General features: G+C 38.9%; 1 protein-coding gene across 1 annotated transcript; it reads left to right on the top strand.

Moving 5' to 3' along the window:
- Positions 1–25,856: 25,856 nt before the first annotated feature.
- Zdhhc15 (zinc finger DHHC-type palmitoyltransferase 15) lies at positions 25,857–140,284 on the top strand. The gene is made up of 12 exons (XM_057760415.1): positions 25,857–25,992; positions 50,832–50,858; positions 81,137–81,231; positions 88,743–88,863; positions 106,169–106,238; positions 107,843–107,875; positions 108,608–108,728; positions 113,604–113,736; positions 115,479–115,605; positions 118,540–118,643; positions 132,695–132,771; positions 136,150–140,284. The coding sequence occupies exons 1-11, from the start codon at positions 25,857–25,859 to the stop codon at positions 132,739–132,741; spliced, it is 1,014 nt and encodes a 337-aa protein (XP_057616398.1). The 3' UTR covers positions 132,742–132,771; positions 136,150–140,284.
- Positions 140,285–144,179: the final 3,895 nt, after the last annotated feature.

Below are 144,179 nucleotides of genomic sequence, written 5' to 3'. Positions count from 1 at the left end.
CTGGTACCAGGAGAGACATCACTGGAGCACCGGGAGAGCTATCACTGCAGGGTGCCATCACTGGGAAAGTACATCAGTAGGCAAGGAGACCTGATCCGGTAAAAGAAGATCCATAGGGGAGCATTCGGAGAAAGAGATGGGCAGGCGCCAATGCAAGAAATCACCCAACAATCTGAAAAACTATATGAAATCACCAGAACCCAGCGACCTCACAACAGGAGGACATGAACACCTTAATCATGAAGAAGTAGATAAAATTGACTTTATGAAAGTGATTGACGCCCTTAAACAGCATGTAAAAAATGCCCTTATAGAAATGGATGAGAAGTATAACAGAAAGTTTGAAGAATTGAGTAAATCAGTGAATGATATCCTAGGAAACCAAGGAAAAACAATCAAACAAATAATGGAAACAGTTCAAGACTTAAAAACTGAAATGGAGGCAAAGAAGAAAACACAAACAGAAGGCCAGCTGGACAGGGAAAATCTAGGTAAACGAATAGAGACTACAGAAGCAAGCATAACCAACAGAATACAAGAGATAGAAGAAAGAATCTCAGATTCTGAAGATACCATAGAGAAAATAAACACGCTGATCAAAGAAAACAGCAAGGCCAACAAATTCTCATCACAAAACATTCAGGAAATATGGGACACAATAAAAAGACCAAACCTAAGAATAATAGGAATAGAAGAAGGAGAAGAAGCGCAGCTCAATGGTCAAGAAAATATATTTAATAAAATTATAGAAGAAAACTTTCCCAACCTAAAGAAAGATATACCTATGAAGGTTCAAGAAGCATACAGAACACAGAATAGGCTGGATCAAAAAAAAACACCTCTCGCCATATAATAATCAAAACACAAAGCATACAGAATAAAGAAAGAATACTAAGAGCAGCAAAGGAAAAAGGCCAAGTTACTTATAAAGGTAAACCTATCAGACTTACACCTGACTTCTCTATGGAAACCATGAAAGCCAGAAGGTCCTGGATAGATGTACTGCAGAAACTAAGAGACCATGGATGCAAGCCCAGACTACTATACCCAGCCAAGCTTTCGTTCACTATAAATGGAGAAAACAAAATTTTCCAGGATAAAAACAAATTTAAACAATACGTAGCCACAAATCCAGCCTTACAGAAAGTAATAGAAGGAAAATCACTAATCAAGGAGTCCAACAATGACCACAGTAACTCAAACATCTAGAGACCCTTTACCAGCACATCTCAAAGAAGGGAAACACACAAAATCTACTACTAAAAAAATGACCGGAGTTAACAACCACTGGTCATTAATATCACTTAATGTCAATGGACTCAACTCACCTATAAAAAGGCACAGACTAAGAGATTGGATACGAAAACAGGATCCAACATTCTGCTGTTTACAAGAAACACACCTCAACCACAAAGACAGGCACCTACTCAGAGTAAAGGGCTGGGATAAGGCTTATCAAGTAAATGAACCTAGGAAACAAGCAGGTGTGGCCATACTAATTTCTAACAAAGTTGACTTCAAACTTAAATCAATCAGAAGAGATGGAGAGGGACATTTTCTACTCATAACAGGAACAATTCATCAGGATGAAATCTCAATCCTGAATATCTATGCCCCTAATATAAAAGCACCCACGTACGTAAAAGAAACATTGTTAAAACTCAAGGCAGCCATCAAACCGCACACATTAATAGTAGGAGACTTTAATACTCCTCTCTCACCAATGGACAGGTCAATTAGACAGAAACCTAACAGAGAAATAAGAGAATTAATGGAGGTAATGAATCAAATGGACTTAACAGACATCTATAGAATATTCCACCCAAACAGGAAAGAATATACCTTCTTCTCTGCAGCTCATGGAACCTTCTCAAAAATCGACCACATACTCGGTAACAAAGCAAACATTCACAGTTACAAAAAAATATTAATAACCACCTGTATCTTATCAGATCACCATGGATTAAAGCTAGAATTCAGCAACAATGCTACTCCCAGAAAGCCTACAAACTCATGGAAAATGAATAGTCAACTACTGAACCATACCTGGATTAAGGAAGAAATAAAGAAAGAAATTAAACTCTTCCTTGAAGACAATGAAAATAAAGAAACAACATACTCAAACCTATGGGACACTATGAAAGCAGTCCTGAGAGGAAAGTTCATAGCACTAACTGCCCACTTAAAGAAAACAGAGAAAGCACACATTGGAGACTTAACAGCCCACCTGAAAGCTCTAGAAAAAAAAAGAAGCAGACTCACCTAGAAGGGGTAGAAGACTGGAAATAATCAAACTGAGGGCTGAAATCAACAAAATAGAGACACAGAAAACAATTGAAAGAATCAATAAATCAAAAAGCTGGTTCCTGGAGAAAATCAACAAGATTGATAAACCCCTATCCAAACTAATCAAACGGCAGAGAGAGAATTTGCAAATTAATAAGATCAGAAATGAAAAGGGAGACATAACCACAGACACAGAGGAAATTCAGAGAATCATTAGATCTTACTACAAAAGCCTGTATGCCACAAAACTGGAAAATGTAAAAGAAATGGACGCTTTTTTAGATAAATACCATATACCAAAGTTAAACCAGGACCAGGTGAACAACCTAAATAGACCTGTTAGTCGTGAAGAATTAGAAGCTGTTATCAAAAACCTCCCTTCCAAAAATAGTCCAGGACCAGATGGTTTCAATGCGGAATTCTACCAGAACTTCCAAGAAGACCTAATACCTATACTCCTTAAGGTATTTCACAATATAGAAACAGAAGAGTCATTGCCAAATTCCTTTTATGAAGCTACAGTAACTCTGATACCAAAACCACACAAAGACCCAACCAAGAAAGAGAATTACAGGCCAATCTCACTCATGAACATCGACGCAAAAATCCTCAACAAAATTCTGGCAAACCGAATCCAAGAACACATTAGAAAAATTATCCATTATGATCAAGTAGGCTTCATACCAGAGATGCAGGGCTGGTTTAACATACGCAAATCTATCAATGTAATCCATCATATAAATAAACTGAAAGAAAAAAAACATATGATCGTTTCATTAGATGCTGAAAAAGCATTTGACAAAATTCAACATCCCTTTATGATAAAAGTCTTGGAGAGATTAGGGATACAAGGGTCATACCTAAATTTAATTAAAGCTATATACAGCAAGCCGACAGCTAATATCAGATTAAATGGAGAGAAACTTAAAGCCATCCCACTAAAATCAGGAACACGCCAAGGCTGTCCACTCTCTCCATACCTCTTCAATATAGTTTTCGAAGTTTTAGCAATAGCAATAAGACAACATAAGGGGATAAAGGGGATTCAAATTGGAAAGGAAGAAGTTAAACTTGCATTATTTGCAGATGATATGATAGTGTACATGAGCGACCCCAAAAACTCCACCAAAGAACTCCTACAGCTGATAAACGCCTTTAGTAATGTGGCAGGATACAAGATCAACTCCAAAAAATCAGTTGCCCTCTTATACACAAAGGATATGGAAGCAGAGAGGGAAATAAGAGAATCATCACCTTTCACGATAGCCACAAAAAGCATAAACTATCTTGGGGTAACTCTAACCAAGGAAGTGAAAGATCTATTTGACAAGAACTTTAAGGCATTGAAGAAAGAAATTGAAGAGGATACCAGAAAATGGAAGGATCTCCCTTGCTCCTGGATTGGGAGGATCAACATAGTAAAAATGGCAATTCTACCAAGGGCAATTTATAGATTCAATGCAATCCCCATTAAAATCCCATCAAAATTCTTCACAGATCTTGAAAGGACAATAATCAACTTTATATGGAGAAACAAAAAACCCAGGATAGCCAAAACAATCTTATATAATAAAGGAACTTCTGGAGGCATTACCATCCCTGACTTCAAACTCTATTATTATAGAGCTACAGTAATGAAAACAGCGTGGTACTGGCATAAAAACAGAGCAGTCGACCAATGGAATCGTATAGAAGACCCGGATTTTAACCCACAAACCTATGAAAAACTAATTTTCGATAAAGGAGCTAAAAGTATACAATGGAAGAAAGAAAGCATCTTCAACAAATGGTGCTGGCACAATTGGATGTCAACCTGTAGAAGAATGAAAATAGACCCATATCTATCACCATGCACCAAACTCAAGTCTAAATGGATCAAAGACTTCAATATCAATCTGAACACACTGAACCTGATAGAAGAGAAAATGGGAAGTACCCTACAACATATGGGCACAGGAGATCACTTCCTATGTATAACCCCAGCAGCACAGACATTAAGGGCAACATTGAATAAATGGGACCTCCTGAAACTGAGAAGCTTCTGTAAAGCAAAGGACACTGTCATTAAGACAAAAAGGCAGCCTACTGACTGGGAGAAGATCTTCACCAACCCCGCTACAGACAAAGGTCTGATCTCCAAAATATATAAGGAACTCAAGAAACTAGACTTTAAAAGGATAATTAACCCAATTAAAAAATGGGGCACTGAACTGAACAGAGAATTCTCATCAGAAGAAGTTAAAATGGCCAAAAGATACTTAAGGTCATGCTCAACCTCCTTAGCAATCAGAGAAATGCAAATCAAAACAACTTTGAGATATCATCTTACACCTGTCAGAATGGCTAAAATCAAAAACACCAAGGATAGCCTTTGCTGGAGAGGTTGTGGAGAAAGGGGTACCCTCATCCATTGCTGGTGGGACTGCAAACTTGTGCAACCACTTTGGAAATCAGTGTGGCGGTTTCTCAGAAAAATTGGGATCAACCTACCCCTGGACCCAGCTATACCACTCTTGGGAATATACCCAAGAGATGCCCTATCATATGACAAAAGCATTTGTCCAACTATGTTCATAGCAGCATTATTTGTAATAGCCAGAACCTGGAAGCAACCTAGATGCCCTTCAATAGAAGAATGGATGAAGAAAGTGTGGAATATATATACATTAGAGTACTACTCTGCGGTAAAAAACAATGACTTCTCGAATTTTGCATGCAAATGGATGGAAATAGAAAATACGATCCTGAGTGAGGTAACCCAGACCCAAAAAGAAGATCATGGGATGTACTCACTCATAATTGGTTTTTAGCCATGGATAGGGGCCACTGAGTCTATAATTTGTGATCCTAAAGAAGCTAAACAAGAGGGTAAACCCAAGGAAAAACATATAGATATCCTCCCAGCTATGGGAAATAGACAAGATTGATGGGCAAAAAATGGGAATCTTGGGGGGTGGGGTGGGATGGGGATGAGGGGAGATGGGGAGAGAAAAGTGTGAAGGAGAGGATGAGGGGAACTGGGGGAATCGGGGTGATTGGGGGTAAAGGAAGGTTGGATGGGGGAGCAGGGAAACTCATACCTTAGTTAAGGGAGCCACCTAAGGGTTGGCAAGAGACTTGAACCCGGAATGGCTACCAGAAGCCCAGGGCAATGTCCCCGGTTAGTTCATTGGGGCACCTGAGGATAGGGAACCTGAAATGAACCTATCCTATAATCATACTGATGAATATCTTGCATATCGCCATAGAACCTTCATCTAGCGATGGATGGAGATAGAGACAGAGACCCACACTGGAGCACCGGACCAAGCTCCCAAGGTTATAATGAGGAGCAGAAGGAGAGAGAACATGAACAAGGAAGTCAGGACCATGAGGGGTGCACCCAACCACTGAGACAGGGGGGCCGATCTATTGGGAGCTCACCAAGGCCAGCTGGACTCCTACTGAAAAAAACATGGGATAAAACCGGACTCTCTGAATGTGGTGGACAATGAGAGCTGACGAGAGGCCAAGGAGAATGGCACAGGAACTTTCATCTGGCGATGGATCGAGAGAGAGACAGAGACCCAATTTTGATCAACCGTCTGAGCCCTTAAGGTCCAAATGAGGAGCAGAAGGAGGGAGAACATGAGCAAGGAAATCAGGACCACGAGGCGTGCACCCACCCACTGTGACAGTGGAACTGATCTATTGGGAGCTCTCCAAGGCCAGCTGGACTGGGACTGAATAAGCATGGGTTGAAACTGGACTCTCTGAACAAGGCGGACAATGAAGGCTGATGAGAAGCCAAGGACAATGGCACTAGGTTTCGATCCTAATACATGAACTGGCTTTGTGGGAGCTTAGCCTGTTTGGATGCTCACCTTCTTGGACCTAGATAGAAGTGGGAGGACCTTGGTCTTCCTGTAGAGCAGGGAATTTGGACTGCTCTTCAGTATCGAGAGGGAGGGGGAGTGGACTAGGGGGAGGAGAAGTGGAGTGGGGATAGGGGGAGGGGAGCGGGGGGAGGGGGCAATATGTGGGAGGAGGGGGAGGGAAATGGGAAACGGGGAGCAGTTGGAAATTTTAAGTAAAAAAGAATAAAAAAAAAGAAAGATAAGGGAAGATTATATATATTATAATTCAAATTATATTATAATTTGAAAGAATAATAGATTAGTTTCCTGCTCAGCCATCATCGGAAAAGCTGCATCCTACAGGATACAGACAAATACAGAGTCACACAGCTAGACTATGTGATGATAATGAGAGACCTTGAAACACCCAGTTCTAAATGGATTGTCTTTGTCAAATCTGTCCCCTACAGGGATCAGGGAACTCTGCAGAAGAAGAGATAGAAAGATTATAAGAGACAGATGGGATGGAGGATACCAAGGATACAAGGTTTTTTAAACACAATAGGACTGATGCACGATAGAACTCACAGGGACTGCAGCAATATGCATACGACTTGCAATAATTTGGGCCAAGTAGCATCCCAGTATCAAGAGCAGTAGACACAAGCTCCCATTCCTAACCCTAGTTAATAACTGCTTGCAAATAAAAAGTTAATATCTACCATAAAAAAAAAAGAAACTGAATTTTAAAGCAGGGAGGTGGTGGCACACACCTTTAATCCCAGCATTTGGGAGGCAGAGGCGGGCGGATCTCTGTGAGTTCGAGACCAGCCTGGTCTATAGAGCTAGTTCCAGGACAGGCTCCAAAAGCTACAGAGAAACTCTGTCTCGAAAAACCAAAAAACAAAAAGAAACCCTGATTTTTAACTTAGGGGATGGTGACCATGCCCAAGTTTCAGCACAAGTGGAAATAGCGTAACAGTACAAGCAATATTGATTTTAACTAGGAAGTGATAAGCAGAGACTTTTAGGACTTTGTGTAGGCAAAGCAAGCAGCCAGTTATGTGATGAGTATTCATAGATTTTTTTTAAATGTACATGAAAGACTTCCTAGTGTTATAGTAGACATACTTTCCACTATTTTTTGCTGAGTTCAAAAACAACTGCATCAACAATGATAGGCATGGTAGCTCAAAGGCGCTAAGCAGACTCTTTAAGGTAGAAAGAAGGTGCCAGATTGGAGTGGGGGGTGCTTAATTATCTGATTTCTTTTTGCTTTATACATCCCAGGCTTGGAGCTATAGAAAAAGCAGCAACTTGTAAACAGAAATACATGGAGATCAAAAATAAAATAAAACAAATGTACCATATAAAAATTCTGTTCTCTTCACTAGGACTCCACAAGAAAGACATTACTTTCCCCATTTGACAGATGATAGAACAGAATTAGAAATGTTACTTGCCCATGTTTTCATAGGATGGTCATAACCATCAATTCTATATTGTCAGTACTTTGGAAAAGAGACCAAAAACAGTAAAATTTTAGATTATTCGTTAAATCTACTTTTAACTTCCTCTGGATTCTTTAAAAAAAAAAACCTTGGCCTATTGCTAATTTGATTTTTATAGTTTTCAGTTATGCTGTATTATTGTCTTTGTAAACCTGATAAAAAGCTTTTCCTAGGGAGGAAAATATTCTCTTTAACTAAAGGATCAGGAGAGAGTACCACTAAGATTAAAAAACAGACAAATAAAAAATATCTCTTAGGGACAAGAAAGATGCCTTTCCAGGTAAAAATACTTGATATACAAGACTGATCACTTGGGCTTGATCCCTTGAGCCAGGAAAAAGTCTAATATAGAGGCATTCATCTCTCTTCCCAGTGCTCATGGCCAGAAGCCCATGGGCCAGCTAGCTTGAGTATGGAGGAGCAGAAACAAGAGAGACCCACTTTGGGTCAATGAGATGGCTCAGTGTGTAAAGGACTTACCTGGAAAGCCTGATGACCTGAGTCTGATCCCTTAAACACATGTGAAGGTGGATTGAGAGAAGCAGATCCACAAACTTGTTCTCTGTCCTCCACATATGTACACACACATGCATCCAGACACATATACAAATAATGATAATAATAATAAATACATAAAAATTAAACTGAACATAGACCTCATCTCAACGAGGTGGAATGAGAGAACCAAATCCCAAAAGTTGTCTTTTGATCACCATCTTTTAGATAATAACATATCTATGTTAGCTAAAAGCCTTAGAAAAACCATAATCCTATACCCAGTCAATATCAAAAAAAGAAAAAAGAAAAAGGAAGGAAGGAAGGAAGGAAGGAAGGAAGGAAGAAAGAAAGAAAGAAAGAAAGAAAGAAAGAAAGAAAGAAAGAAAGAAAGAAAGAAAGTCGGACCAGGAATCTAGACTCCTACTAGATGGAACAGTGTGTACCAATATCTCTGCCAGTGTGTTGTCTGTAGGGAGCCCAAAATTTGATCCCAACCAGGTGGTGTTAAATAACACATTCCATGGTGTCTTCTGGGGAGACAGCATAAACCCAGGGTATATGCCTAAACCCTGACATAATGAGGATTCTTCTTTCTCCACTCTCAAACAATATTGTAGATCAAGTGGTCCCTGTGAAGCAATAATGATGTTTCCCTTCTGCAGTATCACTATGGACCGATACTTGCACTCAGAACTAGCAGGCAGGAATGGGGCATGATATTCTCACTTCTACACTCTAGAAAGACGCCAGAAGACTATTGGATGTTAGTATCTTAACATTAGGACCCAGTGATAATAAGCCATATGTCCTCCATATTTTCATTTGTCATGGTTGGGAGCAGTAGCAAGGTTTAATTCTGCCTCATAGCCTAGTGGACATCAGTGGGGGAGCTATAAGTGCCTGAAACTCCCACTCCTTTCCTTCAGGTAGCAATAGATGCCAAGTGAGAAGCCCAGACTTCATTCCACTGGTAGTGATCCTACTAGTAACATGTATCACCATTGCCTGTTTCCCTGATAAGATGCTGTCTGAGGAAAGCAGCTAAGATCTGGGGTTGAAACAATATCTGCAGTCTCACAACATAATGTGCAAATATACCAGTCTTGATTTATTCTCACTCATACAAAGAACCAGGAAGATCTCAAATAAATTTTAAAAAATACAATCAATAGATTTAAACACTGAGATGAGATACATTAAAATTACCTTTCATAAAATTTAAACACACAAGATTAATATGTTCCACTAAACAATTAAAAATACCCATGAGATATTAAAACTAGAGTCTTGGCAAAGATACAGTAGATGTTAATAAGAATAAAATTCAAATTCTAGAAGTGGAAAATACAATAACAAAAGTTAAAGACTCAACAGCAGAACAGAGGGAACAAAAAAAGATTCGGTGTACTGGAAAACCAAATAGAAATGAAACCAGATGGCAAGAAGTTAGTACAACAAATGCTTTATGACTTATTTAAAGCCTGCAATAGGCACAAAAGGAGTGGCTCTTAGGCCAGGCGCACCTGGAGTTCATTTTGTTTGTCCTGCATATAATATCCTAGCATCTAAAAATACTAATCAGGTTCCTTTCAAGAGAAGCTGTTCTGGAGAATATTGACAGTAGTCAGAAGGCGCTACAAACACACATCAAGAGAAAACATTTTTGCAGAGTATTAATAGATTAGTTACAAAGTTTTACAAAAATAAGCCTAAATTAAGTACTTGTTTACTGATTTACCGGTATCCAATACCTTTTAATTATCAGGCAGCACTGTTTGGAGTTCCTAGTGTCTGTCACAGCCTGAAGTTTGGGATCAAATCAGTCTAACCAGGAAAAATCTTATTCTGGCAATGAGGGACAGTAGGGAGCAAACTTCTAGAAGCTCAATCAGCCATGTCTTCAGGAATATTGTTCAGAGAGAAGGGAGGATTTTGGAAGAATTGAAATGAAGTCATGCTGGGCATGGTAATGCTTGCTTCAAATCACAGCATTTGGGAAGCTGTAAGCAGACCATTAAGATTGAGGCCAGCTTAGGCTTCATGGAGAGATCCTGCCTCAGTCCAATAATATGGAATTGCTTGTGCCAGCCCTCCAAAATGCAGTGAGGGGGAAATGGAGAGATAACAGCTCAGCAGTTAAGAGCACTCGATGCTCTTGCAGAAGATCTGAATTTCTTTATTAGTATCTATGTCAGGTGCATCTCAATTGCTTGTACTCCAGTCCCAGGGGACCATACACCCACTTCTGGCATCTATGGGAATTCATGTATACATAGCACTCACACAAATAATCAAAAATTAAATAAATCGTTTTTTAAAGTAGCTAAAAGCTAAGAGATAATAAAGGAATAGTTCTTATGCACAGCTGCCTTACTCAAACTGAGTACGTTCTGACCCTGGACTGGCCACACTTGCATTCTGTTTGTGCTGTTGTTTAAGATACAGACACATTCAACTTCAAGATTGTCTCATTGAACTAGAAAGAGGGAAACTGTTACTGGCATGGCAGAAATGAAGATATTCTAAAGAGATATTGTGACCCTCACTTTAACTATCATACTGTTGAAACAATGAACTCCCAAGAAATTGGAATACCCCCCCCCACCGCCCCAAGAATCCCATGCTTTGGAAGAAGAAAACTTAAAGCCTATGTTAGTCAGAGGGGAAACTTTTCTTTTGGAAAGAGGTTTACAATTTGTCAGACTGTCTTAGGGGAGAGACAATGATGGGTCAATGATGGGTGAGACCACACCTTGACTGGGAAGGGACTGCTTAGCTATGGGTGGCCTCTAATAAATTTCCCTTATGTCAGGATCCCTAAGATTGACTTGATGGGTCACTAGATCTCTGTCTCTCTTTCAATATGACAGTGTTTCTGGTCTTCAAAAAAAGGAAAGAGAAATAAATATAAAAGTAAGAAATCTAACAATCTAAAACAAAAAGAGAAAAACAGTTAGAAAGCAAACCCTAGACAGTGGATATGGTGGTGCACCCCTGCAGTCAGCAACTTGGGACACTCAAGCTGGAGACTTAGAAGTTTGGTGTCAGCCTAGACAACTTAATGATACACTGTCTTAAAATAAAACGCAAAAGGATGAAATGGCAATATTTTGGTGGCGGTAGAGTGTTTACCTAGCATTTTTAATAACACACACACATACACAGAACCTGATGCATAGTGAGGAGCTATTGTTAAAGATATAATAGTCATGTCATCAGAATTGCAACACTGGAGAAAGTGGCACTGAAAATTTAAAGAATTCCAAAAAACTCACTAGTCAAAAACATAAACTACAGATTAAAAAAGCTGAGGGAATCTTATATAGAATATTACCAAAAAGACCCTTCATATCAAAATACATTTTAGTTAGGCTTTTGAAAATAGTAAACAAAAGCAATCTAGAAAGTAGTAACACCAATAGTATAGACCATAAATTTAAAAAAAGATATTAGACCTCATCCTAATTTATAAAGTCCACTCTACAAAAGACCCTGTGAAGAGTTAAGCAAGCTATTCAACAACTATCTTGTACAGGAATAATGTTTAGTGTATATAAAAATCTCTAAGTGGTTTTGGTGGTTGATCTAGTTTGTGTCCTATTGCTATGATTAAAACACTGACCAAATACAGCTTGGGGAGGAAAGGGTTTATTTGAGCTTACAACTCCCAATCATAGTCCATCACTGAGAGAAGTCAGAGCCTTTAATCCCAGCACTCAGGGAGGCAGAGGCAGGTGGATCTCTGTGAGTTTGAGGCTGGCCCAATCAACAAAGCTAGTTCCAGGACAGCCAGATATACACAGAGAAACCGTGTCTTGAAAAAAGAAAAAGAAAGAAAGAAAGAAAGAGAAAAGGAGGGGGGAGTCAGGTTAAGAACTGAAGGCAGAACAGCTAACATCAAACTAAATGGAGAGAAACTCACAGCGATTCCACTGAAATTAGGAGGAAGACAACGATGTCCACTCGCTCCATATCTATTTAATATAGTTCTTGAAGTCCTAGCTAGAGCAATAAGACACCAAAAGGAGATCAAGGGAATGAAAATCAGAAAAGAAGAGGTCAACTTATAAACACTTTCACAGTGGACCTTATCAGATCACCATGGTATAAAATTAGAAGTCAATAGCAATACTAATTACAGAAAGCCCACAAACACATGGAAATTAAACAATGCTCACCTGAATCATCAATGGGTCAAGGAAGAAATAAAAGGAGAAATTAAAGGCTTCCTAAAATTCAATGAAAATGACCACACAACATATCCAAATTTATGGAACTCAATGAAAGCAGTGTTAAGAAGAAAGTTCATAGCCCTAAATGTCTACATAAAGAAGCTGGAAAAATCCAAGACTAGTGAATTAACAGAACATTTGAAAACTTTAGAACAAAAAGAAGCAAACTTACCTAAGAGAATAGACTGCAGGAAATAATCAAAGTGAGAGCTGAAATCAACAAAATAGAAACAAAGAAAACAATCAAAGAATCAATGAGACAAAGAGCTGGTTCTTCAAGAAAATAAAAAAAAAATAGAAAACCTTTATCCAAACTAACCAAAAGGCAGAGAGAGAATATCCAAATTAAGAAAATCAGAAATGAAAAGTGGGACATAACAACAGACACAGAGAAAATACAGAGAATCATCAGGTCATATTTTGAAAACCTGTACTACACAAAATTGGAAAACTTAAAGGAAATGTACAACTTTCTGGATAAGTATCACTTACAAAAATCAAATCAAGACCAGATAAGCAAATTAAACAGACCTATAACTACTGAAGAAATAGAAACAGTCTTCAAAAGTCTCCAAACCAATAAAAGTCCAGTACCAGATGGTTTCAGCTCAGAATTCTACAAGACTTTCAAAGAAGAACTAATACCAATACTCCTCAAATTATTCCACACAATAGAAACAGAAGGAACATTGCCAAACTCTTCTTATGAGGCTACAGTTACCCTGATATCCAAACCATAGAAAGACATTACTAAGAAAGAGAATTACAGACCAATCTCACTCATGAACATCAACACAAAAATTCTCAATAAAATACTCGCATACCGAATTCAAGAACACACCAAAAAATCATCCATCATGATGAATTAGGCTTCATCCTAGAGATGCAGGGCTGGTTCAACATATGAATATCTATCAATGTAATCCATCATATAAATGAACTGAAAGAAAAAAACCATATAATCATTTCATTAGATGCGGTAAAAGCATTTGAAAAAATTCAACACCCCTTTATGATAAAGGTCTTGAAGAGATTAGGGATACAAGGATCATATCTAAATATAATAATGCAATATGCAGCAAGCTGACAGCTAACATCAAATTAAATTGAGAGGAACTAAAGCTGATTCCACTAAAATCAGGAACAAGACAGGACTGTCCACTCTCTCCATATATCTTCAGTATAGTTCTAGAAGTTTTAGCAATATGAATAATACAACTTAAGAAGATCAAGGGGATTCAAATTGGAAAGGAAGAAGTCAAACTTTTGCTATTTGCAGATGATACGATAGTGTACATAAGTGACCCCAAAAACTCTACCAGAGAACTTCTACAGTGAAGTGGCAGGATACAAGATCAACTAAAAAAATCAGTAGTCCTATTCACAAAGGAGAAAGAAGCTAAGAGGGACATCAGAGAAACATCACCTTTCACAATAGCCACAAATAGCATAAAGTATCTTAGGGTAACTCTAACCAAGGAAGTGAAGGATCTATTTGACAAGAACTTTAAGTCTTTGAAGAAAAAAAACTGAAGAAAATACGAGAAAATAGAAAGAACTCCCATGCTCTTGGATAGAAAGGATCAACATAGTGAAGGTGGCAATCTTACCAAAAGCAATATATAGCTTTAATGAAATCCCCATCAAAATCCCAACACAATTCTTCACCGACCTTGAAAGAACAATAATCAACTTCATATGGTAAAGCAAAAAACCTAGAATAGCCAAAACAATCCTGTACAATAAAGGAAGTCAGAGGTATTACCATGCCTGACATCAAGCTCTATTACAGAGCTACAGTAATGAAAACAGCTTAGTATTGGCATAGAAACAGATATGTTGACCAATGGAATTGAATTGAAGACCCGTATATCAATCCACATACCTATGAATATCTGATTTTTGACAAAGAAACTAAAATTATGCATTGGAAAACCTCTTCAACAAATGGTGCTGGCATAACTGGATGTCAACCTGTAGAAGAATGAAAATAGATCTATATCTGTTGCCATGCACAAAACTCAAGTCCAGATGGATTAAAGACCTCAATAGAATGTGACCACAGTGAACCTAATAGAGGAGAAAGTGGGAAGTAGCCTTCAATGCATGGGTACAGGAGACCACTTTCTAAATATAACCCCAGTAACAAAGACAATAAGAGCAATGATAAATAAATGGGACCTCCTAAAACTGAGAAGCTTCTGTAAAGCAAAGGACACAGTCAATAAGACAAAAAAGGCAGCCTACTGAATGGAAAAAAATCTTCACCAACCCCACATCAGACAAAGGACTGGTCTCCAAAATATATTGGAGCAACGGACTGAGCTCTTAAGGTCCAAATGAGGAGCAGAAGGAGGGAGAACATGAGCAAGGAAGTCAGGACCACGAGGGGTGCACCCACCCACTGTGACAGTGGAACTGATCTATTGGGAGCCCACCAAGGCCAGCTGGACTGGGACTGAATAAGCATGGGTTGAAACTGGACTCTCTGAACATGGCGGACAATGAAGGCTGATGAGAAGCCAAGGACAATGGCACTAGGTTTTGATCCTAATACATGAACTGGCTTTGTGGGAGCTTAGCCTGTTTGGATGCTCACCTTCCTGGACCTAGATAGAAGTGGGAGGACCTTCGTCTTCCAGCAGGGCAGGGAATTTGGACTGCTCTTCAGTATCGAGAGGGAGGGGGAATGGAGTGGGGGGAGGAGAAGAGGAGTGGGAATAGGGGGAGGGGAGTGGGGGGAGGGGGCAATATGTGGGAGGAGGGGGAGGGAAATAGGAAATGGGGAGGAGGCAGAAATTTTAATTAAAAAAGAATAAAATAAAAGAAAAAAGAAAAAAAAAAGAACTCAAAAAATTAGACATTAAAATTCTAAATAACCCAATTAGAAAGTGGTGTACTGAACTAAACAGAATTTTCAACAGAAGAATTTCAGATGGCCAAAAGATACTTAAGGACATGTTCAACTTCCTTAGCTATCAGGAAATGAAAATCAAAACAACTCTGAGATACCGTCTTACACCTGTCAGGATGGCTAAGATAAAAAACATTAATGATAGCTTATGCTGGAGAGGATGTGGAGCAAGGGGAACATTCATCCATTGCTGGTAGGAATGCAAACTTGTGCAACCACTTTGGAATTCAGTGTGGTGGTTTCTCAGAAAACTGAGAATCAACCTACCTCAGGATCTAGCAATACCACTCTTGGGAATATACCCAACAGATGCTCAATCATACTACAAAAGCATTTGTTCAACTATGTTCATAGCAGCATTATTTGTAATAGCCAGAACATGGAAACAACTTAGATGCCTGTTGTAGGAGCTGCGGGCTGCGTTCCTGCAGCACCCAGTTCCTGGCCGCCTGGCTAGCTTATGCCCCGAAATAACAACATACAAACTGTATTCATATAAACACTGCTTGGCCCATTTCTATTAATGTGTGTAGCACCATGAGGTGCACTTACCTGGAAGATTCTAGCCTGCGTCCATCCTGGGTCTGAGCTTCATCGTGTCTGCCTCAGAGAGGAGAGCTATGGAGTCTGAGATCACTTCCTCTTCCTCCCAGCATTCTGTTCTGTTTACTCCACCCACCTATGTTCTAACCTATCAGGCCACGCAGTTTCTTTATTAATTAACCAATGAAAGCAACGGATATATGACACTCCCACATCAGATGCCCCTCAAATGAAGAATGGATAAAGAAAATGTAGCACATCTACACATTAGAGTTCTACTCAGCGGTAAAAAAATAATAGCATCTTGAATTTTGCATGCAAATGGATGGAATTAGAAAACACTATCCTAGCCGGGCGGTGGTGGCGCACGCCTTTAATCCCAGCACTCGGGAGGCAGAGGCAGGCGGATCTCTGTGAGTTCGAGGCCAGCCTGGACTACAAGAGCTAGTTCCAGGACAGGCTCCAAAGCCACAGAGAAACCCTGTCTCGAAACCCCCCCCCCAAAAAAAAAAGAAAACACTATCCTGAGTGAGGTAACCCAGACTAAAAAAAAAAACGAATATGTTATGTACTCACTCATAATTGGACACTAGTCATAAACAAAGGACATCAAGCCTATATAGTTCATGATCCTAGAAAAGCTAAGTAATAAGGTGAACCCAAACAAAAACATATATAGACCCACCTGGAAATTGGAGACAAAAATTTGGGATCATGGGGGCAGGGGGTAAAAGGAAGGGGAGAAGGGGGTGTTGAGGAGAACTTGAGGGGTTGGGATAGTCGAGATGGAGGAAGGACATATATGAGAGCAAGGAAAGTGTTATTTTGACTGAGGGAGCCATTATGGGTTAGCAAGAAATCCTGCTCTATAAAAATGTCCAGGAATTTACAGGGATGACCCCAGCTAATACCCTAAGCAATAGAGGAGAGGGTGTCTGAACTGGCCTTACCCTGTACTCAGACTGATGATTATCAACAGAAGGAAACAGCCAATGACCCATATAGGAGCACTGAACAGAGCTCCCAAGATCCAGTTGAAGAGTGGAAGGAGTGAGAGTATGAGCAAGGAATTCAAGACCATGAAGGGTCATCCACTGAGATAGTTTGCCTGAGCTAATGGTAGCTCACCAACTCCAACTGGTCTGAGTGAACAAACATGGGAACAAACTAGTCCCTCTGAAGGTAGTTGCCAGCTGGGGCAGACTGAGGGGCGACTGATAGTGACACTGGGGTGTGTCTCTATTGCATATACTGGCTTCTTGGGATCCTACTCTTTGGATGTATACCTTGCTCAACCTAGATGTAGTAGGGAGGGACTTGGACTTTCCACAGGATGGGGTGCATTGCCCTCCCTTAGGATTAGAGGGGGTGGTGGGGGAGGGTCTGTGAAGGGAGTGGGAGGAAGGGAGGGAGTGGGAATTGGATTGGTATTTTTTTAAGTAATAAAAAACCCCACAATATTGAGATGGGTAGTGGAGGTGCACACTTTTAATCCCAGCACTCAGGAGGCAGAGGCTGGAGGGAGGATCTCACAATTTGAGGCCAGCATGGTCTACAGAGTGAGTTTCAACACAGCCAGGGATACACAGAGAACTAAAAGAACTAAAAAAAACCCATAATACTGTTAACATTAGTGTTTTCCAAAATGAAATATTTAAGTATCAATCTAATAAAATGTATAAGTGTGTACATGTTCTACATGAAGAAAACCCCAAAACTGATGAACAAAAGCAGATTAGAACTAAAACAATGGAGAGGTTTCACCACATTCATATAAAAGTCAGAATGTCACTAAGATGTTAGTCCTTGCCAATTAAACCTATACATTAAATGTGTTCACAATCAAAATTGCAAGAAATTATTGACAGGTATAAAAACAATTATAAGTTTATAGAGTCTTAAAATAGCAAAGACAATATTAAAGAAGAACCACTTTGGAAGAACAACACTTTCAAGACATTCTGTGAAGCTATAGTAATTGAGACAGGGTAGTAGTAGTAGATCAAAGAAGAGACAGAACTGAACAGAACAGAGGACTCATATGTAGACACACATAAATATTGTCAACTGACCTTGAACCAAAGAGTAAATACAATACATGGAGAAACGATTGACTTTTCCACAAATGGAGCTAGAATAATGGGACACCTATATGCCTAAAAATGATTCTGAACTTAAATCTCAGAGACTCCATAAAACATCAATGTTTATTGCAGTGCTAGTCACAATAGCTAAGTTATGAAGCCAATCTCAGTGTCTGTAAACAGAGTAATGGATAAAGTGTGGTATACAAACTCAATGGAATTTTTTTTGGTAATGTGTGTCTGTATTGTTTTCTTAATTTTTTTTAAATTTTACATACCAATCCCAGTTCCCCCTCCCTCTCTATCTCCTACCCCCTCTTCCTCCCATCCCACCCCGATTTTCTCCTCAGAGAAGGTAAGGCCTCCCCTAAGGAGTAAACAAAGCCTGGCACAGGAAGTTGAGTTAAAATCAAGCCCCTTCCCCTGTGTGAAGACTGAGCAATGTATCCCACCATAGGGACACAATGGAATTTTAATCAGATATAAAAAAGAATGAAGATTTTACACTTGAAAGAAAATGGGTGCAATTAGAAATACTAAAATTAAGTGAATTTAGACTCAAAGGAAAAAATATGCTTTTTCTCATTTGTAAATGTTAAATTCAGAAGGAAACATAAAATTATGGATGAATACATGACATGAAAATAGCAACGAAACTGTCTAATGGAATGAAGGAAATAATCAGAGTGGAGAGTGATAAAGGAGATGGCACGGGGGTATGAGGAGGAATACATGAAAAGTTATATATTTATATGGAAATGTCCTTACTAAATACTCTAAATAAAAAGGAAAACTACTAGGTAACTCAATAAAAAGGTGCACAAACAAAAGTGGCATAGCAGTCTAAACCAACATCCACATAAAAATATGAAAAAGAAAGCTAAGCAAAGCCTCTAGAAAATCATAACTTCTCAACTACTGAATTCAAATATACTGAAACTGGTAAAACAGTGCGTGAAGATTTCTAAAGTCTACTAGTAAAAATAATCAGTGACCTCAAAGAATATATAAATATGTACATGAATTTGTAAAGTTTTTCTGGCTTGACAAACCTCTCCACCAAGGCAATAATCCAAATCAGACCAAATCAAACCATATTAGAAAAAGCCCAGGTTTAATGGATGCCAGCACTCCCCGGTGGCCCTTCAGCCCCCTCCCCCAGACCAGGAAACCACGGAGGGGGAGGGAAGAACAACTGGAGAGACCACGTGTTCCTTCTCTAGGGGGCAGCTTAAATAGTCTGTGGGAGTGGTCTTGACCCTCCCTGGGGAGGTGTCACCTTTTGGCAGGCTTTCTCAGAGGTGGAATTTGGACTGAGGCAACTTCCAGGAAAGGAGGCTTGAAACTGAAGTTTCCATCAAACATTCCAAAATGAATGTCAGGGTCTGAGGTGATGCTTCCAACCAAACAGAATTCAATCTAAGACCTGGAGCAGAAAGTCAACAATAGAGAAGAAATTTTAACAAAACCAGAATTGTGCACAATACATCTTGTAACATGGAAGAAAAATGAAGCAAATAAAAGGCCTTTCAGGAGAAAAAAGAAAGGCTAAAAATGAAAACCTCAATGATTCAAATTTAAACCAAAGCAGAAGCATCAGCAAATAATTTGAACAAACTGAATAAAGAATATTAAAGAGAATGCTGTTTTTGACTCTAGACAACAAAGAAACCAAACTAAACAAACAAACTAAATAAGTATAGGGAAGATCAAGATTAAAAATAAAAATAAAGGCAGAAAATTTCCAAAATTTAGGGGAAATGGAAAACCAAAGACAATAGACATTTGGAAACTCAAATATACATAAACAGTGAAGAATCTCTCCTCATGATATCAAAAGTAGCAATGAAAGTAGTAATACTAATACCTTTAAAAGGTAAATTCCAACTCACCTACAAAGACAAACATAAAAATGACACCCAATCTTTCATTAGAAAATGTAAAAGCTCAAAAATACTGGAATGATGTATTTTGAACCCTACAAGTATATAGCCAATCATTGAGTTTGCTATATGCAATAAAGGAGGGAGACAAATCAGAACACAATAGACTGGTACACATGTATTAAAAACCTGTCACAAAACTTTTTTCCTTATTTTATATGCTAACTTAAAATGAAGAGACAGCCTACAGAATGAGAGAGAAATCTGCTATCTATACATGTGACAAGAATAATAATCTAGAATATATAAAGAGTTTAGCTTGATTTGGGCAATGGTGGCACATGCCTTTAATCCTACCACTGAGGAGACAGAGGCAGGCAGATCTCTGAGTTTGAGGCCAGACTTGCTGTTCTTTTGGAGACAAGACCACACATGCGCAGAAAATACAGCCTCTCAGTGGACCACGAATCCCAGTGGTACAATGGAAAACCACGCATGCGCAGGACATTTTCTCCCAGACGCCCAGAGCCCTTTAAAAGCAGGGCGTTGCAACCCGCCCTTCCCTTTTTCCCTTCCATCTCTTCACTCCCGTTCCTTGTCTGTTACCCTCCCCCATTAAAGTTCACCCACGTGGGACCCCGCGTGTCTCGTGTCTCCTTTCCCAACCCCGCAGAAATAATAACAAGACTGGTCTACAGAGTGAGTTCCAGGACAGACCAAGGCTACACAGAGAAACCCTGTCTCAAAATAACAAAACAAAACAAACAAAATAACCAAAAAGCTCAAAAAACCTAAATGAGCTAATGAAATAGTCATCAAAAGATGAATTACAACATCTACTACCCATTTCTTCTTTCCAAATAGTCTCTCTTTCCCACTTTTATTTTTTAGCATGTGTGTGCAGGCAAGTCTTTTGGGTGTGCTCAGAGCTTCTGTGTTCATGATTGCAATAGCTATCCATATCATTTCCATAAGACAATGTTTCATGACACTCCTCAGTCTCTGGCTTGTACAGTCTTTCTAGCCCCTCTGCTGCAATGTTTCCTTGGCCTTGGAGGGGGTGGTATAGATGTCCTGTTGCTTATTGTCAGCATTTGGACAAATTATGATTATCTGCTTTAACTATTGTACACCACTTAAAAAGGCTTCTCTGATCAAGACTAAAAGAAACACTAGTTTATAGCCATAAACATAAACATTTAGAAGTTAGTTTGACTGTACACCATTAAGCACAATATCCAGTAGTAGATTCTTCCCTACAGCCTATCACCTCCCTCTCTATGGACTTTTGACCAGGTTTAGAGTATCAGATATGTATTTTCCCTCAACACAGTTAGAAAATTGATTTCTGAAAACTAACGCAACTGTTACATTCATGAGAATATCTTTCTTGACTGGTCAATATTGTATGTAGCACACAGGATCCATAGTTGGGGTGTGAGAATCTAACTATGCAAACTCTATTTTAAAGAAGGGCTAACTTTTGCTGTAAAGAATGTAAATTCCATGTGGAGTTTTTTGGATGCCCATTATCTTCTCTGAAGTAGTCTGGGGCTGCAAGTGCAGACATGTATCATTGTCATAAAAAAGGACCCTATGCTGTTAAACATCTTAACTGGCATATTCTGTAAATCACTGAAGTGTTTGAAGATGACCTGTCTATCTAAAATATATCTTTGTTTGACATTGAAAATATCCAAAGCCACAGAGAAACCCTGTCTCGAAAAACCAAAAAAAAAAAAAAAAAAAAAAGAAAATATACCTAATGTGACTACAAGTTTGATTATAATAGGTGATTAATTACTAACCCACATTTCTTTATTATCCCAAACAATTGGTGATAATAGTTTTCAAGGACTAGAAATTTGCATTACATTGTTAAATGAGCTGTATGGATACAATATCTTGAACAAAAAGTAGAAATGTATGTGCAGTATGTTCTAACAAAATTAATCTCAAATCTGCAATAATATACAAAATTTATATATAATATCCAAAAGTCTAATCCATTGAAAAACACTTAAAACTAGTAGTTGCTTTTTAAAAGTAGATTTAATAACCTACCTTTTTATCTTTTATCTATATCCTCCCTTTTTTCTTTTCAGAGTAAATTCAATAATCTACCCTTTAATCCCATCATATCTATATCCCCCTTTTTTCCATTTCAAAACAAGAACCTTGAATCTAATTTCCTTTGTTCAACTTTCTTCTTGGCCATAACCAATAACAACTTGTATCCAACTCCCCAAAACAATGACAAATATCCATAACCCATGGAACGACCAATAATCACCCACCCTACTTCTTGGGAATGTGAACTTAGTATTCTTAAATTTACTTCCTGCTGTCTGTGGGTGGCATCTTTCGGGGATCCTGAGAAAAAAAATTTGGGTTAATTGTCAAGTCCTGGGAGAGGTAGCTGTATCATTTGTTGTCCAGTCTCTGCGCAATGGGAAAGTGCAGGGCTTGTCTCAAGTCCTGGCTAGGTGTCCTCTCAGGTAGCCACCTCGAAATGGTCCTGAGCAGTTTGTAGTCCAAAGCCGATCTTTAGGTGGTGTTTTTCAGCTTAGTGATATTATCACAGTCCTGGAAAATTGTCGTTGTGGGGCCCCATTCTCATTACTTCAAAGGTTGTTCTCTCTCTCTCTCTCTCTCTCTCTCTCTCTCTCTCTCTCTCTCCTCCAGTTCTCCCTGTCCATGAGGGAGGGAAACCTTTTTTATTTATTTTTTTGTTTTTTTGGATTTTGAGACAGGGTTTCTCTGTGTAACAGCTCTGGCTGTCTTGGAACTCACTCTGTAGACCAGGCTGGCCTCGAACTCACTGAGGACCCACCTGCCTTTGCCTCCCAAGTGTTGGATTAAAGGCATGTGCCACCACTGCCTGGCCTGTATGGTTGACTAGTGTGACTGCTTAGCATTCTGATTCTTCAGGCAAGCCTTATTACAATACAATTAAAATAGCACTACAGTTTTGATGAAGGATCTCAAGTAACCCAGCCTGAAGCTGAGCTAGATCAGGTATACAGCTGAGAATGTTTTTCCCCCCGAGCCTCTTGCCTTTACTTGTTAATGTTAGTATTGCACTCATGTAACACTATGCTCATTAATAATTTAAGAATAAAACAGAGGAGGAAACCACTGGAAAATGATTATGTCCTTGTGAATGTGATTAGTGTTAAAGTAAGAGACACTTCCACCTCCAGGAACTTCCCAAATTCTTCCTGTGAAGACAGTGAAAAGAGTTCTCTATAAATTGGAAATGGGTTTTCATGAGAAACTGAACTGGCTGGCACCTTGATCTCTAGGACTTTTCAGCCACCACTATGCTTCAATGCTCAGCATTTGGTTGTTTGGAAACAAACCAAAACAAGTCAGTAGTCCATATGTGGTCCATGAACATACTTTGCTAAATCTTGCAATATATTCTTGAACTTGGTTCTTAGCCATCCATTTTAATCTGCACGTGAACTCTCTCTATAATAGGTCCTCACCCCAAGCTATCTGATTAGTGCCCAATCTACACTAGAAAAGGAAAATTTGGCAAAGCTCACCATGACCAAAAATTTCTCTCCCCAACCTCCTCCTTTCACAGTGGCCTCAGTGGTGGTGCCAGGCAACACTGTTCTAGCTGCTGAAGTAGGAAATCTGGTAGTTAGCTTGACTTATCTCACCCCTCACTTGTTACAAGTGATTAACAAATTCTATTGCTTATTTCCCCAAACAGTTCCATGTGCCTCTTCTTCCCCTGCTTTGGACCCAAAGTCTTTGTTGTTGTTCGAGATAGGGTTTCTCTGTAGCTTTGAAGCCTGTCCTGGAACTTGCTCTGTAGATCAGGCTGGCTTTGAACTCACAGAGATCCTCCTGTCTCTGCTTCCCGAGTGTTGGAATGAAAGGCATGCACCACCACCATCTGGCCCACAGTCTTTTTAAATTTTAAATTGTGTGTGTGTGTGTGTGTGTGTGTGTGTAAGATGTGCAGGTGCTCACAGAGATCAGAAGAGAGCCCCAGAACTCCAGGAGATACAGTTATAGGCAGGTAGAAGGGACCTGATGTGGGTGCTAGGAACCAAATTCTTGAAGCACAACAAGCTCTTGTAACCACTGAGCCAGTTCTCCAACCCCTAATGCCCAAACTCTTGCTGTCAAAATATTAATCAAGATGTTAGCCTACTGTGATACCTTCGAATGAAACAGCCTTACAGTCTCTTCAAATATCCATAAAGTTTTATACATCTTCAGCATTATATAATTTCCTCTACCTGGAATTCCTTTCCCCCTAATTCCCTCTTTAAGCCTGTCACCTTCATAGTAAGCTAGTCAGTACTCAAGTCTAGCTCAGAATTTCTTCTACATTTAATCATTACCTCCACAAATATACTTGATTTAAACAAAGTAGATGCGACGATCTCAAAATATAAGTTCTAAGATCCTCAAATCCATGATTAATGGAAATCTGAAGTATTTGTGTCAAAACTTCAGAGCTAAAGAACTGATCAGGCTATTAAATATTGTAACTAAAATATACACTGAATTTCATATGTTATTACTTTGGTAACATCAACCTTTATCTTCATCTGAAAAGCAACAATAAAGCTTTAGGAAAATTACTGCATGTATAACCACACATTTCAAACACCAAACAACCTTTTGAAACCTCTTGTTCCCACACATCAGTTACACAGAATGTAAGTCAAAACTGGGTCTCAGCAAAATTATAATCTCTTCATGTACTAGACCTTTGGAAATCATTTAAACAATGCGTGTGAATTACATAGATCCCCACCTATCACACTTCTATTATTGTACTTGTGTCAAAAACAACAACCTGTTGCCTGGATGAGGACATGAGCTTCCAGGTGGCAGGCAGTCCCTGCTTTGTCATTTTTTATTTATACTGAAGTTGACCTAACAGAAAGCAACTACAAAATTAGTTATTGAATGAAATTGCCTGCAGGTTGGTCTCCCTGCCCCAGGCTATCTTCCTTTCAGAAATTCTGCCTATTGTTTTGCAAAAATACCATTGTGACACCTCACCATTGCCCCTCCACCTCTGCAGACATTCAGGCTCTGCTTTTCAGGATAGTGTTCCCAGTTTGACAGGGCACAGAAGAGCCTTCATACCCTGGCGGCACTGTATTTTCAGTCTCATCCCCACTCTCTCCTTTTCCCATAAACTCTCTTCAAGGTACACCAGCTGTTCTTGGAACACTTTGGAATTCTCATTTTCAACCATGTTTCTGGTTTGAAAGGTCATCCATTCTCTTCTGCCTGAAAAAAAAATGCCTTTATTAATAAAGCTTAGATCAAACAGCACTCACTACCTTTAGAGTTTTCACTGAGCACAAAATCTTTGTGGCCCCCGCTTGACTTCTGCACCATTGTGTTTATTCTGAAACTATACTAAGCTCAGTCTGCAGGGAGGACAGAAAGGGAGGAAGGAGTGTCCTGTCAAGGGATTTACCCCAGCAGAGACTGCGGCACTACATGTTAAGCATACTGTTCAAGCAGCAGTGGAGGATGGCGATGGATGACCTTTAATTCATGAGATGCTACTGTGTGGTGTACATCTTTCACACAGCTCTGTGTACTTGTGTGTCTGGGGGTTGGGACAGCAGAGAAAAGGGGAGATGGGAAGGAAGAGAGGGAAAAGCGGAATTGAAGAGAAGGTGGACGCAGTGCAGTAAGGGCAGACGGGCGGACCCACAATTCTTAGGCTATATACAGTTTTGCAGAGGTCCAGCCCTACAAGCTGAGCCGAGCAAGGGGTTGGGGGTGGGGGGAAAGGTGGAAAGGGGAGGGACTTCAATCCCTCTGAGCCCACCGGCCTGGACTGCCTGGCGACCCCCTTCTGTCCCATCACGCCTGGAAAGTCCAGCCTTGACTCACACGTACTGTGCCACGCGGGGCGCGTTGGGCAGCGCAGCCCCACAGGTGGCAGCGGTTTGGGGACCGTTCCCGCCAGGCTAGGCAGTGGAGCGCCGCACAGCGCGCCTTCCCGCCTCCCAGCCGCCGCCCAAGCAGTTCCCGGCCGGCGCCAGCAGGCCTGCTCGGTCGATCTTCGAGCCGAAGATGCGGCGGGGCTGGAAGATGGCTCTGTCTGGGGGGCTGTGGTGCTGCCGCCGGGTACTGTCCTGGGTGCCAGTGCTCGTTATTGTCCTCGTCGTTCTCTGGTCCTACTATGCCTACGTCTTTGAACTCTGTCTCGGTAAGTGGGGCTGGGCACAAAAAGTGGGGAAATTATGCTCTAACATAATCGTCTGCCCTATCCTTCACACTGATGTCCCCAGTGCGCTCAGCCCTCACTCTGCAGTTTTCCTTTCGTTCCCGGAAAAACTCCTAGTCTACAACCTTGGGCTTATCACAATATCTCCCACGTGCCCTCCCACGAGGGTCCCACCACGTCGCCCTCACCGCTCCTCTGGGTTTTCTTACTCTTTGCCCTCCCCACGATAATCTCCTGGCTCTTCCCACTAGAACCCCCCTTTCCTGTACAGAGTAACCACTTAGGCTGTGTCTTCTCCTTCTGAACCCACCCAATCAATTGAGGAAGAACCATTTCCTGTGTCCTTAAAGTGCCCGCTCCACCAAGGCAACCAACTAAGAGTCCCACCATTTTCGCCTCCTAGGATTCCTTCCGTACTGGGGATTCCCTACTAGGAATCCAAAACTATTTCCTGTACTCTAACATTAGCTCACCTTTTTCCCACATTGGGACCCATACTTTTCTCTCTGCACACATAGGCTGACATGTTTCCCGTCTCCATCCACTTATGATCCCCCTCTCCCTCTCCCATCAGAGCATTCTCTTCAATCTCACTTTTCCTACAGTGATATCCCTCCATCCTTTCACTAAGACTAAGATCCCGGAGTGCACACACACACACACACACACACACACACACACACAGAGAGAGAGAGAGAGAGAGAGAGAGAGAGAGAGAGAGGCTTCATATGTTCACCTTCTTATAACTTCTCAGTATGCTCTGTTCTACCTCATGGTTAACACAGTGGCAATAAGCCTTCCTCTTTCCTTCCCCGTGGGCCTTGCTCATTTTCAGAATTCTTACAATGGTGTGGGGTTCTACACAACACTCTCTTCTCATTCTAGGGCTCTAATTGTACCACTTTAGGGTGACCTCCAGCCTCTTCCCTTTCCACTTTGGGAGGCGTTCAACTCCTTCCCATTAGAGGGCCCACATTATTTTCTGACACACCACATGTAGAACAGAACATACTAAGAAGTCATGAGAGTGGTGATTTTTCCTTGTTATCTTTTCTGAGAGACATTCTCCACCCCTCCAGTGTTTTCCCATTGCCCCCACCGCATTCTGTCACTAGCTGTCTCTGGTGTTTGTCCTTGTTTCCTCTAGGAGTGCACTTGCCCCCCTTGCCTTCCAAGCCTGGGAAATTTAGTTCTTTCTTGCTGAAGTCTGTAACACTTTCTGCCCCTTTCCAGTGGGAATATCATTTTTCATTTCCTCTTATTAGACCACCCCCTTTAATGATGCTGGGCCTTTCTTATGGCATGGCCGGCCACCCAAGAACTACTCTAGTCCCTCCTTATTTATGTTTCCCACCATATCTTTCGTTCTTTCAAACTCAGAATTCTACAGTATTTCACAATACAAAATCCAAGACCCTTCCTTGTATTTACCCACCACCATGCACTTAGATTCCTAGGCCCCAAGTCCTTTGTCTATTGCACATGGCCTTCTAACATAGTCATAAACTCAAATTAATTTCCATAATATGTCCTTTCTCCTTTCATGAGAAATTTCTCACAAACCTTTGAAGAGTCCCCACATCTTTTCAAATGAGAACTCATTAATACCTATTATCATGTCAGGACAAGAATTCCATTGCCAGCAGCATCCATACACTTGTGGCCAGCAATTTCTCCTCTTTATTCAATGTGGGCTTCTTATTGCCACCCCACTTGCTCCATCAGACATCTCAAATTTGCTTTCCCACGACTCATTTATTTCCTCATATCTTAACTTCACACCTGAAATACTATGGTTATTGCACTACTTTTCAGCCCCAGGACCCAACTACACTTATACAGCTCGTTCTATTACATATTTGGTAAACCCCACCCCTACACAGATTTAGGTGAAGTAGGGAGGCAAGAAGTTACCATGTTTTTCTGATATAATACTTCCTTCTAGTCAACTCTATACATTAAGATTTGACTTTTATCTGGCCTTCTTGACGATGTTATGGAAATACAGAAAAGACTTTTACAAATAAATTTTGTTTGTTGCTTTCATGGATCGATATTTAGGCTGTTTTCCCTTTCTTCATCTCAATATTAAGGTACATGAAGTAGACTCTACAGTGACTGTGAAGTTGTCCTGTTCTCTGACCTTATCACGTTAGCTTTTTTGAATGATTAACTAAGAGATCAAAAGTTCAGCCCCATTGTTATTGTATGTACACTGCTCCTAGGAACAATGCCACATTGTAAACACTATTAAACCTACTTTAAAGTCCTTTAGTACTGACTTATGTGAGTTCCCCAAGAAATCATGTTAAAAATCAGTAATGGGGAGAGTTAGCTCTTACATAGAGTACTTACTTTGTGCCAGGAAACAAAATGTACTCATTACTGTAGCTATATTACTAGTCTATATATCACCTCATTTAATCCTCACAGATAGATATATAGGGTAGGTGCCATTATTATCCCCACAGTGCAGATATGTAGACTGAGTCAACGAGCTGAGGTAAAACCAAGAGTGTGAGCAAATAGGTGTGGTAGCAAATACTTGTAGTCTCAGTATATGTGACGTAGAGGCAGGAGGATCAGGAGTCCAAGGACATCCTCAGCTACCAGGAAAGTTTGAAGTCAGACTTTTGTTTGTTTAACATTTTAGTATCAGTTAGCATTCTTTAAACTAGGCTAAGCCCAGCAAAGATTCTCAATCTGAGATAGGAGGATCACTTGAGTCTAGGAGTTCAAAACAAGCCTCTATAATATAGGTAAAACCCATGTTAAAAAATAAAAATCAGTAATATAAGTGGCCTGGCCTTGACTTCTGTTTCTGGCTCCGCCATTCTGTGATGCCATGTCCACTTTACAATATTAAATGTTTTCTAAAGTTTTAAATGGAGAGAGAGAGAGAGAGAGAGAGAGAGAGAGAGAGAGAGAGAGAGAGAGAGAGAGAGAGAGTGTTGTTGTTGTTTGGAGTGATATGTCACAGTATGCTGTGGAAGTCAGAGGATGTGTAGGACTTTGGTTATGTCCTTCCAGCATATGAGTTCTGGGGCTTGAACTCAGGCCCTCAGACTTGGTGGCAAATGCCCTTACACTTTAAACCCTCTTGCTGGTCCTTCATTTTACAATCTTTGAACAAATGTATGACCTGGATTTCAGAAATGGTGAATCGAAACTTCCTAAAGTTACATTTAGTACACCATTGAGGACTGTAAGTCAAGTTTGCCTGATAAAAAAGCCATTCCTTGCCAGGCGGTGGTGGCATAAGCCTTTAATCCCAGCACTCGGGAGGCAGAGGCAGGCGGATCTCTGTGAGTTTGAGGCCAGCCTGGTCTACAAAGGGAGTTCCAGGACAGGCTCTAAACTACAGAGAAACCCTGTCTCGAAAAACAAAAACAAAAACAAAAAAGCCATTCCTTTATCAACATAACAAAAACAGTAAATTAGGGTTTTGAGATGACTTAAAAAGTAATATGAAAGAGCTAACGTCTTTCTGAAGTGAACCTCATCTCTCCTAAATATCAGGCTATAACTGAAACAAAAGGTGATAATTTTGTACTTCTATTTTTATTTTATATTTTTAATTATAAAATGATTACATCATTAACCCCTTCTTTTTCCTCCCTCCAATTCCTCCCACACACACCCTTGCACTGTTTCAAATTCATGGCTTTTTCCTTAATTGTTGTAATACACACACATACATGCATACATACACACACATGCATACACACACACACACACTCGTAAATACATAGGTACAATCTGATCAGTCTGTATCATATAGTTGTATGTATATGTTTTCAGACCTGACCATTTTGTATTGTATAACCAATTTATGTGCTCTTCCCTGGGAAGACCATATCTCCTGCTCTCCTTAGTTGCCTGGAGTTCTTTGTTGAGTCCACCTGAGGTTTCCTTTTCCATATTAGCATGTCTACTGTTGTCATCCTCATTCGGATCTTGTTTAGACAGGAACAATGCATGGATGTAACCTCTCTGACGTTTCTAGGACACATAATCTCACATCAAACTTCCTGTTCTCTGGCACTTCCAGTCTTTCCACTCCCTCTTTTATAATGATTTCTGAGCCTTAGGTGCAGGAATTGTGTTGTAGATATATCAGTTGAGCTATAATTTTTTGATTCCTTCTACTGTTAATTCTGCTTTCACAAGCCAGAAGACATAGGATAGGTCACATAATCTCTCTTTTTAAATAAATAAATAAATATATATATATATTTATTTATTTATTATGTATACAATATTCTGTCTGTGTCTATGCCTGCAGGCCAGAAGAGGGCACCAGACCTTATTACGGATGGTTGCAAGCCACCATGTGGTTGCTGGAAATTGAACTCAGGACCTTTGGTAGAGCAGGCAATGCTCTTAACCCCTGAGCCATCTCTCCAGCCCACCTAATCTCTTTCATCCTCAGCTGTTTTCATATGCCTCTCACTAATATGGTTGTTAATTCATATCACAAATACTTGCTCAGTACTTAATATATACCAAGCATTGCTATTGCAAAGTTTAAATAATGTGATGTCTGAAAACTATGAACTATATTCACAACACATTATTAGAGTGTATTAGATGCCAACTTACTACATTAATAAGAATATAAAGTATTCTACCTCCTTCAAGAAAAAAAAGCTTACTTTTTTGTATTGACCATTAATGTGTTCATTTGACTTTTGTATCAAATATTTTGAAAGCCTTGAAAGTTTCAACCTTGAAAATAAGACTTGATCTTAAAACCATAACTTTCCCTCTTTGAATTTCAAGTAGATAATCATGAAGTATTTACAGCCAGTTCCCCCTAGAAGCTTACATATTTAATAAGAAAATAATAGTATCCATTTCGTTAAGGTAAATGTTATGTGACAAAAGACAATCATTTTAAAGTATTCATTAATTTACTACATTTATAATGTTGTAAAGCCATTACTTCAATGTAATTCCCAAATTATTATTGTTATCTCCCTCCAAAACCACATAGGGGACAGAAAGTCCGTTTTCTCTAAGGGTGTGGTAGATGGTAGTTCACCAACACAGTCGGTGGCCTCACCACACCCATGAGTGTATGGGAAGCACAAATTAGAGTCCGTGGGTTATTTAATAAAAGGATATTAAATTAGGAACAATTGGGATGTATTTGGAAGAAGTTAAAGAGAAGTAACTCCCTGTTCCCTTCATTTCCAGTCTCTGTCACAATCACTCATCTATATTCGAGCTCTGTTTGCCTATCTTATAATTTCTCTCTCTCTCTCTCTCTCTCTCTCTCTCTCTCTCCCACACACACCCCCATGTGTGTGTGTGCATCTATCTGTGTCCAGTTGTATCTGGCTTTTTTAAATTAGCATTATGTTTTCAAAATCCACCTACATTGCAGCATCTAACAGTAAACTATTCCTTTAATAGATAAGTAATATTCTACTCTCTGTCTTTGCCAGAGTGTGTCTATACATCTGTTCAGAGACTTTTGGGATGTTTTCACCTTTTTTCCTGTTCTATGAACTACTATGAACAGTTGTATGGAAATGATTTTATATACATATGTGTGTGTATTCCAGTTTTTAAAAATATATATATCAGAGAGAAAGATGGGAATGATTGAACTGTATTGTAATTTTTGAGGAACCTCTAAGCAGTTTTTCAGTGTGATTAAACCATTTTACATTTCTACTAACAATGAAGAGAAAGTGTTTCAGTTTATTGGCATTATCACCAATATTTTTTCCATTAAAAATGACTACCTTGGTATAAAGTAACACAGTATCTTTTGTGGTTTGATTTGCATTTCCTAAATAAGTAAATATATTGAGAATATTTTAGTCACTTGACCATTTTTATATCTTATTTGAAAAATATCTATAAAGACTGAGCAGGTTGTGTTTATGTATTTAGGAATATACACATACATATGCATGTAACTACAATTAATGAAAAAGGGCACAATGAATGAGAACAAGGGATGGAGCATATTTGGAGGAAGGAAAGGGAGGAGGGAAATGATATAATCTCGAAAAATAAAGGAAATATTAAAAAGAAAAATAACTATTGATTTTTCCCATCTTTTAAAATATGTGTCTTCATTTTTTCATCTTCTTTCTTTAAAATGTCTTAACATGCAAAATGAGTTTCAATCTAAAATCTTCATATATGTATATAATTGAACTTTGTGCATAGTCACCTACGTTGCTTGTCCGTGTTGTTTGTCCTCTTCCTCTCCCCCCAAAAGTCCCTCTTCTGCTTTTGTGTCGTGTGTGTGTGTGTGTTTGTGTGTGTGTGTGTGTGTGTGTGAGAGAGAGAGAGAGAGAGAGAGAGAGAGAGAGAGAGAAAGAGAGAGATTTATTTCACCTCCCATCACTCCCTTTTCCTTACTTTCTGATCCCTTCTTCTCTCCTCATGTGCTTCCTTCCCTTCTGCTTAAATGTAGATATCTTTCTTTTTAAATTCTAGAGTTGACAAAAAAGGGAAAGCATGCTAATTTTCTGAGTCTGGTTTATTTTGCCTAACATGACAATGATTTCCAATTCTGATGGATTTCTTACAAATTATACAAATTACAAGATTTCATTAATTTTTACGGCTGGACAAAACTCCATTTTGTGTATGTATGTATGTGTATTTATCACATTTATCTTCTCATCTGTTCATAAGCATGTAGGCTAATTCCATATTTGGGCTCTTATGAAAACTGCTGCAGTAAGCATGAATGCACAAATATCTGCATGCTATGCCAACACAGATTCTTTTACCTATATGCCCAAGAGTGGTAATGCTGAGTCATATGTTAGTTCTATTTTTGAGGCTTTTTATCATTGATTTTTTAGTTCCTGTACAAAGTAATGCGTTTCAGTGTGACATTTCAGACACACATCTTTGTACTTTGTTCATATTCAGTTTCCCATTACCTTTCCTTACTCCCCCGTCTCCTCCCTCTCCTGTTGGTCCCTTTCATCTCCTCCAAGTAGTCTGTTTTCATGCATTATACATGCAAATATACATATATAATCTATATGCATATATAACTAATTCTACATATGAGAGAAAACTTTGGGTATCTTTTTTCTCACACTACCACCTTTGTTTCCCCATTTGATCCCCTTTCCATACATACTCCCTTTGATTTCCATATCATATATAAGCATAAATAGATAGACATACTGTTAAATGTAGATACTACATATGAGAGAAATGTGCTATTTCTGATTCAGACTTAATTCACTTAATATGGTGATTTCAAGTTCCATCAGTTTCTCTGAAAGCAACATCCTTTCATTGTTCATGAGATGTGCTATGAATAGCAATTTTAGTGTGCAGTAAGATCGTTTCAAAAGCAAAGACTCAAAAACTAATGTCTGAAATGACACACAAGAATGGATAGATTAATTCAGATTTTACTTTGATTCATAAAAGAACTAGACATCTAGACTTAGTATTTCCCATGCTTACACAAATTATTATAGAATACTCCTAAACATTGACTCAAATGGAAATGGAAACACAGTTTCCTGGGGATTTGGGCCCTCTGAATCTTTACCCCATGACAGTAATAACCCCAAACTTCAGAGAATGGCTATTTATGCCTTAGACAGTGGAGGTGGTTTACTCACACCAACTGCTGCTTAGTGACCCAGGTGAGATCAAATGGTTGTACTGTCTCAAAAGTAGAGAAGACTGATTAAACTCAAATCTAAAGAGACAGATGTCCAAAATGTCAAACCTTGGTATACTTTGGCAAAATAATCACACTTCCAGAGGCACAGAGAGACAGACAAACAAGCAAAACCACTCCTGAGATGTAGTACAGGAAGCTAGCATTGTCATGACAGGTGGCAGGATTTCCTCAGGATCTTATCCCTGGTGTTGACTCTGCATGACACTTTCCCTAAAGTGCTCTTTTCTGGATACCAAGAAAGCCTGTCACCTGAACTTCTGAGGCTCTTGTCCTGACTGAAGCCTACCAAAACTGTTGCCAAAATCCATAGGCTCTGCTTCCTTTTGCTTTCCTGAAAACCACAAGAAAGAGATTAACAGAGAACACAAATTTTATTCATGTCTGGACCTGAGGAACCTAGGATAGACATTCCATCTTAGTGATAGCCTCCTTTCCTATTTCTACTCTTTTGAGGAATGTCTGTACTGGTTTCACAGTGGCTGCACTGGTTTACATCCAACCAGTGATGTATGCAGTTTTTTCCCCCAGAATCCTTGCAAGCATTTGTTGGTATTTCCTTCCTTGGTAATAACCATTATGCTGGGAGTTGGATGGAATCACAAAGTGGTTTTAATTTACATTTCTGTGGAGGTTAAAATATTTGGACACTTTAAAAAATATTTACTGATCATTTTTGTATTTATTGTTTTGAAAACTATGTGTTAAATTTTCTGGCTCGTTTGTTGATTGCATTATTTGGAGTTTTTGAGTTTGGCATTGAACTCAGAGATCTGTACTCGACTAATCTTTTTTTTTTTTTTTGTAACTCTTGAATTTTTCTCATTAGTTTTTTTTATTCTTTTTTAATTAAAATTTCCAACTGCTCCCCGTTTCCCATTTCCCTCCCCCTCCTCCCACACATTGCCCCCTCCCCCCACTCCCCTCCCCCATCCCCACTCCTCTTCCCCTTCCCCCAGTCCATTCCCCCTCCCTCTCCATACTGAAGAGCAGTCCAAATTCCCTGCCCTACAGGAAGACCAAGGTCCTCCCACTTCCATCCAGGCCCAGGAAGGTGAGCATCCAAACAGGCTAAGCGCCCACAAAGCCAGTTCATGGAGTAGGATCGAAACCTAGTGCCATTGTCCTTGGCTTCTCATCAGCCTTCATTGTCCGCCATGTTCAGAGAGTCCAGTTTCAACCCCTGCTTATTCAGTCCCAGTCCAGCTGGCCTTGGTGAGCTCCCAATAGATCAGTTCCACTGTCACAGTGGGTGGGTGCACGCCTCGTGGTCCTGATTTCCTTGCTCATGTTCTCCCTCCTTCTGCTCCTCATTTGGACCTTAAGAGCTCAGACCGTTGCTCCAAATTGGGTCTCTGTCTCTCTCTCGATCTATCGCCAGATGAAAGTTCCTTTGCCATTCTCCTTGGCCTCTCGTCAGCTCTCACCGTCCGCCACATTCAGAGAGTCCGGTTTTATCCCATGTTTTTTCAGTAGCAGTCCAGCTGGCCTTGGTGAGCTCCCAATAGATCGGCCCCACTGTCTCAGTGGTTGGGTGCACCCCTCATGGTCCTGACTTCCTTGTTCATGTTCTCTCTCCTTCTGCTCCTCTTTATAACCTTGGGAGCTCAGTCCGGTGCTCCAGTGTGGGTCCCTGGCTCCATCTCCATCCATCGCTAGATGAAGGTTCTATGGCGATATGCAAGACATTCATCAGTATGATTATAGGATAGGTTCATTTCAGGTTCCCTATCCTCAGGTGCCCCAATGAACTAACTGGGGACATTGCCCTGGGCATCTGGCAACCATTCCAAGTTCAAGTCTCTTGCCAACCCCCAGGTGGCTCCCCTACCCAAGGTATGAGTTTCCCTGCTCCCCCATCCAACCCTCCTCTATCGCCAATCACCCCGATTCCCCCAGTTCCCCCCATCTTCTCCTTCACACTTTTCTCTACCCATCACCCCTCGTCCCCTTCCCACCCCACCCCCAAGATTCCAATTTTTTGCCCATCAGTCATGTCTATTTCCCATAGCTGGGAGGATATCTATATGTTTTTCCTTGGGTTTACCCTCTTGTTTAGCTTCTTTAGGATCACAAATTATAGACTCAGTGGCCCCTATCCATGGCTAGAAACCAATTATGAGTGAGTACATCCCATGTTCTTCTTTTTGGGTCTGAGTTACCTCACTCAGGATCGTATTTTCTATTTCCATCCATTTGCATGCAAAATTCGAGAAGTCATTGTTTTTTACCGCAGAGTAGTACTCTAATGTGTATATATTCCACACTTTCTTCATCCATTCTTCCATTGAAGGGCATCTAGGTTGCTTCCAGGTTCTGGCTATTACAAATAATGCTGCTATGAACATAGTTGGACAAATGCTTTTGTCATATGATAGGGCATCTCTTGGGTATATTCCCAAGAGTGGTATAGCTGGGTCCAGGGGTAGGTTGATCCCAATTTTTCTGAGAAACCGCCACACTGATTTCCAAAGTGGTTGCACAAGTTTGCAGTCCCACCAGCAATGGATGAGGGTACCCCTTTCTCCACAACCTCTCCAGCAAAGGCTATCCTTGGTGTTTTTGATTTTAGCCATTCTGACAGGTGTAAGATGATATCTCAAAGTTGTTTTGATTTGCATTTCTCTGATCGCTAAGGAGGTTGAGCATGACCTTAAGTATCTTTTGGCCATTTGAACTTCTTCTGTTGAGAATTCTCTGTTCAGTTCAGTGCCCCATTTTTTAATTGGGTTAATTAACCTTTTAAAGTCTAGTTTCTTGAGTTCTTTATATATTTTGGAGATCAGACCTTTGTCTGTTGCAGGGTTGGTGAAGATCTTCTCCCAGTCAGTAGGCTGCCTTTTTGTCTTAATGACAGTGTCCTTTGCTTTACAGAAGCTTCTCAGTTTCAGGAGGTCCCATTTATTCAATGTTGCCCTTAATGTCTGTGCTGCTGGGGTTATACATAGGAAGCGAACTCCTGTGCCCATATCTTGTAGGGTACTTCCCATTTTCTCTTCTATCAGGTTCAGTGTGTTCAGATTGATATTGAGGTCTTTGATCCATTTGGACTTGAGTTTTGTGCATGGTGATAGATATGGGTCTATTTTCATTCTTCTACAGGTTGACATCCAATTGTGCCAGCACCATTTGTTGAAGATGCTTTCTTTCTTCCATTGTATACTTTTAGCTCCTTTATCGAAAATCAGTTGTTCATAGGTTTGTGGGTTAAAATCCGGGTCTTCTATACGATTCCATTGGTCGACTTCTCTGTTTTTATGCCAGTACCACGCTGTTTTCATTACTGTAGCTCTGTAATAGAGTTTGAAGTCAGGGATGGTAATGCCTCCAGAAGTTCCTTTATTGTATAAGATTGTTTTGGCTATCCTGGGTTTTTTGTTTCTCCATATAAAGTTGATTATTGTCCTTTCAAGATCTGTGAAGAATTTTGATGGGATTTTAATGGGGATTGCATTGAATCTATAAATTGCCCTTGGTAGAATTGCCATTTTTACTATGTTGATTCTCCCAATCCAAGAGCAAGGGAGATCCTTCCATTTTCTGGTATCCTCTTCAATTTCTTTCTTCAATGCCTTAAAGTTTTTGTCAAATAGATCTTTCAATTCTTTGGTTAGAGTTACCCCAAGATATTTTATGCTGTTTGTGGCTATCGTGAAAGGTGATGCTTCTCTTATTTCCCTCTCTTCTTCCATATCCTTTGTGTATAAGAGGGCGACTGATTTTCTGGAGTTGATCTTGTATCCTGCCACATTACTAAAGGCGTTTATCAGCTGTAGGAGTTCTTTGGAGGAGTTTTTGGGGTCGCTCATGTACACTATCATATCATCTGCAAATAATGCAAGTTTAACTTCTTCCTTTCCAATTTGAATCCCCTTTATCCCCTTATGTTGTCTTATTGCTATTGCTAAAACTTCGAGAACTATATTGAAGAGGTATGGAGAGAGTGGACAGCCTTGGCGTGTTCCTGATTTTAGTGGGATGGCTTTAAGTTTCTCTCCATTTACTTTGATGTTAGCTGTCGGCTTGCTGTATATAGCTTTAATTATATTTAGGTATGACCCTTGTATCCCTAATCTCTCCAAGACTTTTATCATAAAGGGATGTTGAATTTTGTCAAATGCTTTTTCAGCATCTAATGAAACGATCATATGGTTTTTTTCTTTCAGTTTATTTATATGATGGATTATATTGATAGATTTGCGTATGTTAAACCAGCCCTGCATTTCTGGTATGAAGCCTACTTGATCATAATGGATAATTTTTCTAATGTGTTCTTGGATTCGGTTTGCCAGAATTTTGTTGAGGATTTTTGCGTCGATGTTCATGAGTGAGATTGGCCTGTAATTCTCTTTCTTGGTTGGGTCTTTGTGTGGTTTTGGTATTAGAGTAACTTCAGCTTCATAAAAGGAATTTGGCAATGACTCTTCTGTTTCTATATTGTGAAATACATTAAGGAGAATAGGTATTAGGTCTTCTTGGAAGTTCTGGTAGAATTCCGCATTGAAACCATCTGGTCCTGGACTTTTTTTTGGAAGGGAGGTTTTTGATAACAGCTTCTAATTCTTCACGACTAACAGGTCTATTTAGGTTGTTCACCTGGTCCTGGTTTAACTTTGGTATATGGTATTTATCTAAAAAAGCGTCCATTTCTTTTACATTTTCCAGTTTTGTGGCATACAGGCTTTTGTAGTAAGATCTAATGATTCTCTGAATTTCCTCTGTGTCTGTGGTTATGTCCCCCTTTTCATTTCTGATCTTATTAATTTGCAAATTCTCTCTCTGCCGTTTGATTAGTTTGGATAGGGGTTTATCAATCTTGTTGATTTTCTCCAGGAACCAGCTTTTTGATTCATTGATTCTTTCAATTGTTTTCTGTGTTTCTATTTTGTTGATTTCAGCCCTCAGTTTGATTATTTCCAGTCTTCTACCCCTTCTAGGTGAGTCTGCTTCTTTTTTTTCTAGAGCTTTCAGGTGGGCTGTTAAGTCTCCAATGTGTGCTTTCTCTGTTTTCTTTAAGTGGGCAGTTAGTGCTATGAACTTTCCTCTCAGGACTGCTTTCATAGTGTCCCATAGGTTTGAGTATGTTGTTTCTTTATTTTCATTGTCTTCAAGGAAGAGTTTAATTTCTTTCTTTATTTCTTCCTTAATCCAGGTATGGTTCAGTAGTTGACTATTCATTTTCCATGAGTTTGTAGGCTTTCTGGGGGTAGCATTGTTGCTGAATTCTAGCTTTAATCCATGGTGATCTGATAAGATACAGGTGGTTATTAATATTTTTTTGTAACTGTGGATGTTTGCTTTGTTACCGAGTATGTGGTCGATTTTTGAGAAGGTTCCATGAGCTGCAGAGAAGAAGGTATGTTCTTTCCTATTTGGGTGGAATATTCTATAGATGTCTGTTAAGTCCATTTGATTCATTACCTCCATTAATTCTCTTATTTCTCTTTTAGGTTTCTGTCTAATTGACCTGTCCATTGGTGAGAGAGGAGTATTAAAGTCTCCTACTATTAATGTGTGCGGTTTGATGGCTGCCTTGAGTTTTAACAATGTTTCTTTTACGTACGTGGGTGCTTTTATATTAGGGGCATATATATTCAGGATTGAGACTTCATCCTGATGAATTGTTCCTGTTATGAGTAGAAAATGTCCCTTTCCATCTCTCCTGATTGATTTAAGTTTGAAGTCAACTTTGTTAGAAATTAGTATGGCCACCCCTGCTTGTTTCTTAGGTCCATTTACTTGATAAGCCTTATCCCAACCCTTTACTCTGAGTAGGTGCCTGTCTTTGTGGTTGAGGTGTGTTTCTTGTAAACAGCAGAATGTTGGATCCTGTTTTCGTATCCAATCTCTTAGTCTGTGCCTTTTTATAGGAGAGTTGAGTCCATTGACATTAAGTGATATTAATGACCAGTGGTTGTTAACTCCGGTCATTTTTTAAGTTGTAAATTTTGTGTGTTCCCCTTCTTTGTGTTGCGCTGGTGAAGGGTCTCTAGTTGTCTGAGATATTGTGGTCATTGTTGGACTCCTTGGTTAGTGATTTTCCTTCTATTACTTTCTGTAAGGCTGGATTTGTGGCTACGTATTGTTTAAATTTGTTTTTATCCTGGAAAATTTTGTTTTCTCCATTTATAGTGAATGAAAGCTTGGCTGGGTATAGTAGTCTGGGCTTGCATCCATGGTCTCTTAGTTTCTGCAGAACATCTATCCAGGACCTTCTGGCTTTCATGGTTTCCATAGAGAAGTCAGGTGTAAGTCTGATAGGTTTACCTTTATAAGTAACTTGGCCTTTTTCCTTTGCTGCTCTTAGTATTCTTTCTTTATTCTGTATGCTTTGTGTTTTGATTATTATATGGCGAGAGGTGTTTTTTTTTTATCCAGCCTATTCGGTGTTCTGTATGCTTCTTGAACCTTCATAGGTATATCTTTCTTTAGGTTGGGAAAGTTTTCTTCTATAATTTTATTAAATATATTTTCTGGACCATTGAGCTGCGCTTCTTCTCCTTCTTCTATTCCTATTATTCTTAGGTTTGGTCTTTTTATTGTGTCCCATATTTCCTGAATGTTTTGTGATGAGAATTTGTTGGCCTTGCTGTTTTCTTTGATCAGCGTGTTTATTTTCTCTATGGTATCTTCAGAATCTGAGATTCTTTCTTCTATCTCTTGTATTCTGTTGGTTATGCTTGCTTCTGTAGTCTCTATTCGTTTACCTAGATTTTCCCTGTCCAGCTGGCCTTCTGTTTGTGTTTTCTTCTTTGCCTCCATTTCAGTTTTTAAGTCTTGAACTGTTTCCATTATTTGTTTGATTGTTTTTCCTTGGTTTCCTAGGGTATCATTCACTGATTTACTCAATTCTTCAAACTTTCTGCTATACTTCTCATCCATTTCTATAAGGGCATTTTTTACATGTTGTTTAAGGGCGTCAATCACTTTCATAAAGTCAATTTTATCTACTTCTTCATGATTAAGGTGTTCATGTCCTCCTGTTGGGAGGTCGCTGGGTTCTGGTGGTTTCATATAGTTTTTCAGATTGTTAGGTGAATTCTTGCATTGGCGCCTGCCCATCTCTTTCTCCGAATGCTCCCCTATGGATCTTCTTTTACCGTATCAGGTCTCCTTGCCTACTGATGTACCTTCCCAGTGATGGCTCTCTGCAGTGATAGCTCTCCTGGTGCTCCAGTGATGTCTCTCCTTGCTTGTTGCAGGCAGGCCAGTGAAACAAAGGAAGTCTCGCCTGCCTACTTGCCCTGAGGATTTGCCCCCAGCGCCAGACAGACTGAGCTGGATGGTGTTATGTGCCCAAAGAGGAAAGGGGGCAGAAGGAAGAAGGGTTCTGGATGCAAGCTGGGTGGGACAAGAAGAGAGAGGCAGTATGCGGGGTGTAGAGCCCCTGCAGGGAGCCCGGGGAGTATAGGGTGGGGGATGAGGAACTTCAGAGTTCCCTGTCCAGGGCTGCTTCCGCCGCCACTGGTCACAAACTCACCCCGCTGCTGTCTCTCCTGGTGCCGAGATCAGATCTCCGTGCAGGTTGGGTAGTTCGTAAACAAAGCGCCTACCTTGGTTGGTGCAGGCAGGCCAGTGAAACAAAGGAAGTCTCGCCTGCCTACTTGCCCTGAGGATTTGCCCCCAGCGCCAGACAGACTGAGCTGGATGGTGTTATGTGCCCAAAGAGGAAAGGGGACAGAAGGAAGAAGGGTTCTGGATGCAAGCTGGGTGGGACAAGAAGAGAGAGGCAGTATGGGGGGGTAGAGCCCCTGCAGGGAGCCCGGGGAGTATCCTCGACTAATCTTTAATCCCAAGTGTGGGATTAAAGGCATGCACCACCATATCCGGCTGTAGCTGTTTTTTCATATGGTTAGTGTTTTCCTTGGTGCTTTACATTTTTGAAGCTCTTGTGAATGGAGTCTTTTTCCTGATTTTGTTCTTACCAGGTTAATTTCATTGTAGAAAAGCTGCTGGTGGACTGGAGAGGTATCTCTGTTGGTAAAGTGCTTGTTGCATAAGCCTGAAAAAGTTCAGCCACCATAACCCACATAAAGAAATCTGAGCAGAGTGATGCACATCTGTATTCACTACTGTGGACACAGTGACAAGCAGGTCCTTGGGGGCTGACTGGCCAACTGTTCCAGCCTGCCTAGTGAGCTCAAGGGCAATGAGAGGATCCTGCCTCAAAACAAAAGCAAAAAAACAAGGTGGATAGTAACAGCACCTGAGGTTGACCACTGTCCTTCACACACATGCACGAATACACACGTAATATTCTCTCTCTCAGCCGGGCGGTGGTGGCGCACGCCTGTAATTCCAGCACTCGGGAGGCAGAGGCAGGCGGATCTCTGTGAGTTCGAGGCCAGCCTGTTCTAGAAAAGCTAGTTCCAGGACAGGAACCAAAAACTACGGAGAAACCCTGTCTCAAAAAAAAAAAAAAAATCTCTCTCTCTCTCTCTCTCTCTCTCTCTCTCTCTCTCACACACACACACACACACACACATACACACACACACACACACACAAAAGAAAAGAAAAAAGAAAAGCTACAGTCTGTATATGTTGACTTTAGGTCCTGTTACTTTGCTGAAAATATCATATGTATGAGTTTTCTAGTGGAGTTTTTAAAGTCTTTAAGTATAGTTTCATGTGGTTTCAAGCTGAGATAATTTGCTTTTTTTCCTATTTGTATCTCTTTTATTTTGTTCTTGCCTTATTGTTCTGTCTAAGAATTCAAGCACAGTGTTAACTAAGAGAGGAGAAAATGGGTACTCTTCTCATTTTAAAAGAAACGCTTTCAAATTTTCCCACATTTAGTATTACATTGGCTATGGGTTTGTTGTATATAGCCTGTATTATACTGAGGCATATTCCTTCTATGCATAGTTTTCTGGGGGCTATCATGAAGGCACATTGAATTTGTGAAAGGCCTTTTCATCTATTGATATGATTATGTCATTTCTGTCCCTGAGTGTGTTTATGCTCTGTATTACTCTTATTATCTTGCATATGTTGCATCATCCCTTTATTCTATTAAGAATTTTTGTGTTATTTGTTCATTATGTAAATTTAGTGTGTGGAGGGTAGAGTGGGTGTGGGCGAGAGGGGGAGAGGGAAGAGACAGAGAACACATCTAGTTTTGTTACTAAGGTAATACTGGCTTCACATAATGAGGTTGAGAATGGTTGTGTTTCTTATTTTCCTATTTTATGGAATAGTTTGAGCATCATTGTTAATAGTTGATAGTTCATCTTTAAAGATCTGGCAGAATGTGGTGGTAAATCTGCCTTATTCTGTACTTTTCTTTCTTAGAAGACTCTATTATTATTTTACTCTCTTCTTATTCTAGATATTTGCATTCTTTATATATTATTTTATTAAAATTTCTAGTTAGGACTCAAAGAATTTGGTTTCATTGTGACATTTTCACAAGTATGTCATTATATTGTATTTGTCCCTTGACCACCCTCCCCAATTCTCAATCTTTTACTCTTGTTTGGTCACTTACCCACAAAATAGTCCCTCCTCTTGCTTTCATGTCACATCTATACCTTATTACAGCCTACTGTTTGATCTCTTTAGACTTCACCATCTTCTCTCATTCTACTTTATCCCCCATATATATGTTGTTGTTCTTGTTTTCTTAAGACAGGATATTATTATGTAGCAGTGGCTGTCCTAGAACTCACTATACATACCAGGCTGGTCTCATCTCACAGAGATCCACCTACCTCAGCCTCCTAAAAGCTAGGATACAAGGAGTGTGCCTCTATGTCCAGCTTCCACATATATAGGTATATAGAAGTTCAAATCTATATTCTGCATGTAAGAGAAAATAAGCAACATTTGTCTTTCTAAGTTGGCTTGTTTCATGGAACATAATCAACTCCAGTTCATTCATTTCCTATGAATATTTGTTTTTATTTTCTTTATAGCTATTTGATTTCCATTTATCTGTTGATGGTACCTCTGCAAGTCAGATTCTCCTCCTTCTATGGAATCTGTTATTTCCTGTTGAGTTGCTTGCTCCTTAATGACTTTACTAACTGTATTTTTACCTTTCTATTACTGTGAAAAACACCATGACCAAGGCAACTTAGGAGGAAAGATTAATTTGGACTTATGGTGCCATAGGTGTGAGAGTCACTTGTGGTGGGCAACATGGCAGCAAGCAGCAGGCATGGTGGCAGGAGCAGAATACCAAGATTCCACAGTTTGATTCACAAGAAGGAAGTCGAACAAGTGAGCTGGAAATGGCACAAGGCATTTAACTTTCAAAGCACGCTCTCAATGCCATTCTTCCTCCAACAAGGTCACTTCTCCTAAGGCTCTCCAAACAACACCACCAACTTGGGGACCAGGTATTCAAATGCCTGAAACTACTGGGTACATTCAAATCATCACACTAACATATAGTTTAAAGACTATATTCTTTGCCAGCCATGGTCTGTCCAATTCTCTGTTCCTTAAATACTGTTCAGCTTGTGGTGTAGGAGTTCCTACAAAAGCTTACAGCCAGCATGGAAATGACCTATGAGAAACAAGATGGAAATCTGGTTCATTGTGACTTAGTTAACTGGTAATGGTTCAAACTTCTAAAGCCAGACACTAGGCAGTTTATTTTAGCCATATATAAGTATATTTCCTGATGATAATTGACTGAATCCTGTGTGTACAACAAAATTTAAGACTTGTTTACATTGAAACTCATGAAACTTTGAAAGTGCATATGGCTTCTTCCATAAAGACGGGTTCTGTGAAGTCAGAAACAATGCTCAAGATAAGAGTCTAGAGAGAATGAGTGAGGTAAATGCAATGCCTGTGGGAGTCAGGAGTGGCCTGACCCTAGGATAGCACAGAGGTTACCTAGGCTGTTGTAAAGCGCAAGTGACATCTCCCATAAGGATGGGTTTTATGAACTGAGAAGAAATTCTCAAGGTCTAAGGGAGGAAGAGTCTTAGGGATGATAGTCTTCGGGATACAGGTGTGGTCTGGCCCTACAGATAGTGGACTGAGAAACAATGCTCTAGGTCTAGGGAGAGAATCTGGGAGAAACAAACATAATAGTCTGGGGTACTCGGTGAAGCCTGGCCTACAGATAGCAAAAGATTAGCAGGTCATAAACTACATCCTTCCCCAGCATTCCATGTGGAACACAGACAAACATCTACTTCCTTCGAAGAGATAAGCCTGTGGTTTAAATTTCCTGGTTTTCCTAGTGCTTATTTGTGTACACAAGGACTTTCTACCCTCTCCCTATTTCATGGATGCTTGGAGTAAAATATATGTGTCAAAGTATAATGTCTCAGTCTTTGCAGATTGGCTTTGTGTTGGGATTTCCTTTAGTCGTCGTTAAGTAGACTGTTTACAACTATACCTAAGCCACCTCTTCCTGTTTCTCAATTTCCGAAGTCCACCTAGAAGTAAAAGCTTGGAGTTTTTGCAGCCTTTTAAGAAGAGGCATCACATTTTTGAATGTCTGCACGCCCCTCTCAGTTCTGTGATACACATGGTCGCACTTAATTAGCCTCCTTCCACCAGCTGTCTGTTTGGTCAACCTTCTCTTGACCAAGCGTGGAAAAGACCAAAGTCTATGGATGAGAGAAGCTCACTTGTCAGGACTGGAATGAGACAGTGTGTACACAGAAGGATGAGTGAGGACAGTGAGTTCTCCAGATGGAGCACGGCCAGCTTTACTGCAGGATTCAATATGTAATGAGATTAGTTTAGATGAGCCACACGCAGAAGGCAGAAGTCAAATACCGGTTGAAAGCTGCACATTAGCATAGCGCAGTTCACCACATGAGAAACGACTACAATGAGAAGGAGGAGCATGGGGAGCAGGAGCTGCAGCACAAAGGTGAACAATGGCCACCAGCTGACAAAAGGAGTGAGCTCGGGATTACAAACACTTGAAAATGCGGCCGAAGAGAAGACATTTGGACGCGAGCTCGACAATGAACTTGATTTCAAAAGTATTTTTACACCTGAAACTCTTTAAAGAACCAATCAATATAAGGGAAAAATCCTTTCTTGCAAATTTTCCAGTTAAGAGTTACAAACTTTTGAGGGGAAAATACCGTATTTTAAAAGATCATGACACTTATTTTCACAGAACTGAGTTTTTTTAGAGACTAAGACATTCTAGTCATAATTGAAATGAGGGTGTTGTAAGAGTCATCTGAAACTTTTGCAAAATGAATCTCTTATGAGGAATCTCTTGAATAAATGTACAGTTAGCTAATTCAATGACGAATTTGCCATGCATGGTTATAGAATGATGTGGTTAGACAAGTTTATAACTGCTGTTTCTTCAAATTTCAGTTGACTATTAGGAAAGGAGAGGACTGCAGTTAGCATCGAACAGCTTTTTGTTCTCATTTCTCTTCTGTACTTACTGATTGTTTGTAACTGGACATGAAGACAAATTTCAAAAAGTGGAGTACATGGGGCTTAATGGGATAATCAACAAATGTGGTCGAGAGAGCATGGAAGAAACTCTGTGTCATGGTTGCCAAATAGAAACATAACAATAGTGGTGATATTTAAAATTTTAGAAGGAAACAAAGCTAAAAAGCACAAGTGAAATTAATTTTTAATTAATATTTTATTATTTAATTTGAATTTATTTAATCTAATATATGAAAACATTTCCACTTCAGCATATTATCCATATACAATTATTAACAAGATATTTTTTATTCCTTTTTGTATTTCATTTTCTGAAGCTAGTGTCTTTATATTGAAAAATAATTTTTCTGAAAATGTGTTTGGATCGGTTTCCTTTTCTCCAACTTCTCCCAGAATTTCCTTATATTTTTATCCCTCCCCTCCCCTTTCTTTCAAACAGCAAAACTACAAACAAATCAGAATTAACAAAAAAGAAAGAAAATAAAAGCACAACACACACACCAAAATCCATAAAAACACAAAATTGGAAAGCCTACAAGTAAGAGAACAACCAGACAAAAATGCTATTGAGTTCGTTTTGTTTAGGCCATCTACTTCCTTCTGCATGTGGATTGAATGATCTAATCTCATTACATGGTAATTGTCTTTCAGTTACTTAAAGCTGCCTGTGCTCCATCTTCTGTATATACATTGTCTCATTCCATTACCAACAAGTGAACTTCCCTCACCCATAGTCTTGTAGTAAATGGCCAAAAAAAAAAAAAGTGAAGTAGGGCCTCCAATTAACTTAAAAGCAATTATGCATAAAGAATTCATAAATCTGTTTACCTGGACTTAACACATATCATATACATGCACCATACATTACATGGTACCTCACTAATAAGTACAGCTTTATTTATGAGTTTCACTTAAAGATAAGTAAATGAGAACCAGAGCAATCCACCTGATGTACCAAAGAACAATTAATCTTCACTAGTATTAGTCTCCAGGCAACTCCCCTCTTACTCACTTCATTCTTTAAGATTTTCACGTTTTTAGGATGTGTTTGTATATGTGTGTGTTTGTGTGTGAACACTCATGATATGTGTGCATGTGCCCACGAAGGCTAGAATCCCCCTGGAACTGGTGTTATAGGCCCCTCCAGCTCCTCCTGTGTCCCCTTCCCATATTCCCTACAATTCATGACCTTTTTGATAATTATTGCTGTTGTGTACACACCAAAAGCAAAGCAAAACAAAAAATTGTTATGGAATATTATTTTAAGATGTGTTACATTTGTTTATGTTGTGCTACATTTGTTTAATGATGCAAAGATGTGCTGCATTCTTTTATGTTGCATTTGTTTAACTCTGTGAAACTGTGTTACTTTGTTTGCCTAAAACACCTGATTGATCTAATAAAGAGCTGAACAGCCAGTAGCTAGGCAGAAGAGAGAAATAGGTGGGACTGCCAGGCAGAGAGAATAAATAGGAGAGAGAGAAAACAAAGGGAGCGAGAAAGGGAGAAGGAAAGGAGGTTACCAGGGAACAGCCAGACAGCCACATAGCCACACAGCAGGCCACGGAGTAAGAAGTAAAGAAAGGTATATAGACTAGAGAAAGGTAAAAGCTCAGAGGCAAAACGTAGACAGGATAATTTAAGAAAAGCTGGTTAGAAATAAGCCGGGCATTCATGAGTAAGAATAAGTCTCTGTGTATTTATTTGGGAGTTCTGTGGCAAGTCCCCAAAGATCAAAGTGTAAAAACAAAAAGAACCAACTACAAATAATGACTCTAGTTAATGTTGCCTGCATGTACATGTGTATGGTTAGAAGTGACCACTTAGGATTGGGAAATTTGTTATCAAGGGGCTCATCTCTGAGGAAAGCTAATTCTCTCTCCTTTAGCAGCTGTTGACTGCCTGGGGCTCTTCATCTAGATGTGCAACAGCCTTGTGAAAATTTCCTGTATCCTCATTTCCATGTCCACTGTGAAGGTCCTATGCAACCATATTTAGAGTATATGGGTGCAGCACCCCAGTCATGTCAGGAACACTATCTCTCCCTGCAGTTGTTCTGGTCCTCTGAGTCTTACAGTCTTTGTGCCCCTCTTCTACAATGATCCCCAAACTTTAGTTATAGGGGTTGTGTTGTAGATATTCCAGTTGGGTGTAGGCATACAACAGTCAGTTGCTCTCTGCTCTTTGGTCAGGTGTGGATCTCTGTAATACTCCCCCTCTGCTGATAAAAGATGCTTCTTTGATAAGGGCTGAGAGGTACACTTATCTTTGAGTAGAAATCTAAATATTGAAGCTGTATTGATTCTAAAAAATGATAGTAGGTTATTTCTTAGGGTTATGACTTCTGCAAGCACAGGCTCTTGACTGGGTTTACAGAAACAGGAATTAGCTACCTCCTCCTGAATGGGTCTTAAGTCCAATCAGACAACTGTTTGGTAGTCCTCAGACCTAACTGCCACTTTTGCACTATTGGGAAATCCTGTCAGTTCATTTGTTATTGTGGTTCTCGGGTTGACAACTGGGTCAGACTCTTAATAACTTTTCTCCCTAGGCAGCTTGCATAGCACCTTTGGATACACTGAGAACTAGCCATTAAGAGAGGAGGCTTCCAAGTCGGGACTGTAACCAAAGTGCATGGTGTCTTCAGCAATAGGGCCATGCCTTCAAGTTGTGGGAGGTAATCAGGGGGAATGGAAATAACCTATATTGTTTTGAGGGATCTCCTGGCCCTGGGGGGATTTTTGTTAGATACTCTGTGGCTCTTGGGAGAACATTCTCACTCCTATGTTGGGTGACTCGTTTTCAATATATCCTATACTGACTCCTGAGTGCTGGGATTAAAGGCGTGCGCCACCACCGCCCAACATATAATGCATTTTAAATAAGCTTATAAAATAATGTATTTTCTTACGGGTTTTTCAAACATTCTTAGTGTTCTTTATCTCTCTTTCCTCCCTTTCCCTCTGCATTACCTGTCCTTACTGCATCAAGCCCCTCCCCGTTTTCTCTTTGCACCCTTCCCAGCGCCTGTGCGCTACTAGTCCTCTCTCTGTACTCCTCCTCCCTTCCTCAGTGGTCTTTTTCTACTTTCTTGACTTTTTGTTACTCAAGTTATATATGCAAATCTGAAGATTCAAAACTAGTAACAAGAATTAAAAGAGAGCATGCAGTATTTGTCTCTCTGCTTCTGGGTTACCTCACTCAGCATATTATATTCCAGTTCCTTCCATTTGCCTGCAAATTTCATGATTTCATTTTTTTTTCAGCTGAATAGAATTCTGTATCATATCTGTACAAACCCACATATTAAGAGAAAAGAAGAAATCAAGTTATCGGATTTTTAACACAGACCAAATGTATCATTTAGAAAAAACTCAAATGTTCATTCAAAGAATAATTTTAAAACCACAAGCTTGTGTGTAAAGGGAAGGAAAAAGTATGACTAATGAAAGGCCTGAAGAAATAGCATCTAAAATATGTTCTTGCTCACTGTTTTGACTCCATCCCCCATTTCTCTCACTCTTAACTGTTCTGACCAAAAAAAAAAAAAAAAAAAAACCAAAAATGATTTAAGACTGGAATTCTGCTTGCCTTATCATCAAGTACACACAGATGGTGATGGGACTATGTCCCATTTGTATGATGGTGTTTTAAACAGGAGTGATACATAACTCACAGTAAACCTGCAAGGGATGGCTGGAGGAGCTAGATGTAGTATATGGGGAAGTCTCTGGAGACTAGAATCTAGTCCCAACTCTACTGCTTTCAGAACAGTAGTCAATGAATCATAAGCTAGTTGACATTTTATTGTAAACAGACTTTTTATTAGGTGACTTTTGTCCAATGGTAGCTTACCTAAATATTCTAAGGATGTATAAGATAGGTGTCTTATGGTTTCCATTGCTGTGATAAAGTACCATGACCAAAAATCAACTTATGGATGCAAGGGTTTATTTTATCTTATAGCTTGTCATGCATTGCTGAGGGAAATTAGGACAAGAAACTGTACGCAGAAGCTGATGCAGAGGCCATGGAGGAGTGATACCTACTGGCTCGCTCATCATGGTTTGCTCAGTCTGCTTTCTTATAACAACCAGTTGTAGGACTACCAGCCCAAGGATGGCACCACCAACAATAGCCGGGGCACTCCACCACCAATCAATGATTAAGAAAATGCTCTACAAGCTTGTCTACTGCCCTATATTATGGAGGTATTTTCTCAATTGAGAGTACCTCTTCCCAAATGACAAGATGACATGAAACTATCCAGCACAGTAGGTCATGCAAGCTAAGCTATGAGATTCAATAAGTTAGATATATTAAAATACTTTTCTTTCCCTTTCTTTCTTTCTTTCTTTCTTTCTTTCTTTCTTTCTTTCTTTCTTTCTTTCTTTCTTTCTTTCTTTCTTTCTTTCTTTCTTTCTTTCTTTCTTTCCACATCGCCCTTCAACTAACTTTGTAGCTGCAGATGATCTCTACTGTCAGCCAACTCCTCCTCCTACCACCTCCCAAGTTCTAAGTTTGCAGGCATGCAACATCATTCTCAGTTTTATGTGGTGCTGGGGAGTGAAAGGAAGCTAGGCACACATTTACCAGTTGGCCTATATCCCTAGCAGAGAACTTTCAGGTTAATGATATTTTTCATAGTGGGTTAACTGGGATATAGCTTTGTCATCAATTTCACTAATTTTTATCTCTCTCTTTTTCCCCTGTCCTCTCTTCTATCTCCCATTTTCTTTTCTGTCCACAGTTACTGTTTTGAGCCCAGTAGAAAAAGGTAAGTGTGTATTGTGAACTGTGTTGGTTAGAAATGTATTATGTATCCTTTTCTTTTTCAAAAAGCGAATTATATAAAGTCTATAAACTGAGCAACTTTACCAAAAATATACTTGGTTTATTAGAACAATTAGGGTGATTTATTAAATGAAGCTTACTCAGAAATAGAGCAAATCATATTTTTGATGGCCCTTTTGGCTATAAAATAGCAATTAGAAATGATCAAGATTCATCATGAGATGGACACAGGTAATCACATTATCTTCCACAGTGACTCCTAAGCTCTCTCTTGTTCTGCCATTATTGTTCTAGATACCTGATCTTTCTTCCCAAACCATCCCCTCTCTAAGATATAGAGTGAGGATCCCACAGACCTTGACCATCACAGCTCCTGTATATTTTTGTGCTCCTCTCAACAGATCATCACCATCTTAGCTTGATCTACATACATTTTTTAAAAACACTGAGGCACTTTGCATTTAAAATGTGTAAGTGAATCATAAGTCTCCATGAACAATTAGCTCTATATTATAAGTAAGGTCCAGAGTATATATAGTGTAGTTTATAATGTCACTTTTAATTCTCATTTCATGAGAGTTTGTTGTTAGAATTCATGGACCTTCCCAGCATTCAAGATCTGCTGTGTTACCATTCTGCTTTGCTATTTATTGGTCATTTAACATGGATAACAGAGCAGTAGGAATGGAAGACAATGGATAATAGTACTTAAAAGTGTGGACTCTAGAGCCAGATTGAATTTACAGCTTGGTTCTTTTTTTTTTTCCTAATAAAATATCTTACCCTCATCCTATTATTTGCATACATAATAGAAGCAATAATACTACCTAATTTGTGAAGATGTTATGAAGACAGTTTAATTGCACATAAAGCAGTTAGAACAAAGGTGAACAGAGCACATCCTAAAAGCTCAATAAACATGTACTGTTATTGTGACAGCAATAGAGCAAGTCTTAAGTTGCCATTCTTATGTATGGTTCTTACAGTCAGAAATCATCTTGTATAAATACTAAATAATTATAAATATTTTCCATTACAAACTTTCAATACCAGCTGGATGGGGTTAACTTAAGTGATATTCTACCATGAAAAGCATAACAATGTTCTTATTATTCCAAATAATAATAACTTATTGTGCTTTGTATCTTGCTAATACAAAAATGTATAATTTTATTGTCTCTTCTGACTCTAGGAATCCAAAGTTCTTTTCCCCTGACAATTCTTAAATTTATCCACACAGTAATCAATGACATTAGATTTTGCATCTACATTCTGTACTGGGGTATAGTGGAATTTAGGAGACAGAAGGTATAGGTTAGAGATCTAGCTGTGCCATTTGCTAGCTCTGTGACCTTCATTGGGTAATTCACCTTTTTTGAACTTTAATTTCTATAAAAAGTAGCAGCACTTTGGCATCTCAAGGCACTACTGTAAACTAATAAATATCTGTAGCTAGTCTGCTTGTTAGAAATCCTGATGTAAAAGAGTAACAACAGCGACATTAACACCTAACAAAGCAGACTTGCTATACACAGTAAGCTAATGACTATCTGAGGTCCCTAAAAACTCTGTAAATTTGTGACTTGTCTCCAGTAACACTGAATCTTTAAAGTAGAATTAAATAAGTAACATGACAGTCAGGCAGAAAGGAAATCTCCAAATTGCATGACTTTTTATTGTCTCCAAAGTTGAAGAAAACTATAGTCAAACATACTGGAAAAGGTTTGTATTCTTGGTCCACTTTATGGCTCCTATACTGGGTTAAATAGTCTTCCAGCAAAATTCATGGCCACTTGAAATCTTGGGGCATGTCATTATTTGTAATAGAATTTGGGGTCATGTGTGTAATCATGTCAAGATGAAGTCATACCAGATTAGTCTAAGTCTCAGTAATTTGTGTTCTAAAGGAAATTTGCATTTGTAGAAAGATAAAAGACCCACTGTCAGGAGGAAGAGTGGTCATGGTGCCCTTGAAGGAGCATTGAAGTTTATCTGCAACCAAAAGAAGTTAGAGAAAAGCAAGAAAGCATTTGGTACTGGAGTTTTAAGCAAGAGTATACTCCAGAACTTTAAGGGAATACATTTCTGTTTTATAAACTGTCAGGGACCAGACTCAACAAAAACAAAAATACTTGCCAGGGTAGAGGCGTGGGGATTTAGAAATATAGCAAAGAATATGAAGATGCAAATGAAAATAATAAAATGGAGAAACAGAATAGTATCAGCAGGGAATTTCAGTGAGTACTGGAATTCACCCGAATTAATTTCCAATTGCTTAAAATACCCCTGGCCCCAAAATGTAGGAATAAGACAAAAAAAAAAAAAAAGAAAGAAAGAAAGAAAGAAAGAAAGAAAGAAAGAAAGAAACCTGCATTAACATGATACAAGGAAATGAACATACCAATTGAAGGGCATAGCCTACTTCCATAGTTAAACATTCTGTTGCTAGAAAAAAACAAGTCACGCCCACATCCTAGACCAAAACATTCTGTAGGCAAACCACTCCCTGGGAGAAATCCATTGTTATCTCCATAAATGGGGCTGGAAATTAGTTGAATCCTTAGACTTTTGTTTGAGGTAGAAGCATATCTACTTCTCTATTCCTTAAATACAAGGTCTGGATATTAGCCACACCTGTTGATGATAACCTTGCAAGAGCAGAACTCTCTGCTCTAAATCTAGGTGGGACCTTTGTTTGAGGTAGAAACACAAACCTTGAAGGAATAGAGGTAAGTTCCAATTCTCTGACCTTTGGACAATGTGGAAATAGGCTCCACAGTAAACCATCCAAGTTTAGTTTCCTAAAGCCCCAGGAAACCAATAATGTGCCTAGTAAATTTAAAATTTCAAAATTCTTTTTTAACAGTGCTTTAGAAGTTAGGAGACTTGTAACATTAACAGATAAGTAAGACTTTGGTGTCAGACCTTCCTGGGATTAGTTGACTTTGCCACTTCCCATGTATATGACATGGGGAAATTAAACTAGGTTTCACTTTCCTCTTTTGTAAAATGAAGATAACACTTACCTTCTATGAATATTCTGAGCAAATAATTTAGCATTGTGCCTGGTATATGATAAATAGAAGTAGTAGTAGGTACTATTGCTGTCTGATGATAATAATTGCTGGTACTAACATTGGAAAGGAACTGGAAGGTTCTTCTAAGAAGTATGCCATATTCCAGGACGATAATTCCTCATGATTCCACTTGTGAATAGATGGTCAAAATTCGTATATTCATATTGTAGAACAGTTGAGATTTAAAGAAATAAAATATTTTTACTTAGTAATGTTGATTCTTTTTTTTAAAATATTTATTAATTTATTGTGTATACAATATTCTGTCTGTGTGTATACCTGCAGGCCAGAAGAGGGCACCAGACCTCATTATAGATGGTTGTGAGCCACCATGTGGTTGCTGGGAATTGAACTCAGGACCTTTGGAAGAGCAGGCAATGCTCTTACCCTCTGAGCCACGTCTCCAGTCCCAAGTAATGTTGATTCTTGTGAAAAAGAATAGAGGCTAAAGTCCAGGTCATCTGCAACAAATATCACAATGATAGATACTGTAATGGAAAAATTAAAAATGCTGCAGGATCCCCATGGCGGCAGGCAGCAGAAATGCTGTAGGTCCCAGTGGGTCATATGGCAGCAGGCAGCGGGCCCTGAGAACAGCCAGTCCCAGGCAGAGATGGCTGCCTGTGCCAGAGCAGTGGCTGGTCCCAGGCAGGGAGACACATGGCGGGAGCGTAACAGACAGAGACATGGATAGACACGCCATGCAGAGTGAGGTTGGATATTTATTCAGGGGGTTATGGAGGGGGAAGTGAGAAGGGGAAAAGAGCAGAGAGAGAGAGAAGAGAGAAGGAGAGAAGAGAGAGACAGAAGTGGGGGGAAAGGGGAGAAGTGGGGAGAGAGGCAGAAGCTGCCTCTCTGAGAGGAAGACAGAAAAGAGAGAGCTCAAGCTGGAAGCTGAAGATAATCCTGCCTCAGCCAATGGGGGAAGGAGTGGACGTGGCTTGTCTCTTAAAGAGACAGAACAATAATTACAGATACTGTATCAACTTTGGTGCTTCAGGACTCTGAAAAAATTTTAAAGACATAACACCCTATCTTATTTTATACTAAAAAATGATAATAATATATTTATTTTGCTTTTATAAGTATATTATAAAGATGCTTTTCCTTACAATGATATTATGTTGAAGATCTTAATTGCAAATTTTTCCCTTTCCTAACCCTGAAATGAAGATTGTCTTAGCTAGGGTTTCTATTGCTGAGATGAAACACCATGACCAAAAAGAAAGTTGGGGAGGAAGGGGTTTATTTGGCTTACACTTCAACAGCACTCTTCATCACTGAAGGAAGTCAGGACAGGAACTCAAACAGAGCAGGATCCTGGAGGCAGGAGTTGATGCAGAGGCCTTGAAGGGGAGCTGCTTACTGGCTTGATTTCCCTGGCTTGCTCAGAATGCTTTCTTATAAAACCCAGGACCACCAGCCCAGGGATGGTGTAAGTGGAGACTGCTCTTTTGTTTTCCAGTCACCCAGACCTGAATAACCACAGAAAAAATATATTAATTAAAACACTGTTTGGCCAATGGCTTAGGTGTATTCCTTGCTAGCTCTTACATCTTGAATTAACCCATTGCTATTAATCTGTGTATCACCATGAGGCTGTGCCCTGCCAGTAAGATTCCTGCATCTTTCTCCTTCACAAGCTACATGGCTGACTCTGCCTTCTTTCTCCCTGCATTCAGTTTAGTTTTCCCCATCTAGCTCTATTCTGCCCTGCCATAGGCCTAAGCAGCTTCTTTATTAACCAGTGGTAATAAAACATATTCATAGCATACAGAGGGGAATCCCACATCAGGATGGTACCATACCATGGGCTAGACCCTCCCACATTTATCACTAATTGAGAAAAAGCCCTACAACTGGTTTTTGTGGACGCATTTCCTCAACTGAGGCTCCTTCTTCTCTGATGACTCTAGCTTTTGTCAAGTGGACACACAAAACAAACCAGTACAAGGATCAGAGATAAGCTAACAAGTAGAAATTTAATAAGAACCAAGAATGAAGTAAGGCTAAAGATAAACTTAAGAATGACATGCACATTAGGAATGATCCATCATTCGGTCCAATTATAATTAAAAGTAATACACTGTTCACAGTTGCTCATCTTTGCAAAACACCATTAATCATTGTAAACAAAAGTTCAGTGCATCCTCTGCAGATTCATTAGATTTTTGAAGGTTTGCATTCTAAATTCTCTGGGTTCTTCCTTAAAGTTAAATGATTGCAATTACTTACCTTCTCAAAAATGGTTGAACTTTATAAATATTAAAGCTATTGTGGACTTGAGTCCCCCCCAAAATTGATGGATGGTGTCTACCTCCCTGAACTCCAGAATATAACTTTATTTGAAGTAATTAAGTTAAAATGAGTTCACTGGAGTAGGCTCAAATTCAGTATGATTGGTGTCCTCAAAATAGATGGAAATTTGGACACAGATGGGTATAGAAGAAGACCATATTGAAGACAGAGGAAGAAGATGGCTATGTACATGCCAGAGAAAAAGGCCTGAGAAGGAAGCAACTCCTTTGATACCTTGTCTTGGCTAGTCTCCAGAAATATGAGAAAATTAATTTCTATTGTTTAAGGCATCTAGTCTGTAATATCTTATTGCAGCCTAAGAAAACTGATACAATAGCTCAATTGAATGGCTTGAAAACCCAGAGCATGGAAATATCTGCTTTGTGTCAGTTTCACAGTTATGCTAATCTTAATTTATAGCAGATACATTAAAATATTCCAGGATTGCAAGAGAGAGCTAAGAGAAAAGACCTTATGAGAAATCTCAGCATTATTTTGAGCAGTTTTCTGAGTACTGTTTTTCTTTTCATTATTGTTATTATGATCATCATCATCATTGGCTTTTCAAGACAGGATTTCTCTGTGTAGTCCTGGCTGTCCTGGAATTCACTCTGTAGAGCAGGATGGCCTCGAACTCACAGAGATCTGCCGGCCTCTGCCTCCTAATTGCTGAGGTTAAAGGCATGCACCACCACTGCCGAGCTATTGTTTAATATTTTAATCAATTATTCAAGGCAGAATCTTGGTATATAGCTCAAGCTGCCCTGGAATGTACGATCCTCCTACCACAGCCTGCCAAGTGTTGAGATCTTCACTTATAAACCACCGCACACATTAAACTTTGTGTCTTTATGGCATTGAGGATTAAACCCAGGACATGATAGGAAAGAACTCTGCCACTGAACTGTGTCCCCAGCCAATGATATGGTTTTTTGTTTGTTTATTTATTTAGTAGAAATTTCTGCCTCCTCCCTGCCACCGCCTCCCATTTCCCTCCCCCTCCCCCAATCAAGTCCCCCTCCCTCATCAGCCCGAAGAGCAGTCAGGGTTCCCTGCCCTGTGGGAAATCCAAGGACCTCCCACCTCCTTCCAGGTCTAGTAAGGTGAGCATCCAAACTGCCTAGGCTCCCACAAAGCCAGTACGTGCAGTAGGATCAAAACCCAGTGCCATTGTTCTTGACGACTTCTCAGCAGTCCTCATTGTCTGCTATGTTCAGCGAGTCCGGTTTTATCCTATGCTTTTTCAGACCCAGTCCAGCTGGCTTTGTTGAGTTCCCGATAGATCATCCCCATTGTCTCAGTATGTGGGTGCACCCCTCGCAGTCCTGAGTTCCTTGCTCATACTCTCTCTCCTTCTGCTCCTGATTTGGACCTTGGGATTTCAGTCCGGTGTTCCATTGTGGGTCTCTGTCTCTGTCTCCTTTCATCGCCTGATGAAGGTTAATATTCAGGAGGATGACTATATGATTTTCTTTGGGTTTACCTTCTTATTTAGCTTCTCTAGGATCACGAATTATAGGCTCAATGTCCTTTATTTATGGCTAGAAACCAATTATGAGTGAGTACATCCCATGTTCCTCTTTTTGGGTCTGGCTTACCTCACTCGGGATAGTGTTTTCTATTTCCGTCCATTTGCATGCAAAATTCAAGAAGTCATTGTCTTTTACTGCTGAGTAGTACTCTAATATGTATATATTCCATACTTTCTTCATCCATTCTTCCATTGAAGGGCATCTAGGTTGTTTCCAGGTTCTGGCTATTACAAACAATGCTGCTATAAACATAGTTGAACATATACTTTTGTTGTATGATAGGGCATCTCTTGGGTATATTCCCAAGAGTAGTATTGCTGGGTCCAGGGGTAGATTGATCCCGAATTTCCTGAGAAACCACCACACTGCTTTCCAAAGTGGTTGCACCAGTTTGCATTCCCACCAGCAATGGATGAGTGTACCCCTTACTCCACAACCTCTCCAGCAAAGGCTATCATTGGTGTTTTTTACACCAATTCTGACAGGTATAAGATGGTATCTTAATGTTGTCTTGATTTGCATTTCCCTGATCGCTAAGGAAGTTGAGCATGACCTTAAGTGTCTTTTAGCCATTTGAACTTCTTCTGTTGAGAATTCTGTTCAGCTCAGTGCCCCATTTTATAATTGGGTTGATTAGTTTTTTACAGTCTATTTTCTTGAGTTCTTTATATATTTGCCACCATTGCCCAGGTAGAGTTTTTAATAATGCATGATTTTTGAAAGAGACATGCTATGCATCTGCTCAATGCTTGATAGCTGTAATACATAAGAAATAATTTTTAGAAAGGTAAAATCCCAAATAGAATCAGTTTGAAAATGGGAAATAGATCTAAATAGACATTTTTCCCAAAGAAGACAGCCAAATTTTCAGTGGGTACATTTTATAAAGCTCATTGTGACTATTAGGGAAAATGAAGATTAAGCCGAAATGAAATATTCACTCCAATAAGAATTGCTGTTTTTTTCTTAAGAAGACAAAGAAAGTGTAGAAGTGGCTCAGTGGTTAAAGAGCACTAGCTATTCTTTAGTTTGATTTGTACTCCTATAGCTGTTTTTCCTTATACTTTGGAAACCCTGTTCCTATGGTTCTGTGACCTAGTTTTTTACTTACCATTTTATGCTCTCTAGTAATACATGCAAATATTTTTTAAAAAATTTATTGATTTCACATCATGTACCCCAATCCCATTCATATTCTTCATCCCTTCATATTTTCCCTCTGCCCTTACACCACCCCCAAATAAAATAAAATAAAATTTAAAAGAAAAAAAATCTTGTCAAGGAAGCTGTATTGTGATATAGCGAGTCACACAGTATGCACTTTTTCTTTCTTTTTTTTTTACTGTAGCTTAAACTTTATTTACTTATCTTTTCTTTTTTTGTTACTTTTTAAAACAGAATACATACTATCTTTTTTTCCTTTTACGTGCCAATCCCAGTTCCCACTCCTTCCCTTCCTCCCATTCCCTCCTCTACCCTCCCCCCAATCCACTCATCAAAGAAAGTAAGGGACATTGCTTTGGGGAAGGTCCAGGGCCCTCCCTAATATATCTAAGTTGAGCGAGTTATACATCCAATGAGAATAGGTTCCACAAAAGCCAGTACAAGTAGTAGGGATAAATTCTGGTGCCACTGCCACTGGTCCCACAGTCTACCCCAGCCATACAACTGTCACCCACATTCAGAGGGACTAGTTTGATCCTATGCTGTTTCCTTCCCTGTCCAACTGGAGTTGGTGAGCTCCCATTAGCTCAGATAAACTGTTTCAGTGGGTGTACCCATCATGGTCTTGACCTCTTTGCTCATATTCTCACTCCTCCCACTGTTCAACTGGACTTTTGGAGCTCAGCCCAGTGCTCCAATGCAGGTCTCTGCCTCTGTTTCCATCGATTGCTGTATGAAGTTTCTATGGTGATATTTAAGTTATTTATCAGTCTGACTACAGGGCAAGGCCAGTTTGGGCACCCTCTCCTCTATTGCTTTGGGTCTTAACTGGGGTCATCCTTGTGGATTCCTAAGAATTTCTCTAGTGCCAGGTTTCTTGCTAGCCCCATAATGGCTCCCTCAATCAAAATATCTCTTTCCTTGCTCTCATCTCTGTCCTTCCTTCATCTCAACTATCCCATTCCCTCAAGTTCTTCTCCCCTTTCCCCTCCTCCCTTCCTCTTCCCCTTCCATCTTTCCCATTCCCCCCACCCCATGCTCCCAATATTGTTAGGTGATCTTGTATATTTCCCCATCCACATGGATCAATGTATGTTTTTCTTAGGATTCACCTTGTTACTTAGCTTCTCTAGGATCATGAACTATAGGATCAATATCTAGTATCCACTTATGAGTGAGTACATACCATGTTCATTTTTCTGGGTCTGTGTTACCTCACTCAGGATGTTTTTTTCTAGTTCTATCCATTTGCATGCAGATTTCAAGATGCCATTGTTTTTACCAGAGTAGTACTCTAATGTGTAATTCTGCCGTATTTTCTGTTAGGTATATTCCGTAGTGCGTGCTCTCTGCCGATGCAAAAATCCCAATCAAGCTAAATCACAACAAGCCAGATTAAAGGATATCCAGGTTTAATGGGATTCCTGTGCTCTCGGGTGGCCTTGAGAGGAACTGGGAAGCCACAAATGTGATGACTGGGGGTGGTGAAAGAGGGAAGACCATGAAGGGACTTTCTGGGGAGCAGTTTAAATAAACTTGAGGAGTGGTCAAGGTTTGGCTAGCCGCCTTGACACTCCTCTGGGGAGGGATAAGGTTTGTCTGGTCACCTTGACACTCCTCTGGGGAGGGGTCAAGTTTTGGTGGGCACAGGGGCAGGGCCTCCAAATATGGAGGTTAGAGACTGGGATTTACATTCCAGGCTGTTTGTACAAGGGGTGACAGGAAACTGAGGTGATATTTTGACCAACATTTAGGCTCTCTTTGGAAAAAGGGGCATTGACTCAAGTCTGGCTACTTACTGCAGGCATGGGGCGACATGGGGAAGGGGAGAGCTGGGTGTTGGTAGGTCCATGCCCAATGAGAGGTGTAGCGGAAAAGGCATCCTGTGTACTGTCATCCTGGAGACACCAGACATCTGTTCGTTGGGGGAGGTGAGAAGGCAGGTGTCGTGTGAGGTCCTGCCTATTGAAGTTTGAGAGACCTAGGAGTTAGCTAAGAATATCTTGACCCAGTGAGGTGCTGGGCAAGCAGGTATCACTAAGAAAGGATGATAGAAAAATGGTCCTGCAAAAATGCAGGGCAGTGGCAAAGTTTTAAGTGGGGAGAAATAAAATGGGTAGCCAAGACCGTGGCTCCCGCTGGGGAGGATGGATCTAGCCTTGTATATTGGACCATGGTCTCTTGTAACCAATTTTAAAAAATGGCTGGATTTTTAAAATTAACTACTTTTTCTGAGACCATTTCCATACCCTGAAGGAGGCAACAAACCATAATGTTTTGCCTCTGTAATGAAACTCTTTACTATAAGTAGAAGGATTAGTAAGAAAGGAATCTAGCCACTTTTCTATCTGAGAGAGATCTGAAGAGAAAAGGGAACATGAACTTTTTATAGTGCCATCTGCTCCCACCACTTCCCAGAAGGGGCAGAGAAGGGCCTAGTTATGGTAGGATCCAGTATGGGAAGAGACTGCAAAGTATCTATCTCTATATCATATCACCATTTAAATGTAAACAAGCATTTATAAATAATGATTTGGAGAATTTGGGCGTAGTTTTCTACAAACTGCTTTCTGCTTTTTGTTGGGCAAAGTAATTTTGGGGGGTGTTTGTGGTTACCTTTTGGGGAATCTTGGTCCATCAAAACACATTAGTCTGGAAGTAATCCACAGGTTCTCATCCTCTGTGGAAACAAAAGAAGAACCTCTTTTCCAAAGCAACAAATCCTTAAACCCAAATTTTGAAGTCAAGATACCCTTAAAATATATATGTTGGTTTAGCTTAACAGCCCATACAATGAAATGTCTCTCTGTACTTAGCTCATTTACAGTCAAAAAATCAAAGAAAACACAATAATATACATAATCCAGACTCTTTGTGTATATTTTATCTTTATGTGGCTTATTATTTTTTTACTTTATTACTTTTCCTAGAAGTTTACTCTGTCTCTTTAAAGACTTTGTTTTTTAAATAATTTTCTTCTTTTTATAACTCTCTATACTCTTTTTATTCTCTCTCCTAATTTATGTACATTTGTCCATTACTGTGACCCATTTAGAGGTCTTTTTTCATCTGAATCTGTCTTTATTGTGTATCTATAATTATTTTCTGACCAGCACCACTTTTTAAAACGCAAAGCAGTGTGGATAGGGCTGAGGCTGCTTTGCCTTTAAGCTCCACCCAGTCCAACATGGCAGAAGTATGTTCACTGCCGTTGAGACTGCTGGGTGGGAGCCATGCTCACCACCTGAACTCTAGGAATGATTTGGCCCATGCTGCCATCAAGTAACTTGCAGCATGCTGCCCACAAACCCCATTTAAGTGCTTGGCCTCCTGAAAGAGCCAGAGTTTGTTGTGGCAACACATACCTGGAAGCAGCCATTTAGAAACTGCATGTTTTTGTGTTTGTTTTCCTACCACTAAATCAGGAAGACTTCTCTTAAAGGATTCATGGTGCTCCTACTCGCTGCCAGCAAACAGAGACTATTTGAAAAAAGAATGCTCTCTTAGGTTTTATGAATGGAGTCACCCATGTTAGTGCCAATTGTTGGAGGCTGCTCATTTGTTTCTCAGCTGCCCAGACTCCTGAAATAATCACACAAAAACTGTATTAATTAAAATACCGCTCGGCCAATCACTTAAGTGTATTTCTGGCTAAGTCTTACATCTTCAATTAACCCATTTCTGTTAATCTGTGTATCACCATGAGGTGGTGGTCTACCAGCAAAATTTCAGTGGGCTCCATCAGAGGCATCTGTCTCCTGTAGCAGCTACATGGCTTCTCCTGACTCCTCCTCCTCCTCCTCCTCCTCCTTCTTCTTTCTCTTCTCTCTCTCTCTCTCTCTCTCTCTCTCTCTTTCTCTCTCTCTCGTGTGTGTGTGTGTGTGTGTGTGTGTACATAGACATGTATATATGTATATATCTTTTCCATTCTGGTTATATACTGTTAAGCCATTGGCCAAAAGCAGCTTCTTTATTGACTAATAAAAGCAACACACATACAGAAGGACTCCCCCACACCATCCATCTCTTTTGATTGATTTTAGTTTGAAGTCTATTTTGTTAGATAGTAGGATGGCTACACTGACTTGTTTCTTAAGTCCATTTGATTGGAAAATCTTTTCCCAACCATTTACTCTTAGGTAATGTCTGTCTTTAAGGTTGAGGTGTGTTTCTTGTATACAGTAGAAGGCTGGATTCTGCTTTCATATCTACTTTCTTAGTCTGTGTTTTTTATAAGTGAATTGAGTCCATTGATATTAAGAGATATTAATGACTAGAGATTGTTAATTCCTGTTATTTTTCAGTGGTAGTTTGTATTTCCCATCTTTGGATTTTGTTGGTATGAAGTTATCTGTTGCCTGTGTTTTTGTTGGTGCAGTTAGCTTCCTTGGGCTGGGGTTTTCCTTCTAGTACTTTTTGTAGAGCTGGATTTGTGTTTAGGTATTGTTTAAATCTGGTTTTGTTATAGAATATCTTGTTTTCTCCATCGATGGTGATTGAAAGCTTTGCTGGGTATAGTAGTCTGTGTGTGCATCTGTGGTCTCTTAGTGTCTATAGCAATATGCTCAGGACCTTCTGGCTTTCATGGTTTCCATTGAGATGTTGGGTGTGATTTTGATAGGTCTATCTTTATATGTTACTTGACCTTTTTGGCAGCTCTTAATATTTTTTATTTATTCTGTAAATTTTGCATTTTGAGTATTATATAGCAAGAGGGCTTTTTAAAATTCAGTCTATTTGGTGTTGTATAAGCATCTTGTACCTTCATAGGGAAATCCTTCTTTAGGTTGGGAAAGTTTTCTTCTATGATTTTGTTGGATATATTTCTGTGCCTTTGAGCTGGATTTCTTCTTCTTCTTTCATCCCTTTTGGTCTTTTCATGGTGTCCCAGATTTCCTGGATGTTTTGTTTTAAGATTTTGTTATATTTAATGTTTTCTTTGACCTATGAATTTATTTCCTCTATAGTATCTTCAACCCCTGAGATTCTCTGTTCCATCTCTTGTATTCTGTTGATTATGCTTGCCTCTGTAGTTCCCATTCATTAACCCAGATTTTCCATTTCCAGAATTCCCTTAGTTTATGTTTTTTTATTGCCTCTATTGCACTCTTCAAGCCTTGATCTGTCTGCTTCACCTGTTTGATTGTGTTTTTTTGTGTTTCTTGAAAAGATTTGTTGATTTTTTTCCAATTTGTTGTTCTTCTTTTTCTTCATTTCTTCAAGGGATTTTTTTCATTTCCTCTTTAAAGGTCTCTATCATCATAAAGTTACATTTACAATTGTTTTTCTTCTGCTTCTTCTGGGTTAGGATGATCAAGTCTTCCTGTTGTATGACCACTGGGTTCTGGTGTTACCATGTTGTTTTTAGGTTGCTGGATGAATTCTTGCATTGGCGCCTACACACCTCTTTCTTCAATTGATGCTTGCAGTGTCTTTGCATCTGGGTCCAATCCTTGCAGTGGCTGTCTGTTTCTTGGGAACTGTTCTTGGTCTGCTCTGTACTGTCACTGTCTCAGGGGTTTTGGAGCAGCCTATCTGCAGGAAACTCACCTGCTGGCTGGCTAAAGAAGCCAAGGCAACTGGGGGGAGGGAGCTAGAGTTTTGTCCCAGTATGGAGGGCCTAGAGAGTGGGGTGTCCTTCTGGATGGCTGATAACTCATCTCTTGATCCTCTCTGTGTGGTAGCAGGCTGTGTTTCAGATTTCCACACAGTATACTCTTTAGTCAGTACATCTTTACTTGCAATTGTTCATTGAAATGAGTTGTTGGTCTGCTTTGAGACCTCTGGCTTCTGCTATGCTAGCAATACAGGACAGTCACTAGAATTCCTCTTGGATATCTTGTTGTTGACCTATGTCATGGAGATTCCCATAGCTTTGGATCTGAAGAACCAGCCCCTTCACATGTTCTACCAGTTCATAGATGGGGTATTTAACATGTTCAGTTGGGTAAATTTATTGCACTAGTTCTGGACCTGGCTGATAGCTGGAGTTGGTCAGCCTGACTGCTCTCTCCCATTCTCACCACCTAGGTGAACTCTCTAGCACTGCCCTGGCTAGTTCACCCTATGCAGTAAGGAGCAAGGGATGTGGCCAGTTCTCCTGCTGTCATTCCCTTGGGGCTGGTTCATTTACACCCACACCACCAGGCCCAGTTCTACTATCCTACCCAGATGGGGTTCATAGCCCACTTTCCCACTCTCATCATTCCAGGGCCAGCAGTCATGCTTGCCACAGTGGACAAAAGTGTGAGCAAATCTCTCCCTTGCCCACACCACTGCATGGCAGATGAGAAGTGGGGCCAGCGCTCACACCCGTGGGGGTGGCTTACCTGTCCTCACCAACGGGTCACCTCTACTGGGCTGCCCAGGCATTAGAAAAGGCAGATTTCCCAAGTGCCTCAGCCAGTGAGGGACCAGACCAACTCTGTGAAACCCTTGGAGATCAACATGGTCCCAGGCAGCAGTCCAGATTTGGGACATGCACATGGCTTTTGGTGGTGGTATGGGCCATGGACATTGACACAGACCCTTGATGCTGCACATGCCATGGACCCAGACATGGTCAGAGGTAGCATAGACTGGGACTTCACCATGACCTCAGGTGGCTCCACAGTCTGCTCACATCAGACTGTTCCTTTCCACCTTGCGTCTCCAGATCACCTCTCTTCATAGTGCTCAAGCTGTTCCATTTCTCTTTCTCTCCCATCTCTCTACCCCATAGTTATACATTGTAGTAGCTCATGCCACAAGCAGGGTCTCTGTTTGGATTCTTCCTGCCCACACTGTATGGTGGCAGGTGGGGCCTTTGGAGTCTCCAAGTGTTTGTCCAACCTGGAGCTTCCAAAGGAAATAAATCTATGGCCAAAATTAGACATAGCATGGTAAAACTATAATTCAACACAGAGCCATCCAGTCTCATAGTTGAATTGCCACCACAACCAACTAGAGAGACTACCAGATAAACAAATGAAGAGAAGTAAACACAGAAGGACGCATACAGTCAGTTGTGAGTCTCCATTCTGCAGGTACTGTTCTTCTTCCTGGGTTAGAGTGCAGCTTTGGGAGTCACAGTGACTCATAAACTGGTCAGTTTTCTCAAAAAAAGAAGGCATAAGACCACTAGCACTTGCATTTGTTACCAGCTCTATTGATGGGCAATGTGATTCACCTTTTCCCAAGGAGCAAGAACATCAACCACCTTTGCATCTCCAGTTTCCCTCACTTCATAGTGCACAAACCCCACCTCCCCCGGCTTGTAAACAGAGACTGCATTTTGTTCATTTCCCAGATGCCCAGACCAAATAATCACACAGAAACAGTATTAATTAAACACTGTTTGGTCAATGACTCAAGCATATTTCTCACTAATTCTTATGTCTTAAATTATCCCATTTCTTTTAAACTGTGTATTGCCATGAGGCTGTGACTTACTGGGCAAGATTCCAGCATCTGTCTCCTTTGACAGCTACATGGTGTCTTCTTGACCCGCCTACTCTCTCTCTGTCTCTGTTCAGATTTTCCACCTGGCTTTACTCTGCTAAGCATTGGCCAAAACAGCTTCTTTATTAACCAGTGTTAAATAAACATAATCATAGCATGCAGAACGGAATCCCACATCATCTCCCTTTTACTGTCTAAATAAAAAAGAAGGTTTTAACTTTAACATAGTAAAATTACATTTAACAAAACAGGTATCAAACAAGAATTACAGTTACAATATTTAGTCTATTTGTATTTGGCAAATTAAGGAAAATACTCTTTCATCTTTCCTATTTTCATGAGTCTAAAGATTTGTATCTAATTTATCCTTTATCATAACTAAGGAAAACTTTAACTATAACTATCTCTCTTCAACTCTTCAAAGGCCCCAGAAAAATATAATATTACCTAAGTAAACAGGAAGTGCATTGTAAGCAACTTCCAAAGTTCTAGAATGACAGAGACATCTCGCTGCCTGGACAGTTGTAAAAGGAGCGGCGGGCCGCTTTCCGCTGCCTGGCTCCCAGCCACTGGCTAGCTTTACCCAAAATAATTACATGGAAACAGTATTCATTTAAACACTGCCTGGCCCATTAGTTTCAACCTCTTATTGGCTAACTCTCATATCTTGATTAACCCATTTCTATTAATGTGTATAGCACCACGAGGTGGTGACTTATCGGGAAGATTTTAACCTGCGTCCATCTCGGAGAGGAGAGCTATGGCATCTGATTCACTTCTCTTCTTCCCAGCATTCTGTTCTATCTACTCCATCCACCTATGTTCTGACCTATCAGGCCAAGCAGTTTCTTTATTAATTAACCAATGAAAGCAACACATAGAAAGAAGACACTCCTACATCAGACAGTCACCCCAAAATCCTCTGCAACATTGGGGCATCCATCTTCAGCCTATAAGCCCATGGTATCTGGTAGATTTTTGCATGAAGCAGGAAATTTGGAAAACTGTTTTGCCTAGGTTGGCAGTTTGTCAGTCACTTTCTTCTGTATCCTGCAGAATATCTGGAAGTTTCTTCTGTGAAGTAGGAACCCTGAAGTTCTGTCTCATCTTTAGGCAAGTTCAGCAAGTTTTTCTGTGGGTCCTGCATGTTCATTCAAACAGAATACCATCAAGCAGTCCAGGCAAGAGTAGTTTCTTGCCCAAATAGCTTACAAGCTCCATAAGGATCCTTTTCAATGACCATCAACCTTTCTGAAATAATTGTTACTGACAGATGCAGATATGTTTTACTATTGAGTAAAACATATGTTCTTAAAACCTTTAAAATGTCATATTCTATAGGTATTTGGAGTGCTGAAGATTATATAACTGAAATATATGTCTGTATATCCAGAAAACCTAACTAACATGACTAAAAATTTTATTATTGTAGATCACTACTAACCTGTATTTTTAATTATACATTACATTTTAAACGAGCTGCACAAACACAATACCTTCAACAAGAGCAGAGATACATATACACAGTGTGACAAAATCTACCTTAAATTTGTATCAATAAACCAAGATACATACCAATGCAAAGTATAACTGTCTGTACTCTTTTTCTTCTCTCTCCAAGCCTATACACATTTTCTAAATACACTATAACACATTCAGAGTTTTATTTCTGTTTGAATTTGTCTTTATTGCATATCTGTAATCATTTTCTGACCAGGAACACCTTTTAAAATGCTAAGCAGTGTAGCTAGGACTAAGGCTGCTTTGCCTTTTGGCCCCTCCCAGTCCAACATGGTGGAGGTACATTCACCACCAGCTCTGTGGACCATGCTCACCACCCTAACTCCAGTGATGCAGCAGGTCCATGTCGCCATTAAGCAACTAGTAGCGTGCTGTTCACAAACCCTATTTAAGTGAAAAATCTTCCTAAGGAGCCAGAGTTTGTTCTGCCAGCATGAACCAGGAAGCAGAATCTTAAAGAAGCCATGCAATTTTTTGCTCCTAACATTGAGTCAGGAAGACTTTTCTTAAAGGAGTCGTGCCTCAAACAAAGTCTAAGTACCAGCCAACAGAGTCTATCTGAAAAAAATGTGGCTACCAAGAAGCTGTGCTTACCTTTATATCTAGAGTTCCTTCCTAAGCTCTCTCGGTTTTATGTGGATGATGTTGCCCCCATGTTAGATGCCATTTTGTAAAAAGAGACTGCAGTTCATTTGTTTCCCAGTCTCCCAAACCTGAATAATCACCCGGAAACTTTATTAATTACAATACTATTTGGTCAATGACTCAAGCATATTTCTAATTAGCTCTTATGTCTTAAACCCATTCTATTAATCTGTATATCACCACAAGGCCATGGCTTACTGGGCAAGGTTCCAGCATCTGTCTGCTATGGCAGCTACATGGAATTTCCTTGACTCTGCCTGCTCTGTCTCTATATTTCTGTTCGAATTTACTGCCTGGCTTTGCTCTGCTAAGTCATTGACCAAAACAGCTTTTTTATTAACCAATGGTAATAAAAACATATTCATGGCATACATAGGGGAATCCCACATCAACCACCTTCCATTTCTCCAATACCTATTTGCTCATTTCTTTATCTCCCATCACTCACTCCATCACCTATATATTCACTTCCCATAGCACCAAGCTGGGCACAGGCCATGGTCAGTTTATTGTCTTTATACTTCCTGGAGTTCCCAGGTTCGGGAGGCTTCCCATGCAAGTATGTTTTAAATGATCTTTAGAGTAATTTTTAATATGGGTCTATTCATTTGATAAATACACCACAAAGAACTTAAAAATTAAAGTTTATTGTTGTTCTCTATCATAACAAATACTAGAACCTCAGAAAGTGCAAACAATATAGAAATGTTTGAAGTAGAAAGCATAAGACCTTAGGAATAATAGTAGGATTAAGGATGGAGCAAGGTTCAGCATTGTCTATTGTAGACCAGATACATTTTAAATTTTTTAAAGTTATATATTTTAAATGTGTGTGTGCGTGTGTGTGTGTGTGTGTGTGTGTGTGTGTATTGGGCTGATGCACATGTTCCACATCATAGGTGTGGAAGTCAGAAGACAATGTGTAGGAATTAACTCTCTTTTTTTTATCACACAAACTAAGGCATCAGGTTTCTCTGTAGCTTTGGTGCCCGTCCTGGAACTAGCTCTTGTAGTCCAGGCTGGCCTCGAACTCCCAGAGATCCGCCTGCCTCTGCCTCCCGAGTGCTGGGATTAAAAGCATGCACCACCACCGCCCGGCCCTTATATATATTTAAAGATAATTTTGGCCCTTGACATTTGGGCATTTCTCTTAGAGACATATAAATGTATGCAATTTCTAAAGTCACGATTTTCTCATGATTTGGCTCTTTTCTTTCTAGTCTGAAACTATTATATGCTCATGACTGTTGAACATGCCCCCGTAATTATCTCCCCTTATATGAGATTGCTTTATGATGAAGATATCTATTGATTCAAGATGAGGAATGTGGTAGGGCATGTTGATGCATACCTTTAATCCCAGAATTCAGGAGACAGAGTCAGATTTCTGTGCGTTCAAGGGTAGGCTGTTATGCATAGTGAGTTTCAGTCCAGCCAGGGCTACATAGAGACTCTTTCTCAAAAAAAGAAAGAAAGAAAGAAAGAAAGAAAGGAAGGAAGGAAGGAAGGAAGGAAGGAAGGAAGGAAGGAAGAAAGAAAAGAAAAGAAGTCATCTCATCAAAATGAGAGAGAGAGAGAGAATAAAAAATTGCTACAGTGAATCAGTGAATGAAATGCTGTACCATCAACACTGCAATTCTACAGTTTTGAGTGCTCAATGTATTTGAATATTAGCTATCAAGAAAAATAAAGATATTAGTGTCGTAATTTATTTTAAAATGCCATAAAGATAAGTGATGCCATGCAACAGAGCTCACATCGAAGGTTTATTAGTAGAGGAGAGAGAAGAGACAGAGAAGGGGGTGGGAGCAGAGACTGGTCACTGGGGACAAGAGTAGCGGGAGTTGGGAGAGACAGGAGGTGAACTTTAGCGAATGTGCACTGGGTACTCTTAGTGGCTGCAGGTGAGGACGTATCCTGTCAGGGCCCCAAGGGCAGGCCAGTACAGATGACTGAATACTAAAATTTAGTTTGGGAAATTAGAATTGTTCTTTATTTTGATTAATGTCAAACAATCTATAATTAAAAATTCAAGGAAGAGCCTCATTTTTAGATCTCTTTGCTTTCTGGTTTTGTCAGATTTATTGAGATATAATGTATAAAAACAGGGAGACAGCAATTTTAAGTATTCATATTAATGACCTTTAACAAATATGATAATGATGTAAATACCATCATAATTAAAGTATAAAATATTAACATTATCTCAAATTAGTCCATCTACCCCATTAGCAAACAGTCCTCTCACCCATACCTCTGTACCATTGATTTTCTTTTTTGTCCCTTATAGTTGTATCTTTTCATAATGCCATATAAAATGAATCATACAGTGTGTAACCTTTTATATTTGGCTTTGTAGTAGTATAGAGTTTTAGGATTCCTCCCTGTCACTGTACATATGAATAGTTTCTTTTGTCAATTAGTAGTGCACATTACAGCTGTACCACAATTCAGTCTTTCATTCACTAATTCAGGTGCATTTGGATTCCTTACAGTTTTGAGTTACTTTGAATAAAGCTGATCAAATATACAGGTATAGGGCTGAGGACATAGCTCAGTGGTAGAGTGTGTGTCTGCCATGTGCTAAAATTTCCAGAACCATTTTTTAAAAAGTGAAAGAAATATATATGCCTTTGTGAGAATGTCTTAATTTCTCTTGGTAAATACTAAGGAGTAGATTTTGGGACTCATGTGATAGGTTTAACTGGCTAAAGAGCTGTCAGAGTGTTTACATCTATGGTTCTGACTTTTTGACTTCCCTGCCAATGTATAGAACAATGCTGATTGCTCTAAATCCTTGCTGTCACTGTTCCTCATTTGCAGCTTTGTTTTTATCATTCTGTGGCGCATAAAGCAATGTCTCCTTGTGACTTTAATTTGTAGCTCTGTAATGATGGCTCATGGCGAGTATCTTTTCACATCTCATTGCCATGTAACTCTTCTTTTGGGAAGTATCTGGTTAAGTCTTTTGCCTATTTTATTGAGTTGTGAAGGATCTTTAAATGTCTGGGTACAGGCCTCAGTTTTTAAACAAATCTGTTTTCCTTTCCTTACAGCAAAATTAAGATCAATGGGAGGATGTTGCCAGGAAGCATATTTCTGTATGAGAAAAATAACTTTGACAGAGTTTTCCAGCAATAATATGCACTGACCCCCTAGGAGTTGATTGATTCCATATTGCTTCACATCGTCAAACAAAAGCTAGACAACTGGTTATTAAAGGTGTTGTAAAGCAGATGTGTGTCTTCTAGACTATTGTGCCAAATAACATCCCAGATGCTTTAAAACTTCGGAATTTTATGAGACTAAAATCAAGTCAGCATCATGTTACTGAGATAGAGTTATAGATTGCAACAACAAAATGTAATACATTCTAAGGGAACCAACCTGTGATTCGTAGCGTTTCTGTCACTTCTCTGGCCGGAGAGAATTGATCCATAAACCCCCAGCCACCATGTAGACAACAGGTAATCTGCTTCCTTTAAAGTCTGCTGTGAATATTCCTGACAGTGTGGAATAATGATACCCCAGTTATCTATTTTGAGCTATGAGGGAAGCCAAATACTGTTAGCCAAAAGATTAGCCCTGTTTACTTCTATATACCCAACATGAATGAATCAATGAAATATTGGCTAGACATCAAGTAGAGAACTAGAAGTAAACCATTTTCTTTATTTTTAGCAAACGCATGGTGTCTCTGCCCCTAAAGTCTGTGTAATTTTTATTAGCATTTCTTAGAATATAAACCACCAAGAGTTAAGAAAAAAGGAGAATAAACTTGTAACTTATTCAAAAATGTCAGATGTATCCATGCATTAAAAAAATAGTCCACATAAAAACCTTGTATGAGAAGCCTTTTTTGTGTGTATTATAAATTTTGACACACTTAAACAAATTTTGTACATATTGCATACATGTGTATTTATATGTACATATTATGGTTAACTAGCTTCTCAAGGACACATAATTTGGAGGGAATACTTTGTTTTGTGACACCTTTGTTTTGTGTTAGAGTCTTTGGGGTATATATGTATGTGCCTGTGGGCACATGTGTACCACAGCACACCTGTTGAGACCAGAGACCAAATTTCAACTGTTGGTTCTCACCTTTCCACCTTGTTGAGACAAGGTCTCTTATGCTACATTAACCATATGTTAGCTGGTGGGATGGAGAGATGCCTCGGTGATAAAAAGGCATCTGCTGCTACTATTACAGAGGACTCGGGTTTGGTTCCCAGCACCCACATTTTGTCAGTCACAGTAACTCCAGTTCTGATCTCTAGGGGCACCTGCATGCATGTAGTGTACATACATCCATATAGTCAGGAACACACATAACATGTAAAATAAAATAAATCTTTAAAAAGAAACAGACTAGCTGGTCCGTGAACTGCTGGATATCCTGTCTCAACCCCCCAAACTGTAGGCATGCTGGGATTATAGGCACTTATGCTTGGGCAACTGCATCGCACATTTACCAAGTGAGCCATCTCCTCAGTGCCAACAAACACAGATGCCGGGAGTCTGGTGAAAGGGATAGGGAAGACTCATATAATTTAGCAATAGCTGAAAAACTTATTTACCCTCTCAGCATCCAGTCGTTCTGTTTCGTTGGCATTGTGTGGTCGCCCCTCGTTGGCTAGGCACGATCAGGAACTCTGACAGCACCTGTTGCTAGCCTAACACACCTGAAAATAATATTCTATTACAGAGGACCCAGGTTCAATACCCAGCACCCACTTGGTGGCTCACAACCAACCATAACTGCAGTTCCTGGAGCTGGGATGTTTCCTTCTGGCCTCCTCAGGCATAGCACACATGTGGTGAGCATACACATAAAATGCATAAATCTTTTTTAAAAGAGTTGGTAACATAGCCAGCTTTCTAAAAGGTTTATATAAAATTGATGAGCAGTAGATGCCTAGTGGGTAATTAGTATACTCTGGATGAAAGCCCAACTTTTGAAGTTGACACTAATGAAAAAGAAACTATGCTCTTCAAAATATAGTGCCACATGTCACCAGAACCTTATACCACTATCAGAGAAACTCCTAGGGGTTAATTAGCTAAACCCTGGAACCAACTGACAAAAATTCAAATGTTAGGGTTAGCTAAACCATGGAAATAACATATGAATAATTCTTCAATTTTCATCAAATGTTCTCAGAACCTTGTGCAAAAGAAACTCTAGGACTCGTTCCTCATTCTCACTACTGTGAATGTCTGCCACACAAGATCCAGCTCTGCTGGAGTTCACAAGGCAGTGCAAGCAAAGTAAGGCAATGTGTTTAACATCAGCAGCAACACCGCATTGTTCCGTGCTCTGCTCAAACGCAGCTGTAACTGCCTAGCTGGCAAATTTCCCCCTTGTCATAATCTGAGGGTTTCTATCCTGAGCCAAAGTGGGGATTTTAATAAGGACGCTCAATTGCCAGATCTACAACTGCTGTTCCTATTTGAATTACAGTGCATAATTGCAAGATACTCCTCGCTCCCAATTTTCCCTCACTACCAAAACAAATGCTTTTAGTCATCAACTGGTCTGAAAGATGTTACAGAAAATAATCTCTTTTTAAACTAAAGAGTCTCTAACAATAGCTTTTAAAGAAGAAAAAAGAAAAGGTATGTTAGATAATTGCCACGGTAACAGCTTTGGCATTTGTGTGTCTGAGAATGTGGAGGGAGGCTGCTTTACTTTCTCACCTTGCTTCTCATATTGCTGCGTTCACAACAGTCTATGTCATCCATTTTTAAGTATACAAGAATGTCTGCACAAGTCTCCACCCCTGACACACACACACATTTCCCACTACCTCCTAAGAGCAGAACAGAACAGGCAGCCTACTGTCCAAAGATGTTGCTAATAACAACTTTTTAATGCTATTTCCAGCATGCAATTTTAGCTTCCATAATTTTTATCAAGGTGTTTATGAGGCATTATTTTAGGGAAAGTGCTTAAGTAGTCATTCTCATTTCAGAAGCTGTTCCCATAATGGGCTTTTCACATTACAACACAGGGATGAAATGCAGAACAACTGCATGCTTAAAGGAATTTTTCCTTTGGCATTTGGCCACGGCCTGGTCATCTTGCAAACTTCTGCATCTGATGAAAGGAAAGAAAAAACAGCACTTGAAAGACTTTGGGTTTTCATGCTGTAACCCTAACTCCAGTAGCTTCTGATACTCTACAACTAATCACTGCCAGCTAAGTGAAGGACTGCACTGTGCCTGTTTTCTGAAGGAATAAAAGATGTTTTCCCATTTCATTTCAATGTCGGTGCGTAGTGACAGCTCAGGGTTGTTCATAAGCTATTTGATTTCTCTAGTGATTTGAAACCTTCCTGGAGCAATCATATTTTTAAAAGATTCAGTGTCCCTGTGGTTTACAAGGATGGGTATTCTAGACACAAAAATTAATTATACAAAAGTACACCTACTCGGTGTGGCGACTTGTGTCTGTAATTCCAACACTTAGGAGGGTGAGGCAGGAAAATTGCCAAGAGTTCAAGACCACTCTTAGCTATGTAGTGAGTTTCAGACCAGCTTGAACTACATGTGAGAACTTGTCTCAAGGAATAGCCAAAGAGAGAGGGGTACAAGAGAGAAATATGCTACATGTTTTTAATGCAGAAAGAACTAGACTGGCACATATTCGAGAGCAAAGCTCGGGAGCATTGTCTGCACAGAGGGATGCATAAACGTAAGACTCATGAGTTCTCTCTGTATTTCAACAAGAGTCACTTCAAAGCACTGGCGGAGATGAAGTTATTGTCTGCCAGGTATGCTGGAGCAATCTTTCTCCGGCAGTGTCCCCCTGGTTCTTCAGCATGATCTGAGGGTGGGTTGCTAAATTCTTGCACCTTATAATTCAGACACTGGTTCAGTCTTTGGTAAAGGATATATGCTGAATTTTTGTTAAGTATTTTGACATAGTGTGTGACTCACACACATGTGTCATACTGAGAATGTGGATATTAGAAGAAAGCCTGTAGGAGTTGGTTCTCTTCTTCTGTCACCTGGGTCTCGAGGATACAATTCAAGGCATTAGACTTGATAGATGCCTTTACCCACTGGGCCATCTCAACCACCTTGCACACTGCTAATTTGATATTTACTGCTCTAAGCATGGAGCTCTGGACTGGAAGTGAGGAAACCCCAATTCTGATTCCATTGCTTCCATACCCTCCATGGGTAACCTTGATTTAATCACTTACCTTCTCTGGATCTCAGTTCCATATCTAATTGACGAGGCTGAACTAGATGGTTGCTATAGTCTCCTCCAACTCTCTAAGATTGTTACAAAATATACAGAATAGTCCCTATTTTATCAATCTACTGAATAACTGTGGCTTTGTTATTTAGCCTCACGATCTCTTATTTTCTATCTATCAAAAAGAATCCACACCATATTAATCCTTTGATAGAGGAATGAGATGCAGCTGTTTCCAATTCCGTAGCTAAGCCAAGTATTAATGTGTAATAGAACTTGGACCAAGTTAAAGTGCCACATTTTCCATCTCAATCATTTGAAATAAAAGATATGATAAATACCCTTAGAGTACTTTCATCTGTTCATGTAACCAAACTGGTTTAATCTCATTACCATTGAAGTTCATGGTGACAATATAAACATAAAATTATCTTATTCTGATGTCTTTGAAACCAAAGATTCCATACTCCCATTCCATTCTGAATTAACATGAATGAATGCATCCCTTCTCACTAAGATAGAAACAAAACCATAATGGCAAAGAATAACATGTTAAAGAGAATATTTTGAAGTCTTAGTCAGATTTTAAAAAATATGTTAATTCTTTACGAAAGCTATACTGTGGAGAAAGAAATACTCTTATTTATTAGTGATAAGAATGTAAATAAATTTTTAAGTTTTACTAATGTAAATTTGACTATCCGTGGAGCCCAGTTTGAAGATAGATCTATAAAACAACTCCTGTAGCTAAGGCTCAGGAAACCTTGCAGATGTAGGGGCAGAAAGATCATAAGAGCCAGAAGATCAGGGAGTTTAATAGGAGATTATGTCTCCTAGTAAAATCCCAGAAGCTATACCCATAGTGTCTCATGAACATGACTCTCTAAACATGAACTGAACAAGGACAACAATTGACATGCCAAAGTGGAGGTGGGGAAATCTCACAAGGCCTTAAGCCTACACAAAGAACTACAGGCAACTAAGGAATGCTGAGAGCAGGAGAGATTGTCTTTTCCATGGAAGAGTCCACAGTTGGTTATCCAGTTCCGAATGGGCAGCCCTGAAACCATGCATACAAGTGATATTCTGCACACTAAACAGTTATATTTCGGAATATATATGCATGTAGCAACAATTAATGAAAGAGAGGACATGAATTTGAATGAGAGCAAGGAAGAGTATGTGGTTTGGAAGGAGAAAAGGGAAGGGGGAAATGTAAATATATTATAATATCAAAAATAAAAGAAATAATAAGAAAGAGGCATATCTTTTGACATGACAATTCCAAATGAGGAAATTGATTCTACAAATTTTTTTTGTTTTGATTTTTGAGACAGGGTTGCTCTGTGTATCCTTGGCTGTCCTGGAACTCACTCTGTAGACCTCAAACTAGCCTCGACTTCAGAGATCCACCTGCCTCTGCTTCCCAAGTAAAGGTGTGCATCACTACCATCTGGTTAATTTTATAGATGTTCTTTATACATATGCAGATAACATGTATATAAAATATTAATGGAATCACTATTTGTACTAGCAAGAGAAAGCAAAATTCAAATTTATAATAAATCTACTGAACAGTCTGGTTCAGTAAATTATATAAGACATCTTTGCAACAGAATCCATGCAACTTTTTATTGCTTGAGAATTTTATAATGAATACAATGTGTTTCAATAAAATATGCCTCCCATTCCAACTTTTTATACCACTTTCCAATCTTTCCTTCCGTCTTCATATACTCTTTTAAAAAAGCTGAGTATAATCTTTACTACCTGGGTGCTCATGAGTGTAGGGTCACCCATTGGAACATGAACACGTCTATCAAGGACCACATTCCTAAAGAAAATTGACTTTTGCTCCTTCAGCAGCCACCAACTGCCAGTAGCCCCTCAGCTAAGTGGTGGGACCTGTTGGGCCTCTCCCCAGTACATGCTGGGATTTTGGATGGCTTAATCTTGTGCCTGTCTTATGCAGTTGCAGCCTCTGTGAGTTCTTATATTCAACAGTTTTCTGTGTCCAGAAAACAATATTTTGGAGACATCCTCCCCAACTTTGACTCTTAAAATCTTTCTGCACCGCCCTGTAATGGGAGCTGCAGGCTGGGTTCCGGCTGCCCCGGCTCCCACATGGCTTCCTGCCACCCCGCTAGCTTTCCAGCCTCATGGCTGAGGTACCGGCTGTAGCCATGTTTATCACCACAACTCTGTGGCGTTTCAAGGTCCTTGCCAGCAAACAAGCTACAACACTCAAATGCTCTCTCTGTAGCTGACCTCCTGCCTCAGAGTCAGAGTTTGCCCTGGCAGGACGGACCAGAATGCCAGCATTTTTAAACGGCACAGCTTTTTTCCTGCTACAGCTGAAAACCGAAAAGCATGCGTTCAGCTTTTCATCAACACCGTTTAAGTGTTTCGTGGCAGGACCTCTTAAGAGAGCTGCAGGATTTTGCAGCTAAAGCTGAGTCAGGAAGCCTCTCTTAGATGAGAGCACTTGCTTGCCTCTAGCAAACAGAGCAGACCCAAGAAATTGCTGCTACCAAGAAAACATGCTTTACTCTATTCTTTCCCAAGCTTTCTCAGGCTTTCTGTAGATTCAGTGCCCCATGTCTGGGCGCCATTCTAGATGTACATAGATATATTTTAGATAGGCATTCTTCATATCTTTCAAAGATTATAAAATATGGCATTTTAAGTGTTTTAATAACTTAGGGTTTTTCATGACAATGAGACACATCTGCTCCTGGCAGCACCAATCTACTTCAAGAAGAAAGAAGATGGGCATCGAAGAGGCACCTTATGGAGTTTGATAGCCATTTGGGCAAGAAAGTGCTCTTTCCTGTACTATTGTATAAACTGGACACAGAAAACCCACAGAGAGAGGACTACTGAACTTGCCTAAAGGTGAGATCATCTTTCAGGGTTCCTGATTCATGAAAGAGTCTGCGAGACATTCTGCAGGACACAGCAGAGAGTGACTGAACTGCCTTTGAAATTTCCTGCTTCATGGAAATGTCTGCTGGAAACTATGGGCCTGTAGGCCGAAGATGGATGCCCCAATGGTACAGAGAAACTTTGGGTGACTGTCAAGGCAGCGAGATGTCTCTGTCATTTCTAGAGTTTGAAAGTTGCTTATTTTTTGTTTGCTTGGGTAATATTGTATCCTTCTCGAGTCTTTGATGGAGTTGAAGAATAGTTAGTTATAGTTATAGTTTTCCTTAGTTATGATAAAGATAAAATAGATGTAAATATTGTAATTTTTACTTGATAACTGTTTTGTTATATGTAATTTTGCTATGTTAAAGTTAAAGCCTTCCTTTTTTTTTTGTTTAAACAGAAAAAGGGGAAATGATGGAGGAAGGTCATTGGTTAAAAAATAAAGAAATTGCTTGGCCCTCATAGGTTAGAACATAGGTGGGTGGAGTAAACAGAACAGAATGCTGAGAGGAAGAGGAAGTGAGCTCAGACGCCATACTCCCCTCTCCCAGGCAGATGCAGGGCAGCTCCTCTCAGAGGCCGACACGATGAAGCAAGCCACCAGGTCAGACATGCTGAATCTTTCCCGGTAAGACTGGTGCTACACAGATTATTAGAGATGGGTTGATTGGGATATGAGAATTAGCCAGTAAGGGCTAGAGCTAATGGGCCAAGCAGTGTTTAAAAGAATACAGTTTGTGTGTTGTTATTTTGGGGCATAAGCTAGCCAGGCGGCCCAGGAGCTGGGGCGGCAGGAACACAGCCTGCAGCTTCCCACAACACCCCCCCCCCCCCATGACAGTCCCTCAGCCTTGGCAGAAAGGGGAAAATGATATAGGGGTCCCATTTAGGGCTGGTCACTTCACTGAGACTTATTTAGGAAATGAGAAAATTCACTCTTTCTAAGTTATATAATGTGAAATGATTTCCAAATGAAGTAAAAAAGAAATATGTTGCAAAACACTGTGTACAGCCTACTTCTCTGTGTATGGCAAAGTACACTGGGTTATTTTAGAAATATAAAATCTGAGGTCACGGCTTATGACATTGGTTGTTGACATAGATTGTAACTGAAAAAGACAGAGATTTCACTATATAATTTTCTCTACCTCAAATTTCAAAATGTATAAACTTTAACATTTCACAAAAAAGACAGTTAAATTTTAGATGTTGTAGAGATGATATATTTATTGTGTGCATGTATTTATATAAATATTTAAACATGAGAAAATCTAGAATAATTCACATCACTGACATGAACAGGCGAGAAGTGAAATGCATATGTGGAGTACACATTTGTCTTTTACTCTGTGTTTCTGGAATTTTAAAATGAGATTTCATCATCTCCCACCTAAAAGGTCTTGTATTAAGAGACTGGGACCGAAAGCGTAGCTAAATGAGAGGTTGAACCTTGCTAATTAGGTCTTGAATTATTTCATTCTCTTGAGTCTCTTTAATGGACTGAAATAAGACCATGCCATTCAGGGGCTTGGAATGAAACACTGAAATGACTTTCCGTCTTGTAACCAGCTCAATGGAGAATACCAAAACTGAGCTGAATAAAAGGCAAAAAGTATGAGAAGATGGGCAGTCATGCGTTCATCTGTTTTAGAGGCACAGCTTATGCTTTCTAACTGTGTAGTCAATGAAACAACTGAAAATGACTTTGGGCTTAGAGTCAGTAGTCCTGTATTTAATGCCAGACTACATTATAGGCTGTGTGACCTTGATTAACGAACTATCTATCTTTGACAGATAATCACCTGCCTTCTGCCAATATCTTTCTCAACAATGTTACTGAGAAAATAAAATGAGGTGACATATTAAAGTCTGTTTTGGGCTGGCCAGATGCTTCAGTGTGTAAAGGTGCTTCCAGACAAGGTTGATGGACTGCATTCTACCCCTGGAACCCATATGCAGAAGGAGAGGACTGACTCTCACAAGTTGTCCTCTGAATGCCACATGTGCGCTGTAGCATGCACACACACACACACACACACACACATGCACATAAGCACGTGAATGCTTAATTAAATTTTTTTGAAAAAGCATATTGTAAACTCTAATGAAGTGCAAATTGTATCGTAGTATTTTAGCACCCATGGTGACAGACATAATGACAACTGGCTAAAATAGCGTCTCATATATTGTCGCAAAGGCCAGTTCCTCTCTTTACTCGAAGAATCACATGATAGCTTTAAAAGGATATAATTTCCAGAAAATCTCTGGTACAAAATTTGGTGTTTTGCATGTATTCTTATCTCTGCATGGGAAAATGGTAGCAATCAACATTTCATAATAATACTACAGAGTATATAATAGGAGAAAAGATAGACATTTGTCACTTAGTTTTATTCTTTTGAACTCTGAAGATGGATTACAAGTTTAAACTTTGTTTGAATTTCAGTCATCTACCTCCTACTCTATCATGCCATTTTTGTGTTCTTTGCATGGACCTACTGGAAGTCTATCTTCACACTCCCACAGCAGCCAAACCAGAAGGTAAGAGGATTTGTTGCTTCACAAAGTTAAGAACAAAAGAATCTAAAGATAACAACAAAACAAGAACAGGACAAAAGGAGAAAAAAACCTTCCCATTAAAAGAAACTCGGGCTGTTTTGTCTTTGTTTTTTCAAGTAAGGTCTCACTGTGTTGCCCAAGCTGGCCTTGAACTCCTAACCTCCAGAGACCCTGTCTCACCTCTCCTGAATAGCCAGGACTATAGTGGCATACCACCTAGCCCAGCTAAAGAAAAGCTGTAAGGGATTCATTCAGAGGAATTAAGGGTAGAATTGGCTATTGAAGGAGTTTGTGAATTCACCAGACTTGGGTATCTTTAAGACTAGGATACCACTATCTGCGGTGGAAATCTTATTAAAACAAGAAGCTGCTTTGATTTTTTTAATTATTTAAAAAAAATACCACTCCAAATTCCCACTCCCTCCCCTCCTCCACTCCCTCCACACAGCCTCCCACCCCTTCCCCTCCAATCCTAAGAGAGGACAAGGCACCCTGCTCTGTAGTAAGTACAAGGCCCTCCCTACTATCTAGGTTGATCGTGGAAGAAGGACATATATGAGAGCAAGGAAAGAGATATCTTGATTGAGGGAGCCATTATGGGGTTAGCAAGAAAACTGGGATTTGTCTCTGCCACTTTGATTTTGAGACCTCATCTAGTTCAGTTCTATGAAATTGTATTATTTTTCCGGGTGGTGGTGGCTCATGCCTTTAATCCCAGCACTCGGGAGGTAGAGATAGGTGAGTTTCTGTGAGTTTGAGGCCAGCCCGGTCTATAGAGCGAGTTCCAGGGCAGGCTCCAAAGCTATAGAGAAACCCTGTCTCGGAAAAAAAAAAAAAGAAAAAAAGAAAAAGAAAGAAAGAAAGAAAGAAAGAAAGAAAGAAAGAAAGAAAGAAAGAAATTGCATTATTTTAAAATAGTACTCAGCAAGAAACTAGAAGGGGCAATGCTAAGAAAAATTCAATAGTTAATCCAACCCATTTTAGCTGTGTTATCTTGAATCCACTTTTTTTCTTGCAGTATTTGAAAGAATTCAGAAAAGTGGTTACCTTAGGCATTTATTGTCTGTAACTGCTTTAAAACAAATTAGATTTGGAAGTAGAAAGAAACAATGGGAGATAGCTTACCAAAACTATTAACACAGGAAAAATATTATTTTATAGTATCTCCTATATGGCCAAAGGAATACAAAAGAAAAAATTTAAAGCCCAGAGAAAGATAGTAACACAGAAAGAAAATAATGGGCCAAAATGGCTAGTATCTTTTCTACAAAATGCTTAAAATATAAATGCATTAATTTATCCATTTAAAAGACTGAAATTTCTGGACATGGTCACTTAACTTGTAATCCCAGAATTCTAGAGGCTGAGTTGGGAGTATTGCCACAAATTTGAGCCCAGCCTGGGATATAGAGTAAGACTTTATCTTAAACAATAATAAATAACACTTAAAATATTATGGAACACACGTTTAATACCAGCACTCTAAAGCATAGGTAGGTATATGTCTGTGAACTTGGGTCCAGCATACACTACATAGAGAGTTCCATGGCTAGAACTACATAATGAGACCATTTCAAGAAAATATATTATAAAAGCCTGAGATTAACTAGTTTGAAATCAGATCATATATATATATATATATATATATATATATGTTATATGTCATATATATTATATATACATGATTTCAGTCTAGTTAAGATATATTTGTTCTATCTATAATAGAGTTACCATTGGTATCAAAGACATAACAGGTTGACAATAAATGATTAGAAAAATATAAGCAAATATTAATCAAAAAAAGCAAGGGTATCTGTGCTAATTTCAAACATGAGACTACATAGGAAAGAAAGGCAGGGAAGGAGGGAAGAGAGGGACTGGGATTGTTGCTTAGAAAATCAGTGTATCTGTGAGGCTCTGTGATCCATCACAACACAAATATTTCTAACAGAGTTAAGTCAAACATAAGAGAAAAAGAAATACGATATATATTGATAAATGGGTCAATTGCTCAATATGGGTCTGTGGTAGAGCATTTGACTAGCAGGTTGTTGAATTCGATCTCCTGCCTCACAAAAAAATTTAAAGAGTCAGTTCACCAATATGTTAAAGCTATTTTTAAAATGAACCTGAAAAATAGAAGCAAAACCTGGGAAAATTCTGTTCTGCAATCATAGTTAAAAAGACATCAGTTCTACATTTTCAGTCGTGCATAGAACAAGCAGAAGATCAAAAGTAAATGAAGAATCTGGGAGTATACATATAAAGAAATCTACACCCCCCCAAAAATAGCAGAATATACATTCTTCCAAGTTGCATATTGAACATTTTCCAGTATAGACAATCTGTTGGGCCACCAAAGAAGTTCATATATTTAAAACATTGAAACCATAGCAAGTATTTTCTCTAAGTACAGTGGGATAAAGCTAGAAATTAATAAGACAAAGCTATAAATTCACAAGTGTGGGGGAATGATTAATTTTATTAATTCTTGAACTATTCCATAGACTGCATTTTGAGTGTATTCACTCCCATCCCAGCACCTCCAGGACCCTTCCCCCTTCCCCTATCCACCCAACTTTGTGTCCTCATACTCTCCCATATTTAAAAAAAAGCCATCTGGTCCATTTGTGCTACCCATGTACTACTTAGTATTTGAGTGTTCACTAGAAGGTATTCAACCTACCAAGGGCCACACCCTTACATACAACTTATTTCCCCCTTTTAGAAGCTATCAGTTACCAATATCTCCTCAGCTGCAGATAGGACTTCTTACTCCACTCCTTTCTCCAAGCTGGGATTTTGTCTGTCTTGAGATTTCACAGTCTTGTGTATGCCACCAGAAGAGCTGTGAGTTCATTTGTGCAGTGACCCTGTTGAGTGTGTGAGATTGCTGCTTTAATGTGTGTATCCCCTTGTACACAGGCTCTTACAGTCTTTCTGTGCCCTCTTCTTCAGTGACCCCTGAGCCTTGGGAGATGAGGGTGTAATATAGATGTTCATTTAGGACTGAGAATTCTGTAGTCTCTTATTTTCTGCACATTGACCATTAAGTATACTCTGAACAAATGGATTGAATAAGAAATTATAGGAAAAATTAAAAATACTTTGAGGGTAATGAAAATGAGATGTAGCATAATAAAAATTGTAGGAGGTGATTAAGCAGTGCTCGTAGGAAAATTTATAATTGGAAACACATTTAAAATAATAAACATCTCAATAATCTATTTTGATGTTTTAGAGAACTGTTTAATGAAGAGTAGAAAGCCGAACATCAAAGAAAAGAAAGACAAGAAAATTAGCAGAATGAAAATAAACCAAACAGTAAGAAGACCACCCAAAGTGTTAAAGTATTTTCATACATCTCTTGTATCCAGTGCTCAGAATACATAAAGATTCTTATAATTCAGCAACTAAAGATAACCCAATTGTAAAATACAGAAAGGTCTTAACTAGCTATTTCTCTCCAAATAATATATACAATTTTCTATTAAGGACATGAAAAGTTCATGAGCACCACTACTAATTTAAGGAAATACAAATCTAGACACCAAAACCACCAAGAAGGAAACCATTAAGTGAATGAACAGATGAATGAATGAAAGATAGCATATATTGGTAAGAATGCGAAGAATTCACAATTCTTCCAAATTTGACTAGAAATATAAAATGGTAGATTGTAGTTAGGTTGTTTTTCTCTTTGGGGGCTTGCTACCCAGCTCCCAAATAACACATGGAGACTAAGTCTTACTTATGAATGTCAGGCCTTAGCTTGACTTGTTTCTAGCCAGCTTTTGTAACTCAGATTATTCTGTTTCTCTTTAACTACATTTTGACTCTGAGTTTTTTACCTTTCTTTATTCTATATATCTTTCTTTTCTTCTTAGTCCATGGCTGGCTGTGTGGCTGTGTGACTGACCCCTGGTGTCCTCCTCTCCTTCTCTTCTTCTCGATACTCACTCTTCTTTCAATCCTAGATTTCTCCTTCTACTTATTCTCTCTGACTGGCAGCCCCACCTATCCCTCTCCTGCCTGGCTATTGGCCATTCAGTTCTTTATTAGACCAATCAGGTGTTTTAGACAGGCAAAGTAACACAGCTTCACAGAGTTAAACAATTGCAACATAAAAGAATGCAGCACGTCTTTGCATCACTAGACAAATATTCACATCATAAATGAATGGAACACATCCTAAACTAGTATTCCACAACAGTATATCTGCTATGCAAAATACCTATACTTTTCCTCATAAGGTTAAATATGGAGTTACCATGTGACCCAAAAGTTCCATTCATGGGTATATACTCAAAATAATTAAAAGTAAGCATTCGAGTAAATACATATTTGCAAATCTTTATGGCAACAGTAAGCACTATAGCCAAAAGATTGAAATGACCCAAATATTCATCCTTGGAAAAATAGATGGAGGAAGTATTGTATGTCTTCCTTATGTATCAATATGTCTGTATGTATACTGTATATGAACACATGCCAGAATACCATTGGCCATAAAAGGGAATGCAGTACTGACATATAACATAGATGTACCTTGAAATATGGTAAATGAAAGACACCAAACACCCGAGGCCATACTGTTTTGAAGGCAAATTCATAGACAGAGATCCATACAGCAGATACTGGTTGTAGTCTGCCTAGAGATAAAGGAATAAAAAAATGACAACTTAGTAAGTAAAGGATTTCCTCTTGGAGTGATTAAATGTTTTGGAACTAGGTAGTTTTGTTTGCACCACAGCATGAGTAAGTTAAATGCTGCAAAATTGTGCAGTATAAAATGTACCTTATAAATAAAATACCATGTTATATTAATTTTAGCTTAATAAAAATTAAGTATCCCCTTCATGTTATGTATGAAAGCTTTTAGGTCAGGAGAAAGGCTAAGTGGCTGAGAATTTTATAGACCTAAACTTGATGAAATAATGGTAGGTTTTAATCAAGTACTGCAAATGCCTAATGCTTATGACTACATCTTTATCATTTTCAATTTGTAAAAAAGGGAAGGAGAGTTCTTTGGGTCTACTTAATAGCCACAATATTAATTTCTGTAATGATCACAACATTCCAATCTGTCATTAGTTGTCTCATCCAGAATGCTCTTATTAGCTCGCTGCTTTATAATCCTTAATAAGGCTTAGTTAGTGCCAGAAATATGCTCTCTGCCAGACATCTTGTTCTAAACTATTTGTTGAGTGACCACAGTGTGTTTATCACATCTAAATGGAAACAACTTCTGCTTGTGCCCTTCAAGTAGTGCAGGGTCCCATGAGAAAGTCACAGTCACAGGATACCTCAAAGATTAAAGCACTGCCACAAGGAACTACGTTCAATTATCAAAATTTAAATGAAAATCTAAAAAAAAAATTGCATTTTCATGTTAGTATAATTGTATTTAACAAAATAAACAGGTTTCGTTTTTATCAATTTACAATATTTACTTAAGGCATTCTTATTAGGATGCATCTACCTAGTGCACAGCAGAACTCGGGGGCTAAGAATTAAATGTTTATAAATGTACCATATTTATTGTGACAGCTTCAAATGCCTTTCCACATATCCTCAGGAGGCCATTTAATTCTCACTCTAATTGAGAATGGCAATAAATTTGCCCTGGGTATGGGTCTATTTTAAATTCACTTTTTATTTTTTAACATTTATTTAGTGTGTGTGTGTGCGCGTATGTATGTATGTACATGCACACACCTAGTCTGATCATTCTTGTCTATGTCTTTTGGCATATTTAAATGCATGTTTCACTCACACACTTTTATTTATGTTGACTATGTAACTAGGGGTGGAATTGCTAGGTCATAGTGTGGACATGCATTTAACTTGAAATCGTACATAAGTTTTCCAAACTGGATGTATAAATCCACACTCTTACCAAGATCTTCTGTTCCTCAAACTATACCATAAAAGGACTGAAAGAAAGGTACAGATTGTTAAAAAAAATATTCAACAAAAAGTAGAATCTATAATATATGAAAGATTGCCACAATTCAGCATAAAATGACAATAACTTGATTTTTTTCAATTTTGTTAGTTGTTTGAGAATTTCATACAAGTGTGATCATATTTACTACCTCCCATATTCCTCCCAGAGCCATCATCCCTGACCTACCCACCCACTCACTCATTTCCTCTTTTTATTAAACCCACCAAGTATAGCTTATGTTACTCATATATTCTTGGATGTGTGGCCTTTACTGGACCATGACCAACCCATCAGAGACCTCATCCTCAAAGGAAACTGATTAAAAACCTAATTATTGTAGTGAACAAAATACTCAAATAGATGTTTCAAGAGAATACCCCAAATGGCCCAATGAAGTCATGAATAGACGTTCATTATCACTAGTAGCTGTGAACGTACTGAGTGAAAGCACAGTAAGGTACAAAATAGTACCTTGATCCTGCCTCAAGTCATGTGACAGATTTTGTTGACTCCCCATGGGAGGCCTCACCCTCTCTGAGGAATGGATGGGGGTGAGGTGGGGAGAGGGTAGGGGGAAGTGGGAGAATGGGAGGGAGAGAACTGGGATTGGTATGAAAAATAAGATTGTTTTAAAAATAAAAAAAGAATTAAAATTCAAATGACTGGAATATCAAATAGATTTAAATAATTAATAATTGGAGTTCTAAATGATGCTTTGAGTTACTTGTTATTATCCAGCAATTTTGCACCAATCTTCTGAAGTATGTATTATTTCCTTTATTTTACAGGGTGAAAGTTTAGATCAAGAATGTCTAATTTTCCAAAGTGATTTCCTATTTTATGTTCATGATAATAAGGTTTAAACCGGAAATTCCCACGATAGAGCCTTTCCTTTTTCACCTCTGTCTACCCTTTTGTGTAGACTAAAGAAAAGTTTTCAGATCTATATTACTTGGAAAAAATAATTGGGCTTTTTTAGGCAAGATTAGCAAAATATAGCATTAAATTGGCAAAAAATATTCTGTACCAACTAGTGAGGATATCCAAATTTCTACTCATTTGCAAAATTATAATTATGCAGGCAATATCACAAGCCGTTTCATCCAGCTTTCCTGCAAGTGTCATCAGCATTATGAACCTATGAAAAAGCAATTGACACTCAATAAGTCTGCCTACTCATTGATGGGGTCCTGGCAGCAATGTATTACACAACTGTGTATACCGTCATACATGGTATAATGGAGTGGAAAGCGTGTAAGTATTGGAATTACATTAGTGCATTCAGGACCAGCTTTGCTACTTATAAGTTGATTGAGTGCAACAATAAATAAAATACTTAATTTGTCTAAGCATTCTGGGGGTTTTTGATATTTAAAAAAGAATGCCACCTATCTCATAAGATTCTTAGCCAAAGAAATGTATAAGACAAATTGGTATTTTGAGTTCAAGGACAGATAATAAATATTTTCATTTAGGTAGTTATGATTGCTTTTAATCTTTTCTGGGAACCTGAGAAAGTAAATCCTTGCCTGTTTTCTTCCAGTTCCACTTGTCCTATACAGACAAGGAACGCTATGAAAATGAAGAGAGACCTGAGGTCCAGAAGCAGATCCTTGTGGATATGGCCAAGAAGCTACCAGTGTACACAAGGACCGGGAGTGGAGGTCAGTTCATCATCTCAGTTGGGAGAGTCAGCTAGCAGGAATTAAGGAACAGGTCATCTGTGCTGGCAGGCTAGCGTCCTTTTCCTCCCATCTCTTCAAACTCACATTTCATTAGAAAACCTTTCATACAACTATCAGAGCTGGGAGAATTGTAAGTAGCTGTAATACCCTGGGTTCTACCACTAACATCTTATTATATAGCTTTATCACATTCCTGTCCTTATATTCAACCCTCCTTCTGTTTTCCATTGGATCATCTTATTTTTTTCTAATTCATTTAAAAACAAAGAGCAAACATCAGTATATAGCTACCAAATATGTATTCTTTTGTGAGTAAAATTTGCATATGAAACATGCAAAAATCTTAAGTGTACAGTTCAACAAGCTTTGGAAATTATACATGCCTGTAATCAAAGCTGCTAAAAAAATTACCATCACTCCAAGAAGTTCTGCCATACCCCTGCCCAGTCAATCCTCACACATACATACAATGATTACTCTGATAATTTTGCCTGCTCTAGAATTTTTTTATAAGTGGATGAAATCAAGTATGCACCCTTTTAGTCAGCATAATATTTGTGACATTCATTCATATTACTGTGTATTTCATTCTTTGTATTGCTCAGTAGTAATACATTGTATGAATATAACAGTTTGGTTATCTACTCAGTGGCTGATACACATTTGGGTTGTTTCCAATGCTTAGCTAGTATGAATCAGTTTGCTATGAACATCCTTATAGTAATAAAAAAAAGGAAGTTGAATCACCATTTCTGTGGTTAAATAAATACACTTGGAGGAGTTTTCCTCTCGGATTTCATTTGAATGAATAAAGCCGTACTTGCAGAGATGGCTCTCCATCTTTGAAGGTTTGGAAAGCGAGGCCCTTCTGCTGCATCATACTTTGGAAAGGGTGCTGTCAGGCACTCGGTTCATTTCTTCACCATTTGCTAACTCAGCAGCTGTTAAGAGGCAATGTGACAGGTGAAGAAATGTTAATCAGAAAACATTAAGGACTTAATTTTGTTAGAGTGGTAATGTCATAGTAGTTATTATTTTTTCAAAGTATTCATGCACACTAAAATATCTGTGATTGTTTGTTTCAATATTTGTCTTAAATGCTGAAGTAACAGAGCCAGGGGAAGGAGCAGAATAAAGAAAAATGGCACATTATTGAACTTGTTGACTCTAGGTATTGATACATGTGGTTCATTGTACTCTTAACCCTATGTCAGTGGATGTTTGAAAATAGTGATGATTGATTTTTGTTGTCATCTTAATTGGATTAAGAAAAACATAGAGTGTGGTGGTACACACTTTTAATCCCAGCACTTGGGAGGAAGAGGCAGGTGAATCTCTGTGAATTTGAGGCTAGCCCCTCTACAGAACAAGCTCCAAGCCAGCCAAGGCTACATAGTGAGACTATCTTGAAAAAAGAGGAGGGTGCAGAGCAAGGCACAGTACTAAGATGCACCTTGGGCATGACTCTGGGGGCTCTGACAGACCTGCTCTGAATATGAATGGCACAATCCTATGAGCTGGTGTCCCATGCTGAATAAAAAGAAAAAAAGGAGAAAAAAGCCACTGTGGATTTCTCTTTCTCTGTCCCCTGGTCCACTCACCACTATAACCATGTGCCACTCCTTCTCCATGCATTCCGTTCCTTGCTGGACTATATTCCTTTAAGCCAGAATCTGTAATGAATCTATCTTCTCTTGAGTTGTTTTATCAAGGTATTTTACCACACAGATAAGAAAAGTAGCTAATAAAAAACTTCCATGATACTAATATTTTAAGTGATTGATAGGCACAAGACACTGGTCCAAGTTATAGGAATACAGATCTAGATAGGCCAGGTCTCTTATGGAGCAGAAATTCTTTCTTTATTAAATTACATCATTGCATCATTTCCCCCTTTTCCATTCTAACCCTCTTCATGCAGCCCCTTGCTTTCTCTCAGATACGTGACTTCTATTTCTTTAATTGTATAAGCATGCACGTGTGTGTATTGGTGCAGTAGGTCCTTCTGTATTTGCATTGCTTTCATTGGTTGAATAAAGAAACTGCCTTGACCTTTTGATAGGGCAGCCCTTAGGTGGGTGGAGCAGACAGAATTGAATGCTGGGAAGAGGGGCAGAGTGGCAAGACGCCATGGTTCTCCTGCCCAAGATGGATGCTGGTTAGACTCATGCCGGTAAGCCACTCCCTCGTGGTGAACACAGATTAATAGAAATGGGTTAGATCAAGATGTGAGAGTTAGCCAGTAAGAGGCTAGATCTTATGGGCCAAGCAGTAATTTAATTAATACAATTTCTGTGTGGTTATTTCAGGCGTAAGCAAGCCCGGTGGGATGAACAAAGGGCCCGTTCTCTCCTACTACAGTGTATGTGTGTGTGTACCTAAATATGTAAATACAACCAGCGCCTTCCATACAATGATACTTGTATGTATATGATTTCAGGGCAGAACACTTGGTAGTGGCTAGCCAATTGATGTTCTCTTCCCCAGGGAGGACTATTTCTCCTGTTCTCAGCATTCCTTAGTTGCCTGTAGTTCTTTGTTTATGGTTGAAGCCTCATGTGATTTACTCCTTCCATGTTAGTATGTTGTCCTTGTTTGGGTTTTGTTTAGGCAGTCCTGCTGATGAGATTTTGTGGACATAGCTACCCTGACATTTTTCGAAGAGACACACAGTCTCACAGCAGACTTCCTTTTCCTCTCTATTACAATCTTTCTGTCACCCCTTCTGTAAATTTCCCTGAACTTTTAGTCCAAGAGTTGTATTACACATATCACTTGGGACTGAGCTCCACAACTCTGCATTTTGATCAGTTATGCTTTTTCTGTAACATTCTCTGTCTGTTGCACAGAGGTATTTCATTGATGAGGGTTGAGAAGTATGCACATCTGTGGATATAAGAATAAATGTTTAGGATGAAGTTAGGAAATATGCTGGTTTAGTAAAATAGAAGTTTGTAGGTTCTCCTTCATGATCCGTGGTCACTAGCCCTGGGTTGGTGGGTAGGTTCTCAGTACTAGGCATGATTTCACTCTTGTTGAGTAGGTCTTAAGTCTAATTAGAGAGCTACTGGTTAGTGCAAAAGTATGCATGCCACTACTGCACCCTTAGGGTTTTATGCCATGCTAGTCATTATTGTAGTTAATAGATACTATAGTAGGCTAGGACTCTTGTTTGCTTCCTTCCCTTGGAAACTTGCATGGTACCAGAAGCTGGTCTTCATGTAGGAAGCAGAGACTTTCAGGTCAGATCCAGTTTGAATCTTCTGAGTCCTATATGGCTTCTTCAGCAATAGTGACTTGCCTTAAACCTTTGGGAAGCAAACAAGGGCAAGATCTGTAGCCTATAATGTTTTGGGAGTCTCTTGGACAACCCTGACAACAACTCAAGAGGGCTTCTTATACTTAGCCTTGAAGTTTTTATTAGACAGTCTATGGCTCAAGGGGTGTGTTATATGCCCAGGTGGGAAAATTTTCATTTAAACCCTATACACACACATATAAAAAGAGACTTCTATGTATTATATGTAATGTTAGATAAATAATAATATAATTCTTTATGGCTTTTTCAGATATCCTTAATATTAGTTTTACCTCCCTCTCCTTCTGTATTGATCTCCCTTCTTATTAGAATTATCATACATATTATTATCATACATATTTTTTATTATGCTGATGTATGTTCCCTCTAGTCCTCTTCTCTCTAGGACTTTTATTATGAAGATATGATAGACTTTGTCAAAGGCTTTTTTGACATCTATTGAAATGATAATGTGATTTTTATTTTTAAGTTCACTTAGGTGGTTTATCACATTTATTGACTTATGTATGTTATACCATACCTTCATCTGGGGGATAAAATCAACTTGGTCAGGATTTTTATTTTTAAGTTCACTTAGGTGGTTTATCACATTTATTGACTTATGTATGTTATACCATACCTTCATCTGGGGGATAAAATCAACTTGGTCAGGGTGGGCAATCTCTCTGATGTATGTCTGTATTCTATTTGTAAATATTTTATTTATGATTTTTGAATCTACATTCATCAGGGAATTTGGCCTGTAGGAGTGGTTTGTTTTTTTTTTTTTTGTTTTGTTTTGTTTTGTTTTGTTTTTGGTGCTTTTGCTTAGTTTTTGTAATATATAAATACTGACTTCCTAAAAGAAGTTTCCTTTTGTTTCCATTTTTTGAATAATTTAAAAATTACTGCCTATAGATCTTGAAAGTGTGGTAGAATTCTCCTGTGAGTCCATATGGGTTTGAACTTTTTTTTTAAAGACAGAAGGCTTACTGTTTCAATCTCCTTGTTTAGTATAGGTTGTTGATCTCTTCTTGATTTAATTTTGATAATTTGGATGAATCAAGAAATTCATTTATTTCTTTAAGATTTTCTAACTTAATGGAGTAAATATTTTAAGGTATTCCTTTATAATATTCTGAATTTATTTGGGTTTTTTATGTTTTTGTGTTTGTTTCTAATTTGACTTGTATATTTCTCCCTTTTGTTTAGTTGGACCAAGGATCTGTCAATCTTTTTTATGTTCTCAAAGAATCAGCTCTTGGATTCATTGATTCTTTCTAATTTTTTTGCTTTTATTTTATTAGTTTCTGCTGTGATTTTTATTATTTATCCATAGACTAGGTTTGGGTTTGATTTGTTCTTGTTTTTCTGAATTTGTGAGTTACATCAGTAAGTTATTTACTTCTGCTCTTTCTTATTTTTTAAATTGGGGTTTATTTTTATGAAGATTTTTTGATGTAGGCACTTAAAGCTATAAATTTCCATTTTACGGTTACTTTTGAAACGTCTCAGATGTTTTTGTGTTGTGTTTTCATTTTCATTTAGTTCCAAGAAAATTTTTTTCTCAATTGACCCACTCATTCAGTAATGAGTTGTTTAATATCCATAAGTTTGTGTATTTACTAGAATTTGCTGTTAATTTTAAGTTTTATTGTATCATGGTAAGATATACATGAAGTTTTTTTTAGTGTTTCTGAACTTGTTAAGATTTGTTTTGTAGTTTGTGATGTGGTATGTTATAGAGGGGTTTCCATGGGATGCTGAGTAGACTATATATCCTCTGGTGTTTGTGTAGATGTCTGTTAAGTCCATTTAATGTATGAGGCCAACTAATTCTGATGTTTCTCTGTTTATTTTTTGTCCATATGACATGTGTATTGGAAAAAATAGGGCATTGAAATTACCTACAATTAATGAACTGATGTTAGTTTGTGTCTTTAGTTTCAGTAGTATTTTTTAATGAAATTAGGTGTAGTAGAATCTGTTGGATATGTACTTAAGATAGTAATAGCTTCTTGTTTAATTGTTCCTTTGATTAAAATGAGATCCCTTTTTATAACTTCTGATTGGTTTTAGTTGGAAGTCTATTTTGTTAGATATTAGCATGCAATGTGTGCTTGCTTCCTGGTCCTATTTGATTGAAGTACTTTTGTCCATCCTTTCCCTCTACATTGGTACCTATCTTTAAAACTACCATGAGTTTCTTAAAAACAAAAGAAAGATTTTGTTTCTTGACCCATTCAGTCAGCATGTGTCTTTTGATGAGAAAATTGAGGGCATTGATATTTAAAGATTTTATTGAAAGATGTGTGTTGATTGCAGCCATTGTGTTTTTGTTTCTTTCTTGTTGCTATTTGTGTTCTCAGTGGTCCTTCATGTTTCAGTAATTACAGCTTCATTTGTTTTCTTTCTACAGTCTCTTGGCTATGTTTATTCTTCAGCTGAAGTACTGCTCCTTGTATTTAGCGTTGGTCTGCTGGTTATAAAAAGTTTTACAGCTCTTTGTATCATGTGAAGTTTTGCTTTTTTCCCTTCAACTATGAAAGATAATTTTTTTAGTTACAACAGTCTGGGTTGATAGTCATGCTCCTTTAGAACTTAGAATGCATTGCTCCAGGCACTTTTGGCTTTCAGAGCTTCCATGGAGAAATCAGCTATTGTTCTCATGGGTTTCCTTTACATGTTACATGCCTTATCTCTTATAGCTTTTGAAATTCTTTCTTCTGTATACTTAGTATTTTAATGTTGGAGGGAGGCTGCTTGTTCATCCCAGCCACCCAGCTAGCTTAGCCCTGAAATAACCACACAGAAACTGTATTAATTAAATCACTGCTTGGCTCATTAGCTCTAGCTTCTTATTGGCTAACTCTTACATCTTAATTTAATCCATTTCTGTTAATCTGTATATCACCACAAGGATGTGGTCTACCAGCAAAGTTCTGGCACATCTGACTCTGGCAGCGGCTCGATAACAACTCTCTGACCCCACCCTTCTTTCTCCCAACATTCAGTCCTGTTCTCCCCACCTACCTAAGTTCCACCCTATCAATAGGCCAAGGCAGTTTTTTTTTATTCATTAATGGTAATCACAGCATACAGAGGGAACTCCCAGTTCACCTCCCCTTTTCTGTTTAAATAATAAAGGAAGGTTTTAACTTTAACATAGTAAAATTACATATAACAAAACAGGTATCAAGCAAGAATTACAGTTACAATATTTATACTTACTTTATCTTTTATCATGATTAAGGAAAACTATAACTATAAATACCTATCTATTCTTCAATTCCACCAAAGACTCCAGAAGGATATAATATTATCTAAGTAAACAGAAAGTGCATTGTAAACAACTTCCAAAACTCTAGAATTGATAGAGACATCTCACTGCCTGGATGGTCACCCAAAGTTCTTCTGTACCATTGGGGTGTCCATCTTCAGCCTTCTGACCCACAGTATCCAGCAGACTTTTTCATGAAGCAGGAAATTTCAAAGATAGTTCTGCCTATATTGGCAGTTTGCCAGTCACTTTCTTTTATATCCTGCAGAATGTCTAGTAGAGTATTTTATGAAGTAGGAACCCCAAAGAACCATCTCACCTTTAGACAATTTTAGCAGTCATTTGTCTGTGGGTCCTGCATGTCCAGTCAAACAGTTTAGGCAAGAACAGTTTCTTGCCCAAATGGCTAGCAAACTCCATAAGGAGCCTCTTCAATGCCCATCTTCCTCTTGAAGTAGCTAGTGCTGCCTGGAGCAGATGTGTCTCATTGTCATGAAAGTCCTAAGTTACTAAAACATTTAAAATGCCATATTCTGAAGGTCTCTGAAAGATTTGAAGAATACCTATCTAACTGAAATATATCTCTATACATTGAGAAAAATCTAACTAACATGACTACAAGCTTGACTATTATAGATGATTATATATTAACCTATATTTCTTAATTATACATTACAGTTTTATTATTTATTTATTTATTTGTTAAAGATTTCTGCCTTCTCCCCGCCACCACCTCCCATTTCCCTCCCCCTCCCCCATGAAGTCCCCCTCCCTCATCATCCCTAAGAGTAATCCGGGTTCCCTGCCCTGTGGGAAATCCAAGGACCACCCAGTTCCATCCAGGTCTAGTAAGGTGAGCATTCAAACTGCCTAGGCTCCCACAAAGCCAGTACGTGCAGTAGGATCAAAAACCCATTGCCATTGTTCTTGAGTTCTCAGTAGTCCTCATTGTCTATTATGTTCAGCAAGTCCGGTTTTATCCCATGCTTTTTCAGACCCAGGCCAGCTGGCCTTGGTGAGTTCCTGATAGAACATCTCCATTGTCTCAGTGTGTGGGTGCACCCCTCGCGGTCCTGAGTTCCTTGCTTGTGCTCTGTCTCCTGCTCTTGATTTGGACCTTGAGATTTCAGTCCGGTGCTCCAATGTGGATCTTTGTCTCTGTCTCCTTTCATCGCCTAAATGTTTTTCTTTGGGTTCACCTTCTTAATTAGCTTCTCTAGGATCATGCATAATAGGCTCAACGTCCCCTATTCATGGCTAGAAACCAAATATGAGTGAGTACATCCCATGTTCCTCTTTTTGGGTCTGGCTCACCTCACTCAGGGTAGTGTTTTCTATTTCCATCCATTTGCCTGCAAAATTCAGGAAGTCATTGTTTTTTACTGCTGAGTAGTACTCTAATATGTATATATTCCATACTTTCTTCATCCATTCTTCCATTGAAGGGCATCTAGGTTGTTTCCAGGTTCTGGCTATTACAAACAATGCTGCTATGAACATAGTTGAGCATATACTTTTGTTGTATGATAGGGCATTTCTTGGGTATATTCCCAAGAGTGGTATTGCTGGGTCCAGGGGTAGGTGGATCCCGAAATTCCTGAGAAACCGCCATACTGTTTTCCAAAGTGGTTGCACAAGTTTGCATTCCCACCAGCAATGGATGAGTGTACCCCTTTCTCCACAACCTCTCCAGCAAAGGCTATCATTGGTGTTTTTTATTTTAGCCATTCTGACAGGTGTAAGATGGTATCTTAAAGTTGTCTTGATTTGCATTTCCCTGATCGCTAAGGAAGTTGAGCATGACCTTAAATGTCTTTTGGCCATTCGAACTTCTTCTGTTGAGAATTCTCTGTTCAGCTCAGTGCCCCATTTTATAATTGGGTTGATTAGTTTTTTACAGTCTAGTTTCTTGAGTTCTTTATATATTTTGGAGATCAGACCTTTGTCTGTTGCGGGGTTGGTGAAGATCTTCTCCCAGTCAGTGGGTTGCCTTTTTGTCTTAGTGACAGTGTCCTTTGCTTTACAGAAGCTTCTCAGTCTCAGGAGGTCCCATTTATTCAATGATGCCCTTAATGTCTGTGCTGCTGGGGTTGTACGTAGGAAGTGTTCTCCTGTGCCCATGTGTTGTAGAGTACTTCCCACTTTCTCTTCTATCAGGTTCAGTGTGTTCGGACTGATATTGAGGTCTTTAATCCATTTGGACTTGAGTTTTGAGCATGGTAATAGATATACATTACAGTTTTAAATGAGCTATACAAACACAATACCTTAATCAAGAGCACAATTATACATATAACAAATTTCACATTAAACTTATGTAAATAAACCAAGATCCATACCAATGCAAAGTATCCATCTCTATAGCATATCCCCTTTAAATGTAAACAGGCATTTATAAACAATATTTGGGAATATGGGTGTAGTTATTTCTCTCCAAGCTGCTTCTTGCTGTTTATTTGGTGAAATATTTTCTTTGTGGATGTTTTCACAAGAACCTTGTTTCATCAAACCATATTGGTCTGGAAGCAGTCCATACGTTCTCATCTTCTATGGAAACAAAAGAAGAATCTCTTTTCCAAAGCAACATATACTTAGAACCAAATTCTGAAATCAAGATACCTTTAAAATATACACATTGGTTTAGCTTAACAGCCCATGTAATGATATGTCTCTCTGTACTTAGCTCATTCACAGTCAAAAAATTCAAAGATAACACAATAATATACATAATCCAGACTGTGAATTTTCCATTTTTGTGTGGCTTATTTTTTTTACTCCTTTTAATCTATGACTATCTGTAGTCTGTCTCTTCAAAGACTTTGTTTTTTTTGTTTTTATAAAGCATTTGCTTCTTTTTATAACTCTCTATACTCTTTTTCTTCTCTCTTCCAAGCCTACATACATTTATCCAACACTGTGACCCATTTAGAGTTCTTTTATGTCTGAATCTGTCCTTACTGCATTATCTGTGATCCTCTACTGTCTTTAAGAGCTTTTAAAATGCTAAGCAGCTTGATTGCAGCTGCTTTGCATGCTGGCTCAGCCTCTCTCTAGTTTTAAAATGGTGGAAGCATCACCACTGTCAGCTCTGGGACAACCAGGCAGGAGCTGCACTCAGCATTCCAACCCTGAGAATGAACATGCAGCACATAAACCCTTTTTATCTGAGTAACAGCCAAATCTGCCATGCAGAGCATTGTGCAGCCTGGAAACATCTCTGTGTGTGGCAGCAGGAATCTGCCCTGCCCTCCAACCTGTGTAAGCCTAGTAGACCTGATCCCACTGCCTACTCAGGCAGGGAACACCAGGCTGTGGCCATGGTCTCAGCTACTTTCCTCCCAACCCTGAGTTGGGCATACAAACACCCGAGCCCACAATAGCCATTCAAATGCTCCATAGCCAGAGTTTATGCTGGCAGCATGGCTCAGGAAGCCACATTTTAAAACTGCGTGGCTTTTTTTCTTCTAGGGCTGAATCAAGAAAACTTCTCTTAATGGAGCTGCAGCCTTCCACCAGCAAACAGCAATAAGCTGTGTTAAACTCTGTATTTTTTTTTTATCTAAAATTCCTTTTCAAGCCCTCTCAGGTTTTATGTGGATTTAGTTGGCCACATGGGTGCCAATTGTTTTAGGGAGACTGCTTGTTTATCCCCAAAATAACCACACAGAAACTATATTATTAAATCACTGCTTGGCACATTAGCTCTAGCTTCTTATTGGCTAACTCTTATATCTTAACTTAACCCATTTCTATTAATCTGTATATCACCACAAGGTCGTGCCTACCAGCAAAGCTTTAGCATGTCTATCTCCAGTGGCAGATCCATGGCGTCTTTCTGACTCTGCCCTTCTTTCTCCCAGCATTCAGTCCAGGCCTTCCTGCCTACCTAAGTTCTGCCCTATCAATAGGCCAAGGCAGTTTCTTTATTCATTAATGGTAATCATAGCACACAGAGGGGACTCCCATATCATTTTAATTATGTTATGCCATGGGGATATTCTTTCTGGTCTTCTTAATTTGGTGTTCTGTGTACTTCTTGTAACTGTATGAATATGTTTGGTTTTGGGGGTTTATTTTTGGTTTCAGGAATTTTTCTTCTATGACCTTATTGAAGATCTTTCTATGCTGTTTACTTTGGATTCTTCTCCCTCATCTGTTCTAGGGATTTGAGAAGGGTATTTGGAGGGAGTGATCAGGTAGATTCACCTGACTAGTCCCTGGCAGAAGATTGCAGCACATGACTGGGAAGAGAGGCTGCATGTAGTTCTTGAGACCTATGGTTTGTAGATCAGGACTGTCATAAATAGGCCTAGACACTGGATGTGGGGCCTAGACTAGATCTGGGGATGTGGGGAGGATCGGGCAAATTCACCTGTCTAGACCCTGCTGCATGTTTTGCAGGGCCTGGCTGGGAGGAAATACTAGATGGGTACATAAAGGGTTTGTAGGTTCGTAGTAGATGACACAGGTCCTGGCCAGAGCCTGGAGGTTGGGGATGGCACAAGCCAGATTGGCTACTAGGTGTGGGACTCAAGCTTCATTTGGTGGTTGGAGTATGTGGAGGAATGGATCAGATGAACTCAGCTGGCTAGATTCTGGGAGGTAGAGTCATTGGTTGGGTGTGGAAATGTTTATCAAAACCACATAGAAAACTTGATAATTTTAAGTAGTAGTGTAGAAAATATGATAAAAACAGAGGATTTGAACTAGATGCATATGTGGTAAATTATACTCAGAGATATATTTTGTTTAATTTCTAACATGTCTTATTTTTTTATTATCAAGAGAGACTAATTGGTAATATTTATGGGATACAATGTGGTATTTGAAACAAATATACAGTGTGCAATACTAAATCAGAGTAATTAGAATTTTCTTCTTAAGTATTTATCATTTTTGTGCATTGGGAAACTTTTGGTTCGTTTTTTCATTCTTTATGAAATACATAATAAATTAATGTAACCCTCTTCTGCTGTAGAACATTAGAAATCATTCCTCCTATTGTGACTGTATTTTGATGCTCATTATTCACCCTTTTGTGGTGGTTTGAATAAGATATCCTCTACAGTCTTGTGCATTTGGATACTTGATCTCCAGTTGGTAGTGCTGTTTTGGAAGGCTTAAGAGAGAGATATGTCCTTGTTGGAGGAAGTGCATCCCTAGAGGCAGACTTCTAGAGTGTAAAGACTCACACAATTTCAAGTTTGTTTTCTCTGCTTCAATATAGTGCTTCAAAATATATGCCTTTGTTCCAACATCATGGGCTCTAAGTTTCTGGAACTATAAGCCTAAATAAACATTTCAGTAAGTTGCATTGATCATAGCATTTCATCAAAGAAATAGAAAAGTAACTATGCACTTCTTGTATCCTGCTCCCTACAACTATTCCTCATTTCTAGTGACCACTATTCTACATTCTTCATCTATGGACCATTTTTAGCTTCCACACGGAAGCAAGAATGTGTAATACTTAACTTCCCTAATCTTCAACCTTAATGCAGAATCTGAACTTACACATTTTTTTTTACTTTTTAGTTTTTTAATTTTTTAAAAAAGAAAACAAACTATCTCCTTTCACCATACACACTAATTCAAGTTCCCCTTCCCATTTCATCCATATACCCCCCCATCCACTCCACAGAGAGGATAAGGCACATTGTTTTGGGAAAGGTACAAGGTCTTCCCTACTATATATAGGCTGAGCAAGGTATCATCCAAAGAGAATGGGTTCCCAAAAAGCTAGTACAAGTAGTAGGGATAAATCCTGGTGCCATTTCCAGTGGCCCTGCAGTCAGCCCCAGCCATACAACTGTTGCCCACAGTGTAGCTTGGTCCTATGTTGGTTCCTTCTTTGTCTGACCAAAGTTGGTGAGCTCCCATTAGCTCAGGTAAGCTGTTTCAGTGGGTGTGCCAACCATCATGTTCCTGACCTCTTTGCTCATATTCTCACTCTTCCAATTCTTCAACTGGACTTTGGGAGCTCAGCCCAGGGCTCTGCTGTGGGTCTCTGACTCTGCCTCCGTCAGTTGCTGGGTGAAGGTTCCATGGTGATATTTAAAATATTTATCAGTCTGACTATATGGTAAGGCCAGTTCAGGCACCCTCTTGTCTACTGCCCAGGGTCCTAGCTGAGGTCATCCCTATGAACTCCTTGGAACTTTTCAAGAGCCAGGCTACTTGCTAAGGTTTATACTGTATTAAATTCATATTTAATCTAATTTAATATTCCTTCCAGAATTGCCCTATATTCTTAATATCTGCTCCCACACATTTTCTCTGGATTTATATGTTTATATTATAAGACTCGAGTAGTTCTTTTCAAATATATTGCACATCCTCATGGGTCATACTGTGCACACCACCTTTATGTGCATGCTGATCCTTTGGTCTAATTGTAGATCTAGAGTCAGAGAAGAGAGGGTCCTGGAGAGAATCAGCATTGTATTGTATGGTGGCCACAGTTTCCTGGCACACCCCTTCATTCAGGGATGGAAAAGCTAATGCCATTGATAATGAAGAGGCTGGTTTCCACTGGTAATAGGGAGGTATCTTCCTCTGGTAAGAAGCAGTCAACAGAATCTTGATCTCACTGGCTTCACTGGGTCTTCTCACAGAGTCCTACTGTTCCACAGTCCGTGCCCCCAGTTTAACAGTAAACATCCTACAAGACCAGTAGTTCAACTTGCATTGTAATTTAAGTGGTTTCAAGATGAAATTTTGTATTTGATTTTCACTGATGCCTGTCCTGTGGCTTTGAGATAAGCATCTCCTTCAGGAGAAGCACAGTCGCTTATGGTCATTTACACAGTTCTTGTGCAGGAAATTTGAAACCCATATCTCATTCCTTTCTTTTATTACTTTTCCAGCACTGTTAGGAACAGCAAGCCAACCTCATTATTTTGTTAGTTTTCTTAAAATGTTCCAAAACAAGTATACAGTCACCTATCTCCTTGCTTCTTGTGGTTATTGATAGCATTTATTGGAGATACTTTACACACTGTCCTGCCAGAGCATGGCATGGATTACCAGTATGCTCTTTACTACTGAAGTATAGTAATTAGTTTAATTTAATTAAATCAACTTTTAAAAATTATTTGAATAACACAAGCAACCCATGTTCAGAAAGTCAAACTGGAGACAAATTCAAAAACATCATTTAAATTTTTTCTCTAGACTCAATTTCAGTACCAAAAGCTATATTCCTGGCACTCTGAAGAAAGATAACCAGTAGATTAGATAAGGTAGAGAGATGACTAGATGATAGATGGATAGATAGATAGATAGATAGATAGATAGACAGATAATTTATTATGAAAATTTAGTATTTAGTTCAGGCAATAACAAAAGCTGAAAACTCCCACTATCAACATATGAAAGCTGCAGTCCCCAAAAATGTAGTGGTATAACTCCAGTTTGATGTAAAAGACCTAACCATGAGGAAAACCAAGGTAGTACATTCTAGGCTAAATTCAAAACCTTGAGAATCAGAGGATTGATGGTGCAATTTTCAGTTCATTTCTGAAGACCTGGAGAAAAGGAATCCAAATTGCTTAAGATCTAGTCAAAGAGAAGCAGAAGCTTAATGTACCCACTAATGCAGGCAAGAAGAGAGCAGATTCTTCCTTTCTCAGCCCCCCTTTTTTTCTATTAAATTCCTCTTCAGGTTGAAGGAAGCCAACCCACACTGCAAATGATCTGCTTTCCTGAGTCTACCAATTCAAAGGCCATTTCCTCTGGAAACATCCCCATTGACATACAGATATAAAATATATCCACATAGTTATAAAATATATCCACATAGTGGGTACCCAATTGTCTTGGTTCATTTCTCTGTTGCTGTGATAAAACACTGACCAAAAGCTACCTGGAAAGGAAAGGGTTTCATCTTACACTTCTAGGTAACATTCCATCACTTAGGGAGTCAAGGCAGTGACTCAAAGCAGGAATGCAAACACCAGGAACAAGCAGAAACACCCAGCTGTCTTCACTGTTGCTAAGATAAGACATTGCATAGAGGCAACTTGAAGAGGAAAGGGTTTATTTCATCTTACACTACAAATATCATTTCATCACAAGGAAAGAAAGCACAAACTCAAAGCAGGAACAGAGGCAGAAACCTTGGAGGAATGCTGCTCACTGGATTGTTCTCCATGGCTTGCTCAGCTAATTTTTATAACCCAGGACCACTTGCCCAAGGATAGCACTATCTACAGATAGCTGGGCCCTAATGCATCCATCATCAATCAAGAAAATACTCCACAGACATGCCCATAGGGCAATCTGATGGAAGTAATTCTTCAGTTCAGGTTCCCTCTTCCAGTTGATTCCTATTTGTATCAAGCTGGCAGAAACTAACCAGCAGACCAACTAAGTTGTCAAATAAAACTAGTCATCAATCTAATGCTCTCCCACTAATTAGCTCTCCTGAGCTAATGAGAGTTCACCTGTAACACGAGGGCCGGGCTTGTTTGGGTTTCTGTCCTGTCCAGTTCCCACAGCTGGTAAGCCCCAAAGAAAATCACACAGAGTCTGCATTAATTATAAACTGATTGGCCCATTAGCTCAGGCTTCTTCTTATTAACTCTTATAACTTATATCAACCCATTGTTCTTATCTATGTTAGTCACATGGCTCAGTACCTTTTTCAGCGGGGTAGATCACATCCTGCTTCTTAGGTAGTTTGGGCAGGAGAAGGAGGAATGGGCTTCCTCCTTCCTAGATTTCTCCTGTTCTCATCGTCCCACCTCTACTTCCTGTCTGGTTGACCCACCTATACTTCTGCCTGGCCAATCAGCATTTATTTAAAATATGATTGACAGAGTACAGACAATTCTCCCACACCATTCACCAACTCCAGCCAGACAGGAAAGGAACCAGCATAGGTCTAAACTAGTCCCTCTGAATGTGGTTGACAGTTGCATGGCTGGAGCAGACTGCAGGGCCACTGACAATGACACCAGGATTTATCCATACTGCTTGTACTGGCTTTTTGGGAACCTATTCTCTTTGGGTAGATACCTTGCTCAGCCTAGGGAGGACCTTAGACCTTCCCCAAAGCAATGTGCCTTACCTTCTCTGAGGAGTGGATGGGGAGTGTGGGACTAGGTGGAGGGGATGGGAGGAGGGAAAGGAGTGGGAACTGGGTTTGGTAAATAAAATGAAAAAATATAGTTTATTTTCTTTTCTAAAAAAATAAAAATAAAGTGTCTTATGAAAAATCTAGCCATCAAGCCATTGATCAAAGAGCATAGAGAGATGATCACTAAGGACATAAAGAACTGTAAAGGCCACGAGATAGGCAAAAGGTTGTAGTTTTACAAGGACAGAGAGGTAGTCAATGACAATGGAGCATAGAGAATAGACAGTGGTACAAGGGACATTTGAAAAGTTAGGCAGAGGCCCCAAGCTCTGATACAGAATTTGGATTTTATTCCTAGCATGTTGGAAATTCACTGAATGTCAAGTGGATAATAATATGTTTGATTTACTTTTTAATAAATCATCTAGCAGCTCTGTATATTAAGTACTGTATGGCAGCAACAATGAAGGGCAGATGATCAATTACAGAACTATTGCAGGCATATATTGAGACATGATATGCTCGTTCTCTCCCTGTCCTTTCCTCCCTCCTTCCCTCCCCCCTCTCATACACATGCACAAACACTCATTAGCAGAAATGAACACGGGGCTCTGCTGAATTTGCAGCCTATTGTGTTAACTCGTTTATATGTGTCCAATGTACACTTTAGATAGAATTGTTATATTTCTCAAATTATCTGTACCTTCAGGTTTTAGACAAAAATAACAGCATTGTGCAATTATACATAGCAATAATCTAACAGTAAATGTGGGGAAAACTGAGAAAAAAATAATAAATGCCTTTAATTGGGAAAGAAAGAAAGAAAGAAAGGAAGGAAGGAAGGAAGGAAGGAAGGAAGGAAGGAAGGAAGGAAGGAAGGAAGGAGGAAGAATATTCATAGACACACACAAACACTCATACACATATATGTGTGTGTGTGGAGGAAAGGGTTTATTTTGCACTTCCAGGTAACATTCCATCCCTTAGGGAGTCGTGTGTGTATGTATGTGTGTGTGTGTGTGAATAGAACCCAAAACTAAGAAGTCAGAAGAACAACTGCATAGATTAGATCCCTGCCATTCATTTGCTGTGACATGGCCTTGATCATGGCACTTTATGTGGCACGGGTTTCCATTACTTTATCTGCAAAATGGGGAGTTCAACAAATTGTCCTAGATAAAATGTCTCTTTTGTTCTCCAAATTGTTATTTTGAGAACCACATTCTTTATCATGCTGTAGGAATTGTATCTATCTTATACAATCTAACCTCGGGAAATAGGAGATAAATTCTTATTTTCAGGGAGGAAAGTTGAAATAAACAGACTAAATGAGTTCCCAAATCATAAAACAGTTGATAGTAGAGAGTTTATAATATAAAACTTTTTGTCAGTTATCCAAAGATGAAACTTTTCCCCCTTTTTTCATCCCTTAAAAGTTCTCTTAAGACTGGTCCAACAAACAAAAAATTTAAATGCCACAATTTGCTGTTATTACATTTTGCTTAGTAGCTTGAGATACATTTGGCCATCTGTAATCAGTGTGTAACAAGATATAACCACAAACTAGTAAATGGTGGGATCTTATATTGACCCTGAACTCATACTGACCACTTTCTATTTCCTATAGCTGTGCGGTTCTGTGACCGGTGCCATCTAATCAAGCCAGACCGCTGCCATCACTGTTCTGTCTGTGCTATGTAAGTGACAACTATACTTTCTCTGTGCTGCTGCTGGCCACTGATGGTTGCCTAGACAACGAAATGACTGATCCTAACGTGTAACCATGCCTAGATAAGAGCATTTCTTTTGAGACATAATGAACACATGCCAAACACTTTCACAGGAGTGATAATCATTCTCGTCTAAAGATAGAAAAATAATACTGCATTTTCAAAAGAAACATTACATTGTAAATGATTTCAGATTTATAGATTTATTGTGAAGAGAGTTCTCATATGTCTAACACTCACTTTCCCCTATTATTAATATGTTCCATTAGTATAATACATTTCTAAGATTAATAAACCAATATTAAGACATTGTTTTTCATTGTATTCTATTGTAATATAGCTTAATTATAAAAATGTTCTACTATTGAAACTCTATGTAATTTACAGCTTTTACTATTCAAACCAATGCTATATAAATATCTTTGTCCAGATGTCATTTTGTATGTATGTGAGCGTTTCTGTTGGGTGACTTATATATAACTGGAATATACTTTTTAGACATCTTCACTTTCCCCCTAATATTCTTTTTCTGTTCCACGATTCCATCCAGCATATCCCATTGCATTAACTAGTCACATCTACTCTGTAGGTCATCTTATCTATGACAATTTCTCAGATTTTACTTGGCTTTAACAACCTTTACAGTTTGGGGGATTAAGAATCAGATGTTTTATAAATTGTCCTTCAGTTAAAATGTGTTTATTCTTTCCCCATGATCATTAATAATGGGATAATGTGGAAGAAGAACATGGAGCTAATGTACTAATCTCATTACATGGTATTAAGGGTACATATAAACATGACTTTTGACTGCAGTGTTCATATTGAACATCTCTCTCAACTGATGTTTGTGAGGTGTTTCTAGTGTGAGATTATTCTGTCCTCCTCTCATTTCTGAACTATACTCTTTGGATGAAAGTCACTCTACATAACTCCAAACTAAAGTAATAGGAAGTTATGTCTCCTCTCCTTGAAATATATGCATAAATTATTTGGAATACATCTGCATAAGGAGATGTGTCCCTTCTGCCCCACTTACTTGTCTATTCAATCATTTGAATCAATACAGAGGTATAGATATTTATTTTCTATTTTGAGTTACTAACCAACATTGTATTTTATTTTGCCTTTCAAATTGTTCCAGGTTTGTAACAATCACTTTTTGTGTTAGTGTATATTACTGTCATACCTTTGTTCCTGAGTGCCTGTTCCACCCATATTCTGCTTACCTTTGATTCAGACACAGGCTATATTTCCTTGCATTATTATTGAAATAAGTAAACAAAGCTAAAGGTGACATCTTGAAGCTTTTCCCTGTATCGGTAGTCTGGAGTTCCTTATCCCTTTCAAGACTACACTTCTAGAGTTGTCACTTGCTGCAAGCATAGTCCCAGGATGGTGCTGGAACTTGATCATCCCATGAGTCATTTAGGAGGCAGTAACTTTGGACTTGCCGGAGTGGAAATCTGTAGATAGTTTTGCTGAACTATGTAAAAATACTGCTAAAAACTTGAGCTCAATTTTGAAGTGTTTCTTCATTTTTATCATACTGTATTTTGTCCTCTTTGTAGATGTGTTTTGAAAATGGACCATCACTGCCCATGGTAAGTCCTTTTGATTCATTTCTATCCTCTAAAAGGGTCAAAGTTGTTCAATATATCCACTTCTTTAAGCTGAGTTGCAACATGCCCATTTTTGCTACCTTAATTCACTGGACTTTGTTTTTATGAGGAGGATAGCATTTTAAAACAATGATGAAAGTACCAGTAAAGGTATGGTAGTGAGTTCCTGAGGTTGCAGAGCTAATACTCTCCTATCCATTAACTTAGCCATTGAGCCAGTAATGAAATATGGCACAAGTATTTCTCTTCTTTGACATCATGCAATTCGTTTCTGTTTCTAGAAGTCTTGATTTTGAAATGTTACAGATAGTTAAATTCAGTGATTCTTCTATAAAAGTTGTGCGTCTGACCTAAAAAGCCAGTGTGGAATCACCTAATTACAACGAGAGAGCGTCAAAGTGCAGCTACTAAGACAGACATATATTTAGCAATGAAAATCCAGATTTGCCTGGGTGTTTCAGGAGCCATTCTAAAGCTATTAGGTAGCGCAGGTGACTCTGCTGGTAAATAAAAAGGGAAACTAGTGAGGTGTGAACTTGTTTTTCCAGTCTGTTTATATTAAGGAACCTCAGTCTCTGTTGGGTTTCTACACAACCTGTAATGAAGCAGCAGGAGTCACGTGCCTCCTTTCTTTAGTCCACTTAACTATCAGTGTGTTCTCAGTCAATAGGTCCTGATTTCAAATTAGTTTTCTTTTCTTTTTTTTTTTTTTAGGGTTAACAACTGCATTGGATTTTCCAACTACAAATTCTTCCTCCAGTTCTTAGCTTATTCCGTTCTCTATTGCCTATACATTGTGACAACCGTCTTCAGCTATTTCATCAAATACTGGAGAGTAAGTTTTTCAAAATCCCAATCGGCTCCCACCGAAGGAAGTGAATAGTGGCTCTAAATGTAGCACTCCTCACCCTATAGCCTTTGGCATTTTGAAATACCTATTAATGAAGTTACCAGAAGGCAAGGCAGTAAAAAGTAGTTTTCCATGTTGAATATTCTGAAGTTTAAGAAACTGTTGAGTAAAGATTCCACTTAAATGAGTTGTATCATCTGTGACTGCTTGCTAATGCTCAGGGAGAGTAACCTCTCAGCTGACCCACTCTTTCAAATCTATGTCTGTGCTTGAGTTTTAAAGACCTTTCTTTCCAGCTGTATATTTGAAAAACAGTTGAAACTAATTACAAATCACTAGTTTTTTTTTAAAAAAAAAAGTTAATAGGAATTAGTTAGAAAATACTTAGTAATTTCATGCTCAGATGGGAGCTGCAGTTTCTGTTGCAAAGAAAGAGAAACTGACTTGCACATAAGCACAAAATGATACAGAGAGTCTCTTTGGAACTTTGTGGGGTTTGCCTTTTTTTTGAGACAGGGTTTTTCCGCATAGCCCTGGCTGTTCTGGAACTTACTCTGTAGACCTGTCTGGTCTCAAACTCTGAGATCTGCGTGTATCTGTCTCGAGTTTGGGGACTGACGAGAGGCATCTGCCGCCACAGCCAGCCTCTCTTTTGAGTATGTGTGATGGCCAGTGGGTTGGGAAGTGAGAGCGGCAGATCTAATACTGGCTCTATTACTTACTTGCTGCACTTGTCTCATTGCTAAGATCCAATGAAACATATAATGATTCTAAGAATTATCACAAAATCTCAAAAACAAAAGAAAAACCTTAAAATTTTAAAAACTCAAAATCTTATCTTTCTCCTACTTGGAGATATCAGTCATATCCCGTATATTTTTAAAAGTTAAGGTGGATTTGCATATGTGAATAAGTAAAATATTATGAAATATGCCCTTTGTCAACTTCTGCCAGTTAAACTTTCAAAGAAGTCTCTTTCCTACACTATAATACAGTTATTAAGGTGTCCACAATGAGAGTTATCTAAACTGAAATGAATAGAAAAACACAAATGTGAGCAGAGCTACTGGTTATTACTTTAGAAAATTTGCAAAAGCCTTATATAACAAGGGATGTCATATCTAAGCTGGAGCAGTAAACCAGCAGGGAAAGAATGTAAATCACATGGTCAGAATAGAAATAATAATGAATTGGAGGAAAGAAAAAGACAAGACACTGAGAAGCTAAATTTTAAAATATGTAAATTATGAATCAGTGCTTTTATTCCTAGTAATGTAGAAAATTACACTTTCTATTCAACTTGCTTAATAAATTCAGATAATTAATAGCTGTAAGAAACAGGAGCAATATATTGGGTATCAAAATCCCTAATTTAAACAAACTACAATCAGAAATGATGAGATGTTCTTGTGCACTTTCTTCAAATAGGAAACATTTCTTCACCAAGCTACACATCTTGATATTTCTTCTTTGGCCCCTTTCCACAGCACGACATCTATTCCCCATTCCTCAGGTTTCCATGACCTATTTGGCATTCCATCTGCATGCTGAGCTACTTCTATAAATATGAAGAAAATCTGCTGTATCCAATCAGCAGGGAAGTGTGAGCCTTGATCTTTCTTACATGCTTTTCTTGAGCCCTAACACAGTGGGCTACCATTTATTCACGACTCTTTACCTTTACCACAAAGTAAACAACATTGCATTTCGCACATTTTGCCTTTAACTCCCCTAGCCAGCCAATAATCAAATACTGAAATGCAAGCCAGGTACTGCACGCTTCCTTCACTCTTAAAAGATGATAACTGAATAGGAATTCTTCACAAGAAATGTGCCAGCAGTACAAGCAAATCCACGGTGAGCATGACCTTGTTCTTTTCCTATTCCTTCATTGCTTTTCCTCCTCAATAGCCTAACTTATGCCTGTCATCTGAGAGGGCATGAGGCCTGTCATAGCTTGTCCTTACACTGAAAAGGGCATTAACAACTGGGGAAATGGTTCCTTGCAGTCACTCCTGCCTAAATGACATTAGTATGGCTTAGGGATACAAGGCTTTCTGGGTTTAAATTGAGCCTCTTCTTAAAATAAAAAATAAACACTGCCATATATTTTTAAAGCCATATCAAAGAGACAAGCTGTACTCCCAAGAACAGCAACTTCTAATATATGGTACTTTATGGTTCTTGAAGTATTTTTATATCTATGATCTCATCTGATCCTCACTACAACCCTGTGAAGTAGCCAAAGCAAAAATTATTTGTCACATTCCAAGATGACAAAACTAAGGCTTACAGCAGAAGTAACTTGTCAAAAATCACCTACCTGGCTGTAAATTTCAAAGGGAGAACTTGAACATAAGTCTGCCCATAAGCCTCTGTGATCTTCCATGTACTATGCCTATGATAGTTCTGCTATAGACAGGCTTTAACTCTTTTAGAAGAAAGGATTCAGAAGACCATCACATCATTTCTTTCCTTTCAGTATTAAATTAAGCAAATTCTACTCTCAAAAGAGAAATTAATCTTTGCCTTTTGCAAAATTAATAATGCACACCGACCACGCTAGGCTACGGACCTCTTTACAAAGGTGATGAATTATTATTTTAGAAACCTAGTAATTATATTATTTTACAAATCTTCCTCTGAACTGTCTCTGATGACCATTGCTCTGAGGGATTTAGCTTGGTTATCTCCTGGAAATGCATTTTTGAACACAGAACTGCACAGGAAAAGTTGATATTGTGAACTCTATGAAAGTACAGCACAGCAGATATTCTAAACCATACAGACAGATGAGTTCAGAAAGAGTGATGGGGAAAGGCTGCGAGCACAGCTACACAAGATGGGAGCAGACTTTGAGAACAACCTCACTTGCTCAGCCATTTTCTAGTACCCATTTTCATGTAAAAAGGGAAAGTCAATGCGAGCTTTTAGAACTTTAAATACAGGCTCAGAAAGAAGAGCCCATGAGATCAAAGTCTCAGGGAAGGTGAGAAGCACTGTGAAGTGCTATTGGAAATTTTACCTGAGAACAGCAAAAGCAAAAATTAGAAGGAAAAAATAACCATGAATCAGACCAACCAGGAACCAAACCAGTTCAGTTTGGGTGCTTAGGTCAATATTTTGTCGGAAGGAGCATTTCAAGATGGAGAGTTTCAGATAAAGGCTCCTGAAAGTTGAAGTCCTTGAGGCAGCTGTTTCCTGGACTGCTCTGCCCTGTACACGGTTCACCCAGACCACCCATCAGCTGAGAGCATCTGATGTGCTTGCTTCCCCTTATCTTTGCACTGCAAACATATCCGACCTGGAAGAGGTCCAGCATTTCCTTATGTAAAAATGAATAAAAATAGCCTCCAAGGAAAGAAAGAAGCCTATAGTGTTTGAACTTGGCAAGTGTTGCCAAGTACTAACCTTCAGTAAGTGGAGTCGAATAGAATCGTGAGGAAGTTAAGTTCCACTTCACTTAAGAATCACTTTATCACTGAAGGGCATCTGGAAATGCCTCAAGCCAATTCATCGTGCCAAACAATGACCATTAAGGGAAAGGAGGAAATAAGCCATAATCATTCCTCCAGATGTTCATTCTAAAATTCAAAATGCTTTCCACGTCTCTTTTCTGAAGACAAAATGTCACATGTGATGAATGCTGTAGAACTTCAGAATATTCATTCTGCTCTAGAATTGCATATCAAACAAAAACTGGAGCTGCATGGAAAATAAGATGTCCAGTTAACTCTAACAATCTTTAACTTCCTACTTTCACAATTATCTATAAAATCCTGCTTGATTTTTTTGCTGTCCAAACAGCTACTCCATAGGGTGTAGTATACCAGCAAATTCTATATCAACTGTTTTTAAAAAAAAAACCATAAAATTTCAACAGCTTTAAAATCAGCTCATGACTTCTGGTAAGACATTTTAAAATTCTGTGTTTTAATTTCTTATATTCAACAATCTAGCATTTTTATCACACATACGATCAAAGACACATAATGTATAAAGAATAATAGTATAAGGAGCTGGAGAGATGGCTCAGTACTTAAGAGCACTGACTGCTCTTCCAGAGGACCCAAGTTCAGTCTCAGCCCCCACATGGCGGCTCACAGCCTCTATAACTTCAGTTCCAAAGGATCTGATACACTCTCTGGCTTCTGTGGGCCCCAAACAAACATGTGGTACACAGACATACATGAAAGCACAACACACACACACACACATAATACAGCAAAAAATTAAAAATAGGCTTTTTGTATGAGGTTTTATTTAAAAAATAAAAGGATTCTATTATAGCCACCCTAGGACAATAGGATGAACAGTACTAACCTTATGATCCCATAGACAGTGATTCATAATTCTCAAGCTAAATGATATGGGCTTCACACCAATTATGACCTGAGCATACATAGCCTTTTCATATTACTCGATTCTAATTGGTGCATTTATATATTGCACTTAAACAAGAATCCATTTAAGCTTTGCAAGCTAAGAATATATCTATAATAAGGTACAGTGATCAACAATTTTGTAAAAATAAATAAATAATAGGCAGGACCTGCACTTGTCATCAAGTCTGATGACCTGACTTCAGTCCCTGGAATCTGCATAGTTGAGGGAGAGCTGAATCCCACAGGTTGTCTTCTGACATGTGCATACACAAACACACACATACATACACATGTGTGCATGCACACACAAAATAAATAAATGCATTTAGTAAAATTTCAGCTTACAAAATCTGTTTTTCAAATTGGAGCTGGGTTTTTACATGTGAAACACTACTAATACTAATCTGTATAGAAAAGATAGCCAAGCATTCCTAGTTTAATGTTTTGCTTTCTTTGCCTCTTGTTTCTTTTCTAGGGGGAATTACCCAGTGTTCACTCTAAGTTCCACGTCCTCTTTCTCCTCTTTGTGGCCTGCATGTTTTTTGTCAGCCTTGTGATTCTCTTTGGTTACCATTGTTGGCTTGTCAGCAGAAACAAAACAACCTTAGGTAAGATGGAATGTTATGATCAGAAAAATGCATATTAATGTATATCACTGTTCCCTAAGGAGAGCAAAACTAATAGTAAAGTATTTTAGCTTTAGTGATATCCCCTGAGACAAATGGAAATACATTTTACTAAACTGGACAACAATAGTGAACAAAGCTTATGGACTACACAGAGCATCCATGAGTCACATCCCATAGAGAACCCAAAATGATCGCAGTTCTATACATCCCCAAATTTACAATCTGACTTCTAAAAAGTTCACATGAAGCAATGAGTATCAGAAGGAAGACAGGACACTAAATAACAATAATCTAGTTGATGATGCTTAGCCCAAAACAGGGACCTTAAAAAGACTCCAAATGAATAACAAAAATGAATACAAAAATCCAGGCCATCGAGATTTCTCAGCAGGTAAGGGTGCTTTCCAAGATCCTGACAACCTGAGTTCAAGTTCTGAAACCCACGTGGTAGAATGAAAGAATTGATTCCCACAAGTTATCCTCTGTCCTCATACCATGGCATGCACACACAGGTGTATGCACATAAACACACACATACACAAAATGAATAAATAAATTTAAAAATGTAAAATTCTTTTTATAAAGAATCAGATTGATACTTACAGTCAAAAGAGTATATAAAAAGACCATACAAATGAGATATGCATATTAAATCTGCAGAAAATCAGTACACTAAATGAGTTGGGTTTTTTCTTTTTTGCTGTCAATTAGTACTCTAGACTTGTTATTATATATAGAACGAAAGAATTCTAGTGCAATAATTACTTCATCTGTGGTGAATATTTGCATGGTCTACAAGTCAGTACACAAGGAATAGGAAGAAAGCGTTCAAGTGTTAAACGTTTAACTAGGATGAATTAGATTTGAAAGGAATTTAGTGTAAAAGCCACTGCACTTTGAGAATTCATTTGCTAGGGAAATCTTTGCACCCATTTTTCTAAATCAAATATACGTATAGCACTTAGTACTTAGGGTAGTAAATTAGCACATTTGGTTGAGAGATAGCTACAAAAGTAGAAAAGTACTAAAAGCTTCATGATAACAGGGTCTGAAAACAAAGAACAAATGGGAAATGGTGAGATGCAGCCAGAGCCCAACAGTGAAAGTGTTTGCTTAATGGGATAAATGTGTGTCTAAAAATAACATGCACTAATGTGGCCCAATTCCTCGTAGGCTTTGAGGTGATTATAGTTCACCCATTGACATTTCGTCTGGAATAAAACTAGGTTTTTTACATTGCAGGTTTCATTGTGAACATCTTCATTTCTGAAATGTTTCAAAACCAAATCAATGTCATTACCATCTCTTTATGTGTCATTACTTTGGTCCCAGATCTACAGATGGAGACCATTTGGCTATTGTTGCCACTTTGATTCCAATAAAGTACACTTAAATCTATTCGTGCACTCCTTAAATTCTACAGCCCAAAGACATGCCCCTCAAGAATGCTGTATTATTTTTGCCATTGTGTATTTACTCGGCCTTAAAATGATAAGAGTATAAATTCCTTATTTTCAATACAATTTCACCCTTTATTAAATAATTTAACTGAGTTTTACTAAGTAATTTAGCAATAATTAAGAACATGGACCTATGCTTAAACAGCAAAAAGATGTCATAAATCCAGACCACATTTTTTTGGAGAGATGTAAAATCATCACAGTGATGAAATGTATTCCTTTATTTTCTTCCTCTTTCCAAACTCTGTTGCACTGTCTTAGAGGCCTTTTGCACTCCAGTATTTACAAGTGGACCGGAGAAAAATGGGTTTAACCTTGGCTTCATCAAGAATATCCAGCAGGTGTTTGGCGATAATAAGAAGTTCTGGTTAATACCTGTTGGGTCCAGGTAGGTAATTATTACCACTGGAAGCAGCTAATGCTGAGCCATGCAGCTAAGCAGCAAATTTATTTTTGAATGTTTTTGTTTGAGAGTTTCGCACATTTATAATGAATTTTGGTAATTTTCACACCCCGCTCCCCTTTTCATCCCTCCTCTCTCCTGCTGGAAGCCCTCTTTTCAACAAGTCTACTTTCCTATCTTCTTTTTTTGTGTTTCTCACTCACTTAAATTAGTGTTGCTGGCATATGCATGCATGAGCGGCTATTTACTGGAGCAAGGACAATTTTTCAATGGCTACACCGCCGAAGAAAACAATACTTCCACCAACAACTGTTAATTACCAATAATACCACAGAGAGGGAGAGGCCTTATGGGTTCATCCCCTATTTATGGTGAAGTGTTGATGGGCCCAATCTTGTACAAGTGTTGTGCAGATAGCCATATCTTCTGTGAGTTCATGGCTGTAATGGCTGTGTCATGTCCAGAAGGTAGTTTTTTTGTTGTCCATTTCTCTACACTCTAGCTCTGATCATCTTTCTACCATTTCTTCCATGATGTTCCCTGACCTTTGGGAGGGCTAATACAGCTGCCTAATTTAGGGCCGAGCATGCTGCCATCACTCATTCTCACCATCTTGGCCAGTTATGGGTTTTTGCATCAACCACTTCCCATCACAGAGCAAGCTTCTCTGATGACGACTGAGCACCTACAGTAGCAAATTAGACTCAATTTCTTTTGAGATGAGGCCTCACTATATAGCCCTGATTGGCCTGGACTCACTTTGTAGACCAAACTGGCCATGAACTTGCTGCCGTCCACTTCACTGCTGCATTAAAGGCATGTGTCACCATTCCCATCTGCAAATGCAGATTGGTTTCAGTCTTATAGGTATGATTTTCCCCAGATTTCTCACTTGTGTGTCTATAAAGATAAATCATGAAGTGGAGGTATGATCAAATAGACACTTTCGTGATTTACTTGTGGAAAAGTAAACTGGCACCCATCTTTAATAAATTTGATAGTACATATTAAAACATCCGTTATCCCAGTGATGGAGAATAGAATACAGACAAAAATATTCTTCACAGTCTAGGCATGGTGGTTCATGCCTGTAACTCCAGCATTTGGAAGCCCAAGGAAAGAGAATCATGAATTTGACATCAGCCTGTGTTTACAGAGTGAGTTTCAGGACAGCCAGGGGGCTACACAGAGAAACCCTATTTCAATTTTTTTTTTTGTAGAGCTAGACTTATATCCTTTGGGTGACTTTGTGACCCCATTGAAACCACCACAAGCTACAGGAACTGTAGAGAATGTCTCAACCTTTCTGTATCCTTTAGGTTCGCTGCACAAACAGCATATATATCCTTGTTGGAAAAAAACTTTGCTGGAGTCACATAATAATAAAGGTTAAATTTTCTCCTCACCTCCCTTGTTGCATCAATACTTCCTTTATGCCAGTTAATGTTTTATAGGGCTGTTTGTTTAAGGTGTGGTATAGTCAACTCTTCTAACTATAAATACCAAGACAAAATTTGTCAATGGGTAATATTGATTAATAACTGTTAGCAGGAATTAGCTACATATACTCTGATCACACACTGAGGCACACAAATAGTCAAAGTCCGTTACCACATCACTCTAGTATAAAAACAAAACCAAAAATCAAAGCCCATTTACTTACATAATCATTATTCTAACATTTTCTGTAGAGCAATATAAATAAAATCTGTGAATTTTTATTGACATCATTCAGAAACAAGAGAAAAAGAACTATATACAGCATCAAATAAATAATCCAAAAGCCATCCAAAGTTAAACTCAGAATACACTCAGCTATATAGACTCAATTGCTGAAACTATAACAGTATCTGGCTAGGGCCACCATGATTCCTGCCGTGGCCTCCTATCTGGGAATGGCCAGAAATTAATTAGGGACATGCTCTAGATTACCATAGAGATAGAGACCCACAAAGTAGACTCACATGTAGATAAATCGTCCCTCGAATCCACACTGCAGAGACACCTTGCTATTTCTCTTTTCCACTCTATGTTAAAAGTAAAAAACAAAACAGGGTGCAGGAGCATCCTTCTCACCCTTCATAGCAGCTTTTCCCACAGTGTTTAGTGATGGTGAGTCTTCTCACCTCACTTTATAATTTAGAATCAAAACGGTTTGATAATGGGATGTAATTGGGACTATCATAGTTAAGTGATATTTATGAAATTGCATATGCATATTGCTACTGGGCATTGTGGAAAGCAAATTAAAGAATGTCTTACAAACAAAAATAGTCAGCATTGATACAGACAAACAAGACATGGAAAATGAGGGTAATTTAGCAAGTAAATGATAATGGTTGGATGATAATAAGAGCTTATTTGATCATGGCTTTAGACAAAAGAACTAAGAATCCACAAGTCTTGTGGTGTATAGCTCAGTGGTAAAGAATTGGACCAGAGAATTCTCACAACACAAACCCAAATCCATGATTATATCTCATTTCTAAGAAGATTATCACTGTCTCAAAATTTATATTACATAGACATTATGACACACACCTATATCCCAGCACTCAGGATACTGAGACAGGAGATTGCAAGTTCTGGACCTCCCTAGGGCACAAAATAAGACCCTGATTGAGCTGATGAGATAGTTCAGTGGGTATAAATGTGCTTGCCACCAAACCTAAGAACCTGAATTCAATCACCAGGATCCACATGGTGAAAGGAGAGAACATATTCCTATAAGTTGTCCTCCACATATGCACACATACACATGCATACATACACACACATTCTCTCTCTCTCTCTCTCTCTCTCTCTCTCTCTCTCTCTCTCTCTCTCCCTCACCCCTCCCTCCTTCTGTGTATGACTGAGTTTGAATTAAGAAAAAGAAAGTTTGTGTCAGATGCAAACTCTACCTTTCTTTCCCAACAGCCCTGGTGATGGACACTCCTTCCCTATGAGGTCTATAAATGAGTCTCAGAACCCATTGCTGGCAAATGAGGAACGCTGGGAAGACAATGAGGATGACAATCGAGGTGAGTAGACTCAACCCTACATTATCTGTGTTTTAAAAAATAATGTAGAACCAGGCGGTAATGGTACATGCCTTTAATCCTAGCACTCAGCAGGCAGAGGCAGGTGGATTTCTGTGAGTTCAAGACCAATATGGTCTATAGAGCAAGTTCCAGGACAACCAGGGCTACACAGAGAAACCCTGTCTCAAAAAAAAAAAAAACCATAAAAATGTCCAAAGAGGTTTTATAAGGATGAAACCTCATAAGTACCTTCTGGATGGAGAAGGAAAAGTATAGCCAGATTTGTTTAACAAATGTGAGTGGCCAAGGCAGCTATGCTAAGCAATGTTCTCTAGAAGAACATAACCAATAAAATGCATGTATATGTTATGTGTTATAAAAACAAATGTATTAGAATGGCTAGCATGATAGGGCCTGTATAGTCCAGCAATGGTCATCCAGTAGCTGCTCAGTCCACAAAGCTGAAAGCCTTAGCAATCCCAGACTGATGCTGGAGGCCTGAAGATTCCTGCAGAACCTCTGGTTTTGATTCTGCATGGGGGGAATGAAGAAACTGGAGGCTGGTGTCAGGGAAGATGGAAGTAGCACTGATAGATAGGTCTCTGGAAATACCTTCCCAGACATACCCAGAAGTTGATTCTAAATCATATCAAGTTGACAATAAGACAAACCGGTGGATTTGAAGAGAAAGCTCAGCATTATCTTTATCAGTGCTTGTCACACAAGTATGAGAATTGGGAATTCAGATCCCCAGATCCATTAAAAGCAAAGTGGGCTGGTTTGTGACGCACCCGTAATCCCAGTGCAGGAAACAGAGACAAGAAATATCTGGAGCAAGCTTGCTAGAAAGATTAGCAGAAACATTGAAGTTTAGGTTCAATGAAAAATCCTGCAACAATATATATGCTAGAGAATAATCAAGGACACCGAACATCAGTCTCTGCACTGCACGTAGGCATACACACCTGCACACACATGCACTCTCGCAATGCATACATGTATATACACACGATTGCACATCATACACACACACATCCAAAAAGAGAAGCCATCTTTACAGAAGCATTAGAGGGTAACTTAAGCAGTTCCTTACCAGCTTCATTATCCCATGACTTACAACTCTAGAGCTAAATCAGGGAATATAATAGACAGTATTGTGCCTGGGGGTAAACAGTCTTCCCAGATAATCACTCATGCTATTTTACTTGACTATAAAGATTTACTTCCGTCACTGGGCAACAGTTCACCTTTCTCTACCCTCCTTCACTCATAATGGTTCAATTTTCTTTAAAATCGTATACACTGTAGAATGGCGTAAATACACTACAAAGTAAAAGGTATGTGGGAGCGAATTTGTACATGCCCCTAGTAAGGGCAAAGAAAACATTTACAATGGAAACTTTGCCCACCCAATTTCCTCCATCAGATAATTGGGTCATCTTGAGATGTTTTATGAAGATCTAAACATAATAGTCTCCTGTCATACATGTTCTATTCTTTGTCTCTGCCCATCACTGGACCCTCTGCTGTATTTTCCTTCTCTGCGAATGTTGTTGATACTAGCCATCAGAGAGCAGATTTTAACAGTTGTTGAAGTCAAGCACTATCCAACAGAAATTTTTAAGTAGGAAATTTTAATAGTCATCATGAATTGTACCCGGGGTAAATGAGGCTGAATGAGGACGTGAAAATCTTTCAACTGAGGGTCAGATGCAGAAGACAAGCTTTTCTAAATTCACACAAAGCCCAGGTTCTCCACCTAAAAGTACTATCTTAAAAGAAAGCATGTTTGGGATTGAAAAGTGAGAAATCAGCCCCAAGTGTATAATTACAAAAGAAGATAATTCTTGCCCAGCCAAAGAATTTTGAACACACACACAAATGTCTTTTACTTCCCTGCTTATTATTAGAAACTGGCTGTGGCTTGCTGTGCTATCCTCCTGCCGTTAGTCCCTCTCAACAGACATTAGCTTTTAGCAGTCTCAGAAGATGGAACTTCTTATGTTGGTATTGACTCTTTCCAACAGAAATTAAAGATATACCTAATTTCAAAGTTGACTGAAATCATTCCGTAATAGAAAAACAGTTCATATGTGAGCCTTATGCTGTCAAGCCGAACACTTTAAAGATGTATGTAGTGCCACATCACTGGAAATTACTTCGAAGCGGATGGGGATATGGCTTAGTAGCTAAAGTGCTTTCTACAAAGCTGAGTTCCAATTCCCAGTAGGTGTGCTTGCCCTAGGATTTGTATGGAAATTAGAAGGTGGCCTTGTGAATTTGGTTCTCTCTCCACCTTTGCAGGAGTTCTAGGGATTAAGCTCAGGCTGCCAGGTTTGCACAACAACCGTCTTTACCCACTGAGCCATCTCCCCCACTCAAGACATTACTTTTTTGAAGCAGCCGCTAAATTTGGTCTTTTTCAAACATATTCGGTCATAATTTTCATATAACTTTATATATTATAAAATCCTTTTATATTTTTATGTCCTTTGAATTCAATAATCATGTTGTATAGACACTAATATTTTATAGTTAATGAAACTGAGGATGGGAGAAGTTAACTAACTCATCCAGTATCCCAGAACATGAAATAAGGCAGTGCTTGGAATCAAATGAAGGTATTCTGATTCTAAATCCTGAGAGTTTTGCAGTATGATAGTATGTCTGTCATTTGGAAGAATAAATATGAGGCATGGCACTGTGGTTTAGTGCCATCTTGTTATCTGAAGCATCCAACTGCTTCTAAAATCAGAAAATACACCATAGAGCACAAACCTCTTTTAACTTTATCAAGACCACTATGCCATCTTAAATGAAGGAGATTTTAACCCATTCTTATGTCTACCAACTTTATTATTTAATGGTGCTTTTCTCTAAACACAGGTTCTCTAACTGCACTCTGTCCAGATGACTGTGTGTTATCCTCAGTCATGGATGTCTTCTGTGTGTATGTAGTCATATATAGATTGTTCATATATGTTTTTTAAACAATGCTTTGGTTAAGTCCTTGATTTTTTTTCTTATTTTAGTTTTTCGAGACAAGGTTTCTCTGTGTAGCCCTGGCTGTCCTGAAACTCACTCTGTAGACCAGGCTAGCTTCATACTCAGAGATCCACCTGCCTCTACCTCCCAAGTGCTGGGATTAAAGGTGTGCTCCACCACCCAGAAAATTATTTGATAAATTCATACATTGTATTTGAGCACAGCCATCCCCCAGCTCCATAACTGCCCTCTCCACCCTCATATCCCTTCCTAGCTAACTTTGAGTCCGTGATCTTTTAACAATACATTCCCAAGAAAGGTGCTGTAAGTGTTAAAATTACATTTCTGTTTCCTTTAGAAATTATGTCGGAATTAATAGTTAACCAATAATATAACATTTGCTGTACATTATGTATTTATTAATAGCATAATGTAAAATACTCGATGATAAAATGATAAAATCCTGCAACAGCAACTCAATAAGTGAAAATGCGATGCTAACGCCAAGAAAGGTTTATGTTCTTTGAAATCCCTACCCTAATTTAATACAGGAAAGTAATAGGTTTAAAAGAATCACATTTATGAAATCAAAGCATTTAAATGGGTTTCTCTGGAGAGGCTTTTAAAAATAAAGTACTTAATTAATGCACAAATACACAGAAGCTGCACAAATGAGTGCGCACATCTGTGTCATTTTCTGCAGAGATTAAACAGGCATCTTTTAAAAAGATTTTTGAGAGACTTGGAGTTGCATTTTAGCTTTTTGAGGAAGCGATCCAGAAATGCCTGTTACATTATTGCTTTTACTCATTATAAATTTTCCTATATCTTACATTAAAAAATTAGAGGTGATAATAAAAGTCTTTATACTAATCTATTCCAAATGGAACCATTTCCTCCAAATTGGATGGATAGCATCTACAGTCCTGCCTATTGTAAGTGTCATGAATAATAAGTGGGCATGATTGTCAAAGAGATGCTAAAACGCAAACTACTGTAAGCCAGCTTCGACCTGCATGTAAAAATGATATTTAAAAAAACTCCATGACTTTCTCAGAGGAAGGCGCCTCTTATTATTTTCTGAAAGAACTGATTCCTTAATGTTTTCTCTTTATGGCTCTGGTGCCTTTCCGAACGCTCTTTGTTCTGTCTTCATTTCAGTAGGTAACAAAGCCTGGGCCGTTTTCCACCGCTAGCCTTTTTCACATGAACACTTTGATCATGGATGTTTGTTGGAGATGCAGCATCTGTGGCCATTCAGGGAGAGTAGCTACAGTCAATTTTCTGTAGATAGTGAAGTTAACAGGGATGGAGGCAAAGACTTCAGCAGCAGAGCCGGGTTCCTTTCCACCTGTGAAATGGGCTAGGTTTCTGTCAATGTAAGAAAATACCAGAGATAACCAGCTTTTGAAGAGAACAGGCACATTGAAGGCTCCACTCTATGATCAGTGGGTCCTATTATTTTAGACTGCTAACAAGGACATCCAATAATCATGGCAGTCTGTCATTGAGAAACACCACTCCCTTCATTGCTTTGAAGCAAAATAGAGAGTAAGGAACTGGGACCCACATATTCCCTCAGTGGAATGCCTCCACCCAGTAACCTAAAAACTTCCCTCAGCTTGTTATAATTCTGACACCTCCCAATAGTACCACCCCGCTATGAACCAAGACTTTTAGCACATGAGCCTTTAGGGAATATTAAAGATTCAAACTATCAAACTATAGCCCAAAGGAATAAGTCACTAATTTTATTGTAAAAATGTGAGGTATGCAGTACGATGTTTTGCATGCATACATACATACAGTGAAGTGGTGGCTGTAGCATACAGCATCTCAGAACACTGGTGTCCTGCATATTCTAGCAGTCCTCATGCCACCCCTTCAGTCTCCACTTTTCTCTCTATGGCCACTTTGTAGACTTTGGCCTATACCTCTTCATGGTGTCCCACCTTCTCCTGACTCGGGTAACTACTGTTCTAGTCTGTTGGTGTATATTTGACTCCATTTAAAAATTTCTCCCTATCAGAAAGACCACGCATTACTGTTTTTCTGTGTCTGCCTTAATGACATCCATTTTACTTCATTTCATTGTAAATGGGAGAAGTCACTTCTGTCCTAAAAATGAATAAGAGGGAGGGAGGGAGAGAGACACAGAGAGAGACACACACACACAGAGATTCTTTATTCACATATCCATCAACATTTTGGTCAGTCTTATTTCTTGGGTATTGTGAATAATGCTGCAGTAAACATGGGAGCGAATATATCTCAGAAGATATCTGGGTCATATGGTCATCTGTAGCTCCATTTTGAATTTTTAAAGAAATCACCATAGCAGTTGTAACAATTTGCATTGCCAGTAACAATGAATGAAGGTAGCCCTTTCTCTACATTCTCACCAATAGGTTTCCTTTTTGACATTCTCGTGGGTCTGGGATTAAATGTCGGGCCATGACCATGCTTGGCAAGCATTCACGCATTCTACCACTCAAGTTGACCACAGTCCTGTCTTTTGACTTTTCTGTAGCAGCCATTCTAATAGACATGAGGTGGCATCTCGTGGTGTTTTCGATTTCCATGCCCTTGACCATTAAGGGTTTTAGCACTTTTTCAAATACTTGTGCCATCTTTGGAAAAATGTCTTTTATATAGTTTAATCATTTTAAATTCAGTTATTTGTTGGCTTTGGCTACTGGTATAAATTTCTTAATACAATTTGTTTATTGGATACTTGTCAGATTTGTGGTTCACAGCTATTTTATCCTGTTTTATCACTTTTTCATTTTGTTATTACTTTTGCTGTGAACAGGCTTTTTAGTTTGATAAACCTCCATTTATTTATTGTTTGTTACTTTTTAATGTCATGTTAAACATTGTTCTTAAGACATTTCCCCCATATTTTTGTGGTAGTTTTATAATTGCAGATGTATTAATGACACCCTTTTTTAAAATAATTGATAGAATATGCTTAGATTTCTTTCTGGGCTGTTTCTTTTGTTCCATCGTCCTATGTATCTGCCTTTATGATTATCCTAGGTTTGTAATACAGTTTAAGATGCAGTAGTATGATGCCTTCAGTTTTATTTGTCTTTATCAGAATTCTTTTGGCTATTAACAAACTTTTGTAGTTCTTTATAATTTTTATTTTTTATTTATGAAAAATTCCATTGTAATATTGATCCAGATTATGTTGAATTATGTTAATTTTGGTGGCAGCATGGACATGTTCACCATGTTGGTTCTTCCAAAGTGGTGGACACAAGATATATTTCCATTTATTTGTGTCCTCTTCAATTTCTTACGTCATTGTTTTAAGTTTATTCCCTCTGTTGAGTTCTGCCACTTTAAAGAATGAAGGGATGCAGGCAAAATGAAACTGTCCTTCTTCCTTGGGTTGCTTCTTTCACTGTATGACTACAGCTTTTTAATTGGACTCATGAGCTCTTACAGTTATTTTAATTAATGGATGGATTCCAAATGTTTGCTCTTTGTGGGAGGAAAGAAGGCCAAGATCTCTTACTCCACCATCTGGCTAATATCACCTGGAAATAACTCTTGTATCAGCATCTATGATTGACTAAGGGTGTTAGCTGCTCTCGAAATGTTTGTAGAAATATTTTTAAAGAAATCAGAATTCAACCTATTTGTTAGGAAAATTTACTCTGAACATCTTACACACAGGTTTCCTTTCAAAAGTGGAAATAAGCAACTTCGCTTATAATTTTCATGTCAGGGTGCTTGCTCTCACAATGAAACCCAAAGTGAATTATATAGTGTATATCATAATTGATCATCTTCTTCCTTCATCCTGCCTCCATAAGGTTGCCAACCTAGGTATGGATTTTCCAGGGTCTTAGGATGCGAGTCACCTAAGTCCCACATGGTCCTGAATCTGTGAGGCTTTTTCAGAGACTAGGCATAAGCCTCAAGTTGTTCCAGGGTTCATAAGAACTTCCAGGTTTCTATTATTTTATGCTAAATTTGAGCAAATAGTAATTGGCCTTTCAATTGATTCCTTCACCTAGACCCTCAAATTTAGTCTTCAAAAAAAAAAAAAAAAGATTAGGTATTAAACTCTGTTTTGACTTTAATACTAAGTTAGCGTTTGCCAATTGTAATTATACGTGGCTGTATCAATTAGGCTTGGTTCCTTTATTTCCTAGTAAAGAAGGTAAAGCCAGTTCCAAAGGACTTCTCACCCAGGCCTTCCATGACACTGTTTGACAATCCAGTCGAGAGCTCCAGGTCAAGGAACATGGTAATTTTGCCCTCTAACTAGTGCACTAATTGTGATAAGAAAACCATTTCCAAAGAATACAGCAGTAAAAGACCCACATTTTCCTTAACTAGACAAAACTGCTTTTATCTCTAAATAACAAGACTAGAAATGAAACTTGAATTTCATTTGATAACTTTTTTTTGTGGATGATCATCTATAATCTTTTTTTAATCTTTTATTTATTTTTTTATTAAAAATTTCCACCTCCTCCCCACCTCCCTTTTCCCTCCCCCTCCCCTCCCCTCCCCACTCCCCTCCCCCTCCCTCTCCAGTCCAAAGAGCAGTCAGCATTCCCTGACCTGTGAAGGTCCTCCCCGCTTCATCCAGGTCTAGGAAGGTGAACATCCAAACAGGCTAGGCTCCCACAAAGCCAGTACATGCAGTAGGATCAAAACCCAGTGCCATTGTCCTTGGCTTCTCAGCAGCCCTCGTTATCCTCCATGTTCAGAGAGTCCGGTTTTATCCCATGCTTTTTCAGTCCCAGTCCAGCTAGCCTTGGTGAGCTCCCAATAGATCAGCCCCACCGTCTCAGTGGGTGGGTGCACCCCTCACGGTCCTGACTACCTTGCTCATGTTCTCCCTCCTTCTGCTCCTCATTTGGACCTTGGGAGCTCAGTCCAGTGCTCCAATGTGGGTCTCTGTTTCTATCTCCATCCATTATCCTCCTGGATATTGGAAGTAGACAAGATTGCTGGGCAAAAATTGGGAACTGGGGGGTGGGGTGGGATGGGAGAAAGGGGAGATGGGGAGAGAAAAGTGAGAAGGGGAGAATGGGGAGAGCTTGGAGGAATGGGATGGTTGGGATAAAGGAAGGGTGGATATGGGAGCAGGGAAGTATGTATCTTAATTAAGGGAGCCATTTTAGGGTTGGCAAGAGTCTTGACTCTAGAGGGGTTCCCAGGGGTCCAGAGAGATGTCCCCAGCTAGGTCCTTGGGCAGCTGAGGAGAGAGAGCTATAGCCATACTAATGAATATCTTGCATATCACCATAGAACCTTCATTTGATAACTTTTAATTATTTCCTCAGGGATATTTTTATCTATTTTAAAAAAGCCTATAGTATGAAACCAAAAAATTGCTTGAATTTGCAAATATACCTTCTGGTGTTAATGATAATCAATAATTGGCTAAATCTATCTCCTGCCTTCTGGTTATTGAACTGTTATCCAGAAAAGTTTGGATTTTGTACCCAGTATATGAAATTCTTCACATATAGGCTCTCAGGAGCAAGTCAACAAAGTCCTGAATGATCTTGAGTCTCTATAATTTCCTACTCTTTGGTTTGTGCAAACTTTCTTTATATGATACCCATTAGTACTGCTCAAGGCAGAGCATGTTTCTGACTTGTTTTTAATCTTTTAGTTTCTACTGTGATGACAAGGCACCTGTTGAGAAGAGTAGCAAAAGGAGATGAACTAGCATGTAGTGAGAGTGTCCTGAAGTTGGAATATTGGATTCATAATGTCATTAAACACTATCATCTTTGAACTCACGGGTCTTGCAATATTTGAGTTAGATAAGATACAAATATGAAAACTTTCCCACCAAAACACTGTACAGAGTGTTACTGACCAAATAAGTAGATTATTATATCAACTCTGCAGGTAAATTGGCATCAAATTGTATGAGCCCATAGACCAAAATCTGCATTCTGTCAGTGGTTAGGAACTCCTGAAAGTTTTTGATCAGGGCAGTTATGTGAGGAAACTGTTTTCTTCAGAAGAAGATAAAGTGATATTCCTAAAAAAGTTTATTGTCATCATGTAGTAGAGATTGCTCTAAACCCTGGACCTTCTAAGAAGACTGATGAGAGCCCTTCTTTTCATCAAAACTCAAACTCTCCAAGCACATCCTGGATACAAGAGCTCTAGTTTGGAGACAAGAGGTCTTTCAATCAAGAGCCATGTTACTTGGAAGATGCCTCTCTGGTGAATTTCTGTTCAGTTATCTTCCAGGCAGAGACAGCTATTAACTCTTCCTTGAAGAAAACATTACTTCACCACTTACCTCTTCAGTGTAACTGTACCTATCTGCTCATGCCTAGAGACCTTTAAACATCACAGTAGGAAGTGTATGTAGTCTCATACAATCCATGCTATCTTCCTCAAAAATAAATACACTTCTTCAAACAGTCATTATTTGACATGAAGGGTCAATACATGGGAACAGTTATGAAAAAGGTTTTAGACTTGGTAAGTTGTTTAGCAAATTTTCAAATGGGAATTCAAAAAATGCATTCTAAGACCTTCGAAATTAGTCTCCACATGAGTCTTATCTTATTATATAGACATTATATGGTTAGGTAAGTAGGTCTTTTCCAGCAGGTTATTTTTTCTTATTCCTATATGCAACAGCCATTGTGATTTTAGGGTAGGATGTCTATATGCTTGATCAGAAATAGTAACAGAAAAAAAAAAGGAGAATGAAGAAGAAACTAATATTCTTTTCATTTATTTGGAAGATAAGACATATCAAAATTTGCTTAAATTACAAGTATTACAGTACTATACTTTTCTGAGCATGGTGGAGAATGCTTCTAAACCCAATACTCTGCAGACTATAACAGGAAGATGATAAGTTGAGACTATCTGGGCTACACAATGAACCTCCATGTCTCTCTCTCTCTCTGTCTCTCTCTCTCTGTCTCTCTCTCACACATACACACACACACACGTGTACACACACACACTGATTAATGAGCTATATGCTATTTATTATATAAGTGGAATAATAAACTGTATGCTATAAAAACTAAGATAAGAGTGATTTGCTATGAGTTACCTGCTCAGGTAAGTAAGGTATCATATTGTAAATAGAATTCCAACTAACACCAGCAACAAGAAAACAGCCAGGTTACAGTACAGAGTTTTGGCAATTGGGTATTAAATAAGAACTTATTGAAGTCAGAGATGTAACATCCGCCTGTTACATGCCAGGCGATTTATAGACTTTCACACTTAATAGTCAATCAATTTTGTGAGTTGTAAATATTCAGTAACCCTGTTTTACAGAAGAAAAAGAAACTCGAGATCAGATAAGCTCAATGTCACACAGCAGAGTAATAGACCCTGTCTCCAAATCTAACTCTTAATTACTGCACCACTCAGTAGCTCTCCTTTTCTCCATCTCCTATTCAGTTTATACACTTTAAGGCTTCCATTAAGAAGAACCCGTTCTTTGCCTCGTTTGCCAGAAATAGAAGGATGAAGAAACATGAGCAAATTTTTGGCATGGGAAATGGTTTCCAGTTCCTAGTTTCAATGTGTGACTTTTGGAAAAGCCACTTTTCTCTGTACCTCAGTTTCAATTCCATTCTCTCCAAGATCTCTTCAGCTCTGAGCCCACCTGATACTGAGGGGTCAAAAGTTAAGCTGAATAACCTGAAATTTTTTGCCAACTACTTTCTATCTCCCTCTTTAGAAGAATGTTATTATGTTCCAAAGGTCATGCTTAACTTACAATATTAACATAGCTTCCTAATTTGGGGGCCCATTTCTTCTCTGTGCCTTCTTTCTATAGTCACTTGCCACCTCTACCCAGTATTTTGACCACTGCTCTCTAAAGAGAACATCTTGCTATGCTTGTTATTTTCCTTTTCTGAAGAGTTACAGTAAATATACTGATAAAGGGGGAAGTAGTACTAATGACAGTTGTAAGGAAGAAGGAAGAGGCACAAGAAGGCTACTAGGAAGAAACAAGTAACATATAGGTAACAGGTATGAGTCATAATGGACGTAACATGGCAGAGGATTTGGTTGAGTTCATAAAAGAGTTGTTATTCATATTATCACTTCCTGTTAGTATTGATATAATGAATGATATTTTATGACGATCACTGGGACTCTGGTACACAGGCCAAATTGACATTTTGAAATAAGAAATGGGAAGAATAGCAGAAAGCTTGGTATGTGTCGTAATAGCTTCACGGCAGGCAGTAACTATAGAAAGGGAGAAAAAAAAAAGATCAAGGCTAAGAGATCTTTTATACAGCTAGGGATAGTCCACTCACTAGAGATATGTGGGAGTTATCTGCGTAGACAGGGCATTGGTATTCAACCAGGAGATAATAAAGTAAGAGAATAGAAGTAGAGAGAGGAAATAAAGTACATTGAAATACATCGGTGTGACCAAGACAATGGGGAAAGAGAAAGTGGAGGGCCATGATTAGAGTATCCGAAAACAAAGCTCAGTGAAGACTCCCCAACCCTACGGTCAGGGCCTGCCTTTCACGACAAAAAGGCCGAGGCTGGAGGCAAAGGATGAGATGACTCCAAGTGAGTAATGTATCAGGAAGCAATCATGACTCAAGTTCTTGGATTCTCTACATTGTACTCTTTCCCTACTCTTCTCATTTCTGAGAGCCAGTATCTAAAAATACACACACAGAGACACAAAACCAAGTTGAAGGGTTCATGTGCTAACCTAGATTTTAAAGTAAAGGAGGAAATAGATCTTAGATAACATAAGGAAACCAGACCTGAGAAGCATACAATAAGACTGAATTGACAGACTTTTGATTGGATAATAGGAAAATCACTACTGCATAAGCAGCCAGAGCAGGGGATGGAGGAAGCAGCGGAGGTACAGACTGTAGGAGGCATTGAATTGACTTACTAAATCCTGTTATTTGTCTTCTATTACGCAGAACACAATTCTTTGAAGTTGCTGCTTTTATTCAATTCATTCCTCACCTATGAAGTCTTAGCTTAATCTCACCCTGGGAAGGATGCCATGAAGGAAATTGAAAATCAGGTTTTTCATCTGAAGCGCCAGTGCCCACAAGAGCACAGTTTTAATTCAAATAATTGTTTGGTAGGAGTGTTGTGCCAAATCAGAGTGTGAGTCACTCTGGGGAAAAAAATAAAAGAGACCCACTTAGCGAAATCCTGAAGATCAACTTCTCTAAGATTTTCCTGCCAAATGTATCAAGGCAGGCAACTAGCAGCTAGTCACGAGCGTTGAAAGAGTTTGTTAGCACCACTTCTCCAGAGCAACAAAACCAGTGCTCTTATTGCTCTTTAAACTTGTCATTGCTGCCACTGATTGCTATCTTGGAATGTTCATGACGTATGCTTGAGCGCTTGCTACGTCTGTTTTCCTTTTTTTTCACAAATGAGCTATGCTGGAGCCCTCACTGAAGATTGGGCTACCCTATCCGATTTCGGTTCTGACTTAACTCTGCCCTACCTAGCTAGGCACAGTGATGAATGATGCTCATCTGTTAGACCAGGACTTGGAAAGCAGTTGCAGGAGGGCTGCAAATTGACAGAAAAACCTTTCCAGAGAAAAAGAGGGGGAAGTGGAGAGGGAGGGGTAGGGGTGGGGGAGGGAAAAGGGGGGAAAGGAGAGAGTGGAGAGGACACTGAGATTCTAGAGAAGACAGAATCTTGGGTCCACAAGAGTGACCTGATTCTAAAAGCAAACATTTTTAGGACCACTTTTGCTCTCCGCTATAGCTTGAAGAAATTGCTGTGGCTCTGAAGTCAGCCTGATTAACTCAATAGCGTGAGTTTGCCAGCCTGCCATGGCAAAACTAGCTCACCCTGGCTCGTTAACCTCAGTCAGATTTCACACTTTTGGAAGCACTTTGAATGGCACATTGATTTTATAAAAGAAAATCTACCGGATGCTGTAGGGGGTGACCACTGTTAACATTTTTATCTCAAAATGACGTGTACATTCTGATGCTGGGACTGTGACGAAAGTGTGTATCTGTATATGAAGCAAGGTGAGTAAGAGGGGATTTTCCGCTTCCAAAAAGCTACAGGTCAGAAACAAAACATTTGTACCATAACCGATGTTTCTTATTAATCCCCAAACCTCTTCTTGTCTAGATCCCTCATTCCTTTTCAGAAACACACAAACACCTAAGATACTACACTAACACCCTCATTGTGTGCAGTGGAATTACAGTGAGATAGAGTAATTTTGTGAGTAACAAAACCTGAAACTCTTCATTAAAGACAGATGGCACTGAGCCCTTATCACAGCTATTTAAGTCCAATACCAGCCAATATTATGGATCAGATTATGCTGATAAGTAAAATATTCTTAGTAGTACAGCAGACCAAGCAACTCTTGGCATGTAAATGCCTGTGGTTATAAAGGTTTCTGTGGAGAACATCAGTCTTTGGAGCTCTGTGGATGCTGACCACATCCAGAGGTTGAACAAAAATGTTACTGAACAAATATCCATCCATATAAGAATTTGAATATCACTTTGATCCATTTTCTGTTAATATAAAAAGTTATTGAGTTTGTCATGATGACACGCGCCTTTAATTTCAGGACTAGGGAGGCAGAGGCAGGCAGATCTCTGTGAGTTTGAGGCCAGCTAGGGCTGTTGCACAGAGAAAACCTGTTTCAAAAAACTGTTTTAAGACAAGTTATCAGAGGCTATGTACATTATGAAGTAGTCTCCCACTTCTGATGGCTGGAGAGTTGAGACATACGCTGACAGTGTCACAGCAGAGTCTCCCATACACACACCTGCACCACAACTTGGTGCCCAATCAGAAAGAGAAATGGCTGCTGCAGGAAGGACCTAACACTGGGAGGAGCTTTGCTTTGTAACAATCTTCTCATACAAGAATTATCATGGGTTCCATAAGTACTACAGTGTTGTTTCTGAGGCTAGAACTCTGAGTGACTTAAGTACCTTCTGCCATACCCCACTTCTGGAAGTTTCCACCACTCAATGCTACCACATTGGGGACCAAGCAGCACAAACCTCTGAGGGACACCCTGAGCACATAGCGCTCACCTGTACTTTTCAATCTTACAGATTATTCAGGAGACTCATCATCACTTGCTATGGAAACAGAAACGTAGCAGTTTTCATGTTTTCTGCATCTTCACCAGGTCAGTACTCTGAAGGAGGCACATTTAGTGCCACCTGGACTAAGAACCTTTGGGAGCAGAACTAGAAAAGGCGTGTGTTCGCATTCTGGTGAGCAAGGTGCTAAATTCTTCACCCTTGTTGCACACAGGAGAAGTTCTGTGCAAAATTTCCCTGTGCAATGTACTGAAAAAGATGTCTTTATTCCCTATGAACTCACACTGTGCTAAAAGACCCCAGGGGATCCAAAAACAGCCAAATATCCCATCCAGGTTATTTACTTTCGTACTGTGAATTATATAAGCTTTGTCGTGGTGCTTTCCAGGTCTCCAAAACAATACAGATTACAAATAAGTTATTTGTGCTTGACTCCATTTTGTCTGTTAATAACCTACTCTTACCCACTAACAAGCAAAGAGCAGCCTACCTGTACTCCAAACATCGTAAATGCTACTAATTTGTTATCAGGGGCAGGAAGCGTTTTGCACACGATTATCTTTGACCTGTTGAAAAGACAAACAGCCTTCTGGAACTTTGCAACACTTACGAGTAAATAAAACCAGTGTAATTCCATAGTAAAAGGAAACTTTTAGCTATATAAGTATCACAGTGCTCAAAGCTCTGAACTGGTAAGGTGTCACTTCTTTCCCCATGGAAAGGCTAGCAGTTAGAAGCCTCTTAATCTGTTTGTGGGTTCTCCTGTCTTCAGTCCTTTCCCTGCACAACTTCTGCCATGGACTGATACCAGGAAAGGTACTATAAAAGACTTCGTGTGTGCCAACTAGTTTGCCAAGCACTTCTATCGACTCTCCAAGGTGACTGTTACAATTCATATTTTCTTGAGAGAAATCTGAGGCTACACAGCTGCCAAGGGGCTCACCTAAAATTGCAACCCAGGACTGTATGGCTTCCAATCACGCCATGTCCCTTATGATGCTGCATTTAAAGACCTGATGGACTCTGGCCATGCAGCTTCAATTATAACTAAAGGTTAAAATAGAGACCAGTTAAGTCTGTTTACTTATTCGAGCCCTTGATGAAATGTTTGATATTTTGGGAAGGCGACTTGTAATATCTAGTAATACCTGCATTTCGGCTATCTAGGATGGTTCTTTATTTATATGTGTGTCTAAAGGTAGTCTGAAATGCCAGTATTTTGGTATATTAACTGCTTAATGAAAACGTGTTCCGGAAGGGTACACTTAGGAATACACATGGATATAAGCATACTCAGAGTAGAAATTCACGGGCCTTTCAATGTGCTGTGGGCTTTGTGACTCACTAAGCAGCAGTTGTAGTCAGCCTTTGGATTTATTTGACTATCAAATCCTTTCTTGTCCTCTCTTATTCAAGTCATGGGACCTTGCCCTTCTGGCAGTACATATTAAGATTTTTAATGTGCTAAGGAATATTGGGACTCCCCTAAAGTGGGGTAAGATATTTCCCAATTTATATGACCATGTGATTCCCCCTCACCTTTCATGAACATCTGAAATGAATACTAAATCATGAAATGCATGGCTTCTACTTCCCCAGGGAACCAAAATGACTTCTAAGCAATCAATACCTTTTCCAAGGAACACTATCCAAGTGAATTGGGTGATTGGTTTTTATGGGAAAAAGAAATACATGTTCTGATAATAATAAAAGAATGTTTGAGGGAACAGTGGGAAAACTATTATAAACTTGTCAAGAATCTGGCTGCAGTGGTGTATGCCTTCAATTCAAGCACTAGGGAGGCAGAGACAGGTCTCTGGGAGACATAGTGAGTTCCAGGACAGCCAGGGCTATGAAGATCTTTTAAAATATGTATAGATAGTGACTATAATGGTATTGGTAAAATCTCCAATCTGATATCAACTTGAATATCTAGCCACAGAATACTTGAAATATATATATATATTCAAAACTATAGTTTTGTATATATTTTCCTTTATTTTATTTTGAAGAACATTTTTAAATAAAGAAAAAAATAAAAGATAAAATGAATACCCAAGTTTGTAACTTAGAATTAGTAACTACTTGGGCTGAAGAGGTGGCTCAGTGGTTAAGAGCACTGGCTACTTTTCCAGTGGACCCAGATTCAGTTCCCAGCAACCACATGGTGGCACAAAACCTACTCTCAGTTCAGTTTCAGGAGATTTGACCTCTATTTGAACTGTATACATACAGCGCATAGACAAACGTGCAGGCCAAAAAGCCACACATAGAGTTAAACTAAAATCTCAAAAAAAGAACCAATAAACACTTACATTTTACTTTGTTTCAGCTTTTGTATATAAGAAAGAAATTATTTTCATGATCTTTACACAAAGACTCACTGATTCTACATAGTTCCTTCAAAATGAAAGGACAAATGTGGGAAAATCATTGGCAAAATATGCAGCATACAGAAATTAACATCTTTAATAATTTCTTGAAACTCACTAAGGAAAGAAAAACACACAAGTTAGAAAATGGACAAAAGAAGTAACAATACAATCAATAAAATTATTCAATTTCACTCTAAAGAAGTATGAATTAGCAAAATGTAATTGCCAGTTTTTGTCTACTGAATCAGCTGGTTTTATGATTATACTGCCTAGTGTTGACAAAGACACACTGAGACAAGTATTCATATTCATTGCTGGTATGTTTAAATCCATACACCACTCATTTGTGTGAAGGCAAGTTGATGACATCTATAAAAGCCTTTCATGTTCATGATATTTTAGCTGATAACTAACTGCTCTTTGGGAGTGTATTTAAATGAATTAACCAGAGATCTATATAATTATTTATCAATTTATTGTAATGCCAGAATTTTTAAAATAGAACCAAGTATCTAGCAATAGGGGACTGATGAAATAAACCACTCCATCATTCTAATAAATATTACTAAAATTTATAAAAATATTTTATAATGATTAAAATGGTTATTTTAAAGAACAATTAACAGGATTATAGAAAATCATGCATGAATGAAGTTATTTGTGTATGTGTGCATCTGCTGCTGGTATAACTTTATCTGGAATAAAGTTATGAATGCTGTCCTTGAAAATAAATCAATTGGAACTGTTTTCATAGGACACAATCCAGAACCAAAATTACTAATATGAATATATTTTCTTTTTTGTTTGTTTGTTTGGGGTGGGGCTCAGTTGTGCCATGGTAAACATGTGGGCGTCAGAGAACAGCTTGTAGGAATCGATTTTCTCCTTCCGCCATGTGGGTTCAGGGAATTGAATTCAGGTCATCAGGCTTGGCAGTAAGTGCCTTTCCCCTCTGATCCATCTCTGTCTTTTTAAAACATATCTTTATAAAACGATTTTAATGGTTACAAATGATTATGAACTGGGTGTCACTATGCAACCGTTCACAGTTGTTCAACTCATCTGTAAATTCCTGCTTTTTGTCCTCAGGAACCACCATCTCCCATGAGGCTTACAGACTGCAATGTTGAGAACCACTCCAATCCTCAAAATAAGTCACCACGTTGGATAGAAAGCTTCACAGTTTGGGCCTTCCATCAAATATGTGCTGTGCAGATGTTTCAGAACTTTGCAAATTGACTTTACCGACTGAACTCATTTTGGAAACAATTGTTTCAAGCCAGTTTTTCTTTCTTACCCTCTCCCAATCCATGAAAGCCTAAGCATCATATATATATATATATGATATATATATATCGTCATCTAGTTGGAGAAAAGGAAATTCCAAAGATTACCATGGAGTTAATTCCCCCATGAAAGACTATTAATTGTATCTGTCTGCAGGGTATTTCTAGTTGTGAGGGAAGTCAGCTTATGTTCATGGGCATATATAAACGTGTGTGTGTGTGCAGCAGAATTCTGCCAAAAGTCAAGGTTTAAAAACTGAGGATTGTATTTAGTCACGCTTTTCAACTAAATAGCAATTTAAATATTCACTGAACTCTGAACAAATCCAATATCATTTATCTGAAATTTAAGAAGGAGATTAAATAGACTGTGACCATGGTCCTGTTGAGAATTGGACAACAATGCAAAACCTGTCCCATCACAGACGTTTCGGAAAGCACCACAGCTAATAGGGAAGACTAGATCAGACTTCCATTTTAGTAAGCATAACTATTAGCATTTTAAGGCCAAGCATGATGGTGCGTGCCTGACATCCCAAGGTCAAGACCAGGTTGCTCTACACAATGAGTTCCGGGCCAGCTTGGGTTACATAAGAAAACCCTGTCTTGGGAAAAGATAAAAGGAATTACTTTCTTAAAAACTTCTAATGCCAGACTATACTCAAAATCTCGATTTTATTCATGTCTCTGCTCTATAGCTTTATTTTAGCCTTTGTGAATTACTTTTGTAATGGTAGAAGTACTGTGAGCCCAAGTTACAGACCATCCATTTTATAAAAATGATTTAAGGGTGATTTTCAGGTATAATTAAAATTCTGTTGAAGACGACAATGTTTCCGATGTGACACTAGCTGGGGATTAGCTAAAGGTCTATGTTTTCACAGCAGGAGTTGATGTACAGAGTTAACTGAACAGGGATAGTCCAGTCCTCTTTCTTTAAGCTTCAGTGGCAGTTCAGCCATTAAGAGAGTTTACATCCATTTCCCCACTTATTTATAACCAGCCTTCCTTTCAGTCCTAGTGCCTGGATCAATGAGATGGACATTAATGCTGCTTCTTTATAATAATAGTACCTAAGAGTATTGATGTTTTTCATTTTTCAACCAGCACTCTAATGCACAGCTGTTGACAATAAAAGCCCCAACTCTTAACGGAGATCAGTGGGAGTTACAGGGAGCTCACAGTTATCAAGGAATTGGACTCCTTACGAGATAGTTGGGTTTACTAAATTATTTTTTCTAAAATGTCTCTGAGTGAAAAGGAGTTGCTTGGCACAAACAAATCTGTGTTGGGGCGCCAGTGCAACTGGGAAAGAAAACAATCCAGCTATTTAAAGCAACCACAAAATGGGTCCATTTGGACCCCCTAGGTCGTTTTAACCAAGGTGAGACATTTAGCATCAAATAAATAGATTGTGGTCTGCATTTCCTTTGAGAGAATACAAGACATGAAGAAGCCTATTAGGGAGAGGGCCTAGGGACTGCTTTCAAAATTCACAGATTGAGGAGCAACCTAGAAGACTGTGCTTGCTGGATTCATAGTGAAAGTGCATACTTTCCCATGGGAAGAACTTTCCCTTTCCATGCTCCATCTGAAGTACCCCTCTTGTCTAGGTTTCCCTTGGAAGTATATTTGGCTATTCACATGGCTCTAGGACCCACAGGCCTTGCCTTCTAGTCCTATACCAATGCACCTTTCTCTAAAACGGTGCAAGCAGCACTCCACAGCAAGTTAGCGTCAAAGCAATCTTCCCAGCCCCAACTATTGTCTCCACTAAGATCCAGAAGCTGCAAAGTCAGGAAGGCATCAGGAACTTATCCTCTGTCGAGTGTATTAGCTAGCATTCAGCCCTTCTAGAAATCCTGTTGCAAAGGACAATGTTAGTAAACGACGGGGAAGTAGTGGAAGGGTAAAGCTCAGGTTGATGCAAGCTGACTTCAGTGTCTTAAGACTTATACTGTCTCCAAAAGGCCAAATAAACCGGGGTTTCTCTGGGTGCTTAAAGAAAGAAGAAACCCTATTCTTCCTTTAGTATCTTGATCCCATTAGTTTATAGACCTTGATTATATCCCTATACATAGATTCTTGTGTTGGATACTGTATATAGGCATCTAAGTGATTACTTATTGATCAAGAAGGCAGGTTTGTTTTATAATCAGAACACCCTGACCTCACTCATTGGCTTTCTTTTCCTGGAACCCTGCCCAATACTTCTGCGGGATCTCATTCCCCAATCTTTGATACTCTTCTTCCACCGTGGGAAAATGGAGCTACTTTTGCTAATATCCCACAGTTGAAAGGTGCTATGTAACTCCCTCGTGCTCTTACATATTTTTATTGGCAGGACTGGAATGAAGGGTTTAACTATTACCGCATTTCTGAGCACCAGGTCTGCTCCATTCTTTCCTTCCACACTCTCAGTGCAGAGTATTATTTTGCAGAGCCTAGAGTACTTTATTAATGTTCTTCCATTAGTTCCAATAATGTTCTTGAAAAGACATAGAATGTAAATTATTTTCCAAAAGCTGAAGATACAAGAGGTAAAGTGCCATCCAAAAGCATGTAGATATTTTGGACAGCCTACTGTTAGAGAGACTTCTAGTGCAGGAATGGCCAGGGACCACCTTAGAACACCAAGAACAAACAGAAAGGAATCACACTCCAAATTCTTGAAGTGTGTGATTTAGACAGCTCTTTATTTTCTAATGCAGTACGTGCCTCTTTTTCTCACTGGCCCCATATGGCATATGTATTTCTCACTAGATGGCATCAGCCAGTGCCATAATCTTTTGTGGCACCCAGACAGCCCAATCTCAGGGTTCACTTTTCCAGGGAAAACAATGTGCTTCCTCACATTCGTGCCAAATAGCACAGATTGTAGGCATTTATGTTAATGGATATTTCAGCACAGTCCTGACAGGTATGTTTTAAGAATACTGTGTATACATACATTACTGCAATATACACCTAAGATTTAACCAGGCCACAACTGACGGGAATGTAACAATCACTCATAGTCTACCCCTTTCAACTCTCATCACACGGATCTACATATGTGGACATATACATGGACACGAATGCACACCCTTCTTTTAAGGTCATTAGAGCAAATATTTTACAGGGATTGTTCTGTTCTCTACTTTTTAATGAAGTCCAAAATCACAGGAAGTGAACATTTCGTTCATCTGTTCTAAACTATCTGCTGTCAGAGTAGCTAAGATACTCAGTGGGGCCAAAAGACTTGCTCTGTGCAGAAGCAGGCACAGAGGACATCTAGCAAGATTATCAGACCCTATTGCAAGTTCCATGTTCGCAGAAAGTTCATGCACTCTGTCCAGTCAGGAGGAAATGATTGACAGTGTGTGCTACATTTGCATTTCTTTAACCATATCTATAATATACCATACTATGCTGTAGCCTTTGCATGTGGGTATTGTGAAATATAGTAAAGAATGGGTGGCTCTTACCAGCATGCAACCCTTGACTTGTTTACTTCCCCCAAGGGCTAAGGCTGTGTCCTGCCACAGTGTTCAAAACTGTTAAATGTGTTCTTTGGAGTAGCCTAGTTAACATCTGTCAACAGAACGAGATAAAACACACAGTGAATTCAATCTATCAGGATACAGATTTTTGGTAGGGGATGGCTAAAAGAAAAGAACAGTAAGATAAGATGTATTCAAAGAGTAATTGTTCTCAGCCCGCTGTCTAAATCAGCAAAGGAGCACAGCAGGAAACCAGGAACTGGGTCTTGATAATGTATGGAACGTATTGGAGAGCCAGAAAAGGAAAGACGCTGGGGGACTTCAACAGTTAAGCTCAAGTTGCCAATTTGCTATAAATTCCTTTTGCCATCAGTCTGCTTACAGTGACTGTATATAGTATTCTTAAAACCGTGTGTCTTGCTGCAGAAATACTGAAAAATGCTTTATCTTCTATGTCCTTTATTAAAACGATATACATAAATTTGTTGTGTCCTTTCTTTTTTAATAATTTATGTGTATCAATGTGCATGTATGTCTGTGTGAGGGTGTCAGATATTGGAGTTACCGACAATTGTGCCATGTGGGTGCTGGAAGTTGAACTCAGGTCCTCTAGGAGAACAGCCAATTCTCTTAACCACTGAGCCATCTCTCTAGCCCCCAATTGTGTCTTTTCTATATCATAATTTGTAAAACAATGTTGGTAAAGGCTAGAGCTTCAGGCTACTTTGATGGCAAATTCTGTACATCTCATTCCCAGGGAAACACTAGTTTACTCACTCCCGAGTGGGTTGGTAGGTATGGCATATAGTCTTCTCTGTACCATCTCATCTTGTGAACACCCCCCTCCTACACTTTCAGTGTTTTTCTTTTACATGAGTAGAGCTGAGAAATTAACGGTAATGGCTTTTTGATAGAACACTGACCAGGCTAATGGCACTTAATCGTGTTCAGCCTCTGCTCAGCCTCACACGCCTTCTGCCTTTTGCTTTGCCATTATGATAGTTAAAAAAAAAAAAAAAAAAGGAAGGAAGGAAGGAAAAAAGAAAAGTCTTGCTTGATGTGTCTAAACATGCTCTCAAGTCTGGTTTGCTTTTTCTCATACTGAGAACTATGTTTATTGGTCTCCAAAAGTATATAACCTGAAGAAAAAAAGGCAATAGTCTTGAGAGTAAAATGTAGTAGCCCACTTGCTCCTAACCCACACATTATACACTTAGAGAGATATTTGAAACTGGCATCATCAAGTAAGCTCTCTGATATTTTCCTTCAGGGCTGACAAGTGGCTTACTTGATAAAGTATCTGAGGTGAGGGACCCGAATTCACATCTTCAGCACCCATGTAAAAAGCCAGATGTATAACCGCAAGATCTCCATGACTCCAAGCAACATCAGAATGTCTGAGAGGAGTTTCAGTGAGGGTCCAGAAATGATGGTATGCCAGAGACCTTGAACCAAACCAATGACTCATTACTGAATATTTTTCGTGGGGCTGATTGGACAAAAGGATATATTGTGTGACATGCCGCAGCTCCTGATGCCACTATGATGAATGAAGAGGTGTTAGAAAGACAGAGGAGTGGGGTTGGGGGTGTTTGCTTTGTTTTTAATTGCTTTGGGAGTATTATTTTAGGGGACATGCTTCAGGAGTAAGGGGTGGATATGGAGGGACTGGGAAGTGAGAAGGATTGGGGTAAATGATGTGAAATTCACAAAGAATTAATAAAGAATTATGTTTTGTTTTTTTTTATTTTTTTTATTTTTTTTTTGTTTTGTTTTGTTTTTTTTTTAAAAAGTCAAATGCCTTGCCTATAATCCCAACATCAAGGAAGCAGATACAAGAGGATCCCTGAGGCTTGCTTAGCAGCCAGGTTCAAGGACTCTGTGAGCTCCAGGCTTAATGAGAAATCCTGTCTGAAAAGCAAGGTAGAAAGTGAACAGAGAGACATCTGACATTGCCCTAACTTCCACACCCACAAGCACACACACACACACACACACACAGATGAAATAGAGTTCCATCAATAAATGCATCATTTACACACACAAAAAAAATCCTTTCCAGTAAGAATGAAAATCCCTCTCTCTCCCCTCCCATCAGCCAACAAAGAAAGCAGAACTCACTGAAATGGAGAATGCAAGCCGCTGAAGTTTGGTGAGCACCTGACTAAATAAGAGTGGAAAACTGGAACCACTTAAGAGAAGCCCAACCTGTATGGGTCAGGTTCAACAGAAACCCAGCAAGGAGTCGTTTCTTTAGATTTGGTATTTTAAAATGTATTTACGTTGTGCTAGGTGAAGATCTTAAAAATCTGTGCTGCAAATGCTATTTGACATATTACAATGCAGCGGCTACAAACAGCTTTCATTTGCATCACAATGTGGTAGAAAGAAAGGAAAACGAATTTCTTTCTAGATTAAGAAAGACATAAAGGAAGCTTCTATATAAGAATCTTATTTGAGTTAAAGCTGTTACCAAGGAAATTTAAGGCATAGCCAAAGAAACCTTATAGATATAAATAAAGATGTAAATATATAGAATGCTTTATATTAGTATGCATTTTCTTCATGATATAAGCAGCAGAAATTTTCAAATCTAATTTTTTCACTACATACAGTGACATTGAAAAGCTCGTCAGTTCCTCTTTGAATATTAAAATACTCACTCTTGCAAAGTAGTAGCATGATTCAGTGTTTAGACTACTAACTCTTGAAGATTCAGAAATGTAAGATCAAAAACAGTACATCTTAAGCAAACATTTTCTTTATTTGAAATTTTTTATTCATTTTACATACCAGCCAGAATTCTCCCTTCCTCCCCTCCTCCTGCTCCTCCCTCCGACCTCCTCATCCACTCCTCAAAAAGAGTAAAGCCTCTCATGGGGAGTCAACAAAGCCTGGCCCATTAAGGTGAGGCAGGACCAGCCCCTCCTCCCTGCATAGAGGCTGAGTAAGGCATCCCACCATAGGGAAAGGGCTCCAAAAAGCCAGATAAGCAGACATTTTTTTAAATGATATTTGAATACATTTATGGTCTTAAAAGGAAATTTCTTCATAAATCTTCACTGAAATACTCAAGTCAACTTTATGAAGTAGAGTCTCAGACTGTCCCTGGCAGTGTTAGCAAACTCTCAAATCAATCCAGCTGTAGCATATAAAATTTTCAGTAAAAATAAAATACAATTCACTGTACAGGAAAGCAAAAGTTTTGCTGTTAAAACATCACAGAATGTAGATGACTGACAAATTAGTCAAAATGTTACTAAATTACACTTACCAATTCACCCTCATATCCTACATAAAACACCCTGAACAATCAGAAAGCACTTATTAGAGTAATGGGTTTAAAGACCCAATAAAATGCAAAACTGAAGTTGCTTTGGAATCACAAAGGATCTGCACACAGCAGGGCTACAGGATGCTGGAGTTGAGTGTCCTCTAAAATGTTAAACTAGGGGAAAACACCAGGCAAATCATCCAAAATGAAATAGGAAGCATCAACATTTTAACCCTTTTCCACCTATTATTATTTCCTCTAAATTGGAAAGCTACCTCCTAACTATATGTGTTTTCAAGCTATAGCAATTACAGTTTTAAGCCAGGCCTGGGTGGCTCAAGCCTGTTATCCCAGGCTTAAGCAAGTGGTTGCTAGAGAGTAAGTTCAAAGCCAGCATCTATAACCTAGGGAGAGTATCTTAAGAAAAAGGGAGGAAGAAAGGAAGGAAGGAAGGAAGGAAGGAAGGAAGGAAGGAAGGAAGGAAGGAAGGAAGGAAGGAAGGAAGGAAGGAAGAAGTCTGAAGAGTTGGGGATATAGGGCAGGTGTGAAATGCAAGAGGCCCTAAGGTTAATCCCCAGCATAGAGCAGCAGGCGTAGTAGTAGATGGATGATTTGATTGCAGTTCTTGCTGGTGTAGTGGTTCAAGCTTGAAATCCCAGCACTCAAGAGGCTGAGGTAGGTAGAAGAACTGCCAGTTCAGGGCCAGCCTGGGCTACATGGGGTGACTCTATGCAAAAAAAAAAAAAAAGTTTACACTTCTGAGCCAGCAGGTAAAGGTAGCCACCAAGCCTGACTATTTGAGTTTAATCTTCAGAACCTATGTGGTGAAAAGAACTGACTCTCTAAAGGTCTCTTCTGATCTCTATATTTATGCATGCATGTACGAGTGTGTATGTGTATGTGTGTGCATGTATGTGTACACATAAGTAAATGAATACATAAATAAACATTGTAAATAAGTAAATCCTTTAAAAATTTGCCATCTATTTAGGGTAAAAGTCATTTAGTGGTCTGTGCCTAGCCTACAAACTAAGTGACCTGGAGGCAACTTCAATTTGTGCTCTCTTACTCTACCAC

The sequence above is a fragment of the Chionomys nivalis genome, chromosome X (assembly GCF_950005125.1).
Source record: "Chionomys nivalis chromosome X, mChiNiv1.1, whole genome shotgun sequence".
Classification (NCBI taxonomy): Eukaryota; Metazoa; Chordata; class Mammalia; order Rodentia; family Cricetidae; genus Chionomys; species Chionomys nivalis.
Note: the sequence above shows the minus strand (reverse complement) of the source record. Positions and strands in the feature narration are given on the sequence as shown.

Bases quoted from the DNA above. Each gene is read 5' to 3' on its own strand.
- Zdhhc15 (XM_057760415.1), top strand. From the start codon at position 25,857: ATGCGGCGGGGCTGGAAGATGGCTCTGTCTGGGGGGCTGTGGTGCTGC. The intron at 50,859-81,136 runs GTAAGTGTGTAT...TTTGAATTTCAG, and splicing joins TTTGAGCCCAGTAGAAAAAG to TCATCTACCTCCTACTCTAT. The intron at 118,644-132,694 runs GTGAGTAGACTC...TCAATCTTACAG, and splicing joins CAATGAGGATGACAATCGAG to ATTATTCAGGAGACTCATCA.